The sequence below is a fragment of the Myxocyprinus asiaticus genome, chromosome 13, assembly GCF_019703515.2.
Source record: "Myxocyprinus asiaticus isolate MX2 ecotype Aquarium Trade chromosome 13, UBuf_Myxa_2, whole genome shotgun sequence".
Lineage (NCBI taxonomy): Eukaryota > Metazoa > Chordata > Actinopteri > Cypriniformes > Catostomidae > Myxocyprinus > Myxocyprinus asiaticus.
The window spans coordinates 46767147-46911325 of NC_059356.1; the positions used below are offsets into that span (position 1 = coordinate 46767147).

Sequence of the window (144179 nt, forward strand, 5' to 3'; positions counted from 1 at the left end):
GCACAAGGTTTAATAAGTAAACAAATAAAACATACTACAACATAAAATGACCACATGCAATATTACATAAATTAGGAGAAAATGTTTCAAAAGCGAAACTTCTCTTAACTGCATTTTCATATTTTTAACACTTGTTATGATCTCTGGTGGTATGTACTATGTTCAAAATATCCTCAACTTTTTCTGCTTGACAGCTATTTCAGATTAAAACAAAATATCTTTTCATTTTTAGGTTTCGTTGTGCGAGGTTCTGATCCTCCGGTGGTTCTACTGGGAGGCTCAGTGGTCTTGCCATGTTATGTTGACAAACCTTACTGAAATTAGGTGATTTCTCTGTTGTCTGATCAACTTCACATTGAGTGTTTTTAGCAATAACTCTGTTACTATGAAAAGTGTTATGTATGAAATCATGGGCGCAGAATACGCGGGGGATTCCAGCACTTTTTCACAGGGCAAATGTGTTTACGCTGTGTCTTTCATACAGCAAATGTCTAAATGTGTAAAAACAAAAGTTAAAATTCACTGGTCAATCATGTAATTAATTCAATATAAATTTGTAATCGATTCAGAGCCTTAGAAATATATCTTATATACTTATGTTCGGCGAATCATTCTGTCCCCCTCACTTTTGAAATGATTGCTACACCCCAGTATGAAATGTTCTTAAACTATCATATTTTCCCAGTTCACGTTCGGTCCTAAGAAAATCATGGTTCATTTTTATGATAGCGTTGAATGGAGGAATGATCGGGTTTTACATCATGGATCTGAATGATGAATGTAACGTTGCTGGCGCTGGCAATGATGATGACGAAGACGATGAATTGAAGATGAACCCAAGTGCAATTTATTTACAGTGGCATCCAAAACGTGAAACATAACAAAACATAAACATGAACTTGATTTGACTTAAACTAGACTTGACATAAACTTGACTTGGCTTGACTTGACTTGACTTGAACAAAAACAATACACATGAACATGGAGGGAAAACATGAAATCACATGACTAGGGACACATGACATGAAACAGGAAATAACTTTCAAAATAAAAGACCAAGGCGGCGCTGGAGGCTTGGAGGAGCAAGGCGGAGCTGGGGGATCGGAAGACTGAGGTGGAGCCGGTGGGGCTGAGGACCAAGGTGGAGCTGTAGGGTAGGAGGTCCCCAGTGGAGCTGATGGATCAGAGGGATGAGGCGCAGCCAGAGGATTGGAGAGCCAAGGTGGAGCCAGGTGACCGACAGACCAAGGAGGAGCCGTAGGGACAAGGGACCCCCGCAAAGCCGACAGGCTGAAGGATCGCACCTGCACCGACGTGGCATGGAGCAGGCTCAGGCGTGGCTGTGACGTGGCATGGAGCAGGCTCAGGCGTGGCTGTGACGTGGCATGGAGCAGGCTCAGGCGTGGCTGTGACCTGGCATGGAGCAGGCTCAGGCGTGGCTGTGACATGGCATGGAGCAGGCTGAGGATCCGGGACAAAAGATGGCACTATCTCAGCGACCATGACAAGGAACTCCGGCTCGGCATCCGCCAGGGCAAGGTCGATAATGAGCGAGGCTGAGGGAACTGCAACCGCCAGGCATCAAAGTGGAGATTTGCTCACTCAATCCAAAATGGAAAATGTCTTTGAGGGTGACCTCATTAAAGTCCACCCAGCAAGCCAGATCGCAGAAGTCCTCTACATAATGATCCAGGGGACGATTCCCCTAATGTAGGCGGATGAGTTGAATTGCTGGGTTCATTGTTCGGTAAGGTATTTCTGTAACGACGGCTGCTGGCACTGGCAAAGATGAAGACGATGATGAAGGAATGAAGATGAACCCAAGTGCAATTTATTTACAGTGGCATCCAAATCGTGAAACACAACAAAACATAAACATTAACTTGATTTGACTAAAACTAGACTTGACATAAACTTGACTTGGCTTGAAACATGAATCAACAAAATACACGACAATGAAATTGGTATGATAATTTTGACAAGATTATGTATTTGAGCACTTTGTGAACACATGATGTTAATGTGATAAATAATATGTCCTTTCATTCTTTTCAATGAACAGATTCTGTTGGATGGGCCTGTGTGATTGGATTTCTCCTAATAGTCTGGGCAATTGTGAAGCTTATAGATTTTACTTTCAGTGTACAGTATGGATCATCTGGTTTTTCTTTATCTCCTCAATTTGGAATATCCAATTCCCAATGTGCTCTAAGTCCTAGATTGAGGTGAGTAGTGACCGGATGGCAGAGGATGAATCTCAGTTGCCTTCGCATCTGAGACCGTCAACATGTGCATCTTATCACATGGCTTGTTGAGCGCGTTACCGCAGAGACATAGCGCGTGTGGAGGCTTCACACTATTCTACGCGGCATCCACGCACAACTCACCACATGCCCCACCGAGAGCGAGAACCCCATTATAGTGACCAAGAGGAGGTTACCCCATGTGACTCTAACCTCTCTAGGGACCAGGCCAATTTGGTTGCTTAGGAGACCTCTCTGGAGTCACTCAGCATGCCCTGGGATGCGAACTCGCAAACTCCAGGGGTGGTAGTCAGTGTCTTTACTCACTGAGCTACCCAGGCCCCCTGGATCATCTTTTTTTAATTTCTTCTCTGTGTGATGATTTGAAGCACAAACTTGAGCTCGAGTCTGGTTTTAAGGGTCAGAGTTTTAGTCACTTTCATGTTTGTTTAAACATCAGTGATCTTCCATTAAAAAAATGTAGCAACATATCTGGCCAATCAGATTTCAGGAAATGAATGATCAAGTGGTTATTTGTCCTGGTGTAGCTTGTCTAATGTCTAAACATGATGGTTTAAGTGCTGCATCTCAGATATAAGCTGTGACATTCGTCTCTGTCTTTTGATTTGCTCTAAACAAAGCTAAATTCACTGTGCCGCTACTGTTAAAGTGGGAGTCTAGGGTTCAAAGCCAGACAGTAATCATGTTTGAATAATCAATGACGAGCATGATTCGGAGGTTTTACTTTTCCCTCCAAATACCTTTTTACTCCAATAATGGTTAAGATAATGTTTTTCTCTTCATTGTATAACGTCCTGTAAAGCTGAATACAACTTGCTATTAGCTTTTGGCGACCTCTCCTGGACATAAATGGAGCTCAAACGTGCCCATATGCCCTACAACACTTACCGCTTTGGCCACTGGGGTCAGTGTTTCGAAATTTCGGACAATGTATACCGATTTTGACAAAAGAAAAGTTGGTCTACTCTTTCCAATTTCACTGTGAGATCAGGTTGCTTCCATTACACTTAATTAAATATTGACTAAATGTCCATTTTTTGTGGGTTATGAAGCAATTGTATGTTCTTAAATGTAAATTAATCTATTTGTTTGAACTTTTATTTACTGTTTTAACTTGTATTACAGGTTTGCCCTGTATTGTCCCTATGTACCTGTTTGGATCGGTTGGTGTTGTTTTATTGAACTCTGTTGTACTGATGGCAGAACTGATACTCAAATCAGGTGAATGAACACAACACAACAACATCATATAGTTTCATCTTATCAATTTGATAAACAAAAGTACTTCCCTAATCCATAATGTTGATGATAAATATACAAATCACACCTTTGTTTTCATTGTACAGTGAACTGTTTTATCTAAAATTTATTTAAAATTATTTTTATGTTCATCCTCAGTTACTGGTGATCATCTAATTGGAGATCTGAGAATCCTTATCTTTCCCTTTGAATGCACCTTTGTTTTATCCTTGTTGATTTTACGATTATTTGCATTGAGTGAGTAAACGCTACAATTGTTTCTACTACAAACCTCAGTTTACATTTATATCAAATGGCCTGATCTTCTTGTGTTTTCTCCTGTAATTACAATCTTTTTTATATAGCTTTTAAATAATCCTAACTATAATGATCCAAATGCAGTTGTTGACAGATAAACACTGTCTTTAGGACAAGCCCCTTTCAAATTAGTGTGCTGTCCAGCTGTCAAAAAGTCTGATGTGAGGATTCATATATTTCACACTTGGACTGTGGTGTGTGTGTGTGTGTATTTATGTACTGTACTTACTGTGCACTTGCATGTTCTACAAAACTCTCACAAGATTCGCATATGCTGATACTGAGTTTGGAATAGAGACAGGGGGTAGGGATAGGTTAAGAAGGGTAGGGTCAAAATAAATAATGCAGATACCGTAAATGTTAGTGCAATGTAACAAAGTATCAGTCTTACCAGTATTTTGTGGCACTTTTTTTCCCCATATTATTGAGGCCCAAAATGAATTCATTTGCTTTGGCTTTTCTGAACAATTGCTACGTGGTTTATTGCATTGTGTTTCGTTGTTTTGCAGTGAAAATTCACAAAGAATCATATTAAACTGTAATTTGTGTCAATGACAATAGAAGTGCATTTACATTTTAATGTATAATAATTGAATATGCAAAAATGGCTTTATGTGTAAGGAGACGTGAAGGAAAACAGAACTTCATGTTCACAGTTACAAAGTAAACATCTTCGCAATTTCGCAAATCTGTGAAATTCTGCCATTAAATTCTGTCCTGAAACTGCTGTGACATGTGACTCTGCAGCTGGATATATCTTATCTGCATCAAGCTTTTTGAAGTTCTGTTGCTGTCAAACATGGAGAGATGTAAAGTTGTATTTATGGGACTGAAATTTATATGTGCACAGTAAAATGCTTGTGTGAAATGCTTAATTTTTCTAATTTAAGTACATAGAAGTTAAATACACTTGTCATAAAGTTTTTGCCATGAAATAGGTGATTGACACTGTTCAGTTTAGAAGTGATCCACTACATTTTTCTCTCATCGCACTCAACCCCCCTAAAAAAGAAGGGGGATTATCTGACTGGGCCGCCAGGTCTAGTCGGGGGGTGTCCCTCCCAAGGGGAAGACACCGCGGAGAACACACCCAAAGAGAGGGGGGGATATTTAAGTGGAAGGATACGTCACATGGTCTTTCCAACCATATGGAGAGTCTTCAAGGTAGATCCTGCCCAATGGGGGAGGAGTTACTGCAAACATGGAGACTGGGGCAGAAGGGCTCTGCCCAAGGAAGATGCAGTTTGCCAACAGGGAAACGAATTAGCGGAAGATATATATCGCATGGGGTTAGCCTTACAGAGAACCGCCACATGCGGAGCACCTACCCCAGAACAGGACTCTTAGTTAGCACGTGTACTGGGCCAGCAGTGAATCTCTCCAAAAACTCGACTGCCACAGGGCTCGGAGGAAGTCAACCAGGGAACAAACTTGGGAAAACTACTGGGAATTAATGCCGCGTGTCTTCAGCTCAAAAGGAGGTGGAAGGCGCTATGTGCAAGTGATACACCCGGCTGGCTATCCTGGGCTTATCCGCTTGTGTTGCGTGCCACTACCTGGGACAAAACCGGTTCCACCCGGAGGTTGTAGAACCTTGCAAAGGTGTTGGGTGTTGCCAAGTCTGCTGCTCTGCAAATGTCTGTTAGAGAGGCACCCCTGACCAGGGCCCAGGAAGCCGCTACACCCCTGGTAGATGGGCTCATAGCCCTACCGGGGGCAGCATGTCCTGGGCGAGATATACCATAGTTATGGCGTCAATGAGCCAGTGGGCGATCCTCTGTTTGGAGACAGCGCTTCCTTTCCGCTGTGCACCAAAGCAGACAAAGAGCACTGATCCGACAGCGCATCTCTGGGTGTCTTTGCATCAGGAAGAACACCACTTAGCGAATAGACGGCACTTAAAGGCATACAGGCGCCTCGTAGAGGGGGCCCTAGCCTGAGTGATCTCTTTTTTTGGGGAAGGTGTGGGCTGACCACGAAAACCCTATAAGCCCAAATACTCACTATATTGTATCACTTCCTCCACGGGGTGCCAAGGACCGCCCCCACGACCCACGGAGCCACTAAATGGCCCCTTACCAGCTATTTTGGGGAAGAGCCCACGGAAGCAAGCCTTTGATTGGCCGACCGCGGGGACTTGTCCGGGAGGGGGCGGGGCTGACCATGAACACACTATTTGTCCACCTTCCCACTATATTACAGGACTTTGTCCCTGGGGGTCCACGGACCCCAGGGTGTGTCTGGGAGGGGGCAGAGCTGACCAAGAACACACTATATGTCCACCTTCCCACTATATTACAAGATTTTGTCCCTGGGGGACCACGGACCCCTGGAGTGTATCCAGTAGGGGATGGGGCTGGCCACAAAACAAATATTTGTCCATTTACCCACTAAATTGAACAACTTTCTCACTGTTGGTTTGAGGACCTTCTGTGTGTGTCCGGGAGGCAGTGGGTCTGTCCAAGGACAAATTATTTGTCCCCTTTGACCACATTAAAATATTTATGACTTGCAAGTGGGTGCAGTAGCAAATAAGTTCACTTATGATACAACAGTGGTAGATCTAATCACTAACAATGATGAAACAGCCTACAGAGAGGAGGTGCACACTCTGACACTCTGTCACCACCAACATACTAAATGTCCATTTCCAATTTATTGTATAGGTGTATTAACCCTAAGTCCACCAACATACTAAATGTCCATTTCCAATTTATTGTATAGGTGTATTAACCCTAAGTCCACCAACATACTAAATGTCCATTTCCAATTTATTCTATAGGTGTATTAACTCTAATTCCACCAACATACCAAATGTCCATTTCTAATTTATTCTATAGGTGTATAAACCCTAAGTCCACCAACATACTAAATGTCCATTTTCAATTTATTGTATAGGTGCATTGTGTCCACCAATATATTAAATGTCCATTTCCAATTTATTGTATAGGTGTATTACCCCTTAGTCCACCTACATACTAAATGTAAATTTCCAGTTTATTGTGTAAGTGTATTACCCTTGTGTCCACAAAATACTAAATGTTAATTTCCAACTTATTGTATTGGTGTATTAACCCTAAGTCCACCAACACACTAAATGTCCAAAAGTGGACTCAAGATGGCACCGAGTATGGCTGCTGTGTTGCGAGCTCCGACCCAACATTGTAGTGTTTTGTTTGTTTTGTTTACAATTCTTATGTTTTTCGTCTTGGATGTTGTCTGCCTTATTGTCTATGACAGACAAACACTTTTGGACATTGGTTCTGCAATTACACACCGTAAACCGGACTTCAAATTCCTCAATGCCGACCCACTGTTTACAAACACACCAGTGGAACCCTTTGTCTGGGCTGCCCGGCCGCAAAAACACAAAAGGAAAAGGGGAAACAGAGCCGGTGTTCTCATCAGAGTAAGACGTCTAGCAAATCGACCCCCGCTACCCAGTATTCTACTGGCAAATGTTCAGTCTCTGGACAACAAGCTCTGCGAGCTGAGAGTGCAGATCTCTTTCCAACGAGAGACGAGGGACTGCTGCATTATCTGCCTTACGGAAACTTGGATGTCTGCTGAGATTCCAGATTCAGCCATTGAACCCGCGGGGTTCTCAGTGTACTGAGCGGACAGAGCGAAATACCTCTCAGGTAAAAGCAGAGGTGGTGGTGTATGTTTTATGATCAACAAATCCTCATGTGATCAGAGGAACGTACATTCTATCAAGTCTTTCTGCTCTCCTGATCTGGAATTTCTCATGCTTCTATGTCGGCCATTCTAGCTACCGAGAGAATTCACAGCGGTCATTATCACTGCTGTGTACATCCTGCCACAAGCCGCCACAAACCGGGCACTCAAGAAACTGTATGGGATTTTAAACAAGCAGGAAACCGTACACCCTGAGACTGCGTTCATTGTGACCAGGGACTTTAATAAAGCCAGTTTTCAAATCAGTCGCACCAAAATACCACCAACACATTAGTTTTAACACACGAGGGGACCGGGTTTTGGACCATTGCTATTCTCCATTCCGGGACGGCTACAAATCCCTCCCCCGCCCACCGTTTGGCAAATCGGATTGCTCTTCAATTCTGCTTCTGCCCGCTTACAGGCAGAAACTGAAACAGGAAGCACCCACCCTCAGAACGATCCAGTGCTGGTCGGACCAATCAGACTCTACGCTACAAGACTGTTTTGATCATGTGGACTGGGAGATGTTCCAGTCCGCCTCAGATGACGACATCAAGCTTTATGCTGATAGCATAATGTGTTTCATCAGAAAGTGTGTAGAGGACGTCGTTCCGACCAGAACAATTCGGATCTACCTGAATCAGAAACCTTGGGTTAATAGCGATGTTCACGCGGCACTTGATGCGCGGACCTCCACTTTTAATTCCGGGAACGTGGAGGAGCATAAACAAGCCAGTTATGCCCTCCAAAAAATCAGAACAGCAAAACGCCAGTACAGGAACAAGATTGAAGGACAGTTCAACACCAGCAACTCTAGAAGCATGTGGCAGGGAATTAATATCATCACAGACTTTAAAGGGAATAAAAACTCTGCCGTGAACACCACTGCCTCTCTCCCGGATGAGCTAAATACTTTTTATGCTCGTTTTGAGGGAAATCACACTGCCCTCATGGAGAGAGCTCTTGCGGCTGAAGCTACAGAGGTTAGTTCACTCTCCGTCTCTGTAGCGGATGTAACCCGATCCTTCCGACGGGTGAATATTCGCAAAGCTGTGGGTCCAGACGGCATTCCAGGCCACGTCATCAGAGCATGCATGAACCAACTGGCTGGTGTTTTTATGGACATTTCCAACCTTTCCCTCTCTTTGTCTGTAGTCCCCACATGCTTTAAAACGTCCACCATTGTGCCTGTTCCAAAGCAATCCAAAATCACTTGCTTAAATGACTGGTGTCCTGTTGCTCTGACCCCCATCATCAGCAAATGCTTTGAGAGACTAATCAGAGATTACATCTGCTCTGTGCTGCCTCCATCACTAGACCCATTGCAGTTTGCTTGCCGCATCAACCGCTCCACTGGTGATGCCATTGCATCTACAATACACACTGCTCTCTCCCACCTGGAAAAAAACAACACTTATGTGAGAATGTTGTTTGTAGACTACAGCTCAGCTTTCAACACCATAGTGCCCTCCAAGCTTGATGAGAAACTCCAGGCTCTGGGCTTAAACAGCTCGCTGTGCAGCTGGATCCTGGACTTCCTGTCAAGCAGACACCAGGTGGTTAGAATGGGCAGCAACATCTCCTCATCACTGACCCTCAACACTGGAGCCCCGCAGGGCTGTGTTCTCAGCCCACTCCTATATTCCCTGTACACACATGACTGTGTGGCAATACACAGCTCCAATGCCATCATTAAGTTTGCTGATGATATGACGGTGGTAGGTCTGATCACTGACAATGATGAAACAGCCTACAGAGAGGAGGTGCACACTCTGACACACTGGTATCAGGAGCACAACCTCTCCCTCAACGTCAGTAAGACAAAGGAGCTTGTGGTGGATTTCAGCAGAAGAGATAGAGAACACAGTTCCATCACCATCTATGGAGCACCAGTGGAGAGAGTCAGCAGCTTCAAGTTCCTGGGTGTCCACATCACTGAGGAACTCACATGGTCCATCCACACTGAAGCCGTTGTGAAGAAGGCTCATCAGCGCCTCTTCTTCCTGAGACGGCTGAGGAAGTTTGGGATGAACCGCCACATCCTCACACGGTTCTACACCCGCACTGTAGAGAGCATCCTGACTGGCTGCATCTCCGCCTTGTACGGCAATAGCACCGCCCACAACCGCAAAGCACTGCAAAGGGTGGTGCGAACTGCCAGACACAACATTGGAGGTGAGCTTCCCTCTCTCCAGGACATATATACCAGGTGGTGTTTGAAAAAAGCTCGGAGGATCATCAGAGACTCCAGCCATCCGGGCCATGGGCTGTTCTCACTGCTACCATCAGGCAGGCGGTATCGCAGCATCAGGACCCACACCAGCCGACTTCATGATAGCTTCTTCCCCAAGCAATCAGACATTTGAACTCTTGATCTCCCACGATCAAAATACATCAGCACTGCATTTTATTACTCTTACTCTTATATCTCTTATTACTCTTATATTCATAAATTATATTATTATTATATTATATTCTCTCTTAACAACACACTGGCAACTTATATCAGCCGACAGCCTGAATGTCAATACAGTACAATACAACCTACTGTATATTTTATATATACTATATATATTTTTATTGTATAATGTGTGTTCTATATTGTGTGTATTGTATACTATACATTGTATGTTATTATTGGTATATTGTGTTATGTGTAATTATATGTATATTAGATTTTAAATTGTGTTGTAAATCTGATGTTTATTGTAAATTGGTATATGTCCAATCACTGTCATGACTACTATATTGCTCGGAACTGCACCTAAGAATTTCACACACTATTGCACTTGTGTATATGGTTGTGTGACAATAAAAGTGATTTGATTTGATGTCCATTTTCAATTTAATGTATTGGTCTATTGTGTCCACCAACATACTAAAGGTCCATTTCCAATTTATTGTATTGGTCTATTGTGTCACCAACATACTAAATGTCCATTTTCAGTTTATTGTATTGGTCTATTGTGTCACCATCATACTAAATGTCCATTTTCAATTTATTGTAATGGTCTGTTGTGTCCACCAACATACTAAAGGTCAATTTCCAATTTATTGTATTGGTCTATTTTGTCCACCAACATACTAAAGGTCCATTTCCAATTTATTGTATTGGTCTATTGTGTCACCAACATACTAAATGTCCATTTTCAGTTTATTGTATTGGTCTATTACCCCTGTGTCCACCAACATACTAAATGTCCATTTTCAATTTATTGTATTGGTCTATTACCCCTTTGTCCATCAACATACTAAATGTCCATTTTCAATTTATTGTATTGGTCTATTGTGTCCACCAACATATTAATTGTCCATTTTCAGTTTATTGTATTGGTGTATTAACCCTAAGTCCACCAACATACTAAATGTCAATTTTCAATTTATTGTATTGGTCTATTACCCCTGTGTCCACCCACATACTACAGGTCCATTTCCAGTTTATTGTATTGGTCTGTTACCCCTGTGTCCACCAACATACAAAATGTCCATTTCCAATTTATTGTATAGGTGTATTACCCCTGTGTCCACAACATATTAAATGTTCATTTCCAATTTATTGTATTGGTGTATTAACCCTAAGCCCACCATCATACTAAATGTCCATTTTCAATTTATTGTAATGGTCTGTTGTGTCCACCAACATACTAAAGGTCAATTTCCAATTTATTATATTGGTCTATTTTGTCCACCAACATACTAAAGGTCCATTTCCAATTTATTGTATTGGTCTACTATGTCCACCAACATACTAAATGTCCATTTTCAGTTTATTATATTGGTTTATTACCCCGTGTCCATCAACATACTAAATGTCCATTTTCAATTTATTGTATTGGTCTGTTGTGTCCACCAACATACTAAAGGTCAATTTCCAATTTATTGTATTAGTCTATTGTGTCCACCAATATACTAAATGTCCATTTTCAATTTATTGTATTGGTCTATTGTGTCCACCAACATATTAAATGTCCATTTTCAGTTTATTGTATTGGCCTATTACCCTAAGTCCACCAACATACTAAATGTCAATTTCCAATTTATTGCATTGGTGATTTAACCCTTAGTCCACCAACATACTAAATGTTCATTTCCAATTTACTGTACTGGTCTATTAACCCTGTGTCCACCAACATACTAAATATCAATTTCCAATGTATTGTATATGTGTATTACCCCTGTGTCCACAACATACTAAATGTTCATTTCCAATTTATTGTATTGGTGTATTAACCCTAAGTCCACAAACATACTAAAGGTCAATTTCCAATTTATTGTATTGGTCTATTACCCCTGTGTCCACCAACATACAAAATGTCCATTTCCAATTTATTGTATAGGTGTATTACCCCTGTGTCCACAACATTCTAAATGTTCATTTCCAATTTATTGTATTGTGTATTAACCCTAAGTCCACCAACAAACTAAATGTCCATTTTCAATTTATTGTATTAGTCTATTGTGTCCACCAACAGGTTAAATGTCCATTTCCAACTTATTGTATTGATGTATTAATTCTAAGTCCACCAACATACTAAAGGTTCATTTCCAATTTATTGTATTGGTCTATTACCTCTGTGTCCACCAACAACCTAAATGTCCATTTCCAATTTATTGTATTGGTCTATTACCTCTGTGTCCACCAAAAACCTAAATGTCCATTTTCAATTTATTGTATTGGTCTATTACCCCTGTGTCAACCAACATACTAAATGTCCATTTCCAATTTATTGTATAGGTGTATTACCCCTGTGTTCAACAACATACTAAATGTCCAATTTCAATTTATTGTATTGGTCTATTGTGTCCACCAACATATTATATGTCCATTTTCAATTTATTGTATTGGTCTATTACCACTAATTCCACCAACATACTAAATGACAATTTCCAATTTATTGTATAGGTGTATTACCCCTGTGTCCACAACATACTAAATGTTCATTTCCAATTTATTGTATTGGTGTATTAACCCTATATCCACCAACATACTGTACTAAAGATCCATTTCCAATTTATTGTATTGGTCTATTATCCCTGTGTCCACCAACATACTAAATGTCCATTTCCAAATTATTTTATAGGTGTATTAACCCTGAGACAAAATATTTGACTTTCTCCACTCGAAGTTCACACCAAAGTTAGAGGAGACTGAGATGAGCACAGATGTACCAGTTATAACTTCCTAGCTAAACCCAGAGCTGACATATGCAGATCCCACGTACAATTTATCCAATTCAAAATTTTAGGTGGTTCGTGGACAGTAAAATTTTGAGGTTTTGAAGGGTGTATGTTGTTGAGGGGGCATCATAGAGTCACCTAAATGTGATTTTGAGTCATACATTTTATCCTGGAGTTATAAAAAGGATGTCCACCAAATACCTATTTTAGCTCATTAGATAGATTGTAAGTGGGATGGCCCATGGGCAATTTATTTGCATTGCCTGAAATAGTCACTTGGTGGACATCTGTTTTTAATTTGTGGGATAGATTAATTCACTGAATATCACATTTAGGTGACTCTATGACACCCCCTGATCAGCACACACCCTTCAACACCTCAAAATTCGACTGTCCACGAACCACCTAAAATTAAGAATGGGATAAATTGTAACTGGGATCTGCATATCTCAGCTCTGGAATTAACTAGGGAGTTGAAACTGGTACTCTTGTGGTCTTCTCAGTCTCCTCTCTCTATGGTGTGACTTTTGAGAGAATCAGAGAAAGTCAAAAAATTTCACACAAAAAATTTAAACTGTCCGTGATTTTGTGCTAAAACATGCACTTTTTAGCACTTTTGCGCAGTGCAGTTCTCAATATGTCAACTATGTATGTATTTATCTATGTATCTATGTATCTATCTATCTATCTATCTATCTAGCAGACTGCCCTGTTGGTTTTTTCCACGAACCATGTATTTGTGTCCATTAAATAAGCTGCAGATGGGACCTTCTTTTGGACTTTTTTGATGAAAAATTGCCACACTTTTTATTTCTATGACTTATAATATAATATAATATCATTTTTATTGCATGTATGTAACTAACAACTCTCTAAAATGTAAAATTAGCTAAACAATTACTGTCCACAAACCATGCCACTGTTGGGCCTCATGTATTCAGATAGAAGACAAAGGCAGGCCTAACACAGTCGTAAAAACCTAACTCAAGCCCCTACATTCCAAGTTGTAAATTATACTGATAAAAATTGCACCAAAATCAAACAAAGGGAGTCCAAAACAGATTACAAATCCCAAGAAGCCTTGCTCACTAAAGGATCGAACTCTCAACTCCTATTTGATCAGGCACACAACAGAACGTCCCTCAAACATGACATCATCAGGAGTTGAAATACCTCTGAAATGCTTCTGGGATTTGCTTCCAGCAACTTTGTTTGCAGTGTGTAGACGCAGCTCCTCGCTGCTCTCAGGTGCAACCTCGTGGCACAAGGAAGTAACGTCCGACTTGAAACTGTGGCCATACAATCTCCATCTCACTGGACGAGTTGAGATTACTCTGTGTTCAACTGAACACTCTAACGGATCCGAAGGAGACCGCCGAGCAATCCGCATCTTCATCCGTTTGCCTGCAGAAGTGAAGAGATTAAAGATTTCTCTTCCATCTTCAATCAAGTCGACATTTCTGAGTTCTCCGCCAGCCTGCCGAGAATCAACAGCCGTGCCCACCAACAGAGCGAGGAAATGGCCTCCCGTCATCACACGAGCCTCAAGGAACCGGGTCGGAATTAAAGGATGGATGAAAACACATTCTACCCGTGTACTCATGCGATTCAAGTAAGAGGTTTACGTCTGGGCAGAGATAGAATATTATAGTGTGTTATTCTCGTGTTTCAAGGTTTTTGCTTGTACAGTTTACGGACCACCATGTCTGCTCATTATTAAGACTCAGAGTATTAATTATCACAAATTTGTTTTGCTGTATTGTGGTCCAACCAAATTGGACTGTTGTGCATTTTCGCCATTGTGGGTGAGACCGGCAAACTGTTTTGATCCATTAAGAGTCAAAGAACGCGGGACTGTTTACGAGCCATCCACCGCGTCTCTGAGTGATAAACTAACAGCTGCTTTCTCTCCCACGATCGCGAAATCGGCTTTAGGGCCGTCACTTTATTCTCTCTCTCTCTCTCGTACTAACCACACACACACACACACACACACGACCCCTCACAAACATTCTGGCACATATTTTTGGCTCATAGATAGCTTAATGCTAAAGCCCAGCTTTGTCCCTAAGCTATCATACAAGCGGATACATGCGGTAACTGGTAGACGCCATTGACTGGTTTCTCTCTGCCCCCATTCGCGGTCATATTCCCTGGCCGGAAGTCTCGTGTGACATACTCTCCACGAGAGTCACGTCCGCCATTTTGTGCGCGTCCCTCCTTACACACACACACACACTGTCACACACACACCTTATGTGTTATAGGATTATTTTAGTTTCCATATCTAATCATATCACTGTTTAGATTGTAGTTGTAAGTCTGAAGTTTATTGACTGCATTGTATTAATTATTAATTGATATTACTGCATAAATAAACTTTGTTTATATTACAAAGAGAAGTGTTTTGGTTTGTTTTGCATACGCCTGTTTCATGCTGACGGGATAACAGTGCTCGGATTCAAGCCTTCATTCATTGTTTTCTTCCCGAAAATTGATATTCTTCGGATGTCGATTTTCCTAAGAAAACAATCTAATATTGAGACTGTTTTACTATCTGGTTATTAGTCCCTGATTCCAGGGTGGTGCCCCATCAATGTTAATCCTTATTAATATTCTGTTCATTTTTGATAATTGATAATTGATAATTATCTTTGATGATTGTTGAATTTTAATGATCAATAAGCTAGTGTTAATTTTAATTAGTGTTTCATCGATGTTAACAATTAACGATTATCTTTTATAATTGTTGATTTAAAGGACTAAAAAAAAACTAACATTGATTCTCATCAATGTTCTATAGATTTTAATAATTAATAATTATCTTAATTATTAATTATTGCTAATAACCAAACTTGCTCCTAAACGTAGCACACTACATTTACTGGAGCCCCATATGAGGTTTTAATGAGTTAGATTCAATTAATTAATTTAAATATTAATTAATAACTAAAGAAATAATTATTAATTATTTCTGATAGTAACACTGATCTAAACAACCAGTAAAGCCCTACACCACCATTAAAATACATTTTATGTGAGCACTTTCTACAAGACAGCAAAAAGACAACAGTGCCCATGTGCAATTTATTTTAATGGTGGCAAATACATGTTCATGGACAGTCATTTGTATGGCTTTTCTTGCTATTTGAATGTAATATTATCAATCAAACACCCTGAATAGCACTCAACATACTCAATGGAACCCATTTATGCAACTTACAACTCATAATACTGTATTATTTGCATTAAAATGATTGTCCATGAACCATGTATTTGGTGTCCATTAAATGAGCTGCAGATGGGACCTTCCTTTTGGACCATTTGGAAAAATTACCACATTTTTTAATTTATACAACTTCATCAGCATTTATATTAAATATCAATAAAACATCATGTAGGACCATCAGAACACTCCTATAAATCCATGTATGTAACTTACAACTCTTTAAAATGTATAATTAGCTAAACATTACTGTCAACAAACCATGTATTGGCCACCATTAAAATAAATTGTACGTGGGCACTACCTACAAGACTAAGCAAAAAGACAGAAGTGCCCATGTACAATTTATTTGCATTGCCTGAAACAGTCACTTGATGGACATCTGTTTTTAATGTGTGGGATAGATTAATTCACTGAATATCATATTTAGGTGACTGTATGACACCCCCTGAACAATATACAACCTTCAAAACCTCAAAATTCGACTGTCCACGAACCACCTAAAATTTTGAATGGGATAAATTGTATATTGGATCACCATGTCACAGATATAGGTTGAGCTAGCAAGTTGAAACTGGTACTTCTTTGCTCATCTCAACCTCCTCTATATATCTTTTTGTTTTTTTCGGACTATATTTTTGACATTATCTGATCCACTCGAAATTCACACCATAGATAGAGGAGACTGAGGTGAGCACAGAAGTACCACTTCCTAGCCAAATCCAGAGCTGAGATATGAAAGATTGGACCTTGTCACATATTGAACATGGGATCATCCCAGATACAATCTATTTTATCGACGACAAATAGGTGGTCTGTGGACAATCATGTTTTAAGACATTTATTAGTATTTGTATGTGATACTATTCATGAAACCACCTGATGAGGACTCATCATACTAAATGTAATATATATTTGCAATTTATAACTCATAATAATGTATAATTTGCATTATAATTATTGTCCATAAACAACGTGTTTGGCGTCCATTAAATAAGCTGCAGATAGGACCTTCCTTTTGGACTTTTGGAAAAATTGCCACACTTTTTATTTATATGACTTTATTAGCATGTATATTAAATATTATCAATAAAACACCTTGTATAGCACTCAACATACTCAATGGAACCCACTTATGCAACTTACAGCTCAAAATAATGGATAATTTGCATTAAAATGATTGTCCATGAGCTATGTATTTTTCACCATTCAAATAAATTGAACGTGGGCACTTCCTGCATGACTTAGCAAAAACACAGGAAGTTCCCACGTGCAATTTATTTGAATGGTGGCAAATACATGTTTCGTGGGCCGTCATTTTGAAAGCTATTCTTGCTATTTGCATGTAATATTATCAATCAAACATCAAGTATATCACTCAACATACTCAATAGAACCCATATATGCAACTTACAACTCTTTAAAATGTATAATTAGCTTGTCCACGAACCATGTATTTTTCACCATTCAAATAAATTGTACGTGGGCACTTCCTGCATGACAGCAAAAACACAGGAAGTGCCCACGTGCAATTTATTTGAATGGTGGCAAATACATGTTTCGTGGGCCGTCATTTTGAAAGCTATTCTTGCTATTTGCATGTAATATTATCAATCAAACATCAAGTATATCACTCAACATACTCAATAGAACCCATATATGCAACTTACAACTCTTTAAAATGTATAATTAGCTTGTCCACGAACCATGTATTTTTCACCATTCAAATAAATTGTACGTGGGCACTTCCTGCATGACAGCAAAAACACAGGAAGTGCCCACGTGCAATTTATTTGAATGGTGGCAAATACATGTTTCATGGGCCGTCATTTTGAAAGCTATTCTTGCTATTTGCATGTAATATTATCAATCAAACATCAAGTATATCACTCAACATGCTCAATAGAACCCATTTATGCAACTTACAGCTCAAAATAATGTAAAATTAGCTGAAAAATGACTCCACGAACCATGTATTTTTCACCATTCAAATAAATTGTATGTGGGCACTTCCTGCATGACTTAGCAAAAACACAGGAAGTGCCCACGTGCAATTTATTTGAATGGTGGCAAATACATGGTTCATGGGCTGTCATTTTGAAAGATTTTATTGCTATTTGCATGTAATATTATAAATCAAACATCAAGTATATCACTCAACATGCTCAATAGAACCCATTTATGCAACTTACAACTCTTTAAAATGTATAATTAGCTAACAAATGACTGTCCACGAACCATGTATTTTTCACCATTCAAATAAATTGTACATGGGCATTTCCTGCATGACAGCAAAAACACAGGAAGTGCCCACGTGCAATTTATTAGAATGGTGGCAAATACATGGTTCGTGGGCCGTCATTTTTTAGCTTTTTCACCATTCAAATAAATTGTACGTGGACACTTCCTATGTGACCTGGTAAAAATAATCTTAAACTTGATGCTAAGACCTAGAGGATTTAAATACTTCATCTTTGTGCTCTCATAAACACCATATTAAAAATCAGTCTCTCTCACCAACTAGGAAGCCCTTAAAAAAAATCAAGAAATATATCATGGAAAAATAATATTGTAGTTATTTTTAGTCATTTTAGTTGCATAAGTCAGCTAATTAAGCACTTAACTAATTCATTCAGATTTCAAACTTTTCACAAGGGGCCCCTGAGAAGCTATATATTTTAAACTGGAGTAATTTTGAGCTTTCTGAGGGGTGTCCACGAAACACCTATAGAAATGAATGGAATAAATTGCTCGTGGGATTCGCCCTGGCAGCGTTCCTAGAGGTCTGACAGACCCCAAATTTCACACGGTGACATGTCGAGTGCCCCTCGACACCATATTAAGAGGACTAAGGCTTAGAATGCAGAAAAGTATTTTTCATTATTTTCAGTAGATCTCCCTGCTTTTCATAGGAATCTATGAGACAGCCTGCCCTAATTCCATAGGTGTTTCGTGGACAGCCTTAAATTTGGTGCTAAGAACTGGGGGCTTCGATGCTTCATCACAGGACCCTCAGAAACAACATATTAAAAAGCCATGTCCCTCAGAGTTTGGGAAGTACTTAAAAAAAATCAAAAAAAATATTATAGAAAAATAACTGTCACTTTTCTTTAACAAGTCAGCCAATTAAGCACTTAACGAAGTCATTCAGACTTCAAACATTGCATACTTACTAAGGGGCCCCTGAGAAGCTATAGATTTCAAATTTCACATTTCTGAGGGGTGTCCACAAAACACCTATTGAAATGAATGGAATAAATTGCAGGTGAGACTTTTCTAGAAAGGTCCTGCAGCCCCCAAATTTCACACGGTGGTAGCCCAATGTCCCTCAAAAGACATATAGAGAGTAAGAGGCTCTAGAAAAGAGGAAAAGTATTTTTTACAGTTTATGCAAGATTCTCACACACAGGCCTGTTGCACTCACAGCTTAACAGAGCCTCTTGAATTAGATTAGCGACAACTAGGGTAGGGTTTGGACCTACGCTCAGGAAGGATCTAGATACCCCAAATTGAGAAGCAATAGATTTCAAATTGGAGTCATTTGGAGCTTTCTGAGGGGTGTCCACGAAATACCTATAGAAATGAATGGAATAAATTGCTTGTGGGATGCGCCCTGGCAGCGTGCCCAGAGGTCCCAGAGACCCCAAATTTCACACGCTGACACGTCAAGTGCCCATTATCGACATACTAAGGGTACTAAAGCATAGGATGAAAAAAATATTTTTCATTATTTTCAATAAATCTCCCTGCTTTTCATAGGAATCAATGAGACAGCCTGCCCTGTAGGCCTATGTGCATCAGTACATTCATCAGAGGCTTTAATACTTAGCAAGCACCTATGACTTCCAAATTCTAGAACCTGATTTGGGAGCCCCTGACGGTCGAGGATATCAAATTTCAAGGTCCTGTGGTCTTTGGAACCTCCTTTTCTAGATGGCCCACTTGCCCATTAAACCAATGCAATTCCATAGGTGTTTCATGGACAGCCTTAAATTAGGTGCTAAGACCTGGGGGCTACGAATGCTTCATTATAGGGCCCTAAGAAACAACATATTAAAAAGCTGTGTCCCTCAGAGTTTGGGAAGAACTTTAAAAAAATCAAGAAAATATTATAGAAAAATAACTGTCACTTTTCCTTCACAAGTCAGCCAATTAAGCACTTAACTAAGTCATTCAGACTTCAACCTTTGCACACTTACTAAGGGGCCCCTGAGAAGCTATAGATTTGAAATTGGATTCATTTGGAGCTTTCTGAGGGGTGTCCATGAAAAACCTATAGAAATGAATAGAATAAATTGCTCGTGGGATGTGCCCTGGCAGCGTGCACAGAGGTCCCAGAGACCCCAAATTTCACATATTGACCCCTCATGGGCCTCTTGAAGACATACTGAGAGTGCTAACGATTTTGGTGAAGTTTTAGTCGAATGTCAGAAAACACCTTTAAAGGACTCTGGGCGGGCTCAGCGGGCCCAAGCCGTATGCCCCATGAGGAAATGGATTAAAAAATGTTAAAAAATAAATTGTGTCAGGAACGCCTAAAAACACACTTATAGGGGGCAAGTGGGATGCCTGGGTGCTGCCTCAGGGGGCACACTGGGTGCAAAGGCATGCCAAAGTGGTATTTAGTGGGTAAGGGGACAAATAGTGGTTCTGTGGATGGAAGGAAGACTATGATGAAGACTAGTGGGTAAGAGGGACACAGGAAGTGAGTTCGTGGATGACAGGAAGCCAATTTAGAAGACTAGTGTGTAAGGGGGACACTGGAAGTGAGTTCATGGACAAGAGGAAGTCTATGATGAAGACTAGTAGTAATGTGGACAAAAATAGGCTCTGTGGACACTGTTTACATTACTAAATGCCCCGTGGGCAGTAGGTGGCTCGTGGGCACTCCCCAAAGTGACAGATGGCTACCAAGCTAGTGGCCAAGTGGATGTCCACGTAATGGGTACGATCCATAGGCCCGACTATGGGTCCAATGGCAATTTAAATGAATAGGGCTCAATCCCTCGAAACACCTGTCTTCACTTACATGTAAAAGTTATGAGTGTCGAACGGCCCTTTGGGGACAAGTCGACTACCCAAAAGATAGAGACAGGCTAACCCAGTCGTGGCTTCTTTTCCCCTTCTTTATTTACACTCCCTAAAAAAGAAGGGGGATTATCCGACTGGGCCGTCAGGTCTAGTCGGGGGGTGTCCCTCCCAAGGGGAGGACACCGTGGAGACCACACCTCGCCCAAAGAGAGGAGGGGATATTTAAGTGGAAAAATACATCACATGGTCTTGCCGACCATGTGGAGAGTCTTCAAGGTAGATCCTACTCAACGGGGGAGGAGTTACTACAAATATGGAGACTGGGGCAGAGGGGCTCTGCCCAAGGAAGACGCAGTTTGCCAACAGGGAAATGAATTAGCGGAAGATAAACATCGCATGGGGTTTGCCTTACAGGGAACCACCACATGCGGAGCACCTACCCCAGAACAGGACTCTTAGTTAGCATGTGTACTGGGCCAGCAGCGAGTCTCTCCGAAAACTCGACTGCAGCAGGGCTCAGAGGAAGTCAACCAGGGAACGTAGTTTGTGAACACTACTGGGAATTACTGGTGCACATCTTCAGCTCAAAAGAGGTGGAAGGTGCTATGTGCAAGCGATACAACCAGCCGGCTATCCTGGGCTTATCCGCTTGTATTGCATGCCACTACCTGGGACGAAACCATTTCCACCAGGAGGTTGTAGAACCTTGCAAAGGTGTTGGGTGTTGCCCAGCCTGCTGCTATGCAAATGTCTGTTAGAGAGGCACCCCTGGCCAGGGCCCAGGAGGCCGCTACACCCCTGGTAGAATGGGCTCATAGCCCTACCAGGGGCGGCATGTCCTGAGCGTGATATGCCATAGCTATGATGTCAATGAGCCAGTGGGTGATCCTCTGCTTGGAGACAGAGCTTCCTTTCCGCTGTGCACCAAAGCAGACAAAGAGCTGCTCAGAGATCCTAAAGCTCTGCGTGCGATCCAAATAGATGCTTAAAGTGTGCACTGGACACAGCAACGACAGGGCTGGGTCTGCCTCCTCCTGGGGTGGCGCTTGCAGGTTCACCACCTAGTCCCTAAAAGTGGTGGTGGGAACCTTGGGCACATAGCCCGGTCGGGGTCTCAGGATCACGTGAGAGTAGCCCAGACCAAACTCCAGGCACGTTTCACTGACAGAGAATGCTTGCAGATCTCCTACCCTCTTGATGGTAGTGAGCGCAGTCAGGAGGGCAGTCTTCAAGGAGAGTGCCTTAAGCTCGACTGACTGCAAAGGCTCAAAGGGGGCTCTCTGTAGACCCTGAAGAATTACAGAGAGGTCCCATGAGGGAACGAGGCACAGTCTGGAGGGATTCAGCCTCCTGGCACCTCTCAGGAACCTGATGATCAGGTCGTGCTTCCCTAAGGACTTGCCTTCGACTGCGTTGTGGTGTGATGCTATGATGGCAACGTACACCTTCAAGGTGGAAGGGGACAGCCTCCCTTCCAACCTCTCCTATAGGAAGCACTGATCCGACTGCGCATCTCTGGGGGTCTTCCCATCGGGAAGAACACCATTTAGGGAACAGATGCCACTTAAAGGCATACAGGCGCCTCGTAGAGGGGGCCCTAGCCTGAGTGATTATGTCTACTACCATGGGAGGTAGACCGCTTATGTCTTCCATGTCCCATCCAGGGGCCAGACATGGAGATTCCAGAGGTCTAGTCACGGGTGCCATATGGTGCCCAGTCCCTGAGAAAGAAGGTCCTTCCTCAGGGGAATTCGCCGGGGGGGGGGGGGGCTGTCACGAGGAGCGTGAGGTTTGAGAACCATGTCTGGGTGGGCCAGTAAGGTGTTATCAGGACGACCTGCTCCTCATCCTCCCTGATCTTGCACAGGGTCTGTGCAAGTAGGCTCACTGGGGGAAACGCGTATTTGTGCAGGCAAGGGGGCCAGCTGTGTGCCAGCGCGTCTATGCCGAGGGGGGCCTCAGTCAGGGCATACCAGAGCGGGCAGTGGGAGGACTCTTGGGAGGCGAACAAGTCCACCTGTGCCTGTCCGAATTGACTACAAATCAGCTGGACCACCTGAGGGTGGAGTCTGCACTCTCCCCTGAGGGTAACCTGCCATGACAGTGCGTCCACTGTAGTGTTGAGGTTGCCCGGGATGTGAGTGGCTCGCAGCGACTTGAAGTGCTGCTGACTCCAGAGGAGGAAAACGGCAGGTGAGTTGTGACATACAACAAGAGTGCAGACTGCCTTGGCGGTTGACATATGCTACCGTTGCCGTGTTGTCTGTCCGAACTAACATGTGCTTGCCCTGGATCAATGGCCAAAACCTCCGCAGGGCGAGCAGAATTGCCAACAACTCGAGGCAGTTGATGTGCCAATGCAATCGCAGGCCCGTCCATAGGCCGGCGGCTGTGTGCCCATTGCAAACAGCACCCCAGCTCATTTTGGAAGCATCTGTTGTGACCACGACACACATGGAGACCAGTTCTAGCCCGTAGAAAGGAGAGGTCGGTCCAAGGGCTAAAAAGATGCTGACAGACCAGCGTGATGACCACGCGATGTGTCCTGCGGCGCCATGCCCATCTCGGGACTCGAGTCTGAAGCCAGTGCTGAAGCAGTCTCATATGCATCAACCCAAGTGGGGTGGCTACCGCTGAGGATGCCATATGCCCCAGGAGCCTCTGAAAAAGTTTCAGTGGAACCGCTGTTTTCTATTTGAACGCCACCGACTGGGCGCACTCGTTCATGAGACGCACTGTCAAAGAGTCCAACTCTAAACCAAGGAAAGAGATGCTCTGAACCGGGAGAAGCTTGCTCTTTTCCCGGTTGACCCGAAGCCTAGTTGGCTGAGGTGTGAGAGCACCAAGTCTCTGTGTGCGCACAACATGTCTCGAGAGTGAGTTAGGATTAGCCAGTCGTTGAGATAGTTGAGAATGCGAATGCCCACTTCCCTTAACAGGGCAAGAGCTGCCTCTGGACCTTCGTGAAGATGTGAGGAGATAGGGACAGGCCGAAAGGGAGGATATTCTACTGATACGCCTGATCCTCGAATGCAAACCGCAGGAAGGGTCGTGACGAGGCAGGATCGAGACGTAGAAGTACGCGTCCTTCTGGTCTACCGCCACAAACCAATCTTGATGCCGGACGCTCGCCAGAATGAATTTTTGCTTCAGCATCTTGAACGGGAGTCTGTGTAAGGCCTGGTTCAGTACTCGCAGGTCCAAGATTGGCCGCAACCCACAGCCTTTTTTCGGTACGATGAAGTAGGGGCTGTAAAACCTCTTCTTCATCTCGGCCGGAGGGACAGGTTCTATCGTGCCCTTCCATAGGAGGGTAGCGATCTCCGTGCGCAAGGTAGCAGTGTTTTCGTCATTCACCAAGGTAAAGTGGATACCGTTATACCTGGGCGGGCACCTGGTGAACTGAATTGCGTAGCCAAGTCGGACAGTCCGGATCAGCCATCGTGACGGATTGGAAATCGCAAGCCACACATCCAAGTTCCGCGCAAGGGGGGCCAAGGGGACAACGTTGTCGGATGTACCGGCAGGTGGGGCCTCACGGCGGGGCGGAGCTCGAGGTGCCACACCATGTTGTGGCTGTGCTGAGTCTAGGGACATCGAAGCACTTACCTGGCTCCTTGTGACCACCCCCGGAACAGCCTGGGATGGGGGAGGAAGATGCCTGTCCTTGTAACCCATGGAGACTGCCACATCGGGAGCAGGCTGTGTGCCACAGCTGGGCACTCAGGGGAGGGAAGACCACCACTGGAGCGCCAATCCTGCAAGGAAAAACCCATGGATGGTAGTCGTGATGACGACCGTGCACACCGGGTATGTAACCCAGGGAAGAAGGAAGAAGTTCTTTTGCTGAACTGTTGGGTACCGCAGCCACTTGGGCATGCGGCAAAATCAAACAAAAATGCAACAAAACATTTTCCGCCCGGCCCTCCACCGAGGGATGGAGTGGTCTTCTTACCAGCTCCAGGTGAGTGGGTTTCTTTGTCCCTGGTTCGCCCGTCTCAGGGACGCTTTGACGACCTCTGTGGGTTCTTAGTGGCTGACTGTGAGACGGGTGGCATCTGCTTCCTGCGGTGGGCTCCACACTGGGGTCGGGCCGAAGGGGCGGGCTGTGGCAGAGGGGCAGGGGGATGCCCTTGGCGACGAGCAGATGGGGTGTGGGATCTTGAGCCGTGCTGGGGCAGGATATGCCGGATAGCCTCCATCTGCTGCTTCACCGCTGAGAACTGCTGGGCAAATTCTTCGACAGTGTCGCCGAATAGGCCAGCCTGGGAAATGGGGGCAGCAAGGAACCATGTCTTGTCGGCCTCACCCATCTCGACCAGGTTGAGCCAAAGGTGGCGCTCCTGGACCAAACCCGGCGGAGGTAATCCCACTGGGGTCCCCAAATCACCCCCAATGCTAGCCACGCTGGCCTCATACCTGTTGATAGAAGGACCGAGGCGGGGAGCCACTGGGGTGGCTTACTTTCTTATGAAAGCAAGCCGCAACCGCAACGTTGCCATGGTCATGTTCTCGCAGTGAGAACATGAACCATCCACGAACGCTGCCTCCGTGTGGGTCGTGTCCAGACATGAAAGACTGCGATCATGACCATCCGAAGTTGAGAGATAACGACCGCAACCAGGAATAACACACAATCGGAAAGGCATCTTTAAAAAGACACATCTTTAAAAAGACGTTCCGTGTGTGCCGCTCTTTCAGAGAAATAAACTCTTTTAGAGAAATAAACTCTTACAGAATATATACTCTCTTTTTTCTGCCAAAGTGCCCAGGGGCGTTCTCTGCAGTGCACCAGTGCAGATGGGGGAAAAGCCGCTGAAATGCGCCGTCAGATCCAGCAGAGGTGAATGAACAGTAGTAGTTCAGCTGAGTGAGCATGACCGTTCGACTCCGAAGAGAAAATCTGAATGAGTGGTTGCATACCAGCTCTTTTTATACCCGTATGTCCGGGGGAGTAGCATGCAAATACCACTCGCCAATTTTCATTGGCCTTTTATCAAAGACCAGAGGTGTCTCGGGCTCCCAAGAGTGACCCCTAGTGTCATTATATCGACACAACGTTGAGTGAGTGACAGATAGGGAATTGCAAAACCCTTTGGAAGAAAGTGACCACGCTTCACCTTCAGATGCTGCAACAGACATCACATTGTCATTAGCAGAGGCGCCAAACGAGATCACTCCGTGAGCCCCGATTTCAGGCTGGAGATCGGCGGCGGCGATCTCCACAGGCGACGATTCTACAATAGAGGAGCAGGAAGACTGAGAAGCTTGCGTCTGCTGCAAACCTTCCTTTAAATACTGTGCTCTAAGTCTGAGCCCCACGCACCAGCCTCATGTGTTCCCTCGGGAGACACAGAATTGGTATTATGGAGGGCTGCAGAAGCAGCGTCGTTCTTGTGAAAGAACGCAAGCCGAGAGTGCAGTGTCTTGAGACTCATGTACTCACAATGAGCAGAATCCATCACAGTGAGAACTGTCTCGCCATGGGCGCAGCCCATGCAAACGAAACAGCGCTCAAGCCCATCCGATGACAGAATGTATCACACCGCTTAAAAAAGACGAAAATCACAAGTTGCTCCTTTAGCACTAATACAGAAAATGCAACAATAATAAAAAGACTTTATTAGTTGTAAATAGCAAATCCTTAGCACTGTTCAGGATAGAGTCCATCGACGCACACAGGGAACAGAACCCTCTTCTCTTTGACAATGAAGCGGCAGAGAGGATCCATCTGTAAAAACTATGATGTTTTGCCAGAAATGTTATATATATAATAAATGTTACTATCATTATAATTATATTAAATATTGTGTATTTGGGGAATATAACTAACTTTTTTGGAGGTTGTTTCTACATGTGTTTAGGATATTGTTTTTCATTACAAATACCATAGTTTCTTGTTTTATTTTTATTTATTTATTGATATAGATTTTTTTGAAACCATAATTAAATCTAACCTTGGTTTTATGTGAATATCATAATTTTACTAATTCCACAGTTTATGGATGGTACAGTGGATATGCTTCAATCAAAAATATATATTGTAGCCTATATTTAAGATTTACTCATTTGAATTTCTTAACAAAATTCCATCAAACGGAATTGAGTAATACTTAAGCAATTTAAATGAATAAAACTTACAGTAAATGTATTCAAGTATTTTTTAAGAGTGATACCCTTAGCCCTAAATTTTGGTGTCAGCCCCTGATGTTTTTCCAATTCTAGAGACTGGCTTGCAGTTGCAGAATACAAAAATTATTTTTCAATGTCTTCCATCTTGAAAAAAAAAAAAAAAAAAAAACTTGTTGAATCTTCCCCAAAAATGCTTAGATGATCTTAAGGCCAAGTCTCTCAAAACCGATCACATTTATTTTTGGTGACATTCAACAGAATTGTCCTTATGAAGATGTTGATAAAGTGAAGTTTTATTATGACAACGCTATTGGATATTGACACAAATCTTTGTATTTATTCACCAAAATGCATTGAAAATACCATATACTAAACATTTGGTTACAGTGTTGCTTGATTACGTTCTGCTCTGTCTGAGCAGAATGCTGTAAAGAATAACGTAAAACAATGTAATATTATAAATTATAGTAAATCTACCTACACATAACCATTAAAACGATCAATTTAAAAGTCCTGACTACAAAAATCTACAGACATTATTCTGTTATTGCTGCTGGCTGCTAAATTTAACTATTCTTTTAAAGAATTTAACTTAGAAACTTTTTTCTAATATTTGTAATTAACACCATTAATTATTTGTTTCTTCAGTCCTGCACCCATGAAGTCAAGTGTGTATTTTTTACATGTTTTATTGCTGCCTTACCCAGTTGTTCCAGTTCTACAGTTGTGTTGGCTGAAACTCCTCCAGCAAACACTTGACACATATAAACTCCTTTGTCTTCAGTTCTGACACTCTTCAGTCTGAGATAGAAGTTTCCTTTGGAGATTTCATCAGTGAAGAACTCAACTCTGTCTCTGAATTGCTCATGTGATGAAGCCAGCATAATCTCATTGTTTTGGTAGAGCAGGACCAGAACATCTTCATCTTTATCTGTTTTCTTCCATGAAACCTCTTCAATCTCTTCAGGTGTGATGTGAGAGTCCACAGAGCAGTTCTGAGTGACATCATCACCCACATATGCAGATATGGAATGACTCGATCCTGATATTATCAGATGGTCTAAAGGATTAAAAAATTTTGAAGTTCACAAAAGAAAATCAAATTTCATTTCATTTCATTTGCACCAGAATTCATGTTCTTCTCACTCACCAACAATGTTTATGTGGACCACAGTTTCATCAGAATCCTGCCCACTGAACACTTTACATGTGTATTGTCCCTCATCTTCCACTGTCACATTGTTCAACAGGAGGGAGAAGTTTCCATGTTGAATCTGGTCAGTAAAGAAATGAGCTCTATCATGATAATCCTGCTGCTGGGCCTCTGGTCGACTCTCACCATCTTGATACAGATGAACCAGAGTCTCTGATTCTGATCAAATCCAGTCCTCCTCCAGTCCTTCAGATAGTAAGGCTTTGTCAACCAAACAAGGCAAGACCACTGAACCTCCCAGAGGAACAATCAGAGGATCAGAGGGACCTTTCACAATGAGCTCTGTAAAGGAAAAGACACTTTGTTTCTACTGTGTAACAATGAGGAAGAGAATGTCAAAGCAATTTTTATTTTTCTCTAAACATAAACTGTTACTACGTACAATCATTATCAATCAATATGGTTTGTATGCATGAAAAGAAAACAAAAAACAAATAAAAAACAACAACAACATTAGCATTATAGATAAAATACATGCTTAATATAAAACATAGTCACATTGAGCAGATGCTTCATTCAAAGTGACTTTTCAGAACTCAAGTTACATGAAATTAAAGGACTGAGATCTCTTTAAACGTTTGTGTAAGGACTGTACATGATAAACATTTTGTGCAAAAGGTTTTTGTTTTCTTTTTAAGTGTGTCATGATTGCCACCTTTAACTAAGACTATTGTGTAGAAAAAGAAAAAAAAATGTTTTGGGACATAAACGTCATACAATTGCATGCTGACACCAGACTCCAGTGTTGAATAAATATACGTCACCGTTAACAGCCATTACAGACTAATATCAAATTGTAACAACCAGTACATACACGTACACATTAAATAATAAATAAATAAATAAAAATACAAATAAATAAAAGGTTATAGGGGTTACATTAAGTACAACCATAATTGTTCAAAAATAATGAAAATGAAACTTTTCAGCATTTTTAAGGCACCAGAAATACTGGAACAGCTATATTTTTAAAAACATGCAGTGGGGTTGTTTTTATTTTTTTTATTTTTTTTATTTTATTTTATTTGTATCTAAATGTATGGAAAAATTCAGCAAAAGCATAATTTTTAAAAACAAAAATCCCTTTCCTCATTTATTAGACCAAATGTTACAATATCCCAAGAAATAACAGTTATAACATATACTTTATGTTTTATCTAATTGATCTGCCAGTTACTGAGAGCTTTGCTGATGATTTTACATTATGGATATGTACACTATAAAAATTTTTTTTTTAAAACGTAAAAAAACGGTCAAATGACTGGCAGGTCAAACATTTAACATAAACTGAAATAACATTTCCCTATCTGTCACTCACTCGACGTTGTGTCGATGTAGTGACACTAGGGGTCACTCTTGGGAGCCCGAGACACCTCTGGTCTTTGATAAAAGGCCAATGAAAATTGGCGAGTGGTATTTGCATGCCACTCCCCCGGACATACGGGTATAAAAGGAGCTGGTATGCAACCACTCATTCAGATTTTCTCTTCGGAGCCGAACGGTCATGCTCACTGAGCTGAATTCCCACAACTGTTCATTCACCTCTGCTGGATCTGACGGCGCATTTCAGCGGCTTCTCCCCCCTCTGCACTGGTGCACTGCAGAGAATGCCCCTGGGCGCTTCAGCAGAAATAAAAGGGTATATTTCTCTAAAAAGAGTATACTTCTCTAAAAGAGCGGCACACACGGAACTTTCTAAAGATGCTTTTCCGATTGTGTGTAATTCCTGGTTGTGCTCGTTATCTCTCGCCTTCTGACAGTCACGATCACTGTCTTTCGTGTCTGGGCACTGCTCACGCGGAGACAGCATTTGTGGATGTCATGTTCTCATAGCGAGGAAATGTCCATGGCAACGTTGCGGTCGTGGCTCGCCTTCGTAAGAAAGCGAGCCACCCCAGAGGCTCCCCGCCTCGGTCCTTTTACCCACGGGTATGAGGCCAGCGTGGCTAGCATTGGGGGCGATTTGGGGACCCCAATGGGACTGCCTCCACCGGGTATCCCCTCGCGGACCTCCCATTCCCCAGCACGCTCGTCTGCCCCGATCGGGCTTCCGGATGAGTCCGCTGGCTTGTCTCACGGCGAGTTCGACCTCTTATTCGGAGCCTGTGAAAGTGATGAGCTCTCGAGCGCAGCATCGGAGAGCAGGCTCGTCCAGTCGGAAGCCTCAGCTGGGCTCCTCCCTTCGGGGATGACTGCCCAGTCACAGGCTGATGCAGAGATGACGACATGCTTTCCTGGGCAGCCGCGAGCGTCGGCTAGAGTGGAACCCTCTGCTCTCCCTGAACCCTCGCGGCTCGGTGATTGGTTCCTCGGCCTCCACCCTGCACGCCATGGCTCTCCTGCAAGTCCGCCAAGGCGCTAAAGGAACTGCACGAGGGTAGTTCCGCCCCAGGATTGATGCAGGAACTGCGCTTGGTGACCGACCTCGCTCTCCGAGCGACGGAGGTCACGGCATGGTCTCTTGGGCAGACGATGGCCACACTAGTGGTCCAGGAGCGCCACCTTTGGCTCAACCTGGTTGAGAAGGGCGTGGCCGACAAGACACGGTTCCTTGCTACCCCCATTTCCCAGGCGGGCCTATTCAGCGACACCGTCGAGGACTTTGCCCAGCAGTTCTCGATGGTGGAGCAGTAGACAGATGCTAACCAGCATATCCTGCCCCGGCGCGGCTCAAGATCCTGCACCCCGTCTACTCATCGTCAAGGGCATCCCACTGCAGTGACTGCACCGGCTCCGCCGCAGCCCGCCCCTTTGGCCCGGCCCCGGCGTGGAGCCCACCGCAGGAAGCAGACGCCACCCGTCTCGCGGCCGCCCAGAACCCGTGAAAGGCTTCAAAGCGCCCTTGAGAAGGGTGACCCAGGGACAATGAAACCCGCTGCACTGGAGCTGGTAAGCAGATCTCTCCATCTTTTTGTTACCTTTTGCATTTAATTGCGCTGCATGCCCAATTGGCTGCAGTACTCAAGAGCTCAGCAAGAGCGGTTTCCTTGTCCCTGGGTCACATATCCGGTGTGCACAGCCATCATCATGACCACCGTCCACTACTCTATTTGGCAGGTTTGGCGCTGCAGCAGCGGTCTCCCGCCCCTGAGTGCCCAGCTGTGGCACAAATCTGCACCTGATGTGACAGTCTCCATGGGTCACGAGGACAGGCCTCTTCCTCCCCCATCCCAGGCTGTTCCATGGGTGGTCACAAGGAGCCAGGTAAGTGCTTCGATGTCCTTAGACTCAGCATGGCCATGATGTGGTGTGGCACCTCGAGCTCCGCTCCGCCGTGAGGCCCCACCTGCCGGTACGTCCAATGACGTCCCTTTGGTCCCCCTTGTGCAGAACTTGGACGCATGGCTTGCGCTTTCCAATCTGTCGCTAGGGCTGGTCCGGACCGTCCGACTTGGCTACGCGATTCACTTCGCTGGGCGTCCGCCCAGGTTCAGCGGTGTCCACTTCACCTTGGTGAAGGACAAAAACGCTGCTACTTTGTGCGGAGATCGCTACCCTCCTATGGTAGTGCGCGATAGAACCTGTCCCTCCAGCCGAGATGAAGAAGGGGTTTTTCAGCCCCTACCTCATCGTACCGTAAAAAGGCGGTGGGTTGCGGCCAATCTTGGACCTGTGAGTACTGAACTAGGCTTTACACAGACTCCCGTTCAAGATGCTGATGCAAAAACGCATTCTGGGGAGCGTCCGGCATCAAGATTGGTTCGCGGCGGTAGACCCGAAGGATGTGTACTTTCACGTCTCGATCCTTCCTCGACATAGACCCTTCCTATGGTTCGTGTTCGAGGGTCAGGTGTATCAGTACAAAGTCCTCCCTTTCGGCCTGTCCCTGTCTCCTCGCGTCTTTACGAAGATCGCAGAGGCTGCCCTTGCCCCGTTAAGCGAGGTGTGCATTCGCATTCTCAACTACCTTGACGACTGGCTAATCCTAGCTCACTCTCGAGACATGTTGTGCACACACAGGGACCTGGTGCTCTCACACCTCAGCCGGCTAGGGCTTCGGGTCAACTGGGAAAAGAGCAAGCTCCTCCCGGTTCAGAGCATCTCTTTTCCCGGATTGGAGTTGGACTCAGTCTCCTTGACGGTGTGCCTTACGAACGAGCGCGCCCAGTCGGTGCTGGCCTGTTTGAAGGCAGCGGTTCCACTGAAACTTTTTCAGAGGCTCCTGGGGCATATGGCGTCCTCGACGGTGGCTGCTCTGGTACGCCCTGACTGAGACCCCCTCGGCATAAACGCGCTGGCACACAGCTGGCCCCCTGGCATGCGCAAATATGTGTTTTCCCCCAGTGAACCTACTTGCACAGAACCTGTGCAAGGTCAGGGAGGATGAGGAGAAGGTCGTCCTGGTAGCACCCTACTGGCCCGCCCAGACGTGGCTCTCGGACCTCACGCTCCTTGCGACAGCATCCCCCTTGGGGAATTTCCCTGAGGAAGGATCTTCTTTCTCAGGGACAGGGCACCATCTGGCACCCGCGCCCAGACCTCTGGAATCTCCATGTCTGGCCCCTGGATGGAACGTGGAAGACCTAAGCATTTTACCAGGCTAGGGCCCCCTCTACGAGGCGCCTGTATGCCTTTAAGTGGTATCTGTTCGCTAAGTGGTGTTCTTCCCGAAGGGAAGACCCCCAGAAATGCACAGTCGGATCAGTGCTTTCCTTCCTGCAGGAGAGGTTGGATGCTCCTCGTTCCCTCATGGGGCCTCTCTGTAGTACTTCAGGGTCTACAGAGAGCCCCCTTTGAGCCTTTGCAGTCAGCCGAGCTTACTTCCTTCAATAAGGTAGGTGACCTGCAAGCATTCTCTGTCAGCGAAACTTGCCTGGAGTTCAGTCCGGGATACTCTCATGTGATCCTGAGACCCCGATTGGGCTATGTGCCCAAGGTTCCCACCACCCCTTTTAGGGACCAGGTGGTGAACCTGCAAGCACTGTCCCAGGAGGAGGCAGACCCAGCCCTGTCATTGCTGTGTCCGGTGCGTCACCTCCCTTGGAGCTGAAGACGTGTGCCATTAATTCCCGGTAGTGTTCACAAACTTTGTTCCCTGGTTGACTTCCTCCGAGCCCTGTGGCAGTCAAGTTTTCGGAGAGACTCGCTGCCGGCCCAGTACATGTGCGAACTAAGAGTCCTGTTCTGGGGTAGGTGCTCTGCATGTGGCAGTTCCCTGTAAGGCTAACCCCATGCGATATATATCTTCCACTAATTCGTTTCCCTGTTGGCAAACTGCGTCTTCCTTGGGCAGAGCCCCTCTGCCTCAGTCTCCATGTTTGTAGTAACTCCTCCCCCATTGGGCAGGATCTACCTTGAAGACTCTCCACATGGTTGGAAAGACCATGTGACGTATTTTTCCACTTAAATATCCCCCCTCACTTTGGGCGAGGTGTGGTCTCCGTGGTGTCTTCCCCATGGGAGGGACAACGCCCGGACTAGACCTGGCGGCCCAGTCGGATAATCCCCCTTCTTTTTTAGGGAGTGGAAAAAAAGAAGAGGAAAGGAAGCCACGACTGGGTTAAGCCTGTCTCTATCTTTTGGGTAGTCGACTTGTCCCCAAAAAGGGCTGTTCGACACTCATAACTATGTTGGGGGAGGTTACGTGTCCATCTGGTGTGCTGGCTATGAGGCACACAGTAGTCTGCCCACCACACACCGCCACTTCACATAACACAGTTCAGCCAATTGTGGCATTTCGTATAGGGACCCCTAGTGTCACTACATCGACACAACGTCGAGTGAGTGACAGATAGGGACCGTCATGGTTACTTGTGTAACCTCCGTTCCCTTATGGAGGGAACGAGACGTTGTGTCCCTCCTGCCACAACGCTGAACTACCTGCTGAAATGGCCGGACCTTATATCGGCTCCTCAGCATAAAACCTGAATGAGTGGATGCATACCAGCTCCTTTTATACCCGTATGTCCGGGGGACTGGCATGCAAATACCACTCGCCAATTTTCATTGGCCTTTTATCAAAGACCAGAGGTGTCTCGGGCTCCAAAGAGTGACCCCTAGTGTCACTACATCGACACAATGTCTTGTTCCCTCAATCAGGGAATGGAGGTTACACAAGTAACCATGACGTTTTAGACCATGAAGTGAATTAAAATGTTTAGACCGCTAAATGAAATAACATGTTTAAATAGTAATTTAAAATAGCGTGTTAACACTCTAAGTTGAAATGACATGTTTAAACTATAAAATGTAATTATTTGTTTTGACTGTTCATTTAGAAAAAAAAAAACGTTTTGACTGTAAATAGAAATAACATTGTTAAACCGTTGACTAAAAAACAACAATATCATATTTTCACTGTAAATATTGTGACTCGCCAAGAAACTTATTTCAGTTTTTTAACCCTAAAAGTTAAAGTAGGTTTACTCCATTATGTATTTTAAACTCATTTAGACTTAGACTTCTTTTCAGGATCTTTTAAATTCAAGCTGGACTCTACACCACAGTGGTAACCCCCAAAACTCCAACATTACAGAAACTCTACAAAATCTCAACATAACAGAACATTAAATACTTACAAATTACCCCCTTCATTAATTTTGAACCAAAACATGTAACATTGCTCTTAATTTTGAACATTTACTCTCTCCATCAAGTCTCATGCAAGGTATGCTGGGGAAAAAAATCCACAGTAGAATACTGTAAATTTACAGTTCACTACAGTTTATATTATTAAATGATAAAAACTTAAAATATAAGCCTTCTGGAACTACAAATATCTGTTTTTCACTTTATCTGCTTTTTATTGATTTATTTTTAGTCTATAATGTTAAACACTGTAACTACAAAAGGCCACATGATGATTTAAAGTTCATCATGAGTGACCTTTCCAGGAACAATAATTAAATTAATATGCATGCATAGACTCACACAAACACAAAACACCATCCCGGTAACACGTGACACTAAAATTCTGTAATTAACATTAACTAAACTGAATAAAATATAGCATAGAACACACCATTGTACATAACTGATATAAAAAATAAGAAGAAACATACTGTATATTTTTCCATATAATACAATGAAATGTGATGCCTCACGCAGGGAATTCTGGGAATGCCCAATTATTGTTTTTCACTGTGATTTTAACAAAAGTGTACCGTAAAAGTGCATGTAATCTCTTGTTTTTTTTTTTTGTTTTTTTTACAATATTTTTCTGTATTGTCTTATTAAATATATTATAATTGTTTTACTGTATATTATAAGGGAAACCAATTAATTTTGTTTACTGTAGCATACGAGCAGCAAATATGTATTTTACTTTGGAGTTTACAGATTAATTTTGACACTTTAAATTATTTGTTGAGTTTCTTCATTATTATGAATACAGCATGAATTGAATATCTTGTGTTGCAAATGTAGCGACCAATAAAGTACAAAACATAACATATAAGTAAAATATTTTTTTTTCAATTAGCAATATTTGCTGAATATTATAATTATTATTTGCTGAAAATGTACATTTGTTGTGAATAAATGTATTTTTATGGGAATTTAACACTTTTATTAAACTAATTTTAATTCATGTTCAATTATAACTAATGGTTGCTGCTGGAAGAGGTATTAGGGAGTCCAGAAGGGTGCTCACCCTGCGGACTGTGTAGGTCCTAATGCCCCAGTATAGTGATGGGGACACTATACTGTAAAAAGGCACCGTCCTTCGGATGAGACGTTAATGGAATTTTGTTATGAAATTGAAATGCAAACATCTTAAAAATATTGTTAACTATGTACCATTGGCAAACATCGGGAGTGACATAAATATACAGTAAAGAAAATCCATCTTCAATAATGAAAATTAGATGAAACAATCACATCCTAAAATATTATTGAAAATTAGAGATTGTGACAGAGGATGCAGACAGGCAAAGGATGCGTCTATATATAGGCTACTTTACTTTCCCTTTCTGAAAACATCTGCGTGTCAAGACTTGTTTTATCTCAGGTGAAGCAGAACTAGCTCAGAACACACAAACACCTTTCAAAGAACAGTTTCTGTCTCTTTTGCTGCTTGTGCGGATATAGTGAACAAAATCTACATTATGCACAAAATAAATAAATAATTTGACAATTTTATAATAAACGCTACTTGTTTTACAACAGAAACAGCAAAAGTTACTCTATTATCTGACCAGATTCTTTTAACTATATTATATACAAATCACTCCTTTTTGTTTACATTTTGCATACTGTCCCAAGTTTTGGGGAATTTTTTGGAAAGTTTGTAGAATAACAGTATACTGGCTTTGTTAAGCTGATAATGTTCTGTATGTTAACATCAGTTAATGCATTAGGTACTGTACCATGAATAAACAATAACAATTTTTTTTAGATTAAATTAAACCAAGTTAGTTTAGTTAGTATTCTAAAAGCTGTATAACATATACAACTTTAAATTTTTAAAATATATTTTAATGTTGAAATTAACAGGAACGAAGATTAATAAGTGTTGCAAAAGCACAGCTATTTGTTAGTTCATGTTAACAACCTTTTTTGAAGTGTTACCTATATGTGTAATCCATGAACTTGTACTTTATGGACCAGTGGAAAAACACATTTTCAGAATGTTCTGATTTACAGAATATATTACAAAATCAATACATTTTAATTTCAATATTTATTTTGACAATTTGGTGGACATTTCTGGTGTTGTATAGCAAAATGTGTGCACAAAATGTGGTCAAACTCCACACACACAATCTATCTGCATCCTTCAAAAATGATCCATAACAAACACTCAGTTTTAACATACAACTCTTCTGAACACATTTAATGCTATTTATAAGCATTTTGTTTACATTTTATATTTACCCAAAGAATTTTAAATCAATGTACAAAACTGAGAGCTCTCTTGCACAATGTATGTTCTCATGTTTCTAACATGAGAGGGTGCTGGAAAGCAGGTGTTGCAAGACTCTGTTGTCGCAAAACTCTGGTTCTTAAAGGGGCCACATCCAATTTATGACAAGAGTTAAATTACATTTAAAAGTGGACTTTTTAGGTAACGGCACTTCGATGTTCCAGGGTGAATTCAAAACTGCATTTTCTGCTTTCTTGAAGGGCACTTTTGTGGGAGGGGATGCCACTCAAAAGCTTGTTCAAAATGAAAGTGAAAAAAAAAAAAATATTTTCTCGAAGGGCCCTTCGAGAAATTGTTAGCAAAGGGTACATTCATTTAGTAATGCCATGTTTCCTTCAGAGTACCCACTTCAAGGGCTCTGCACTTCATAGTGAGTAGGGCAAAGGGAGGATTACTTGTGATTGGAATTCACCTCCTATCTGCTATATTTTTTAATTAATTCATTCATTCATTCATTCATTTTCTTTAATACAACCGCGATTTACAAATAAATCTCATAATAACACATAATTACTGTTATTGTGAGACTATTGCACCTCTTCATGCCCCCATTCTGTGCATGTCAAGATGGATGGATGGATGGAAGAATGTATAAATGGATAGATGGATGGATGGATGAATGGATAGGTGGTTGGATGGAGTTAGAGCTTTCACACACTAATTGAGGAAAAGAGGAACAATGAATGGAGGATTTTTTATATTTATTTTTTCAGTAGCTAGGTAAAGGTTTCTCATGTGAAAAATGTTATGTTTATTCTCGTCAGTCTTTGTACAATTTAGCAAAAAGCACCTTTCCACATAGGCCTACTGTATATTGTATTACAGCGCTACTTGCTGGTAAAATACTTTAATATTATAAATTATGTAAGCCTACATACAGCCACTAAAACAATCATCTTAAAATCAGCAAAAAGTAGTGTCCTGAATACAAATATCTAATGATATAGACTGTATACAGTATGTGTCACTGTTGTGCCTGTTATTGCTGCTTGCAGCTAAATTTAGCCATTCTTTGAAATCATTTCTTTTAGAAAAGAGACATATTTGTAATTAGTTTAACACCATTTATTATTACATTTACTATACAGTCCTTTAACCATAAAATAAAGTGTGAGTTAGGAATTTTCAGGATTGGACCCTAAGTATCAAGTCAGGTCTGCAGTCGCTGTCTCGATCCGGATCCTCGCGAGGGGAGAAATAAGTGACAGACACAGAGCATGCGTCAAAGATTTCTTGTACTTTATTGTTCAGCGCAGCATTATATATCTTTGTAATAACAAAAAAAGCAGTACACTAACTACATTATCCAATGAGATTAAACATTACCTTCTTTGGAGAAAGCATACATAAAGATTCTACATTAATTATGTAAATGTTACAAGATATTCTAGAACAGAGGAGTGGTATTTAACCTTTAACTTGAGACACTCAGAGAAGAAAAACAGGGAACCCTTTCCACATGATTTCCATTACTGACACACACACACACACACACACACACACACACACACACACACACACACACACACACACACTATGAAAATAGGAACTGAATACTAGCTGTTAAATGTGAGCTTGAACATATGTCAACTGAGAGGTCAACTGAGAGGTGTTGTCTCCTTTCTCACAATGCCCGCTTTGATCCTGGAAGGATCACTCAGAATCTCAGTTGACTTCGACAGTGGGTAAGCATACATAATGAAGCGCGATTACTCCGTGCATCCTTCCGAAGTTTTCGTCCCTCCTCTGGTCCTCCTAATTCTCAAGTTCCCGGTTAAGCACTGGTGCTGCGTGTTCAGCTCCTCCAGTACTTTCACCATTCACTTTCGAAATAGTCAGACTCTCCTCATGTGCAGGTTTCACGCGGCTTGCGTGTATCCACTGTGATTGCAGATCCATTAGCACTCCGGTTTTGGTCACCGCCAGGACAGTAGCTGGGCCCAGATACTTTGGCTCCCCCAACTTAGTAGGTTTTAGACATCTGATCAGGACCTGTTGATAAATGGGTGAGTAGGGCTATCTGCAGGCAGAGGGAGAGAGAGAGAGACATCACCATTTATGCCACTTAATGTCTTAATGAGGGAATCCACATATTCTGCAATCACCACTTCCGTGTCACCTGTGGAAAGAGAGACAGCATGGCATTTGACCCATGGGGTCAGGAAAGGCCTACCCATTAGAATTTCAAATGGAGAATGCTTAGTGGTAGAGTATGGTGACATTCTGAGCTCAGTCAACACAGCTGGCAATACATCAGCCCATGTTCTTCCTGTTTCAGTACAGGCCTTGTGTAGGCGTTCTTTCAGAATGCAGTTAGTTCTCTCCACTACACCAGCTGACTGTGGATGATATGTTAAAATGCCAGTTTATGTTTAGTTCTTTTGCTAAGAGCTGTGTTACCTTTTCAATGGCCGATGGGATACCGAACCTCGGTATTATTTCTTAAGCTAAAATTTTAACCATGGTCTTAGCATTTTCCCTCGCACATGGGAAGGCTTCCTTCCAATTGGAGAAGCAGTCCACAATGACTAATATAGTTTATTGTTTCGACACGGCAGCATGTGGGTAAAATCAATTTGCAGATGTTGAAATGGTTGTTCCGGATGCGGTAACGAGTCATGTTTTATAGGCTTATGTCTGTTATTCTGTGCACATGTTAAACATGAATCCAGGATTAAATTTACTGCATTCCAAACCCCGTTTATGCAATAAGTTTGATTAATCGACTGAATTACCTTTTCTTTTGACACATGAGAAATACCATAATAATGTCTGCAAAGTACTACAATGGCTGTTTTTGGTAAAGCTAGGTGGCCTTGTTTGTCTCATTACAAATTATTTTGATCTGGTTTTACTTCATTAGAGGCCCAGTGTTGGAGATCAGATTCAGCTTGATTTAGATCAGGGCTTACCACAACTTCCTTCGCCGCTCATTTCGTAACCTCATCAGCTAATCTGTTTCCCATTGCCTCCTCAGACTGTCCTGTCATGTGTCCTGCAAATTTTATTATGGCCAGTTTAGCAGGCAACTGTGTTGCTCTCAGAAGCTCTGCTACTAGGTTATGATGGGATATCGGTTTGCCACGGCTGTCATACGGGCAAAATCGTGCACCACTCCATATGCGTATTTTGAGTCTGTGTATATATTGATTGATTTGTCTTTGGCCAGTTGGCATGCTCTAATCAATGCAAACAGCTCAGCTGCTTGTGCAGATTTGTATGGAAGCGAATATGCATCGATAATACGATTTAGAAGTTCAGTTACGGCATAACCACACCAGTATACAGCATCATTCGGTTTTGAACATGACCCATCTACAGTTGTGCTCAAAAGTTTGCATACCCTGGCAGAAATTGTGAAATGTTGGCATTGATCTTTTATTTAAGGATAGTGATCATATGAAGCCATTTATTATCACATAGTTGTTTGGCTCCTTTTTAAATCATATTGTAACAGAAATCACCCAAATGGCCCTGATCAAAAGTTTACATACCCTTGAATGTTTGGCCTTGTTACAGACACACAAGGTGACACACACAGGTTTAAATAGCAATTAAAGGTTAATTTCCCACACCTGTGACTTTTTAAATTGCTATTAGTGTCTGTGTATAAATAGTCAATGAGTTTGTTAGCTCTCACGTGGATGCACTGAGCAGGCTAGATACTGAGCCATGGGGAGCAGAAAATAACTGTTAAAACACCTGCGTAACAAGGTAATGGAACTTTATAAAGATGGAGAAGGATATAAAAAGATATCCAAAGCCTTGAAAATGCCAGTCAGTACTGTTCAGTCACTTATTAAGAGGTGGAAAATTCAGGGATCTCTTGATACCAAGCAAGGTCAGGTAGACCAAGAAAGATTTCAGCCACAACTGCCAGAAGAATTGTTTGGGATACAAAGAAAAACCCACAGGTTACCTCAGGAGAAATACAGGCTGCTCTGGAAAAAGACAGTGTGGTTGTTTCAAGGAGCACAATAGGACGATACTTGAACAAAAATGAGCTGCATGGTCGAGTTGCCAGAAAGAAGCCTTTACTGTGCCAATGCCACAAAAAAGCCCGGTTACAATATGCCCAACAACACCTTGACATGCCTCACAGCTTCTGGCACACTGTAATTTGGAGTGACGAGACCAAAATAGAGCTTTATGGTCACAACCATAAGCGCTATATTTGGAGAGGGGTCAACTAGGCCTATAGTGAAAAGAATACCATCCCCACTGTGAAGCATGGTGGTGGCTCACTGATGTTTTGGGGGTGTGTGAGCTCTAAAGGCACAGGGAATCTTGTGAAAATTTATGGCAAGATGAATGCAGCATGTTATCAGAAAATACTGGCAGACAATTTGCATTCTTCTGCACGAAAGCTGCGCATGGGATGCTCTTGGACTTTCCAGCATGACAATGACCCTAAGCACAAGGCCAAGTTGACCCTCCCATGGTTACAGCAGAAAAAGGTGAAGGTTCTGGAGTAGCCATCACAGTCTCCTGACCTTAATATCGTCGAGCCACTCTGGGGAGATCTCAAACGTGCGGTTCATGCAAGACGACCAAAGACTTTGCATGACCTGGAGGCATTTTGCCAAGATGAATGGGCAGCTATACCACTTGCAAGAATTTGGGGCCTCATAGACAACTATTACAAAAGACTGCATGCTGTCATTGATGCTAAAGGGGGCAATACACAGTATTAAGAACTATGGGTATGCAGACTTTTGAACAAGTGTCATTTCATTTTTTTCTTTGTTTCCATGTTTTGTTTTATGATTGTGCCATTTTGTTATAACCTACAGTTGAATATAAATCCCATAAGAAATCAAAGAAATGTGTTTTGCCTGCTCACTCATGTTTTCTTTAAAAATGGTACATATATGACCAATTCTCAAAGGGTATGTAAACTTTTGACCACAACTGTATATATCAGTGATCCCCCTCCTCCAGGGTGGATGAGGAAATGTCCGGCCTGCAAGAAGTGGATGCATGCAGACAATCCAAGCAATCATGTGAGTCATCAGAAAACTGGCCATTGGTTAACAACTTATGCAATGACAAATTTGGACCATGCACAACGGAGGTTGGTTTAATAGTCAGATTAGCAGTAGCCAACAAAATAGCCTCATACCCCGTTTGACATTGTGCTGTCATGTGCTGTGTAGTAATATTATGCATAATTGCTCCTACCTGATGCGAGGTGTGCACAGTCAAAGGGTGTGAAAGAACGATGTGTTCTGCATCTTGTACCATCAATGCCGCAGCAACCGCCCGCAGACACGCAGGGAGGCCTTTGGCGACTGCATCCAATGTCTTTGACAAGTACGCCACCAGTCTATATGTTCCACCATATGACTGGGTGAGGATCGCTGCTGCTGTACCTCCAGCCTCATGCATTTACAGATAGAAAAGTTCACCATAGTTTGGCAGATCTAGAGCTGGTGGGGAACTTAAACTGTTACGCAAGTGCTTGAAAGCCATGTCCATTTCAGCAGTCCATTTTATGGGCTCTTCGTCCTCTGAGAGTGTGGCCTCTCTCAATATCTTGTCATACAATGAGCAGTTCGGAACCCAGGCTTGACAATAATTAACCAAGCCCAGAAAACTTTGCATTTGGGTCTTTGTTATCGGACGTTGAACGGTGGTTATTGTTTTGATTCTATTTGTGGAAAGACAAACTGTTCCTTTCTGAAGCTCATGACCCAGATATTCAACTATTGGTTTCACCCATTGAAGCTTGTCTTTTGATGCCTTGAAACCAGGATGTCATCAGCGTATTGCAGCAGACAGGTCTGTGGTGGCAGCTTGGTGTCTTTCAAAGTAGCATGCACTACAGCAGAGAACACAGCAGGCGAGTCTCTAAATCCCTGGGGCATTCTTGTCCACGTGTATTGTTGGCCTCCGTACGTGAACGCGAACAGGGGCTGCATGACAGGCGAGACTGGCACACTGAAAAAGACAGAACACAGATCAATAACAGTAAAATAAGTGTGGTCTGCTGGAACAGAATGAAAAGTTGTGCACACATCTGGCACCACAGGAGACAATGGAACAATTAAATCATTAATTTTCCTCAAATCTTGTGTTAGTCGCCATGTACCATTAGCATTTTTGACAGGATTGATTGGTGTGTTATATGGAGAATGGGTTGGTTTCAATATACCTTGTGACGGCAACTGTTGTATTATTGGACCAATACCTTCTTCCTTTTCTTTTGAGAGTGTGTACTGTTTGCAGTATACTGGTATGTTAGACTGAAGTTTAGCCACGTATGGCCTAACGACAATTAGGCTAGCCTCATCTTTGTGGGTGGCTCATAATGCTGGGTTGACATTGAGTAGTTCCTGTTTCACATCAGAAGACCTCACAGACATTGAGCTGAGCACTTCACCACAAGTTCCTGTGCACACAGACTGAAAATGTTGAGGGGAACATGAATTTCAAAGAGTTAGATTAAAATGATATCTTGGCACCAATTTTGTGCATCAGATCATGCCCCAGTAAGCAGAATGGGGAGTCAGGTAAAATGACAAAATCATGCATTTTGAACAGAGTTGGGTCTTTATATGGTGAATAGGTTGGTTTCAATATACCTTGTGACAGCAACTGTTGTATTATTGGACCAATACCTTCTTCCTTTTCTTTTGAGAGTGGGTTCTGTTTGCAGTATACTGGTATGTTAGACCAAAGTTTACCCACGTATGGCCTAACGTCAATTAGGCCAGCCTCATCTTTGTGGGCAGCACATAACACTGGGTTGACATTTAGTACTTCCTGTTTCACATCAGAAGACCTCACAGACGTTGAATGAATTTCATAGATTCAAATGATATCTTGGCGTCAATTTTGTGCATCAGATCACGCCTCAGTAAGCAGAATGGAGAGTCAGGTAAAATGACAAAATCATGCATTTTGAACAGAGTTGGGTCATTTGGGGAGGAAACGGGCAATTTTGGTGTCATTTGACAATTCCTACAGAGTTTATGGTGTGTCCTGTAATCGAGCCTTTGTAACAATGCCCCGCCAGGGAACTTTTAGAAGCGCAAGTGTCTACCAAGAATGTATAAGGTTTACGATCAACATACAGTTCAAGAAAGGGCCAAGTAGATTCGTCAAAACACAAAGCAAAAGGTAGAATATATAACGAGGGCTCAGTACTCTACAGGCATCCCTAGCGCGGGATCCACTCTGTGGGGTAAACAGGCATAGAGCGCTCTGAGGATTGATTACGTGGAGCATTTCGGTCATTTCGGTTATCATTACGATTTCCATGGTCGTCCTGTCGGCGATTGTGCCTGCTTTTACACTGTTGTAAATAATATTGTTTCTTCTGACATTCGCGTTTAAAGTGTCCCGGCTTGCCACAGTAATGGCAATTTCTTGCAAAATGCCAGCGCTTCCGCCATTGTCAGCGGGATAATTTTATACCCATCTGGACACTGAATAAATGGAAAAGCAGCCAGTGCCAAAGTGCCCTCCTCAGACCCCAACTGGGCTGAAGGCACAGCTACATAGGTTTTAGCAGGCGCGTAACAGCATGCAGTTTTCTCACGCGTTATTGTCTGGGACTCTAATTTTGTTAGATCTAGATACAACGGAGCACAGGGGGGCGGTGGATTACACATATCAGTTTTAACGACGGTGTCATATTTTGGACATTCCACGGATTGACCTGCAAAGGTGGTGCGCTCAGGACCTAATTCCCAATTTTCTTCCATACGTCATACCATTCCTTCATGTATTTATGATCCCATTGTGGATCTCCCCACCCACTTTTAACCATCGATTTGGCCTCGTTCATATATCGATCTTCAAATGAGCCGTCTCTCAGGTATGGATCTAATTGTGTTTTTCCCTCTGACTACCCAGCCAAATTACTGACATACGGCTTAGTATTATAACCATGATTATTACGAAACATCCATTGTTTTGGTGTTTCCTCCGGCAAAGGATGGCTTATCTCCTGTCCCATAATGTCACCACAGTACGAGTATTCAGGTATATAGTAGTTAGTCAAGAGGAATGAAGCAAGCTATCTGGACGGAGAATAGGAATCTATTTTTTTATTTATTTTTTATTTTTTTTATTTTTTAGAATATAATCTCATTTAATTTAAATCCTTTAGAGCGTTTGATAATATCAGGATCGATTCATTCCATATCTACTTATGCGGGTGATGATATCACTTTTAACTGCTCTGTGGACTCTCACATCACACCTGAAGAGATTGAAGAGGTTTCATGGAAGAAAACAGATAACGATGGAGACATCCTGGTTCTTCTCTACCAAAACAACAAGATTAAACCAGAATCATCACACGAGCGATACAGAGACAGAGTTGAGTTCTTACTGATGAAATCTCCAAAGGAAACTTCTCTCTCAGACCGAAGAGTGTCAGAACTGAAGACAAAGGAGTTTATATGTGTCAAGTGTTTGCTGGAGGAGTTTCAGCCAACACAACTGTAGTACTGGAACAACTGGGTGAGTCGTCAATAAAACACAAAATATTACATACTTTATTTTATGGTTACAGTATTGTATAGTAAATGTAATAATAAATGGTGTTAAACAAATTACAAATATTTCTCTTTTTTTCTAAAATAAATTATTTCAAAGAATGGCTATATTTAGCTGCAAGCAACAATAACAGGCACAACTGTGACACATACTGTGTATGGTCTATGTCAGTAGATATTTGTAGTCAGCACATTAGTGTATTATATGTTAACATTAGTTAGTTTATTTTAATCTAAAAAAAAATGTCATTGTTTATTCATGGTACAGTACCTAAGGCATTAACTGATGTTAACATACAGAACATTATCAGCTTAACAAAGCCAGTATACTGTTATTCTACAAACTTTCCAAAAAATTCCCAAAAAGATGGGACAGTATGCAACATGTAAACAAAAAGGAGTGATTTGTATATAATATAGTTAAAAGAATCTGGTCAGATAATAGAGTAACTTTTGCTGTTTCTGTTGTAAAACAAGTAGCATTTATTATAAAATTGTCAAATTATTTATTTATTTTGTGCATAATGTAGTTTTTGTTCACTATATCCGCACAAGCAGCAAAAGAGACAGAAACTGTTCTTTGAAAGGTGTTTGTGTGTTCTGAGAAAGTTCTGCTTCACCTGAGATAAAACAAGTCTTGACACGCAGATATTTTCAGAAAGTGAAAGTACAGTAGCCTATATATAGACGCATCCTTTGCCTGTCCGCGTCCTCTGTCACAAGCTCTAATTTTCAGTATTATTTTAGGATGTGATAGTTTCATCTAATTTTCATTATTGAAGATGCATTTTCTTTACTGTATATTTATGTCACTCCCGATGTTCGCCAATGGTACGTAGTTAACAATATTTTTAAGATGTATGCATTTCAATTTCATAACAAAATTCCATCAAATTTAATTGTGTAGTCTTTAAAAAAAAAATGCAATTTTAATGGGTAAATTCTAAAATAATAGCTAAAGATTACTTAATTATAATAGGCTTGAATATTGTATTGTATAAATTTAGGTTAAGAGAAAAATAAAACAGCTTGCATATTTTCTTCTTCATTTTTGCGCATTAGAAAAAAAGTGCCTTTTCTTTTATAGGGTTCATTGTAAAAGGTCCCTCTGATCTTCTGGTTGTTCCTTTGGGAGGGTCAGTGGTTTTGCCATGTTATGTTGATTCACCCTTACCAGCAGAGGATCTGAAGGTGGAATGGATTCGATCAGACTCAGAGACTCTGGTTCATCTGTATCAAGATGGTGAGAGTCGACCAGAGGTCCAGCAGCAGGATTATCATGATAGAGCTCATTTCTTTACTGACCAGATTCAACATGGAAACTTCTCACTCCTGTTGAACAATGTGACAGCTGAAGATGAGGGAGAGTACAGATGTAAAGTGTTCAGTGGGCAGGATTCTGGTGAAACTGTGGTCGAAATGAAACATGGTGAGTGAGAACATCATGAATTATATTGAGAATTGTAATCAAATTCGATTTGGTGAAATATAAATTCATTTAATTTAAATCTTTTAGAGCGTTTGATAATATCAGGATCGAGTCACTCCATATCTGCGTATGCGGGTGATGACATAAATTTTAACTGCTCTGTGGACTCTCATATCACACCTGAAGAGATTGAAGAGGTTTCATGGAAGAAAACCGATAACGATGGAGACATCCTGGTTCTGCTCTACCAAAACAACAAGATTAAACCAGAATCATCACATGAGCAATACATAGACAGAGTTGAGTTCTTCACTGATGAAATCTCCAAAGGAAACTTTTCGCTAAGACTGAAGAGTGTCAGAACTGAAGACAAAGGAGTTTATATGTGTCAAGTGTTTGCTGGTGGAGTTTCAGCCAACACAACTGTAGTACTGGAACAACTAGGTAAGTTGGCAATAAAAAACACACACACACACACACACACACACGCACACAAAATACATACTTTATTTTATGGTTACAGTACTGTATAGTAAATGTAATAATAAATGGTGTTAAACTTATTACAAATATTTCTCTTTTTTCTAAAAGAACTGATTTCAAAGAATGGCTAAATTTAGCTGCAAGCATCAATAACAGGCACAACAGTGACACATACTGTGTACAGTCTATGTCAGTAGATATTTGTAGTCAGGACATTACCTTTTGCTGATTTTAAGATGATTGTTTTAATGGCTGTATGTAGGCTTAAATAATTTATAATATTAAAGTATTTTACAGGCAAGTAGCGCTGTAACACAATGTACAGTAGGCTTATGTGGAAAGGTAGACTAAGTACAGTCTTTTGCTTTTTGCTAAACTGTACGAAGACTGACATGAATAAACATAAAATTTTTCACATGAGAAACCTTTACCTGGCTACAAAATAAATATAAAAACGTCCTCCATTCATTGTTCCTCTTTTCCGCAATTAGTGAGAGAAAGCACTAACTCCATCCATCCATCCATTTATCCATCCATCCACCATCCATTTATTCATCCATCCACCCATCCATTTATCCATCCATCCACCCATCCATTTATCCATCCATCCATCCATCCATCCATCCATCGATTTATCCATCCATCCATCCATCCATCCATCCATCGATTTATCCATCCATCCATTTATCCGTTCATCCATCCATCCATCCTGTGACATGCACAGAACGGGGGCATGAAGTGGCGCAATAGTCTCACAATAACAGTAATTTTGTGTTATTATGAGATTTATTTGTAAATCGCGGGTGTAATAAAGAAAACTAAGCGGAGGTGCCTTTAAGAGCGCGCTCTATAGCAGATCGGGGGTGGATTCCAATTGCAAGTGATGCTCCCTTTGCCCTACTCACTACGAAGTCAGAGCCCTTAAAGTGGGTACTCTGAAGGAAACATGGCATTACTGAAAGAATGTACCCTTTGCTAACAGTGGAAGGGCTCTTCAAGAAAATATTTGTTTTTTTCACTTTCATTTTGTACAAGCTTTCGAGTGGTGTCCCCTTCCGCAGAAGTGCCTTCAAGGAAGCAAAAAATGCAGTTTTGAATTCACCCTGGAACATCGAAGTGCCCTTACCTAAAAAGTCCACTCCATGTATTGTGTTGTAAGTTCATTAAAATAATAATACTCGATTGCTACCACATTTCCGACATCTCACACCTGCAGTGTAGGCAGATTTATTAATTATAATGGTAGCGGTTGTGTCACATTCAGTGATAGAAATCCAGTTAGATTTTTTTTTTGAATATTGACATAAATTTAAGGAGCTGTCTGGTTCAGCCAAAGGCAGTTTTTTTTTTTTTTTTTTTTTAACTAATAAACCATTAGACTAATCACTTGCAGAAAAAAAAAAATACCTGGAGAAATTGCATGTAATTTAACTCTAGTCATAAATTGGACGTGGCCCCTGCACGAACCAGAGTTTTGCGACACCGAAGTCTTGCGACACCTGCTTTCCGGCACCCACTCATGTTAGAAATATGAGAACATACATTGTGCAAGAGAGCTCCCGGTTTTGTTCATGGATTGAAAATTCTCTGGGTAAATATAAAATGTTACACAAGATCATTATAAATTGCATTACATATGTGTTCAGAAGAGTTGTATGTTAAAACAGAGAGTTTGTTATGGATAATTTTTGAAGGATGCATATAGATTGCATGTGTGGAGTTTGACCACGTTTTGCACACGTGATGACTGGGTATGTAAATTTATTATTAATCATATCTCATTTAACGATTTATAGCCCAGAGTGTTTTCCAATTATATGAACATGTGTAATGAGAATTATATTGTTTTAAAATGTTGTACATGTCCTTAAAGCCTGGTTAAAAATGCATAAAATACTTTGAGTTATTTAAGCAAGTACTTAAATGCATAAAATGCTGTGAATGATACAGGCATTATTTAAGGTGATGTATGCTAAAGCATATGGGAAGGCTAATGGCCTGTTTGTATTTTTATTTAACATTAGCCTCTACCATATTTCAGTTTCTGTAATTTCTTTATTATTATTTTTTTTTTAAATACAATTTGGCCCCATTGAACTTTTATTTATTTATTTTTTTTAAACAGTCGTCAGAATAAAACACCAAAATATATTTTTGTATCTGTGTTGTTTATTTTCAACTCACTGGATACATACTATTACCATTTTTTTGGACATGTATCCTATCATGATAACCATTCAAAACCATTGTACCATCTTGTCACCATCATTGTACCATGGTTCCGCCATATTATTGAGTTAAGGTCCTGTATATTTATAAATATTAATGTCAGAATACAGTAAAATAACATTATATGAATATTAATAGAAAATGAAGAGAAAGTAATAAAAGAAGTGTCAGTTCTATAAAGGTGATGACGAGGTAAAAGCAGAGTTGGAGTCTTGATCTTGTGGTCTTAAACGATAAACTGGTCTTGGCCTGGATCTGGGCTTTGGTACTCAGTGTCTTGGTCTGGGTCTCAACACTTAGGGTGTGTTCACACTTGTAGTTCAGTTCTCTTGATCCTCTTGGTCCGGACCAAAAAAGAAAATGATACATTTAGTCCTGGTTCGCTTAGCATTCACACTGGCATTTTTAACACTGAACCTATATATACAAAACAAAAGGCATCAGGAAAAGGTCACAAGCTGATTGGACAGCTTTTATGATGTATATTTTGCGACGGAACTTGCCGAACATCTAAAACAATGCTGGCATCTTGGGCGAAATACGCTCGTTAGATTTATATATGTATATATGGTGGTATTTTTACCAGCTGAGAACAAACGAAGAGCTAATAAAATGTGTAAAAGAGTCAAAACAGCGCCAGGAATTCCTCCATTGCATACACAAACAAAGATATGCTGCAAGGACGGCTGACGGCGGTTCCGACACCTGTAACGAAATGTAATGGGCAACATAGCTCCTATGATGAGAAGAACCAGGTATGCTTGAGGTCAGTATTAGGCAAATTACTTACTGTTTTTGGTCCGTTTAGACGTCTATGGTCCATGTTGCGTTCATATATCAACTGAACCGCACCAGAGGTCGTTTGGAAGCGGACCGAGACCCACTATTCAGGCGGTCTTGGTCCGCTTGTTTGGTGCGCACCAAGTTTTGGATAGCAGACCGAACCAGATTTCGTTTTAATCGAACCAAACCTGAACACACCCTTAGTCTGGATCTGGGTCTTGGCTTATGGTCTTAGTCAAGACCAGAGTGTATTCCCAGTGCACTAAATGTCATAATTATTTTAACCACTAGTTAGCGTGGCATCTTCACTATTACTGTGAATTTACAAGTACTTCTGCCTCTGTGTCATCATGCATGCTTTGACAAGCACTGTCTCACTCATCACATGAATGTAAGTGCAAGGACTATGGTCTAACAACACAAAGCAATCATTAGTGATTTATGATTATAACTGCCATGTAGAGTCTATGACTTCACTCACAGTAGCCGCGGAACCCGTTACATTGCAGGAGTTTTAGGCAGGAGTGGCCGGTATTCTTATGAGTTGTTGGTGGGAATAGTGCTGCATGATTATGACTAAAATCATAATTGAAGATTATTTCCCTTGATATTGTAACCACTATTAATAATATTTATTAGTATCAGTTCATTGCATGCCGTATTATTTATGTAGATACACATCCCAAACAGGCTGAGAACTGTTCCTGAATTATTTCATTGCTGTTCTATGCATCAGTAATCATGACTTCACATTGTTCATCTTAGCAGCATGAAAAACAACTGTTATTCGAGTTGTGATTAAATTATATACAGAAAGCGAGCAAAGAACACTCCCTTTATACTCACTGAAGCCGTCAATCACTTCAGTTCAGCATAAAATCACTGACTGAGTGCTGCACTCTCGCCAAAACACCTGTTTTAATCAGTGAAACTGTCTACACTGCATGATAAATATCTTATTTACATAGTTTCTACACCTTGTTGTTTATAATGAGATCATTCACGAGAGTGCAGCAGCAGAACTCAGTCTGTGAGCATGTGCTGAGCGGATTTCTTCTGCACCCGTGACTAACCATATGTTTCCACTGGGTGGTTTTGAGTGAAGGTGAGTGAGCGTTTTCACTTCATTCCTATGGAAGTCAAGCGCTACACTCGCAAGGTGAATTGTGGGATTGACAGTGGTGCGGAGAAAGCATAGAGTGCGGTTGAGAGTATCAAAAAGTTGAGACTTTTCAGCTTTATTCATACGAGGAAAGAAAAACAGCGGGTGGGGGACATGTGCACTGTGAGCTGGAAGCAGTGACGTCTGTCATAAGTGCTTAAAATATGCCTTTAATGCTGGAGTTTCTGCTGGATTCAGTGCTGTAATCACATCATCATGTGTATTTCTGACTTCAAACAGACTTCAGATGATGATCGCACACATTCATTGTGGTAATACTTTAGCTGGGTAAGAAAAAGTCTAATAAATCAACACTGTTTGTACATTGAGGGCATTCGAAAACTAAGCTTGCATCTTTCCAACTGTATCACGCATATATAAGATGATATTATTGATCGTATTCTGAAAACAATAATAGGCAAAACACACTGGCTTTGCATCTTACAAACATGCCCAAAAGCGGTAGCTGTCTAGCGTGTTGAGCGGGGGTGTGCATAGTTTTTCCACACCAGTTGAAACTTAAATGCCTCTGATTGGCTGTTGCATTCATGCTGAAACATCTGTGTTTAAAAAAAAAATAATAATAATAATTTTATAAACATTGTTATTTTGTTATATTAATAATGCATATGAAACACAGTTATTTGAAATAGTTTATGTACTTTACCTTTTTATTTACACTTTTCTTTTATTCATTTTCTTGGGGAAAACCTAAAAGGAAAAGGTGGAAAGTTTGATTGTTGAATTGTTGTTCCTTGTTCAGTTAATAAAATAAATGAAAAGGTGTTAAAACATAACTGTTGAATATTATAAATGATTGCTTCAATTAATTGAGCATCTCGGTTCATAAAATTTACCGCCTGGTTCTTGGACCAACAGGTCTTCGACTGGATCTAGGCCTTAGGGGGTCTGGTATTGGTCTGGGTCTTGGAGGGTCTGGTTTTGACTACACCTCTGGGTCAGAGTGAAAGCAGTAGAGATGACAGGATGAAGTGAGGGAGCAGAGATGAGAGAAAGTGAAAAGAGTGATGAGACAAGTAAAACATTAGAGCCCTATAACAAAAAATGACACTGTGCCGTTACCAGGGTAATACCATGATACTGAATGATTGATCATGTTCAGATTTCATGATATGTTATGGTACTCCAAAGTACTTTAAAAAATATCATGGCTTTACTATGACACATGTCAAAAACTTGGGGTTATCACAGACCATGTCTGAAAATACATAAATTACCAAGTGTAATACTGTATTGCTTTTTGTGAGAAATAGAATATGCTATTGTTTGTATATATATATATATATATATATATATATATATATATATATATATATATACAGTATATATACAAGAAAATTGTTAAATACTCAAAGAGCAAAGAAATTAGCTAAGTATTTATAATTACTACTCATTTAAAAAAAAAAAAAAAAAAAACAAACAAAATTTCTTTTTAAATCACTGCTTTTTTATCCTTCCACCCCTGTCCCTACTAAAGTCTGTGCACATCACTTCATCCATCCACCATACATGCATACATACATACATACATACATACATAGAGTGTTCAGTTATATCTGCCTGGCTGTCTTTCTACCAGTTAATTCATATTTGTTTTTGTCTTACTCATCAGAGCTTTCTGACTGAATAAAGCTATAACAAAACTCTAGAAGGACCATTCACTACCATGTTACAGTATGCAGCAGGCACAGTTGTAACACATAATATTACATTTGTCCCCTGCTGACCACTTTGCATGTTTGCTTGATTTCCTCAGTAACCTTACATCCTATGTCCCAAAATACATTAATTTTAAGTGGACAAATTAATAATTACAACAAGGAAAGTTTTCTTTCCTGATATTCTGGAATAATAATTTCCTTTACAAAAATCAGAGTTCATGGCAAATTTGCAACCTGCTGCAAATTCGCCACTGATCACTTTCACATGCAAGCTTTGTGATAAACTTGCAGCAAATTGTCCATTGTTCCCAAAAGTCTGCCAGAGGTTCACCACTAGCGGTGAAGAGCTGCAAACTTCTGGCAAACATTTGCAGTGAATCACATGCTCATTTGCATGTGAAAATTACGAGAGGCAAACTTGTGGCAAATTTGCAGCAAGTTTGCAGAAAGTTTAGGTTTTTTGTAAGGGTTATTCACAATATACTGTAAGTGGAGTAAGAAAATGAAAAACTTACCCCAAAAACAGATATTCTCTAATAATTTTTCATCAGTGTGAACTATGTTCGTCCTGGTTACTTGCGTAACCTCCATTCCCTGATGGAGGGAAAGAGACGTTGTGTAGTGACACTAGGGGTCACTCTTGGGAGCCCGAAACACCTCTGGTCTTTGCAAAAATGCCAATGAAAATTGGCGAGTGGTATTTGCATACCACTCCCCCGAACATACGGGTATAAAAGGAGCTGGTATGCAACCACTCATTCAGGTTTTGTGCTGAGGAGCCGAGACAAGGTCCAGCGTTGTGGCAGGAGGGACACAAAATCTCGTTCCCTCCATCAGGGAATGGAGGTTACGCAAGTAACCAGGACATTCCCTGTCTGTCACTCACTCGACATTGTGTCGATGTAGTGACACTAGGGGTCCCTATACAAAACGCCACAACTGGCTGAACTGTGTTACGTGAACTGCCGGTGTGTGACAGGCAGACCACTGTGTGTCTCGTAGCCAGCGCACCAGGCCGACACGTAACCTCCCCCAACGCTGTTATGAGTGTCGAACGGCCCTTCGGGGACAAGTCGACTGCCCAAAAGATAGAGACAGGCTAGCCCAGTCATGGCCTCTTATCCTGTCTTTTTTTTCCTCTCCCCCAAAAAAAGAGTGAAATTTGTTAACCGACTGGGGTCACCAGGTCTACGTCAGGGGGGTGTCCCTCCCAAGGAGAAGACACCACGTAGACCACACCCCGCCCGGGGAGGGGGATTTTGAGTGGAAATACGTCAAATGGTCTTGCCAATCTTTGGCGGAAGTCTGTCATGTGGAGAAGTCCCATGGTAGGTCCTACCCTACAGGGGAGGAGTTTCTACAAACATGGTGACTGGGACAGAGGGGCCTCTGCCCAAGGAAGACGCAGTTTACCAACAGGGAACAAATTAGCAGAAGATATACGTCGCATGGGGTTACCTATGGGGAACCAACACAAGCGGAGCACCTACCCCAGTACAGGGCTTAGTTAGCACATGTACTGAGCCGGCAGTGAGTTTCTTCGCAAACTCGTCTGCCACAGGGCTCGGAGGAAATCATCCAGGGAACACAGTTTGTGAACACTACTGGGAGTCAACAGCGCACGTCTTCAGCTCAGGGGAGGTGAAAGGCACTATGCACAAGCGATACACCCGGCCAGCTGTCCCGGACTTACCTGCTTGTGCCTGCCACTACACGGGACGAAACCGGTTCCACCCGGAGATTGTAGAACCTCGCAAAGGTTTTGGGTGTTGCCCAGCCCGCTGCTCTGCATATGTCTGTTAGAGAGGCGCCACTGGTCAAGGCCCCACACTCCTGGTAGAATGGGCTCGTAGCCCTGCTGGGGGCGGCACGTCCTGGGTGTGATATGCCATTGTTATGCCATCAATGAGCCAGTGGGCGATCCTCTGCTTGGAGACTTCCTTTCCGCTGTCCACCAAATCAGACAAAGAGCTGCTCAGAGACTCTAAAGCTCTGCGTGCGATCCAAATAAATGCGTAAAGTGTGCACCGGACACAGCAATGTCAGGGCTGGGTCTGCCTCCTCCTGGGGCAGCGCTTGCAGGCTCACCACCTGATCCCTAAAAGGGGACATGGGAACCTTGGGAACATAACCCGGTCGGAGTCTCAGGATCACGTGAGAGTAGCCCAGACCGAACTCCAGGCACGTTTCGCTGACAGAGAACGCTCGCAGGTCTCCTACCCTCTTGATGGAAGTGAGCGCAGTCAGGAGGGCAGTCTTCAAAGAGGGTGCCTTAAGCTCAGCTGACTGCAGGGGCTCAAAGGGGGCTCCCTGTAGAGCCTGAAGAACTACAGAGAGGTCTCATTAGGGAATGAGGTGTGGTCTGAAGGGATTCAACCTCCTGGCGCCTCTCAGGAACCTGATGATCAGGTCATGCTTCCCTAAGGACTTACCATCCACTGTATCCTGGTGTGCTGCTATAGCAGCTACATCCACCTTCAAGGTGGAGGGGGACAGCCGCCCTTCCAACCACTCCTGCAGGAAGGAAAGCACCGATCCGACTGCGCATCTCTGGGGGTCTCCGCGTCGGGAAGAACGCCACTTAGCGAACAGACGCCACTTCAAGGCATACAGGTGCCTCGTAGAGGGGGCCCTAGCCTAAGTGATCGTGTCTACCACCGCAGGTGGTTGGCCACTCAACTCTTCCGCGTCCTGTTCGGGGTTCCAGAGGTCTGGTCACAGGTGCCAAATGGTGCACTGTCCCTGAGAAAGAAGGTCCTTCCTCAGGGGAACTCGTGGGGGGGGGCTGTCACTAGGAGCGTGAGGTCTGAGAACCATGTATGGGTAGGCCAGTAAGGTGCTACCAGGATGACCTGCTCCTCGTCCTCCCTGACCTTGCACAGGGTCTGTGCTAGTAGGCTCACTGGGGGAAATGCATATTTGCGTAGTCCAGAGGGCCAGCTGTGTGCCAGCGCGTCTATACCGAGAGGTGCCTCGGTCAGGGCATACCAGAGTGGGCAGTGGGAGGATTCTTGGGAAGCGAACAGGTCTACCTGAACCAGCTGGACCACCTGAGGGTGGAGTCTTCACTCTCCCCTGAGGGTAACCTGTCGTGACAGCGCGTCCGCTGCAGTGTTGAGGTCGCCCGGGATGTGAGTGGCTCGCAGGTGACTTGAGGTGCTGCTGACTCCAGAGGAGGAGACGGCAGGTGAGTTGTGACATACAATGGGAGTGTAAACTGCCTTGACGGTTGATGTATGCCACCGTTGCCGTGTTGTCTGTCCGAACTAACATATGCTTGCCCTGGATAAACGGCCAAAACCTCCGCAGGGCGAGAAGAATTGCCAAGACCTCGAGGCAGTTGATGTGCCAACAAAACCGCGGGCCCGCCCAGGTACCGGCGGCTGCGTGCCCATTGCATACAGCACCCCAGCCCATTTTGGAGGCGTCTGTCATAACCACAACGCACCTAGAGACCTGCTCTTTTGGAATGCCTGCCTGTAGAAATGTGACATCGGTCCAAGGGCTGAAGAGGAGGTGACAGACTGGCATGATGGCCATGCAATGTGTCCAGTGTTGCCATGCCCATCTTGGGACTCGAGTCTGGAGCCAGTGCTGAAGCGGTCTCATATTCATCAACCCGAGTGTAGTGGCCACCGCTGAGGATGCCATATACCCCAGGAGCCTCTGAAACAGTTTCAGTGGAACCGATGTCTTCTGTCTGAACATCTTCAAACAGGTCAGCACCGACTGTGCGCGCTCGTTCGTGAGGCGCGCTGTCATCGAGACTGAGTCCAACTCCAAGCCGAGAAAAGAGATGCTCTGAACTGGGAGGAGATTGCTCTTTCCCCAGTTGACCTGAAGCCCTAGTCGGCTGAGGTGCGAGAGCACCAGGACCCTGTGTGCACACACCATATCCCGAGAGTGAGCTAGGATTAGCCAATCGTCGAGATAGTTGAGGATGCGAATGCCCACTTCCCTTAACAGGGCAAGGGCTGCCTCTGCGACCTTCGTGAAGATGTGAGGGGACAAGAACAGGCCGAAAGGGAGGACCTTGTACTGATACGCCCGACCCTTGAACGTAAACCGCAGGAAGGGTCTTTGTCGAGATAGAATCGAGACATGGAAGTGCGCGTCCTTCAGGTCTACCACCACGAACCAATCTTGATGACGGACGCTCATTAGAATGCGTTTTTGCGTCAGCATCTTGAATGGGAGTCTGTGTAAAGCCCGGTTCAGTACTTGCAGGTCCAAGATTGGCCGCAACCCACCACCTTTCTTCGGTACAATGAAGTAGGGGCTGTAAAACCCTGCCTTCATCTCGGCTGGAGGGACAGGCTCTATCCGCGAACTGAATCGCGTAGCCGAGTCAGACGGTCCGGACCAGCCATCGCGACGGGTTGGAAAGCGCAAGCCACGCATCCAAGCTCCGGGCGAGGGGGACCAAGGGGACATTCTCGCCGGACATACCGGCGGGTGGGGCCTCGTGGCAGGGCGGAGCCTGAGGTGCCACGCCGTGTCGTGGCCGTGCTGAGTTCAGGACATCGAAGCACTTACCTTGCTCCTTGTGACCACCCCTGGAACAGCCTGGGATGGGGAGGAAGAGGCCTGTCCTTGTGACCCATGGAGACCATCACATTGGGGGCAGATTTGTGCCACAGCTGGGCGCGCAGGGTCAGGGAGACCGCCGCTGGAGCGGCAAACCTGCCAAAATGGAATGGTGGATGGTGGTCGTGATGACGGCCGTGCGCACCGGGTATGTGACCCAGGTAACAAGGAAACCGCTCTTTACTGAACTCTTGGGTACCGCAGCCACTTGGGCATGCAGCAAAATTAAATGAAAAGGTAACAAAATATTCTCTCCCCGGCCCTCCACCGGGGGATGGATTGGTCTGCTAACCAGCTCCAGAGCAGCGTGTTTTGTTGTCCCTGGGTCACCCATCTCGGGGGCACTTCGAAGCCTTTCGCGGGTTCTTGGCGGCCGGCTGTGAGACGGGTGGCATCTGCTTCCTGCGGTGGGCTCCATGCCGGGGCTGGGCCGCGGTGCAGGCTGCGGCCAAGCTGGTGCAGTCACTGCAGGGGGACGCCCTAGGCGATGAGCAGATGGGGTGTGGGATCTTGAGCCACGTCGGGGCAGGATATGCCGGATAGCCTCCGTCTGCTGCTTTACCGCTGAGAACTGCTGGGCAAAGTCCTCGACGGTGTTGCCGAACAGGCCAACCTGGAAAATGGGGGCCCCAAGGAACCGTGCCTTGTCGGCCTCTCCCATCAACTAGGTTGAGCCAAAGGTGGAGCTCCTGGACCACCAAGGTGGACATCGCCTGCCCGAGAGACCGCGCCGTAACTTTCTTCGCCCGGAGGGCGAGGACGGTCGCCGAGCGCAGCTCCTGCATCAATACCAGGGTGGAACTACCCTCGTGCAATTCCTTTAGCGACTTGGCTTGGTGGGCTTGCAGGAGAGCCATGGTGTGCAGGGCGTAGGCAGTACCATAGGCATTGGCCGTCAGGGACGATGTAAACCTACAGGCCTTGGGTAGTGAGGGCGGGGGAGCTGAAATATCGGGACCGGGCAGTAAAATGTGCCTCCCACGACCTTGTCAGCTCCTCGTGCACTTCCGGGAAGAAAGGAGCTGGGGCGGGGCATGGCTGTGAGCGGCGCCGCGAGCCCAGGAACCAATCATCGAGCCACGAGGGTTCAGGGGAGAGCGGAGGGTTCCACTCTAGCCCGGCGCTCGCGGCTGCCTGGGAAAGCATGTCCTTCATCTCTGCATCCACATGTGACTGGGCGACCGCTCCCGAGGGGGGGAGCCCAGCTGAGGCTTCCACATCCGACTGGACGAGCCCGCTCTCCGATGCTGTGCTTGAGAGCTCATCACCTTCGCGGGCTCCGAATAAGAGGTCGAACTCGCCATGAGATGAGCCGGCGGACTCATCAGGAAGCCCGATCGGGGCAGCCGAGCGTGCTGGGGAATGGGAGGTCTGTGGGGGGATACTCGGTGGAGGTGGTCCCTTTGGGGTCCCCAAATCACCCTTAGTGCTAGCCACACTGGCCTCATACCCATGGGTAGAAGGACCAGGGCGGGGAGCTGCTGGGGTGGCTTGCTTTCTTATGAACGCAAGCCGCGACCTCATTGTTGCCATGGACATGTTCTCGCAATGAGTACATGACCCATCCACGAACGCTGTCTCCATGTGGGCAGCGCCCAGACACGAAAGACTGCGATCGTGACCGTCAGAAGGTGAGAGATAATGACCGCAACCAGGAATAACACACAAATGGAAAGGCATCTTTAAAAAGACGTGTCTTTAAAAAGACGTTCCGTGTGTGCCGCTCTTTTAGAGAAATATACTCTTTTTTTAGAATATACTCTTTTATTTCTGCCGAATCGCCCAGGGGTGTTCTCTGCAGTGCACCAGTGCAGAGGGGGGAGAAGCTGCTGAAATGTGCCATCAGATCCAGCAGAGGCAAATGAACAGCCTTGGGAATTCAGCTCAGCGAGCATCGACCGTTCAGCTCCGAAGAGAAAATCTGAATGAGTGGTTGCATACGAGCTCCTTTTATACCCGTATGTTTGGGGGAGTGGTATGCAAATACCACTTGCCAATTTTCATTGGCCTTTTTTCAAATACCAGAGGTGTTTCGGGCTCCCAAGAGTGACCCCTAGTGTCACTACATCGACACAACATCGAGTGAGTGACAGATATGGAACTTCAAATTTTCCACGCAGAAAAAAAACTGCAATTACCAGCATTTAATTAACTCCCACTTCAATGTCAAAGTCAAGTGTATTTATGTAGCACAATTGAAACAACAGTAGTTCACCACTGTGGTGTACAACATCAAACATATTAAAAACAAATAAAACAAAGAAATAAAAAAACGAAATCAAGCTTGATTAAGCATTCAGTCATTTAAAATGACTGATTCAGTACTGTGAAGTGCTCTAAAACCAGACTGCAATATTTAATGTATGGAGTTGGTGCTCAGAAAGGTCTGCAATTGGAGTAATACTGCTTTCTCCAAGATTTAGAGATGAAGGGCATATTAGAAACGGGTCTTAAATGAGCTAAAACTGCAGGGTCAAGATTAGGTATTTTAAGATTTTATTTTAAAGGTTCACAATAGTATGTTTAAAATGGTCAGGTATGGTTTCAGGAAATAAGTATCTGTTTGAAAAGGAGTAAAGGGATAATGTCTTGTGGAGAGGAAGTGAAATTCAGTTCCACTCAACATCACATTTTCATCTAGACTAAAATAATTTGGGGCTTGTTTGCCCTAGCGACACCCCTGCACATTCTGAAATATTTAGAAACAAGAAGCAAGACTTTAGACCAAGTTTTTCCAAGTATAAACTGACTTTTGGCCAATTCTATAACATTTTATTTAAAAATAAAAATAAAAAATCCAGTTAGATTTTAAAACTACTGGCCATGTGGTGTTTGGATGACCCAAGAATTCAGTGGAAAAATGAGTTAAATTTCTGTACAGTTGTAAGCAGAAACATTGAACTGTTGGTAGTTCGAAGGGTTAGTGAGTCCAACTCAAAAACTGCCAGCTAGAAGATGGTGAAGAATAATTAGCAGAAAACCAACAGATACACTAAGTGCCTATGCATCTTCTGTGTTTGCAACATAAAACTTAATTCAGTCCAATTTAGGTTAATTTTGTAACTGATGTCTGTGTCTCACAGGTTTCTCTGCTTTACACGTAATGGTGCTGATTTTTTGTTTTGCTGCATCTGGATCTGCACTTCTGCTCTGCCGTCGAATCTACCATAGATTACATGACACAGGTATGGCTGTAAGGATAATGTTCTTATTTCCTGTTATGAAACTCTGCATGAGCAATCAATTGAAGTCTATTACCATAAGTGTCTGTTAACTGTGATTGTTCTCCATCTCCCATCTAGACCCCAGCAGAACAGTGTGGACTCTTCAGAATGCTCTTATCTTTTGTCCAAACATCTGTATGTTCTTTGCCTTCATCTTCTGGGGTTTTACTGAGGGTGAGAATTGAAGTTCTGTGATGTTGGTAATATCTGTGAAAACTGAACATTTCACAATCACAATATGTTAAATGTGGCAGATGATCTTTATCTTTATTGTGAAGGAATAGTTCACCCCAAAATAAAACAATTCTGTGGTTTTATGCTGAGGAACCGATATAAGGTCCGGCCATTTCAGCGGGTAGTTCAGCGTTGTGGCAGGAGGTACACAACGTCTCGTTCCCTCCATCAGGGAACGGAGGTTACACAAGTAACCATGACGTTCCCTATCTGTCACTCACTCAACGTTGTGTCGATGTAGTGACACAAGGAGTCCCTTACGGAACACCACAATTGGCTGAACTGTGTTACGTGAACTGCCGGTGTGTGGTGGGCAGACTACTGTGTGCCTCATAGCCAGCACACCAGGTCGACACGTAACCTCCCCCAACATATTTATGAGTGTCGAACGGCCCTTTTTGGGGACAAGTCGACTACCCAAAAGATAGAGACAGGCTTAACCCAGTCGTGGCCTCTTTTCCCCTTCTCTGTTTTCCACTCCCTTAAAAAGAAGGGGGATTATCCGACTGGGCCGCCGGACACAACGGAGACCACACCTCGCCCAAAGAGAGGGGGGGATAATTAAGTGGAAGGATACGTCAAATGGTCTTTCCAACCATGTGGAGATTCTTCAAGGTAGATCCTGCCCAATGGGGGAGGAGTTACTACAAACATGGAGACTGGGGCAGAGGGGCTCTGCCCAAGGAAGACGCAGTTTGCCAACAGGGAAACGAATTAGTGGAAGATATATATCGCATGGGGTTAGTCTTACAGGGAACCGCCACATGCGGAGCACCTACCCCAGAACAGGACTCTTAGTTAGCACGTGTACTGGGCCGGCAGCGAATCTCTCTGAAAACTCGACTGCCACAGGGCTCGGAGGAAGTCAACAAGGGAACAAACTTGTGAACACTTCTGGGAATTAATGGCACAGGTCTCCAGCTCAAAAGGAGGTGGAAGGCGCTTTGTATAAGCGATACACCCGGCCGGCTATCCCAGGCTTATCCGCTTGTGTTGCGTGCCACTACCTGGGATGAAACCGGTTCCACCCGGAGATTGTAGAACCTTGCAAAGGAGTTGGGTGTTGCCCAGCCCGCTCCTCTGCAAATGTCTGTTAGAGAGGCACCTCTGGCCAGGGCCCAGGAAGCCGCTACACCCCTGGTAGAATGGGCTCGTAGCCCTACCGGGGGCGGCATGTTCTGGGCGAGATATGCCATAATTATGGCGTTAATGAGCCAGTGGGCGATCCTCTGCTTGGAGACAGTGCTTCCTTTCCGCTGTGCACCAAAGCAGACAAAGAGCTGCTCAGAGATTCTAAAGCTCTGCGTGCGATCCAAATAGATGTGTAAAGTGCGCACTGGACACAGCAACAACAGGGCTGGGTCTGCCTCCTCCTGGGGCAGTGCTTGCAGGTTCACCACCTGGTCCCTAAGAGGGATGGTGGGAACCTTGGGCACATAGCCCGGTCAGGGTCTCAGGATCACGTGAGAGTAACCCGGATCGAACTCCAGGCACGTTTCACTGACAGAGAATGATTGCAGGTCACCTACCCTCTTGATGGAAGTGAGCGCAGTCAGGAGGACAGTCTTCAAGGAGAGTGCCTTAAGCTCAGCTGACTGCAAAGGCTCAAAGGGGGCTCACTGTAGACCCTGAAGAACTACAGAGAGGTCCCATGAGGGAATGAGGTGCGGTCTGGAGGGATTCAGCCTCCTGGTACCTCTTAGGAACCTGATGATCAGGTCATGCTTCCCTAAGGACTTACTGTCGACTGCGTCATGGTGTGCTGCTATGGTGGCAACGTACACCTTCAAGGTGGAAGGGGACAGCCTTCCTTCCAACCTCTCCTGCAGGAAGGAAAGCACTGATCCGACTGCGCATCTCTGGGGGTCTTCGCATCGGGAAGAACACCACTTAGCGAACAGACGCCACTTAAAACCATACAGGCGGCTCGTAGAGGGGGCCATAGCCTGAGTGATCGTGTCTACCCCTGCAGGTGGTAGACCGCTTAGGTCTTCTGCATCCCGTCCAGGGGCCAGACATGGAGATTCCAGAGGTCTGGTCGCAGGTGCCAGAGGGTGCCCGTCCCTGAGAAAGAAGGTCCTTCCTCAGGGGAATTCGCCAGGGGGGAGCTGTCGCGAGGAGCGTGAGGTCCGAGAACCACGTCTGGGTGGGCCAGTAAGGTGCTACCAGGACTACCTGCTCCTCATCCTCCCTCACCAGTGCAGAGGAGGGAGAAGCCGCTGAAATGCGCCGTCAGATCCATCAGAGGTGAATGAACAGTAGGATTCAGCTCAATGAGCATGACCGTTCGGCTCCAAAGAGAAAATCTGAACGAGTGGTTGCATACCAGCTCCTTTTATACCCGTATGTCCGGGGGAATGGCATGCAAATACCACTTGCCAATTTTCATTGGCCTTTTATCAAAAACCAGAGATGTTTCGGGCTTCCAAGAGTGACCCTTTGTGTCACTACATCGACACAACGTTGAGTGAGTGACAGATAGGGAACTCACTCACACAGCCACTTAGCATTACAGTATTTTAGCATACAGGTTTGTGTTATATCAACACAATAGTGCATTTTATCTAATTCTAGTTGTGTCTTTCACAGAAAAGTTTGCTATTGTTTACTTTTAACAAAGAGGAAAAAATGTGTTTCCACAACAAAAAGGCGAACGTTGTACAGAAAATTCAGCTACTTTAAAGATAATGAAAAATTGGATTAACAAAAATAAAGTCTAACATTACGTTATTTAATCAAACAGGGTTGTGTTACTAAACCACAATATTCCATTTTTATATGTATTTATAGCTGTATCTTTAACACAAAAGTTTGTTATTTGTTTTCCTTTTAACAAAGAGGTAAAATTTGTTTCTAATACAAAGAGGTCACTGCTGTGCATCAAAACTCTTGAAAAAGTTTTGTGTTCCTTGCCACAGTTGCCTTTGGCTTGCTCACTGAGGTTCTAAATACAATTATGATTTAATAATTAATTTTTATATGCAATTTACAATCATATTTAATCAAACTACACAATGATGACTCTTAAGACTTTATAAATATTACAGTTTCATTTTCTGTTAATGCATGATTTTCTGTAAAGCTGCTTTGAAACAATGCGTGTTGTGAAAAGTGCTATACAAATAAAAATGACTTGACTTTGTCTGGACCATCTGACCGCCACCTCAAAAGCGGAAAAGGGGAAGGAGAGCCGGCGTCCTCGTCAGACTGAGACACTGTGTTAGCCAGTCCCCGCTCCCCAGCATTTTACTGGTGAATGTTCAGTCACTGGACAACAAACTTTGCGAGCTAAGTGTGTGAATCTTCTTCCAACGAGAGACGTCGGACTGCTGAATTATCTGCCTCACAGAGACCTTGATGTCGGCGAGGATCCAGACTCAGCTATCAAGCCAGTTGCAGGGGATTTCAACAAAGCCAATTTAAGGACAATAACACCAAGATACTTTCAGCATGTTACATGCAACACACGAAGAGAACAGGTTTTGGACCACTGTTACTCTCCCTTCTGGAATGGTTACAAATCCCTCCCCCACACACCATTCGGCACATCTGATCACTCTTTCATTCTGCTTCTGCCCGCTTACAGGCAGAAACTGAAAACAGGAAGCACCTGCCATCAAAACGATCCAGAGCTGGTCAGACCAGTCGGATTCTATGTAACAGGACTGTTTTGATCACGTGGACTGGGAGATGTTCCGGTCCGCCTCTGATGATGACATTGAGGTCTATGCAGATTCTGTAACGTGTTTCATCAAGAAGTGCATAGAACCAAAGCAATACGTATCTACCCCAACAGAAAACCGTGGATTAATGGCAGATCTCTGCTTTTAATTAGGGGAATGAGAAGGAGCAAAAATAAGCCAGTTATTCCCTCCGCCAAACCATTAGAGCAGCAAAATGTCAGTACAGGGACAAAGTGGAGTTACAGTTTAAAACCAGCGATCCACGACATGGGAGGTGGATGTGCTAGCAAGGAGGCTAGAAAAACCATGGCCTCTAGCCTCAGTCGCTAGTGCGTCTCTTAAGGCCAGGAGAGTGAGGTTTACACACTGCACAGCTATCTATCAGCTGGCTCCCGTTACACTCACCCCCTTAAACCTCACTCCCATCTGGGTCATGGCACCACTGTAAACAATCCAGCTCAACCCACTCTGAGTGTGATTCGAACCGGAGTCTCCGACATGGAAGGCAGGCATGCTAACAAGGAGGCTAAAGGCTACAGCCTCTAGCACTGTGTTGTACATCGACACAACATCTCATTCCCTCCACCAGAGAATGGAGGTTACGAAAGTAACCAAGACATTTTCAACAGTCTGTTCCTCAAACAAATTGTTTAAAAATTGACACTTCTGTTGTATGTTAAAGAGTATTCAGTATAAACACAGTAAACACATAATAACGTCATGTAGTGTTACAAAATGAAGGTGAGTAAATTATGCCAGAATTGTCCTTTTTGGGTGAACTATTTGTTTTAAAGTTGTACTGTAAGATGCAGAATCTCTTGGGGCCAAGGTAGCACAGCAAGCAATGACGCTGACTACCATCCCTGGAGTCTCTTTGGTAACATGCCCAGCAGGCCATGTGATAAGATAAGATCTCCACCACCTATACTGCAGCAGTGCAACTGTGCCACCAGAAGGACCTACAGAGCACTGGCCAAATTGGTTTTAGTTTTTTTCAGTGATTTCTGGCTACCCTGATGATCACCACATAAGGCTAAACTTTCAGTTTAGTGTAAATTCTTCCAGTTTAACTTATTTTTTTATTTTAAAGCTGCCAATGCCATTGTACTAATTTATGTATTGACATCCCAAATATTTTTATAAAGGGATGGAGTATCTGTTAAAATAACCCAACTGACAAGTCAGCAGGTAAATATTGGACAGAACACAATGTGGGTTAAACTAACCTAGCAAGGTGCTGTGTGCATTTTATTCTATCAAGCTTTGCCAATCTAAAACAAATTTCAGTTCATGTTGACAAGAATGGGATAATTCTATATCATAGATGGTTATTTCCTTAATTTGTCTTATTTGCAAAGCAGTAGACATAAAGTCACAATTAAGATTTAATCATTTATATCAAATGTATTTGACATAAAAGAGCACTTTAGCTATCATTTATTACATTTGATAGAAATACAGATATTGTAAGTCAAGTTGAATTCATTAAAATCATGAAATCTTCATTAAAAAGAAAATAAATAAAAAAAGCAGAATTTAAGAAAAGCAGAAATAGAACATGTTTTAGGAGGTGGCAGGAGCAGCCTCAGGGCGCAGGCATCTGTGGGGAGACAAATGGAATCAGTAAGGTATGGATTGTGTGCTCTTCAATATGTCAATGATGCCAGCCCACAGTGTTTTTAAATTGAACTGCGAACACAAATGATTTGTAGAGATGTGTGACTATTCTATAAGCATCTGTGTCTAAGCATTTGGGTCTTTCTCTAAAGCAGGGCTGTCTATAGTGTTATTAGTGGCATTTTATTGTTGAATGAAGGTGGATTTTAAATGTTACAAATATTATAATACTACTACATGTAACAAAAAGTAAAAATATTTTTTGTAGTCATTTTTATGTTTGTAGTCATGACATTTTTTTTTTTTTAAGTAATGTCCATCTTTAAAAAAAAACATTTCAGGATTTCCAAATGAGACCGTCCCATGCTGTGCTCTTTATATTCTGAGGCCTGTGATGTTGTTGTGGGCTGTGCCTTATTTACATTACCTTAAAGGTATGTTTTAGTTTTTGAGTTCCATTTTACCAGAGCAGATTGGTAAATGCATTTTGATTGGCAGATATTAAAGATTTATCTTATTGTAGTTAAATACTGTATATTTTAATGAAGCACAAATATTTAGTGTTTTTGTGTTATTGTTGTGGCAATCCATTAGACCTTTTCAGTGTCTAAAGTTCATCAAACTTTTTCTGTTTGCAGTCAATAATAAAACAGGTATTAGTGTTTCACGTATTGCAAGAGAATTTGTTGTTTTAACAGTCGTCGTTTATTCAGGTAGGTAAATCCAAATATTACACCAAATAAGTCAACAATTAGTTTATAAACATGATTTATGAGTTATTCTTTAATGCATCACGGAGAACTGTTTGACCTTTCTTTAAACATGGAAGATACTGTATACGTGAGTGTGAAAGACTTTTAATCTCTCTGTGAGAAAAACAAGCACTAAGACTCCTTTATTTATGATCTACTTAAAAAAAGAAACATTTAATTATATTAAATTAATCTAATGAAAAATGAATCATATTGCAAACATAGTACACTTTCAGCCTGCTTTACATCTGTCATTTTATTGTGCTGTTATTTTCTCTGTGTGATATTATTTTATTCATCTGTTCATCTGTCAGTTTTCTTTGTATATGCCTGGAATAAGACTGCAAATCATCCAACTATTGCACTTCACATACTTTTGGTATTTTTTGGGGGATATATACTGCTGTTGTGTCTCCTCATCTTCAGTGGAGGTAAGATTTTCTGTGTGATTTGTTTTTTCCTTATTTTATAAGCACAAGTAAATTATGTTTATTAAGTAAATTCTCATAAAACAGCTAATTTAAATAATTTTAGATAATTTTTAGTGAACTGCTTATAACTAAAATTATAGAGGCTTTGAGTCAACCAGTAAAGATATATAATTAAATATGAAACTGGCAACTACACTAAACAATAAACCATGAAACAGCATCCCCTATCAAGTTCACGTTATCTAGAAACACAAAAATCCTGGTGAAATGTTATGTCCACATAGTACATGAAAAAATTTTTATTAAGAAAGTCATGAAAATACTGTTTTCCATCATATGACAACTCTAATATTAAAATAAGGTTTTGGAAGCAAAAAAGAAACCATGTTGGAGATATTGGCTCTGTGTTGGATCCTCTTGCCTCCTTTCCAATCATTGTATGTGAAATCTTCTTTAGGAACTGACATTGAGGGTAAGTGACACTCAATGGAGTGTAAATTGCTATTCTTTAATGTGTAGTTATAAACTGATCATACGAACATTCATAATAACTTTAGATCAAATATATCTGGCATGCAAACACGCAATTGTGTGTGCAATCCCCATAACAATTAAATGGCCTTATTTTATTGTTTTGATTAAAATCCAGTTGATTAAAATTAAGTCAGTTAGCCCTTTATGTATAACCACTTGTTGGCTGATACTGTAATAATGATTTCAACATGTTTGTGTTCATCAATCAGATGGTGTGTTTAATGAAATATAATATATTTTTTCCCCTCTTATTTTAGGCCATATATATGTTATAGTTGTTCAACTGCTACCAGCTCGGTTTATATTATATCTTCATGCAACATCTAACTGTAAGTGCATAATGTGCATTATTTCCCATTATGGTAATTTTTGTAATACTGTAATCTGAGCAGAGATTTAAAAAGCAAGAATTTGTGGAATCAGTTCTACCAACTTAATTACAATATTTTGGCCTCTTACAGTATAACATGCTAACCACAAATAAACATTCAGATTGTCTATTTGCACCCCGGTGCAATCTTCCACACAGTGGAGCTATTTGCACCCCAAAAGTCTGGTTGAACCAAAGAAATATATAGGACAAACTAGAAAATATCTATTTCTGCAGCTGTGTGGGGTGTAAAGACGGTGTGTAAATGTGTACTGTTGTCCTAGTGACCATGGTTCGAATCCGCATATTGTCCCCCTCTTTTTCTCATCTGATTCCCTGTTTCCACTCTAAATATTTATTTTAATACACTAAAAATAATAGATACAAATTAATATAAATGTTGATTTCATCACAGTGATTTGGTCACAGTGAATGTTTAGGAGTGCAAAGAATGGTTTGATCTGGAGGCGGGGGTCTGTCGATCGCACTCGTTCCTGCGTGAAACCATGATTACTGTGTAAAACCAAGGTTATTTGTTTCTAAGGTAAGGTTAAGGTTAGGTTTAGGGTTTAGGGGTTAATGTAGTGTGTCTGTAGGACTCTAAATAAACACAATAAACACATTGCAGTGATGCCCATACTGTATGTTAATATTTAAATATGGGTGCAAATAGTATCTGACACTATTTGCACTAGGGTGTAAATAGCATACAGTATACCATTATTTGCACCACGGTGCAAATAGCATCTACCATAAACATTTTACAAGTACTTTCAAAGTGGACTTTGAAAGTTTAATCAGTGTATTTTTATTATAATTTTTTTTTTCTTTTTTTTACAATCTAGTCATCTTCAGAAGGTGCATAATGTTAATATTAGTTCTTCTGGATATCGGTATGGCGATGTTTGTTCATCACAGCATTTTGGAAATGGAGAAAGGTATGCTAAATATAGTTTTAAAAACATTTCAATTAACTTTAATAAAATTAATCTACAAATGTACACATTTTCAGTGTTTCTTGTTTTGTGTTATTTGAAGTAGATTTGTCAGCCAAAAACTGGTTTGGATTAGCTTGAGACAGACTGGCTTGGACTGGGACAGTGATCAGTCCATTTTGTTCCTCTGTTGTTGCATGCACTTGACTACTATAGTTTTGTACTTTTTCAAGAAATTGTATTTTGTAAAAGTAAATAGGCCTATATTTTTTTTTAATCAACAAAATATGTTGATTATATTATTATGTATGTATGTACTGTGTGTTTGTTTGTTTTAATTCACAGAAATTGTTGGATGGACGTGTGTCTTCTTTTTTCTCCAAGTCCTGCGGATGATGGCATTCTTTGAAGACTGTGTATACAGTGTGTACAGTAATTATTTACATTTATGCATTTGGCTGATGCTTTTATCCAAAGCAACTTACAGTGCCCTGATTACAGGGACAATCCCCCTGGAGCAACCTGGAGTTAAGTGCCTTGCTCAAGGACACAATGGTGGTGGCTGTGGGGACTGAACCAACAACCTTCCGCTTCAAATCAAATCAAATCAAATCACTTTATTGTCACACAGCCATATACACAAGTGCAATGGTGTGTGAAATTCTTGGGTGCAGTTCCGATCAACATAGCAGTCGTGACAGTGATGAGACAGTACCAATTTACAATAACATCAAATTAACACAGCACAATTAAACATCTGTTATACACATAATTACACTCAACAGTATACAAATAATAACATACACTGTACAGTATACAATACGCACTATATAGATACACATTAATCAATAAAAATAAAAAATAAAAATATATAAAAAGTATATATATATATAGAATGTACAGTATTGTACTGTATTGACATTCAGGCTGTCGGTTGATAGTCAGTTGTTAAGAGAGAATATAATATAATAATAATATAATTTATGACAGTCCAGTGTGAGATATAAGAGTAAGGGTAATAAAGTGCAGTGCTGATGTATTTGATCGTGGGAGATCAAGAGTTCAGAAGTCTGATTGCTTGGGGGAAGAAGCTATCATGGAGTCGGCTGGTGCGGGTCCTGATGCTGCGATACCGCCTACCTGATGGTAGCAGTGAGACCAGCCCATGGCTCGGGTGGCTGGAGTCTCCGATGATCCTCCAAGCTTTTTTCACGCACCGCCTTGTATATATTTCCTGGAGGGAGGGAAGCTCACCTCCGATGATGTGTCTGGCAGTTCGCACCACCCTTTGCAGTGCTTTGCGGTTGTGGGCTGTGCTATTGCCGTACCAGGCGGAGATGCAGCCAGTCAGGATGCTCTCTACAGTGCAGGTGTAGAACCGTGTGAGGCGGTTCATTCCAAACTTCCTCAGCCTTCTCAGGAAGAAGAGGCGCTGATGAGCCTTCTTCACAACGACTTCAGTGTGGATGGACCATGTGAGTTCCTCAGTGATGTGGACACCCAGGAACTTGAAGCTGCTGACTCTCTCCACTGGTGCTCCATTGATGGTGATGGGACTGTGTTCTCTGTCTTTTCTTCTGAAGTCCACCACAAGCTCCTTTGTCTTACTGACGTTGAGGGAGAGGTTGTGCTCCTGACACCAGTGTGTCAGAGTGTGCACCTCCTCTCTGTAGGCTGTTTCATCATTGTCAGTGATCAGACCTACCACCGTCGTGTCATCAGCAAACTTAATGATGGCATTGGAGCTATGTGTTGCCACACAGTCATGTGTGTACAGAGAATACAGGAGTGGGCTGAGAACACAGCCCTGTGGGGCTTCAGTGTTGAGGGTCAGTGAGGAGGAGATGTTGCTGCCTATTCTAACCACCTGGCGTCTGCTTGACAGGAAGTCCAGGATCCAGCTGCACAGCGAGCTGTTTAAGCCCAGAGCCCCGAGTTTCTCATTTAGCTTGGAGGGTGTTGAATGCTAAGCTGTAGTCTACAAACAGCATTCTCACATAAGTGTTCCTTTTTTCCAGGTGGGAGAGAGCAGTGTGTATTGTAGATGCAATGGCATCATCAGTGGAGCGGTTGTTGCGGTAAGCAAACTGCAGCGGGTCAAGAGAGAGAGGCAATACAGAGCAGATGTAATCTCTGATTAGTCTCTCAAAGCATTTGCTGATGATGGGGGTCAGAGCAACAGGACGCCAGTCATTTAAACAAGTTATTTTTGATTGTTTTGGAACAGGCACAATGGTGGACGTTTTAAAGCATGTGGGAACTACAGACAAAGAGAGGGAAAGGTTGAAAATGTCCGTAAAAACACCAGCCAGCTGGTTCACGCACGCTCTGATGACGCGGCCCGGAATGCCGTCTGGGCCCGCGGCTTTGCGGATATTCACCCGTTGGAAGGATCGGGTTACATCCGCTACAGAGACGGAAAATGAACTAACCTCTGTAGCTTTGGCCGCGACAGCTCTCTCCGCGAGGGCGGTGTTATTTCCCTCGAAACGAGCATAAAAAGTATTTAGCTCATCCAGGAGAGAGGCAGCGGTGTTCATGGCGGAGTTTTTATTCCCTTTAAAGTCCGTGATGATGTTAATTCCCTGCCACATGCTTCTAGAGTTGGTGGTGTTAAACTGTCCTTCAATCTTGTTCCTGTACTGGCGTTTTGCGGTTCTGATAGTTTTTCGGAGGGCATAACTGGCTTCTTTATGCTCCTCCGCGTTCCCGGAATTAAAAGTGGAGGTCCGCACATTAAGTGCCGCGTGAACATCGCTATTAATCCATGGTTTCTGATTTGGATAGATCCGTATTGTTCTGGTCGGAACGACGTCCTCTACGCACGTTCTGATGAAACACTCTCGATGCTCTTTCAGAGGCGGACCGGAACATCTCCCAGTCCGTGTGATCAAAACAGTCTTGTAGCGTAGAATCTGATTGGTCCGACCAACACTGGATCATTCTGAGGGTGGGTGCTTCCTGTTTCAGTTTCTGCCTGTAAGCGGGCAGAAGCAGAATGGAAGAGTGGCCCGATTTGCCAAATGGTGGGCGGGGGAGGGATTTTTAGCCATCCCGGAACGGAGAGTAGCAATGGTCCAAAACCCGGTCCCCTCATGTGTTGTAACTAATGTGCTGGTGATATTTTGGTGCGACTGATTTTAAACTGGCTTTGTTAAAGTCCCCGGTCACAATGAACGCGGCATCAGGGTGTGCGGTTTCCTGCTCACTTACATTCCCATACAGTTCCTTGAGTGCCCGGTCTGTGTCGGCTTGTGGGGGAATGTACACAGCTGTGATAATGACCGCTGTGAATTCCCTCGGTAGTCAGAATGGTCGACACAGAAGCATGAGAAATTCCAGATCAGGAGAGCAGAAAGACTTGATAGAATGTATGTTCCTCTGATCACACCAGGATTTGTTGATCATAAAACATACACCACCTCCTCTGCTTTTACCTGAGAGGTCTTTCGCTCTGTCCGCTCGGTGCACGGAGAACCCCGCGGGTTCAATGGCTGAGTCTGGAATCTCCGCAGACATCCAAGTTTCCGTAAGGCAGATAATGCAGCAGTCCCTTGTATCTCGTTGGAAAGAGATCCGCGCTTTCAGCTCGCAGAGCTTGTTATCCAGAGACTGAACATTTGCCAGTAGAATAGTGGGTAGCGGGGGTCGATTTGCGCGGCATCTTACTCTGATGAGAACGCCAGCTCTGTTTCCCCTTTTCCTCCTGCGTTTCCGTGGCCGTGCTGCCCAGACAAAGGGCTCCGCTTGCATGTTTGTAAACAGCAGGTCGGCATTGAGGAATGTGAAGTCCGGTTTACGGTGTGAGATTGCTGAACCAATGTCCAAAAGTGTTTGTCTGTCGTAGACAATAAGGCAGACAACATCCAAGACAAAAAACATAAGAATTGTGAACAAAACAAACAAAACACTACTATGTTGTGTCAGAGCTCGCAACGCAGCAGCCATACTCGGCGCCATCTTGAGTCCTCCACTTGAGTCCACTTACCAGTTCAGTGCTTTAGTCCACTACACCACCACTCACCCCGTGGTGGTGGTGTAGTTTTTCCTATATGTTTCAATATATTCAAATAATGCCAAAAACTGAGTGTCTATTTGCACTAAGTGCGGATAGCCCCTCTTGTTGGCAAAAGCTATTTGCACCGCCAATCATTGCTCAAGAGCGCCACGACAAATTATTTTCAGGTCAACTGGTGTGGGCAGAGAAATTGAACTGATTAACGGATATTAAGTAGGTTAAGAAAACTTAGTTATTATTTGCACTCGAATAGTATGGTGGGAACACATGAGTTTACAACAAACCGTGCCCTCTTGTACAGCTGTAGTGGCTCAGGCAGTAAAAACAGTGTGAATGTGTTTTTTTTTTATGCTGGCGACACCAATTTGAATCCCACACTTTGTCCCATTTTTTTATATTTCCTATAATACTACTTACAGGATAATAAAAGTGATCACTCACAGTGATTTGGTCACAGTGAAGGTTGGGCAGTTAAGAGAAGGGTTTGATCTGGATGAAATTAACCATGGTTTTACTGTACTAATATTGTAGTAATATTGTAGTAACCATGTTTAATTTTGTGGTTACTATGATTTAACTACAAAATGCCATGATGATACTATGGTTACTGAAGTAAAACCATTATTTTATAAAGGAAGGTAAGGTTTAGGTTTAGGTGTAGGGGTGTTGTAGGGTTTCTGTGGGACTCTCAATAAGTACAATATAAATGCTTCTTTTTTTTGCTTTTTACACAGTGCAAATAGCCTCTGCCTTAAAAATCTCATTGCTCAGTATCTTAGTTTGGGTCTTTGCAAACGAGTAAAGCAGTGGTCTCCAACCTTTATTCATCCGAGAGCTACTTTTTAAAAAATGAAGGTGGATGAGAGCTACATGTGTCATACATTACTTACTTTCACATGATGTATCACAACTGTCAAATTAACAACCCCAGTAGGGGTCTACTACACCCTCTATGTGAAAATAGCATTTGTGTGAATTTTTGTGATTTATTTCCCTCTAAAATTATTGAGTGCTGTGCTCAAAAAACTGGACATGTGTATGCTTTTGGCTGCTCCATATCCAGGGGTGTCGGACTGGGGTTAATGATGGACCTGAGAAACAGGGGCCCTGACTGGGGGGGTGGGGGGCACAGAAAGGCTATATCAGTATTTCATGATATTATCACATGTAGAGTGCATCTAAATGCATTCAGCAGGAGATGCTGGCTGCATCAGAATTCTTAGGCAGCTGACTTGCTGCCTAATTAGTTGATAACATTAAACCGACAGTGTTTTTGAATGGAACTCTAAGGAAACTGTCTCAGAACAGTAGAAAAAACGTATTTTCATCTTACCTCTGTATACAGCCAACAAAGGCAGCATTTTTCAGTTTTCAGGCACAGACATAGACAAGGAGACGGTGTGCAACAGCAAAAGCTTTCTATGCCCATGGAAAGTTAACCCTGGGGCCTGCAGTGCCTTGCTATGCCCCTGTCCATATGTTTATAGCTGTAAGTGAAGTTAGGTCAATTAAAATTAGTTTATAAGAGTTATATTGAGATTTAACCACATAATATGATAATAAAATGTGTTTGTGTAAAACTTGATTAATCCTTCCTAACAATTAATTCCAATAAAAAAATAAATAAAAAAAAAACAATCCTTAACAGACCAAATTTATTAAAGCCTCTGAATTTACAACAAAACTTAATCTGAATCTGGGATTGCATCAATCTCCAAAGACGATATCTTCTCAGGTGCAAAAATTGGCACACTAAATAATTCTATAAATTGACATCAGTCCTCAATCTTCTCCCTTTGGGCGCTAAGGGAGAACATTGAGCTAACAAATGCTGCAACAATTATATAATTTTCTCAATTCATCAAAATGGACAATTAAAATGAACAACCTTTTCTTGCATCTTAGACAAATCTTTCTCACTGTCGCCTTGGGTGATGTCTGGGTCTTCCGGGGTCTGGTGGTGGTCTGGGTCTTGGAAGGTGTGGTCTTAAAGCTGAAGTGTGTAACTTTTGGTGTTAAAATATTTTCTCTTATCCTAGTTTAATATGCAGAGACAACAATAAGTAAGCCATTCAAAGGTAAATTTGATCAAAAATTGTAAACACTGTGTCTCTATGGTCTCACGACTCAATGTTGTGAGTTTGGGGTGAGACTGTTTGTTTGATCAATAGCAGACGGGGCGTATTCAGAAAGCTTGTTTGAAAACAATGTTTATTTTTGCAATTTCATGCGGTGGCGCTATTGGCTAAGAAATTACACACTTCAGCTTTAACTTCAGCTCTGCCAGACACTGAGCTTACATGTTCAATAGCTTTTATAGCCTAAAACATGTCACAGGGCAAATTTGAATCTTGGTTAATGCACAGCTGTGAGAACATTTCAAGGCGGGTGTACATGGTGCGAGTTCTGACCCTCCGGAGGGTCTGCAAACATTACAAGTCAATTTATCTGATAATAATACAGATGCAGTGGTACACGACAAGACTTAACGGCCTGGTGAATTCAGAAGCAAGCGCATTAATTTTCACGCTATTTATCATTATAAGACAAAGCCAGAGGAGGACATTGCTTTAATTCCTTGTAGCTTGCGATTTAAAAATAAAAAAGACTGGCATGCCCAGGGGCTGCATTAGCTGAAAACTCATCTGCCGATTTAATATATATATATATATATATATGGATAATTATTACAAATCCTGTCCAACATTTGACAGATTTAGATTTCGAAGGGAGGAAAATGACTGTGTGATTTCATGACTGCATACATCAGTTGGCAGTGTGTTGCTGCCAGTTACTGCATGATAATAAAGCACAAAAATGTACAAGATTTAAAAGAAAGTGCGGAACATTTAGACACTGTTTCTGCCTGTTATACTTGGATTTAATCTAACTACAAACATGACGTTTAATGCAGTAATTTTAGTGGAGTAGGCAACCTGTATTATTTAGCTTTGACGTCGGCTACGTCCTTCTCATCTGTGATATACTGAAGAAGATCTGTGAGGTCTTGTTCATGTGAATGCGCTTTAAAGCAGCACGTAGCAAAGTTTAAAAATCTTGTTTTAGAGCAGTGGTTGATTGACAGGTAAAAGTTTCAACCTAGAAGTCCTTGGTCACACGCGCTTGGAGAGTAAAGAAAAAAATCAATCACATATCCACTATTGTATGTATACAATCATAACAGATGCTATGCTCCCCTAAATATAGCCTTAAAACCGAAATGAAAGCAAGTATGATGAATAAAAATAGATTTAAAACTCTGTCTGTCAGAGTGATAAAGATTGTTTTGTAGTGCAACCCGTATGGCAAATGATTTGTTTGAAGAGGAGAAAACAGCATGGCTTTCTGTAGAATCCTTCTCAGTGATGTGGTCGTGAATAACATGGTCGTGAAAAAGCCATGTTTTTTTTTTGTTTTTTTTTTTTCTAATTTAGAAGGCCCAATTCCCAATGTGCTTTTATGTCCTCGTGGTCGCATAGTGATTTGTCTCAATCCGGGTGGCGGAGGATGAATCCCAGTTGCCTCCGTGTCTGAGACGCCAACCCGCGCATCTTATCACTTGGCTTGTTGAGCGCGTTGCCACGGAGACATAGCGGGTGTGGAGGCTTCACGCCATCCACCGCAGCATCCACGCTCAACTCACCACGCGTCCCACCGAGAACGAACCACATTATAGCGACCACGAGGAGGTTACCCAATGTGACTCTACCCTCCTTAGCAACCGGGCCAATTTGGTTGCTTACAAAACCTGGCTGGAGTCACTCAGGATTCGAACTAGTGAACTCCAGGGTTGGTAGCCAGCGTATTTTACCACTGAGATACCTAGGCCCCCCGCAATTAACCATGTTTATGATTACTCTTCTGCAAACCACAAGAGCCATTTCTTTACTGTAAATTAAACCATACTGTAATTTTGCTTCAAGAAGGTTATTTCTTATTCAATGTCCATCTTTTCATTTATTGGACAGTTTACCAGAAATTCTGAAGACTGTTCACAAGTATCTAGATGTGTTTACCAGTGATAATTCTCCACTCATTAAAGTAATTTCTTCAGTCGAAGAATGGCATTCCCTTGGCATTCATATTTCTTAAACTGTTACATTTTGGGAACACCCTGTTATTGATTTTAGTTTTGTAGTTATTGTTAAATAACTAGATATTAGTTGTTTACTTTACTGTTATACTGTTTTGTTTTTTATGGTAAATGAAGCCATCTTGTAAAAAATAAATGGAAAAATTACATCCAGAATTTAATTTGTTGTAAACCTTCTAAAGGATCTTAACAGGGAAAAACACAAGCTCTCTGAATGAGTGAAGCATGTTGTTATTTCTAGAACAGATGTGTGTTTTAAGGGCACCTGAAGACAAATCAATATTCTGTTTCTGCTTTAAACATGATCATATTTAAATTGTTTTCACACAGAGGCTGAACCTTCAGAAGGACGACAAAGACAACAGACTGAGACGGATCAACAAGGATCATATCTGTGTAATTAGTGATCTATTACAATATGACTACAAATAGTAATCCTTTAAATCATTCATTTATGTAGAATATACTAATGTATTATTTATATACCTAATGATTAAAATACCTTATGATGGCATTTTTATAAAGTTTATAAAGTATTTCTTTGGATTTGTTTTTAAAGGTTTAATGATGTTCAATGTTTGTTTGTTGCAGTGTCTCTCTGTAATGTGTTCATGTACATGTTTGGAGCAGTTGGTCTGATTTTGTTGAACTCTATTACACTGACAGCAGAACTGATACTGAATACAGGTGAGAGAACATTTAAAATTATACTGATTGTTTTGAAATTGACAGAAAGCTCATAGTCTTTGAAGGTAACGTATTCAGGGACTTCCCTAGAGTGACAATGGCTGTTGCGTTTCTTCTGTTGCGTTCTGTTCATGTTGTACTTTTATAGAAAATCATCTTAAGTATATTACCAAATGTGTAAGTTTAGTAGTACAGTACTGATCATTCACTGGGGTATACAGAAAATATATAGAGTAAGCACACCTCATACCATGGTCTATTTGAATACTTGGTTCTGATTGGCTGGAATGTGTGTTTTAAAACCTTTTGATGCAGAGGTAGTTCCAGTCAGATGAATCATTATTCTAAAGGAATGTGCTGGCTATAACCATCTGTAGATAAAAATAACAGTAAACATTTTTATTCTTCCAATCAAAGTTTAAGCTGCAAAATATAAATGACAGCTTTAATTTTTCAGTGCTGGCAAGTGGCCATAATATAAGCAGGGTAATCCACAACTAGGAGTATGTTAAATAATTGAAATGCACTCTGTCTCGCATCACGTGGTTCTTTGCATCTCTCTAATATATTTAAATATTATAAGTACTTCATTTGTCTTTACCTTAAATCTTCTTAAGTTGCCTTTATCTTTATGTACTTCATTCTTTTTTTTTTTTTTTTTTTTTTTAAGAAAATGGTCAGCGTGTTGTGAAGGACATGAGAGTCGTTGTATTTCCATCTGAATGTGTTTTTGTCCTGTATTGGTTCATGTGTATTTTCTGTAAGTATTTTTCTACTTTTCTCTTTTTTTAAAGAAGTGTTTTGTCTTTACATTTGAATGTTTCTCTGCTTTTTGTGAACTCTATATAGATTCCTGTATTTTACACATGGACTGTGATGTCTGTGTTTATGTGTTGATTTCCTAGAAAGCTGCTGTTGTTGATTGACGTTAAGTGTGTTTAATAAGACAGACTCTAGTTAAAAAAGTCCTACTATATGTTTCAGCAGCTAATGCTAAAAATGTGATGTAAATGCATATTGTTTTGAAGGAGGTTTAATGTTCGTAAAATAAGGCTAACATTGCTCATTCTGATTTAGTTGGTATGTTTTTGTTGTTGTGAAGTCTAATCAATATATGGGAAGTTCAGGGCTTTCTCTTAAAAGTTGTCACAAGTTTTGTATCTCAATAACTACAAGGTTTTACATTAATGAGAGAACACACACACACACACACACACACACACACAAAAGCCACACCGGCATGCATTCATGCAAGGGTCAGGTATATAATGAAGGAATACTTTAAAGAAATGTTTGAGTTATGTGCTCCAGACAAAGGGATTTTTCATAAATATTTTATTGGAGCATGTTGTCACATGTATTAAATGTCTTAAATTTATGCAATTTATCAATTACAATATTTGTTGTCCAAAACAATGGATTGATGGGCGAAGCTTTAATGATCAATGTTCACATGAAACCTGTCTTGAGAAATAATCTCTGGAGTAAGTGACTGTGTGACAACTAGCCCCAGTACAATATATATATATATATATATACAGGTGCATCTCAATAAATTAGAATGTCGTGGAAAAGTTCATTTATTTCAGTAATTCAACTCAAACTGTGAAACTCGTGTATTAAATAAATTCAGTGCACACAGACTGAAGTAGTTTAAGTCTTTGGTTCTTTTAATTGTGATGATTTTGGCTCACATTTAACAAAAACCCACCAATTCACTCTCTCAAAAAATTAGAATACATCATAAGACCAATAAAAAAAAAACATTTTTAGTGAATTGTTGGCCTTCTGGAAAGTATGTTCATTTACTGTATATGTACTCAATACTTGGTAGGGGCTCCTTTTGCTTTAATTACTGCCTCAATTCGGTGTGGCATGGAGGTGATCAATTTGTGGCACTGCTGAGGTGGTATGGAAGCCCAGGTTTCTTTGACAGTGGCCTTCAGCTCATCTGAATTTTTTGGTCTCTTGTTTCTCATTTTCCTCTTGACAATACCCCATAGATTCTCTATGGGGTTCAGGTCTGGTGAGTTTGCTGGCCAGTCAAGCACACCAACACCATGGTCATTTAACCAACTTTTGGTGCTTTTGGCAGTGTGGGCAGGTGCCAAATCCTGCTGGAAAATGAAATCAGCATCTTTAAAAAGCTGGTCAGCAGAAGGAAGCATGAAGTGCTCCAAAATTTCTTGGTAAACGTGTGCAGTGACTTTGGTTTTCAAAAAACACAATGGACCAACACCAGCAGATGACATTGCACCCCAAATCATCACAGACTGTGGAAACTTAACACTGGACTTCAAGCAACTTGGGCTATGAGCTTCTCCACCCTTCCTCCAGACTCTAGGACCTTGGTTTCCAAATGAAATACAAAACTTGCTCTCATCTGAAAAGAGGACTTTGGACCACTGGGCAACAGTCCAGTTCTTCTTCTCCTTAGCCCAGGTAAGACGCCTCTGACGTTGTCTGTGGTTCAGGAGTGGCTTAACAAGAGGAATACGACAACTGTAGCCAAATTCCTTGACATGTCTGTGTGTGGTGGCTCTTGATGCCTTGACCCCAGCCTCAGTCCATTCCTTGTGAAGTTCACCCAAATTCTTGAATTGATTTTGCTTGACAATCATAAGGCTGCGGTTCTCTCGGTTGGTTGTGCATCTTTTTCTTCCACACTTTTTCCTTCCACTCAACTTTCTGTTAACATGCTTGGATACAGCACTCTGTGAACAGCCAGCTTCTTTGGCAATGAATGTTTGTGGCTTACCCTCCTTGTGAAGGGTGTCAATGATTGTCTTCTGGAGAACTGTCAGATCAGCAGTCTTCCCCATGATTGTGTAGCCTAGTGAACCAAACTGAGAGACCATTTTGAAGGCTCAGGAAACCTTTGCAGGTGTTTTGAGTTGATTAGCTGATTGGCATGTCACCATATTCTAATTTTTTGAGATAGTGAATTGGTGGGTTTTTGTTAAATGTGAGCCAAAATCATCACAATTAAAAGAACCAAAGACTTAAACTACTTCAGTCTGTGTGCACTGAATTTATTTAATACACGAGTTTCACAATTTGAGTTGAATTACTGAAATAAATGAACTTTTCCACGACATTCTAATTTATTGAGATGCACCTGTATATATATATACTACCAGTCAAAAGTTTTGAAACACTTGACCGAAATGTTTCCCATGATCTAAAAATCATTTGATCTGAAGGCGGGTACTTAAATGTTTGAAATTAGTTTTGTAGACAAAAATACAATTGTGCCACCATATTAATTTATTTCATTATAAATCTAAAATGTAATAAAAAAAATTAAAATTTAAAAAAAGAAAGATTTTGAAATTGATGACTTGGACCAAATAATAAAAAAAAGCAGCAAATAAGTGCCCAACATAGATGGGAACTCCTTCAATACTGTTTAAAAAGCATCCCAGGGTGATACTTCAAGAAGTTGGTTGAGAAAATGTCAAGAGTACATTTTAGGCAAAGGGTGACTGCATTGAAGATGCTAAAATATAACACAGTTTTGATTTATTTGATTTGACAAGCCATTGAATCATACGGTGTACTTAGTTTTTCACACATGGATTCTCCATTTTGGCTTTATTTTTGTTAAATAAATCATGACACAGTGTAATATGTCATATGTTGTTGTTCATCTGAGGTTGTATTTACCTAATTTTAAGACCTGCTAAGGACCAGATGATTTTTATTTTGTCCTGATACATAAAACCACAGAATTCAAGGAGAGTGTACTTTCTTTTTCCCATGACTGTATAGTGGAAAGAAAATGTATGTGAACCCTTTGGAGTTACCTCCATATATATACATTTGTCTTAAAAATTCAAATTATTGTATTGTTCTTGTTCACAATGTATGTTGGAAAAAGTATGTGAATCCCCCCCTAGGCTAATGGCATCAACAAAAGCTAATTAGAGTTGGCAAACCTGGCATCCAAATAATGAAATGAGGTTGGAGGTGTGGGTTAGAGCTAAGTATATGCTGACGAGGACCATGCCTCGCAAAAAAGAGATCTCAGAAGACCTACGATCAAGTATTGTTGCTTTACACCTAGAGTAAGGGCGGGGTATTGGTACAGATTTCCCGATTTGATTAGATTCTGATTCACAAGCTCTCGATTCGATCTCAATTCATATGGGTATATTTCAGTTAAAATGTCCCTTTTGCTTACATATGAAATTAATTCTCTCCCAGCTAATGCTGTGAATTATACAGGGGACCTTCTAACTAGGTAAATTATGTAAATATTAATTTTACTAATTATATTTTACAAAAAAAAAATTTTTTTTACCACTCCACAGATTTAATATTAGAAAACGTCATGGTTACTTGTGTAACCTACATTCCCTGATGGAGGGAATGAGACGTTGTGTCAATGTAGTGACACTAGGGGTCACTCTTGGGAGCCCGAGACACATCTAGTCTTTGATAAAAGGCCAATGAAAATTGGCGAGTGGTATTTGCATGCCACTCCCCCGGACATACAGGTATAAAAGGAGCTGGTATACAACCACTCATTCAGGATTTATGCTGAGGAGCCGATATAAGGTCCGGCTATTTCAGCGGGTAGTTCAGCGTTGTGGCAGGAGGGACACAACATCACATTCCCTCCATCAGGGAATGGAGGTTACACAAGTAACCATGACGTTCCCTATCTGTCACTCACTCGACATTGTGTCGATGTAGTGACACTAGGGGTCCCTATACGAAACGCCACAACTGGCTGAACTGTGTTATGTGAACTGGCGGTATGTGTGCCTCATAGCCAGCACACCAGGTCGACACGTAACCTCCCCCAACATAGTTATGAGTGTCGAATGGCCCTTTTTGGGGACAAGTCGACTACCCAAAAGATAGAGACAGGCTTAACCCAGTCGTGGCCTCTTTTCCCCTTCTCTTTTTTCCACTCCCTAAAAAAGAAGGGGGATTATCCGACTGGGCCGCCAGGTCTAGTCAGGGGGTGTCCCTCCCAAGGGGAAGACACAGCGGAGACCACACCTCGCCCAAAGAGAGGAGAGGATATTTAAGTGGAAGATTACATCACATGGTCTTTCCAATCATGTGGAGAGTCTTCAAGGTAAATCCTGTCCAATGGGGGTGGAGTTACTACAAACATGGAGACTGGGGCAGAGGGGCTTTGCCCAAGGAAGACGCAGTTTGCCAACAGGGAAACGAACTAGCGGAAGATATACATCGCATGGGGTTACCTTACAGGGAACCGCCACATGCGGAGCACCTACCCCAGAACAGGACTCTTAATTAGCATGTGTACTGGGCCGGCAGCGAGTCTCTCCGAAAACTCGACTGCCACAGGGCTCGGAGGAAGTCAACCAGGGAACAAAGTTTGTGAAAACTACTGGGAATTAATGGCACACATCTTCAGCTCCAAGGGAGGTGGAAGGCGCAATGTGCAAGCAATAAACCCGGCCAGCTATCCCGGGCTTATCCGCTTGTGTTGCGTGCCACTACCTGGGATGAAACCGGTTCCACCTGGAGGTTGTAGAACCTTGCAAAGGTGTTGGGTGTTGCCCAACCCACTGCTCTGCAAATGTCTGTTAGAGAGGCACCTCTGGCCAGGGCCCAGGAAGCCGCTACACCTCTGGTAGAATGGGCTCGTAGCCTTACCGGGGTGGCATGTTCTGGGCGAGATATGCCATAGTTATGGTGTCAATGAGCCAGTGGGCGATCCTCTGCTTGGAGACAGTGCTTCCTTTCTGCTGTGCACCAAAGCAGACAAAGAGCTGCTCAGAGATTCTAAAGCTCTGCGTGCGATCCAAATAGATGCGTAAAGTGCGCACTGGACACAGCAACGACAGGGCTGGGTCTGCCTCCTCCTGGGGTGGCGCTTGCAGGTTCACCACCTGGTCCCTAAAAGGGGTGGTGGGAACCTTGGTCACATAGCCCGGTCGGGGTCTCAGGATCACGTGAGAGTAACCCGGACCGAACTCCAGGCACGTTTTGCTGACAGAGAACGCTTGCAGGTCACCTACCCTCTTGATGGAAGTGAGCGCAGTCAGGAGGGCAGTCTTCAAGGAGAGTGCCTTAAGCTTGGCTGACTGCAAAGGCTCAAAGGGGGCTCTCAGTAGATCCTGAAGAACTACGGAGAGATCCCATGAGGGAACGAGGCATGGTCTGGAGGGATTCAGCCTCCTGGTGCCTCTTAGGAACCTGATGATCATGTTGTGCTTCCCTAAGGACTTACCGTCGACTGCGTCGTGGTGTGCTGCTATGGCAGCAACATACACCTTCAAGGTGGAAGGGGACAGTCTCCCTTCCAGCCTCTTCTGCAGGAAGGAAAGCACTGATCTGACTGCGCATCTCCGGGGGTCTTCGCATCGGGAAGAACACCACTTAGCGAACAGTTAAAGGCATACAGGCGCCTTGTAGAGGGGGCCCTAGCCTGAGTGATCGTGTCTACCATCGCGGGTGGTAGACCGCTTAGGTCTTCCGCATCCCATCCAGGGGCCAGACATGGAGATTCCAGAGGTCTGGGCACAGGTGCCAGAGGGTGCCCCGTCCCTGAGAAAGAAGGTCCTTTATCAGGGGAATTCGCCAGGGGGGAGCTGTTGCGAGGAGCGTGAAGTCGGAGAACCATGTCTGGGTGTGCCAGTAGGGTTCTACCAGGATGACCTGCTCCTCATCCTCCCTGACCTTGCACAGGTTCTGTGCAAGCAGGCTCACTGGGGGAAACACATATTTGCGTAGGCCAGGGGGCCAGCTGTGTGCCAGCGCGTCTATGCCGAGGGAAGCCTCGGTGAGGGCGTACCAGAGCAGGCAGTGGGAGGATTCTTGGGAGGTGAACAGGTCCACCTGTGCCCGTCCGAAAAATGGAGTCTCCACTCTCCCCTGAGGGTAACCTGCCGTGACAGCGCGTACGCTGTAGTGTTGAGGTTGCCGGGGATGTGAGTGGCTCGCAGCGACTTGAAGCGCTGCTGACTCCAGAGGAGGAGACGGCGGGTGAGTTGTGACATACAACGAGAGCGCAGACCGCCTTGGTTGTTGACATATGCTACCGTTGCCATGCTGTCTGTCCGAACTAACACGTGCTTGCCCTGGATCAACGGCCAGAACCTCCGCAGGGTGAGCAGAATTGCCAACAACTCGTGGCAGTTGATGTGTCAATGCAGTCGTGGGCCCGTCCAGAGGCCGGCAGCTGCGTGCCCGTTGCAAGCAGTCGTGACCACGACGTGCCTGGAGACCAGTTCTAGAGGAACACCTGCTCGTAGAAATGAGAGGTCGGTCCAAGGGCTGAAAAGACGGTGACAGATCGACGTGATGTCCACGCAATGTGTCCCATGGCACCATGCCCATCTTGGGACTCGAGTCTGGAGTCAGTCCTGAAGCGGCCTCATATGCATCAACCCGAGCGGGGTGGCCACCGCCGAGGATGCCATATGCCCCAGGAGCCTCTGAAAAAGTTTCAGTGGAACCGCTGTTCCCTGTTTGAACGCCTTCAAACAGGCCAGCACCGACTGGGCATGCTCGTTCGTAAGGTGCGCCGTCAAGGAGACTGAGTCCAACTCTAATCCAAGAAAAGAGATGCTCTGAACCGGGAGGAGCTTGCTCTTTTCCCAGTTGACCCGAAGCCCTAGTCGGCTGAAGTGTGGGAGCACCAGGTCCCTGTGTGCGCACAACATGTCTCGAGAGTGAGCTAGGATTAGCCAGTCGTTGAGATAGTTGAGAATGCAAATGCCCACCTCCCTTAACGGGGCAAGGGCAGCCTCTGCGATCTTCGTAAAGACATGAGGAGACAGGGACAGGCCGAAAGGGAGGACTTTGTACTGATACGCCTGACCCTCGAACGTGAACAGCAGGAAGGGTCTGTGTCGAGGAAGGATCGAGACGTGAAAGTACGCATCCTTTAGGTCTACCGCCATGAACCAATCTTGATGCCGGACGCTCAACAGAATGCGTTTTTGCGTCAGCATCTTGAACGGGAGTCTGTGTAAAGCCCGGTTCAGTACTCGCAGGTCCAAGATTGGCCGCAACCCACCGCCTTTTTTCGGTACGATTAAGTAGGGGCTGTAAAACCCTTTCTTCATCTCGGCTGGAGGGACAGGTTCTATCGCGTCCTTCTGTAGGAGGGTAGCGATCTCCGTGCGCAGGGTGGCAGCGTTTTTGCCCTTGACCAAGGTGAAGTGAATACCGCTGAACCTGGGCGGGCACCTGGCAAACTGAATCGCATAGCCAAGTCGGACGGTCCAGATCAGCCATCGCGACGGATTGGAAAGCGCGAGCCACATGTCCAAATTCCGTGCGAGGGGGACCAAGGGGACAACGTCATCGGACGTTCCGGCAGGTGGGGCCTCGCGGCGGGGCGGAACGCGAGGTGCCACAGCACGTCATGGCCGTGCTGAATCTAGGGACATCGAAGCACTTACCTGGCTCCTTGTGACTACCCCCGGAACAGCCTGGGACGGGGGAGGAAGAGGCCTGTCCTCAAAACCCGTGGAGACTGCCACATCGGGGGCGGCTGTGTGCCACAGCTGGGCGCTCAGGGGCGGAAAGGGCACCGCTGGAGTGCCAATCCTGCAAGAAAAAGCCCATGGACGGTAGTCGTGGTGACGACCGTACGCACCTAGTATGTGACCCAGGGAGGAAGGAAGCCGCTCTTTTGCTGAACTGTTGGGTACCGCAGCCACTTGGGCATGCGGCCAAATCAAACGAAAAGGCAACAAAAGATTTTCCACCCGGCCCTCCACCGGGGATGGAGTGGTCTTTCTACCAGCTCCACGTGAGTGGGTTCCCTCGTCCCTGGTTCGCCCGTCTCAGGGGCGCTTCGAGGACCTCCGTGGGTTCTTCGGCGCCGGCTGTGAGATGGTGGCGTCGGCTTCCTACGGTGGGCTCCGGGCCGAAGGGGCGGGCTGCGGTGGAGCCGGTGCAGTCACTGCAGGGGGACGCCCTTGGCAACGAGCAGACAGGGTGCGGGCTCTTGAGCCGCGCTGGAGCAGGATGTGCCGGATCGCCTCTGTTTGCTGTTTCACCATCGAGAACTGCTGGGCAAAGTCCTCGACGGTGTCACCGAATAAGCCCGCCTGGGAAATGGGGGCCTCAAGGAACCATGTCTTGTCGGCCTCGCCCATCTCGACCAGGTTGAGGCAAAGGTGGCGCTCCTGGACCACTAGTGTGGCCATCATCTGCCCGAGAGATCGCGCCGCGACCTTCATCTCCCGGAGAGCGAGGTCATTTGCCGAGCTCAGTTCCTGCACCAAATCTGGGGTGGAACTACCCCCGTGCAGTTCTTTCAGCGCCTTGACTTGGTGGACCTGCAGGAGAGCCATGGCGTGCAGGGCAGAGGCGGCTTGTCCAGCAGCACTGTAGGCTTTAGCCGTCAGGGACGACGTGAGCCTGCAGGGCTTGGACGGGAGCTTGGGGCGTCCACAGCAGGTGGCGGCGCTCTGCGGCCATAGGTGCACCGCGAGCACCTTATCCACCAGGGGAATCGCCATATAGCCCTTGGCCGCCCCGCCATCAAGGGTAGTGAGAGCGGGGGAACTGCAGAGTCGGGGCCGGGCAGTAAAAGGTGCCTCCCATGACTTCGTCAGCTCCTCATGCACTTCCGGGAAGAATGGCACTGGAGCAGGGCGCGGCTACTTTGAGCAGCGCCGCAAGCCCAGAAACCAATCATCAAGCCGTGAGGGTTCAGGGGAGAGTGGAGGGTTCCACTCTAACCTGATGCTCGCGGCCGCCCGGGAAAGCACGTCCGTCATTTCGGCATCAGCCTGTGACTGGCCGATCGTCCCGAAAGGGGAAGCCCAGCTGAGGCTTCTGCATCCGACTGGACAAGCCTGCTCTCCGATGCTGCGCTCGAGAGCTCATCATCTTCGCGGGCTCCCAACAAGAAGCCAGACTCGCCATGAGACGAGCCGGCAAACTTATGCTGGGGAATGGGAGGTCCGCGGGGGGGATACCCGGCAGAGACGATCCCATTGGGGTCCCCAAATCGCCCCATTGCTAGCTGCACTGGCCTCATACCCATAGGTAGAAGTACTGAGGCGGGGAGCCGCTGGGGTGGCTTGCTTTCTTACGAAAGCAAGCCGCAACCGCAACGTTGCCATGGTCATGTTCTCGCAGTGAGAACATGAACCATTCACAAACGCTGCCTCCGTGTGGGTCGCGCCCAGACACGAAAGACAGCGATCATGACCATCCGAAGTTGAGAGATAACGACCGCAACCAGGAATAACACACAATCGGAAAGGCATCTTTAAAAAGACGCATCTTTAAAAAGACGTTCCGTGTGTGCGCTCTTTTAGAGAAATATATATTCTTTTAGAGGGGAAAAAAGCTCTTTCAGAAAATATACTCTCTAGTTTTTCTGCCGAAGCACCCAGGGGCGTTCTCTGCAGTGCACCATTTCAGAGGAGGGAGAAGCCGTTGAAATGCGGTGTCAGATCCAGCAGAGGTGAATGAACAGTAGTATTCAGCTCAATGAGCATGACCGTTTGGCTCCGAAGAGAAAATCTGAATTAGTGGTTGCATACCAGCTCCTTTTATACCCGTATGTCCGGGGGAGTGGCATGCAAATACCACTCGCCAATTTTCATTGGCCTTTATCAAAGACCAGAGGTGTCTCGGGCTCCCAAGAGTGACCCCTAGTGTCACTACATTGACACAACGTCGAGTGAGTGACAGATAGGGAACTATAGTTTTGGCAAGTTGTTTAGGACATCTACTTTGTGCATGACATGAGTAATTTTTCAAGACAGATAGTTTCACTTTTAATTGACTATATCACAATTCCAGTGGGTCAGAAGTTTACATACACAAAGTTAACTGTACCTTTAAGGAGCTTGGAAAATGCCAGGAAATTATGTCAAGCCTTTGGACAATTAGACAATTATCTTCTGATAGGAGGTGTACTGAATTGGAGGTGTACTTGTGGATGTATTTTAAGGCCTACCTTCAAACTCAGTGCCTCTTTGCTTGACATCATGGGAAAATCAAAAGAAATCAGCCAAGACCTCAGAAAACTAATTCTGGAAGTCTGGTTCAATTGGGAGCAATTTCCAAATGCCTGAAGGTACCACGTTAATCTGTACAAACAATATTATGCAGGTATAAACACCATGGGACCACGCAGCCATCATACCGCTCAGGAAGGAGACGCATTCTGTCTCCTAGAGATGAACATAGTTTGGTGCAAAAAGTGCAAATAAATCTACAGCAAATAAACAGCAAAGGACCTTGTGAAGATGCTGGAAGAAACAGGTAGACAAGTATCTATATCCACAGTAAAACGACTCCTATATCGAAGAAGCCACTGCTCCAAAACCATCATAAAAAATCCAGACTAAAGTTTGCAAGTGCACATGGGGACAAAGATCTTAATTTTGGAGAAATGTCCACTGGTCTGATGAAACAAATATTGAACTGTTTGGCCATAATGACAATCGTTATGTCTGGAGGAAAAAGGGTGAGGCTTGCAAGCCGAAGAACACCATCCCAACCATGAAGCATGGGGTGGCAGCATCATGTTGTGGGGGTGCTTTGCTGCAGGAGGGACTGGTGCACTTCACAAAATAGATGGCATCATGAGGAAGGAAAATTATGTGGACATCAGCCAGGAAGTTAAAGCTCGGTCGCAAATGGGTCTTCCAAATGGACAATGACCCCAAGCATACCTCCAAAGTTGTGGCAAAATGGCTTAAGGACAACAAAGTCAAGGTACTGGAGTGGCCATCACAAAGCCCTTACATCAATCCAACAGAGAATTTGTGGGCAGAACTGAAAAAGTGTGTGCGAGCAAGGAGGCCTACAAACCTGACCCAGTTACACCAGTTCTGTCTGGAGGAATGGGCCAAAATTCCAGCAACTTATTGTGAGAAGCTGGTGGAAGGCTACCCAAAAAGTTTGACCCAATTTAAACAATTTCAAGGCAATGCAACCAAATACTAACAAAGTGTATGTAAACTTCTGACCCACTGGGAATGTGATGAAAGAAATAAAAGCTGAAATAAATAATTCTCTCTACTATTATTCTGACATTTCACATTCTTAAAATAAAGTAGCGATCCTAAATGACCTAAGACAGGGAATGTTTTCTATGATTAAATGTCAGGAATTGTGAAAAACTGAGTTTAAATGCTAAGGTGTATGTAAATTCTGACTTCAACTGTATTAGTTTTTCGCCATTTTGTTAACATTTTAGCTTTTTAAAAATTAACAAATGAATGTATTTCATCAATAAAAATTACAGTGTAATGCATATATTATATTTTTCTTACATTTTTATTGTTTAATTACATAATTTTCACTATTTACAGGTATTTACATTGATTTGTTAAACACATGCTAAAAACCGGTACTGTCTCTTAAAGGAAATCTAGCAATTCTGTAAACTGCGTCTTTAATTGAGTGCATGTTAAAGCTGCACTATGTAAGATTTTTGGCTAGAAATGAACAAAATTTCATTAATGATCAAGTGCTCCAACAATACGTCTTGCAAACCATGTTTTTGCCTTACCCCGATTCACTGGGTTAAGCCTATAATAATTATATGTATTTTAGAGCTGTTGGGACAGATTTGCCAGGAAATTGCCTAATTCCGTCAGTCATCAGTGCATGTTTACGTCATGTCCATAAATAAAGAATAGAAGGTCTAGCTATACAGCGTGTGTGTGTGTGCGGTGATAGGTGTGGTGGTAGTCTGAAGCTGACAGCTTGTAGCCACAAAAAATGAGCAACATTGACCATGGATCATTCAAAATGGCAACCCACTGGGGAATCACCCGTTTTCAAAATAAAGAAACCTTGAACGGAGAACAGTCTGCAAGCAAAAAGGGAAAGCGACAGAGCCCGTAATAATAAAACACGAAAAAACATCAGCTTGGCGATGGTGACAACTCAGAGATCTTAACGGATTTAAAACCCAGAGATGGAGTTTTCTCGCTAAACAGGTAAGATATTTTATTGGACCGATAGTTAGCCAGGAAGCTTTCTTAGCGCGGTAGTTCGTTAGATAGCGTTAGCCATTTTAATGGGGCATTTTATTATAGATTGTGGTACTGCAGTGCTTGATTTCATTTTCGAAGAAGGACAATAGAAAATTTTTTTACTTTATGCTGTTAACAATGCCAATCTCTAAACCAGTTACTACCTTGGTCTGTTTGCCTGCTAGCTAAGTTATAATAGTTTCCACTGTTTGACATTATCTGATATAACTAGCAATTGTCATGTCAATGTCATCGCTGCCTAACTTTTGTAACGTTATTTATTTTGAAACAATTGTTTTCAATGAGTCAAAACAACAGCAGAAGATATGCTACTTACTAGCTAATAAGACATATTTTCAAATATCTTTTTCATCCTTTATTTATTTTTTTGAGTGGAGGTGGCAAGTTTTGTTATCGTTAGTGACATTTGCTGTGATAAGTTGATCACCTGTAACCATGGTTACACCGGTACTCCTCAACCCATTGGATTCATCTGCACAGAAGAGCAGAGCCAAAGCCCAACTCACTTTATAACCAAAACAGTGTTCCTTCGCAAAGAACTTGCATTTTTATGCTTCAACCGAAAAGCCAAAAGTTACATAGTGTAGCATTAACGAAAGAGACTCAAATGGCATTATTTCGTTTTTATTATGCCTGATTACAATTAAATGTTTATTTATTTTTTTGTTGTTGTTTTTGATCAACAATTGACTTTAAAAAACAGAGAGAGTATTAACTGTAACGTTATTTAATGACAAATCGTTTGTGTGTATTTCGTGTTTGGACACACACAGAGCCCCTTTTACTCTCAACACGCAATGAAAGGAATTCTCCACCACTGTGCTACACAATTACCAGTGAGTGAAATCTAAACCATTACCAGCCAGTTAGTGATTTCCTCTCATTTCAGTGGAGGGTTGCGCACAGGAAAAGATAAATCCTTGGCTTTTGAGAATTGATTTTGAATTGTCCAAATAAAATAACATATTTATTTATTTTTTGGCCCAGCCCTACCTAGGGTAATAGCTAAAACTTGAAGGAACTGGTTAATAACTGGCATCACATACCAACATGAAAAAAATCATGTATGTTGGAGGGAGATTTGGGGCTGCTTTGGGGCCTGGACCGCTTGCTATCATTGAGGGAAAAATTAATTGCCACGTTTATCAAGATATTCTACGGGATAATATCAGGGTGGCTCTGGGCCAGCTGAAGATCAATAGAAGTTGGGTGATGCAGCAGGACAATGACCCTAAACACATAAGTAAATCCACTACAGAATGGCTTCAAAAAAAAAAAAGAGTCCAGACCTTAACACAATATAGATGCTGTGGAATGACTTCAAGAGAGCTGTTAACACCAGACATCCTAAGAATATGACTGAGCTGAAGCAGTTCTGTAAAGAAGAATGGTCCAAAATTCCTTCTGAACATTGTGCAGGTCTAATCCGCAGCTACCAGAAATGCTTGTTTGAGGTTATTACTGCCAAAGGAGGATCGACCAGTTCCAAGGGACCACTTACTTTTTCCACAGCACTGTGAATGTTTAATAGAATGTGTTCAATAAAAAAAATAAAAGATTATAATTGTTTGTGTGTTATTAGTTAAAACATGTTGTGTTTGTTCATTATTGTTATTTTTACCATGGTCTGTTCGAATACTCGATTCTGATAAAGCTATGGAATGCATAGGTAGTTCCAGGCAGTTTTAACCACATTTCGATAATAATGCACCAATTCTGCTGTCCTCCGTTGCAAGAGTTTTATGCCTCTGTTTAACTGCCTCCTGAAGTGAATATAGTGTTGCGAGCCTGATGAGTCTAGCCATGGATTATCCCTTAGATGAAGATCAAACCAGATTTTAAGACAAATTTATACATAAATGCAAGTAATACCAAAGGGTTCACATACACATATCTTTATTGCTACTGTATTTTATTATTCTCTCATTCTTTCTCTCTCTGTCTCATGGCTCTTATCACACAGGGAAGACAAGAAAACCTGAGTAAGTTTTTTAATCAGTGCCACCTCTGATATTTGTAAAAATCTTTGTACATCGATATTCAGTCTGGTATTTCAATTTTGTTCTTTATTTCAGATCTGTAAACGATGGAAAGGAAATTATGAATCTCTCAGACGTTAAAAAAAAAACAAAACTGAGAGCTGTAGACAAAATGTTCATGTTTGTTTGAGTTATTAATTATCATCAGTATATTCATAATCACTTAATAGCATTATTGATAATTTTCATTACATTATCACTTATTTTTTCACATTATGTTGTCTAATATGCATGCCTAAAATCTAGTGTAAGTCAAAGTTATATAAGTATTTTATGGAAGTCTTATATAAGTTGCAGACACTTGTACTGTTTGGACGTAAAGTTGAGATAACGTTTCAGATACATGTTTTTCAAATTAAGAGGGGAGGAAAAGTAAAGTGGGCTGTTTAAACAATGGAGAAGTTTTGTTTTTTCCTATGGTTGTACTTAAATATGCCCTGTACAGTTAACATCTTCAGAGAAAGACTGAGAAAGACCAAGCAAGGCGAGAAGACCACCTGATGACACCATTGTCCAATTGAAAGTTTACTTTCTCTCCTATGTCTGATAACTAAAAATAATTAAAAATGTGTTATTTCTTAGCAAGTAACTGGTGTTTGGCTCCATGATTTCACAACAGGGAAAAAGACGTAAATTTAAAGTCTTCAGAGCAAAGACTAGTTTTGCATTTGTAAAGCAGAATGTGCCATGAAATGGTGTGGCCTTTTCTTTAAAATGCTATATTGGTGATTGAGTCATTTCAAAAGTGGGAATAAGTAAACTTTTTCTTTATTTATATTTCTTTACAGCACTTTCTGTAAATGTGATTTGTTATGAAAGTGTGAATCTATTTCTTTATGTATTCTGTTGTGTATTTCTCAGTTCATGGTACTGTCCTACAAAGTCAAAATGCAGTAACTACACCACAATGAAACTAAGAAGAATGGCTTTTTTATATTGTCTAGTCTAATATAGATTATGAAATAGTCTCACACTGTTTTCGGAGTATATCTGAGTTAAACCCATCTGTCACAGGATATATCACTCGTCAATTTGTTTAGTTACTTAATTTTGTCTTTCCAGGATAATATAGATGTGGTGAACATACATTTACGACAATGTTACTATTTGTCTCTCTTTATATTACATGGTGTTCTGTTTTATTATTTTTCTAATATAAATCTGGTAGTAGAATGTTTTCCATGAAAAATTTTTTAGTGATACAAGCCTTCACCATGTTCTGTAAATGCTGTCCTGGACACCCTTATGTAGAATAAAGTAGTTTTTTCTAAACCTTGATTTGATGTCATGTGAGTGTACATACATTTGAAATATAGTTACACATATTTACCCTGTCTGTTCTGTCTCAGTGTAACTCCCTCCAGTGCCATAACTCCAAATAAGCACCATTGTTCGCTATAGCCAGAGTATTGAGAGGACTCTCACAAAACTGACTCTCATCTCACTAATCACTACCTCTATATTTAAACCCTGTTAGCTCTTTAGCTCTTAGTTCTTTGCTAAGTCTTCCCTATCTGTGGATTGCATTTCTGAGCGTTACTTTCTCTGTATCCCCACTCTTCTGAGTTGAGACAACCATTACAGAAGACTTCGCCTGGCATGGATCCAGCAGAGCTTTTGCATGTTCGTACAAACTCTCCTCGCAGGCCTCTGTGTTGTATGAACATCAACAACTTTGTAAGTTGACCACACTTACTGAGGAGCTTTTTAAATTCATGCAATCCACTATCCTTGCATCTCTTCACCCTGGCACCACAGAGGCCCCCATTCTCGCTATGGGAGGCTCATGCCTAGCCTTTCTGGTGAAATTCAATGGTAATCCTACTCAATATAAGGGGTTTGTAATGCAGTGCTCCATCTTTCTGTTTCAACAACCACACAAGTATTCCACAGAGAAGAGTCAAGTGGCCTTTATCACATTACTTCTTACTGGAAGGGCACTAGTCTGGGCAACCTCCGTGTGGGAGAAATAGAGTGAACTGGAGCTGGCTTGTCGAGACAAGGGTCTAAGTCTGGAACAATATATCAACCTGTCCATTAAACTCGACAATCTTCAAGCCCGCAAACCCACCTATGCTCAGTCCTCTGTTCCTGCATCTTCTGCTGACAGTGTACAGGCTGAGCCAATGCAGTTCTGTCACACTCGTCTTACAGCAGAGGAAAAACTCACCATTGCCAGGGGTTGTGTCGATAATGTGGTCAGAACGGCCACCTGCTGGCCATCAACCCCATCTGTCCCGAGAACTCCAATAACTCTGCAGTGAGTTTATACTAGTATTGATCTCACGAATAGTCAACTCCTTATTCCCGCTACAGACAAGTACAAAGAATATAACATCTTCATTTAGGAATTGGTTGACTTCAGAGCTGCTGGTAATTTTATGGACACAGATCTCATAAAATCCTTAAACTTACCCATTGTTCCTTGTACTCGCCCTTTCTGCATAGCAGCGCTAGATGGATGCCAGCGCTAGATGGAGACAGTCATAGTTCTCACTGGCATATTATACTCTGAGGATATCACCTTCTTTGTTACTCACACTCCACAAAACTCCTTAATACTTGCATTCCCATGGCTCTCTAAGCACAACCCTCAAATTTCATGGAGTGAGGGACAAATTCAGAGATAGAGCTAGACCTGTCTACAATGCTGTATAAAGACTTTAATGCCCTTACCCTGCAGAGTCACTTCCATCACAGATTCTCAGGAGGAACCCTTGTCTGACATTCCTTCAGTTTATTCCAGTCTTCAAGAAGCCTTCAGTAAACTTAAAGCCACCGAACTTCCTCCACACCGACCCCAAGATTGTGCCATTGAACTGTTGCCTGGTATATCTTCTCCCAAAAGCAAGATCAATCCGCTGTCCACACCAGAAACTCAAGCCGTGGAGGATTACATAAACAAGGTGCTCAGACTCAAATTTATTCATCCCTCCACCTCTCCAGTGGCTGCCATGTTCTTCTTGGTAAAGAAGAATGATGGAGTTCTACGCCCATGCATTGACTACCGTGGATTTAATGCCATCACCATAAAACATCGCTATCCACTGCCTCTCATCCCAGTTTCCCTGGAAGAACTATACACAGCCAAGTATTTCACCAAGCTCTACCTCCACAATGCATACAATCTCATCCGTGTACAAGAGGGGGACAAGTGGAAGACAGCCTTCTTCACCAAAAGGGGGCACTATGAATACTTGGTGATGTCCTTCAGCCTCACTAACTCACCCTCGGTCTTTCAAGCATATGTTAATGAGGCATTTTGTGACATGCTCAAAAAATGGGTCATAGTATACATTGACGACATCTTGATATACTCACCCTCTCTCGAATCTCAAATCCAACATATATGCCAAGTTTTACAAAGATTCATAGAGTACCGCTTATATAGTAAGTTTCGTTGCACCACCATTTCCTTCCTGCTATACATTCTCAACGCTCAGGGTGTCACCATGGATGAAACCAAGGTCCAGGCCATTCAGAACTGGCCCCTTCCTACATCAGTGAAAGAATTGCAACATTTTCTGGGATTTTCTAGCTTCTACAGAAGATTCATCTGCAACATCAGCACCATCACAGCACCTCTAACATCACCACTCAAGGGCTCATCTAGTCGACTACCCTGGAACGCCATGGCCGAGAGGGCATTCAAAGAATTAAAGTCTTGGTTCACGAGTGCCCCATCCTCTGACATCCGGATCCAACATTACCATTCGTGGTTGAAGTGGATGGATCTGAGTGTGGAGTAGGTATAGTGCTATCACAACGACGTGGTACACCACCCAAGCTATACCCCTGTGCGTTCTTTTCACAAAAGCTGTCTACGGTAGAGTGGAATTATGATGTGGGAGACAGAGAACTTTTAGCCATCAAGTTCTCATTTGAGGAGTTCCAACACGGATTAGAGGGAGCCCAACATCCCATTCAAGTTCTTACCGACCACAAAAACCTGGAGTACATCCGGGCAGCCAAGCGCCTGAACCCAAGACAAGCCCGCTGGACATTGTTCTTCACTCAATTCAATTTCACCATAGAATACTGACCCGGATCCAAGAACACCAAGGTAAACACTCTTTCCCACTTACACGATACTCCACGAACTAAGGAGGGTTCTGATACCAGATACTTCTACCTCCTGTGTTACTGCTTGTAAGATGGGACATTCTCAATGAAATTTAACGAGCTTAAAGCGACGAACCCACACCGGTCAACGATCCTCTAGAAAAGACATATGTTACCAAAGCCATGCGCAATCGCGTCATGCACTGGGTACACACCACACCCAGCTCCGGACATCCAGGCATTCAAGGAACAATTAATTTGGTTCAGAACAAATTCTGAAGGCCTACGCTCCCGGCCAATGTAAGGATTGTGAGATTTGTGCCATCTCTAAATCTTCCAAACAGGCACCTGCAAGCTTACTTTAACCATTTCCTATCCCTCAACACACTTGGTCTCACATTGCTCTGGATTTTATTACCGACTTGCCAGCTTCCCAGGGTAACGCCTTCATACTGGTGATAATAGACAGATGCATGTCGATTGATTCCCCTCCGAAAACTTCCCACAGCCTATGAGAGGACTGAGAACATCTTTAACTATGTGTGCCTACCAGAGGACATAGTTTCAGACCAAGGACCTCAGTTCACTGCCTGCATCTGGAAAGCCTTTTGTCATCAACTCAACATAAATTTCAGCATTACTTCAGGATATCACCCACAGTCTAATGGACAGATGGAGAGATTGAACAAAGAAATAGGGCACTTTCTAAATTCCTATAGTCACAACAACCAATCAGAATGGAGTCACTTTCTACAATGGGCTTAAAACAATCAAAAAGTGAAAGTAAAAGTAGCCCTGTAGATGTTTAATTACAGTTTTTTATTGTATTTCCAAATTTTACAGTGAATCTTACTTGTTCATGGCCCACAGAGATGTTATGTGCATATCTGTATTTGAAAAATGTCCAATATATATTTGCTGAAACTACAGTGCATTGTTTTTTGTAAAAACAACAATGACAACAATCATGAAATAAATCACAGCGATACTGTACAACAGATTCTCACCTATTCTCATCTATTCAGTCTAAAGAAAAAAGAATGATCTTTCTAAGTGCAATAAAAAGGCCGAAATTACAATACAAATAGATCTGATGGCACTACAGTGATTTCCTGTGTTTCACAATCATGCATATATTTTGATAACTGCAAAGCCATTGTACTCCATTTCAGAGTATAAAAGTGTCAAAAACAAAAGCAATAATCAATAGGGAGTCTCCACTGTCTGCGCATGTGACATTAATTATAGGTCTAAATTTGCATTACACATAATAACGTCTTTATATTGGCCTTATTTTATAAACAGAACTACACTGGCAATAGAAATATTTTCTTATTATACAAATTTCATTACAAGATATGTGCGTATATAGTGACACTGCAGCTTAAAACTTAAATATACAATAAATAGGTCAAATAAATAAAATATGGTTAACAAAGCTGCTTCAAATCAGCTCCAGTAGCCTAAATATCATTTCAAGGATGTAAACAATAACAATGGAATTAGTCTGGTCATGGCAGCATTTCCGGTAGCTGCATTTTTATAAGAACTGTTTAAGCAAAATAACAAACATGTATTTTCATAGTCTAGCTACAACAGTCAAAGAACAAATATATACAAAAACTGAAAATAAACAATACTTTGCCATTTCTGTAGCCTTTAAAATAGACAACTTAAAAAAAAAAAAAAAAAAAATCACAATAACTTGAAGCACCTCCCAATGTTGTTTTGAATGAGAACAACTAACTGGAATTGTTCAAAGGCCAAAGACGTTACTTCCTTAAACCACTGCGTAACCCTTGAAATGGTCTATGCCTAAAGCACTTTGTAAACCCTTACAAATAAAATATTGTAGCGACCTGTTAAAAAAAAAAAAACACAATATTATTATTAATACCCTATTAAACACCTTGCAGGACTTCTGTTGCACTGCACTTAAGTATTTAAAAGCAAAAGTAAAAAAATACTAACTTTGTGTAACATATGGTTGCTGAGATGAGACGCTGGATCTAAATGCAGGCTTTTAATGACAATGATAATAATGAAACAAACAGACAGGAACTCACAAAGGGCATTTATACAAAAGCTAAGGAGTGAATTGAAAACAGGTGAGAACAATGAGGAACAGATGGTAGTGATGAGGGCAGTGCATGAGGGCAGTGCACGATGGGAAACGTAGTCTGGGAAAACACTTAGAAAAAAGAAGAGTCCTAGGAAACATGAGGAAGATGGACTGTGACATAACCTCCCCTTTAAGGGGCGACTCCTTGCGTCTCAAAGATGGCTGAGGATGGCAGGAAGACACAGGTGAGGAAGGGAGGAGACCCCAGGGTAAGGATTGGGTCCGGAGGTCTGGGGGGGCCGCCTCAGGGTAGAGACTGGGTCAGGAGGTCTGGGAGGTGACCACAGGCCAGGACCAGGTCAGGAGGCAGAGCCACTGGAGCAAGGGCGGACGGAACCGCTGGAGGAGTCGTCTCTGGGGGCATGGGAGGAGCCATGGAAGACTGAGGGCGGAGCCAGGAGAGGCTTGAGGGGTGGAGCCATGGGAGGCTCGAGGGGCACTGGCAGTGACTGGGGAACGGCCTCCGTGGTCATGAGCACTGGCAGCATGAGCACACAGGTGTCCTTTTCCTTCTGCGGAAGGCTCGGAGCAAGGGGCCGCGGAAGCAGGTTTTGGCCTGGGGTTCCCGCCATAGTTCACTTTGAAAAGGAAACCGCAAAGTTCCAGAGCTTTCAACATAATCAGAGTGTCCAGTGAGGATCAGCCAGAGGCATTAGTTCCATCAGTGCACTATTCAGACCGGTCTGGAAGAAAACAGGGCAGGGCAGGGCAGGGCAGGGCAGGGCAGGGCAGGGCAGGGCAGGGCAGGGCAGGGCAGGGCAGGGCAGGCACTCACAAAGGAATGCAAAAACTGAAGCATATTTATACAAACAAAAGCTAATGAGTGAATTGAAAACAGGTGAGAACAATGAGGAACAGATGGTAGTGATGAGGGCAGAGCATGATGGGAAACGTAGTCTGGGAAAATACTTCAAAATAAGAGTCCTAGGAAACATGAGGGAGACAGACTGTGACACTTTGCACATAAGCACTTAAATCCATTTGCTCCGTTTGTGAGTGTGACAGAAAGCACAAACATAACTGTAAAATATTGGAGGCTGGTTGTTAGTTTGGAGCGGTGCTACCAGAATGGTGTGTCCATTAAAATACAATAAACCCAGTTCAGTCTTATTGCCATTTTATTTAGCTACAGCCACATAGTTATACAATTGCATGAAGTTGTTATTAGCAACAGAAGTTATGAGTCCTTGAAAGTTATGGAAGGTATTGGAATGGTAAGACATTGGAAGTCATTGTTGGAAGTAATTGATGTAGGAAGTGGCTTGGAATAATTGATGTCTAAATAAGGAAAAGGGACACAATAAATACTACAAATAAAGCTATTCCAGATAAATTAACAAACATACAATAATTAATCAAGTAATACAGTGAAACAGTTCTAATGATACACCAAATCATCTTCTTGCATAGTTAACAATAAAGCACAAAAGAAACTAGAAATGAACTCTCAAAATCATCAACGCAACACTTCCAAAAGGATACCACAGAAAAGAGAGGAGCTCACCAGCACATCTCCATCAAAAGGTGGAGGCTATCTTTCTGGAAGGACACCAGGTAAAGGAGGCGACAGCTGCTGCTCCGACGGGACACCAGACAGGTTTACCCCTGTCTCTTCAGCCTATTGATGAATTGAATACATTCACTAGCTTTAATCAATAGATAATTAAAGTGTTTTTAATCATGTGCATTTATTCAGTTTAAGTAAGAGTTTTATTGTGTTTAAGTTTTAGGTCATTAATTACTGACACAAATTAATTCTTAGCATTCATCACTAAAAGTATATTTCTGCCTAACTTTGCTCTGTTGCTTTTGGACGTATTGTTCTGTTGTCATGTTTATTCCAGCTGGATAAGGCCTGTGTTCCAGTGTGGTCTGCTTCAACCTTGAGACAAATGTTGTGGTCTGTCTAATGATGTCATTGTAGGGATTGTTTGTAGTTTTGAGAAGCATGAGACTAAGTCAGAGGAACTGGACGCCAGCATATCTAAAGAGAAGACTCAACTCTGACCCATTTCTGCTTACCAACTTGACTTAGTTTTTAACAAATATAATCTTTGAATGATTGCATTCACGTAGTTAAACAGAACACCATGTTTGTAAGATATCTAGAAGTATCTGTGCTGTTCACCTATCAGATCTCCGTACTTGTAAGAGATGGTGTCAATTAACTTGCATATGCCTATAATTACGGTTGTTGCTCTATGTTACTTCGAGGTTAGTCAACTTATTTTCTCTTTCTGTCTTTTGCCAATGGAAATGTGAAGAACTTTATCTTCATTAAACTCTCTCTACTGACTGAAACTTCAACTTTGACTCCTGGTCATCATTGTTCCAACATGATCACACGTGAAGTCGGCATGATGTTTCCGGTAGTTTTGGTACCCTAGGATCGGCGACCGTATGCCAATGCGCTGACATACAGCATTCTTACCGGACATGTTTGCAGTGGTTTCAGCATGTTTACCTTTCCACCTGGCGTGATCGACAGCACATTGCATCAGTTGCATGGGAGACAAAGGTTCAAAGCCAGGCAGTAACCACGTTTGAATAATCAATGATAAGCATGATTCTGAGGTTTCACTTTTCCCTCAAACATTACTTTTTAACTTCACTAATGGTTAAGGTAAGGTTTGGGTTGGAGGATAGAATCTATAAATATATGCTTTTCTGTTCATTGTATAATGTCCTGTAAGCTGAAAACAACTTGCTTCACTACTAGCTTTTGGCAACCTCTCCTGGACATAAATGGAGCTCACACGTGCCCATATGCCCTACAACACTTACCGTTTTGGCCAATGGGGGCAGTGTTTGAAGTTTTAGTCAATGTATACTGATTTTGATGAAAGAAAAGTCGGTCTACTCTTTCTGATTTCACTGTGAGATCAGGCTGCATTGTTCATACTGATCTCTCTCATGGGTATTACTGTATTTCCTTACAGTAAATGGTGGAGGATGTGCAGGCACATTTGATGTAGCTTTTGATCAACCTTGTTGAACTAAGTTAGGTAGTTTATTTATTTCATTAGGTTTATCTGGTGGAAACATTTAAACAAGACAGGCTGGAGTGTTTTTTAAGACTACTTGTAAGGTAGTCGAATCAAGATTTCGGGTAGTAGCAAAGGACAGCGGGTGTGATTATTCAAGATTAATTGAGTAATCGCTTCAATACTACCAGGTGATCCACCTACGGACCTCTGGGCACCTGTTCAGTGTTTCCACACTGGTAAGGGGCCCCGAACTCAGTGGCAGAAGAGATGAGGCAACTGAGAAATATTTAGAAATGTGCGCACTAAAAACAGTTATAGGGATTGTTGGTCATGGGTGCATTAATAACCGCTTGTTGAAAAATGTATAGTTGTATAAAATTTGAGACCAGTGTGTTACAATGTTCAAGTGTTCTCCACATTTCCAATATGCCTCTTTACTACGTGCTTTATTCAGAACTTTTCCTTCTCCTGAGGAAGAGCAAAAAAGGGAGAAAGTACAGTAGCCCTAGATATTTCTTTCACTTAATAATAAATACAAAATATTTAAAAACAATTGGTAAAATTTAATAAGATGACAGGGGCAACAAGATGGGTGTAAGGAATTTAAAGCTCTGTTTGAACAGAAGGCTAAGGTAAGTGTTGTTGAATGTAAAGATAATGTTGCAAAAGAAAAGCAAAGTTTGTGTTTTATTAAAGAGTTGAAGGTTCTGCAGTTGTAGATTTATGTTGCTTGAATGGTCAAAGTAAGAGATGATAGGAGTGGGTTGGAAGTCCTGAAAAAGGTTTTTTTAAAGATGGTTTAAGATGGGAAAAGTTTGAAGGAAGCCCTTGGTATGTCAGAAAAGTAGTTTAGAAATATAAATAATTTGTGTAAATATCATTATTCTCACTACTGAAGAATAACTTAGAGTGATATTTTAAAAAAGAAAGAAAAAAATGGAATTGAGGCTTTAAAAACTGAACTGTACTACAGATTAGGAAAAGAGTGAGAGAGTGGAATAATTTAGAGTGATATTTTAAAAAAGAAAGAAAAAAATGGAATTGAGGCTTTAAAAACTGAACTGTACTACAGATTAGGAAAAGAGTGAGAGAGTGGAAAGATACAAAATGTCTTCCCTTCCTCTCGCTCTCTCAGTCTTTCAGTTTTTCAGTTTGATAAGTGTCTGTTTGAAACACAATTCTGTCTTGCAGTTTTTCAGTTTGATAAGTGTCTGCTTGAAACACAAGAGCAGTGATGGTCAAGAACATTTTGAACTCTGCTCAATGCAACTCTCTAAATTGTTTTAATAGTATTTCTGTATTTTTATCAGGAAAAAATTTGAAAATTATGTTAGATATTGTGATATGATGGAAAGGTTCAAGCTACAGCTTTCCTCATTATGCTAAAGATTTTGTAGAGGGCAATTTAAAGTTAAGTGTTTCAAGAAATTGCAGTCTTCCTCTGCAGTCTATATGAATTCCACTCAACCCAGTTTGTGTAGATACACTACTTCATAATCCACTTTGTGTCACAACATATGGGTTATCACTTTTGCAGAGACAATTATAGCATGGGAGTGGCAATGGGCCATAAAAAAAAACTACTTGTCTAACTACAACTTGTCAAATCTAATTTATATTAGGAGTGTAACTTAATTTACATGAAGATCTCAACTTCATTTACATTTTGGGCGGGAAACTGTTTCACAAACAGGTTAAAAAAGTTTGAGTTTACAACGTCCATTTTTCAGTCTGACTCCGCTGAATCCAAGGTGCTTCATGTTCTTTGTCACTGCTATACTGCAATAAAGACTTCAGCATCTTCAACCGAAGACCAAAACATCTGTCCATCCTTTGTGTGTTTTATTTTTTCTTACAGTGTTTAAACTTTTTATAAGAGATTCAGTTGAATGTTTATGATCTGACACCCTTAATGTTGGTTAAAAACAATCTAGGGACTATTACTGAAGTAAGGTAATGTTTTCACATTAAGCTTCCTAGAAGCTCTACAGAGGCTACCCTTTTTATGACAAACTTGGTCAATATGACAAATTCAACATCAAGCCTTCGCTGTCAAAGGTCATGAAGAGCTAACAAAACTTATCAAAACATCAAAAGCCACAACATGTATGTTAGATCCAGTACCAACTAAGCTCTTAAAAGAGGTATTCCCTGTAATCTCAGAACATCTTCTTAATATTATGAACTCCTTGCTATCCTTAGGACATGTCCCAAGAAAACTTTAAAATGGCAGTTATCAAACCATTATTAAGAAGCCACAACTTGATCCTGGAGAACTGGCTAATTGTAGACCAATTTCAAATCTCCCGTTTATGTCAAAAATACTAGAAAAGGTAGTATCCTCCCAACTATTTCTACAGAGAAATAGTATATATGAATAATTTCAGTCAGGATTTAGGCCCCATCACAGACTGCACTTATCAGAGTTACAGTTCAAGTCAGACGTTTACATACACTCATTTTATAAAGTCATTAAAATTAGTTTTTTAACTACTCCACAGATTTAATATTAGCAAACTATAGTTTTGGCAAGTCATTTAGGACATCTACTTTGTGCATGACACAAGTAATTTCTCCAACAATTGTTTACAGACAGATTGATTAACTTTTAATTGACTATATCACAATTCCAGTGGGTCAGAAGTTTACATATTGTTAACTGTACCTTTAAGCAGCTTGGAAAATTCCAGAAAACTATGTCAAACCTTTAGACAATTAGCTAATTAGCTTCTAATAGGAGGTGTACTGAAGTGGAGGTGTACCTGTGGATGTATTTTAAGGCATACCTTCACACTCAGTGCCTCTTTGCTTGACATCATGGGAAAATCAAAAGAAATCAGCCAAGACCTCAGAAAAGATATTATGGACCTCCACAAGTCTGGTTCATCCTTGGGAGCAATTTCCAAATGCCTGAAGGTACCATGTTCATCTGTATAAGTATAAACACCATGGGACCATGCAGCCATCATACCTCTCAGGAAGGAGACCCATTCTGTCTCCTAGAGATGAATGTAGTTTGGTGCAAAAGTGCAAATCAATCCCAGAACAACAGCAAAGGACCTTGTGAAGATGCTGGAGGAAACAGGTAGACAAGTATCTATATCCACAGTAAAACTAGTCCTATATTGACATAACCTGTAAGGCTCAGCAAGGAAGAAGCCACTGCTCCAAATCCAAATCCAATAAATATATATATATATATATATATATATATATATATATATATATATATATATATATATATATATCCAGACAACAGTTTGCAAGTGCACATGGGGACAAATATCTTCTGGTCTAATGAAACAAAAATGTAACTGTATGGCCATAATGACCATCATTATGTTTGGAGGAAAAAAGGTGATGCTTGCAAGCTGAAGAACACCATCCCAACTGTGAAGCATGGGTGTGGCAGCATCATGTTGTGGGGGTGCTTTGTAGCAGGAAGAACAATTTTGTGAATTTCACTTCACAAAATAGATGGCATCATGAGGAAGGAAAATTATGTGGACATATTGAAGCAACATCTCAAGACATCAGCCAGAAAGTTAAAGCTCAGTCGCAAGTGGGTCTTCCAAATGAACAATGACCCCAAGCATACCTCCAAAATGGCAAAATGGCTTAAGGACAACAATGTCAAGGTATTGGAGTGGCCATCACAAAGCCCTGACCTCAGTCTTATAGAAAATTTGTGGGCAGAACTGAAAAAGCGTGTGTGAGTAAGGAGGCCTACAATCCTGACCCAGTTACACCAGTTCTGTCTGGAGGAATGGGCCAAAATTCCAGCAAATTATTGTGAGAAGCTTGTGGAAGGCTACCCAAAATGTTTGACCCAAGTTAAACAATTTCAAGGCAATGCTACCAAATACTAACAAAGTGTATTTAAACTTCTGACCCACAGGGAATGTGATGAAAGAAGTAATAGCTGAAATAAATATTTTCTCTACTATTATTCTGACATTTCATGATCCTAACTGACCTAAGACGGAATGTTTTCTACAATGAAATGACAGGAATTGTGAAAAACTGAGTTTAAATGTATTTGGCTAAGGTGTATGTAAACTTCTGACTTCAACTGTACAAGCGACTTGCTTTTATCATCTGATCGCGGCTGCATTTCCCTTCTAGTGCTTTTAGATCTTAGTGCTGCATTCGACACGATAGATCACGACATTCTCTTGAATAGGCTAGAGAATTATGTTGGCATTTGTGGACTTGCATTAGTATGGTTTAGGTCCTATTTAGCAGACCGCTAACACTTTGTCTATGTAAATGAGGAATTGTCAAACCAAACAAAAATAAAGTATGGAGTGCCACAGGAATCAGTTTTAGGGCCTCTGCTTTTCTCCTTGTATATGCTTCCCCTGGGAGATATTATCAGGAATCGTGGAATAAGTTTCCACTGTTATGCCGATATACTGTTATATATTTCTTCAAAACCTGATGAAATTTCACAGTTCTGCAAATTAGCAAAGTGTATCAATGAAATAAAAGATTGGATGGCCAGAAATTTCCTTCTACTCAATTTTGACAAAACAGAGGTACTAATTATTGGACCAAAACCCTTAAAAACAAGCCGCTAAAATATAATTTGACTCTCGATGAATGTACTGTTACATCGTCTTCAACAGCAAAGAACTTAGGTGTTATATTTCATACCAATCTGTCCTTTGAAAATCAATTTACCAAATTATGACAGACAGACAGCATAAACATCATACATATGACTCCATCTGTTAAACTGGTGCAAAAAATATAAATATTGAAGTTCTTTTTTAAACTCTAAATCATGCTTCCGTTCTGCAGCAGTACGTGCATTGGCATTTGACCATGTAGATCATATAGATTTACACTCCACAATATCAGGAAGATAAGACCCTTCCTCTCTGAACATGCCACACAACTTCTTGTTCAGTAACTTGTCATAACTATACTGGACTACTGTAATGCTCTCATTGCAGGCCTCCCTGCATGTGCAATTAGACCCCTGCAAATGGTCCAGAATGCAGCAACACGTCTGGTCTTTAATCAACCAAAGAGAGCGCATGTTACACCACTCCTTGTCTCTCTTCACTGGTTGCTGGTTGATGCACGTATCAAGTTAAAGGCTCTGATGCTGGCATACAGAACAGTCACTGGGTCTGCTCCAACATACCTAAAATCATTTCTGCAGAGCTACGCGCCCACAGGAACGTCGCCTTGTTGTACCAACTCAAAGAGGCCACAACCAAAACACTTTCCCGGATTTTCGGCTTCATCATACCACGTTGGTGGAATGACCTTCCCAACTCCATCCGTGAAGCTGACTCACTTTCTGTCTTCAAAATATGTCTAAAAACACATCTTTTCCATGAGCATTTAACCAGTCACAAAAAAAAAAAAACTTGTTGCACTTTAATCTGTTTTGAATACTATTCTGATGCTATTGAAACTTTTTAATATGGCACTTTTCGTACCACTGTCTCCTTAAGATGATTCACTTATATTTTCCTCTTTTGTAAGTCGCTTTGGATAAAAGCTTCTGCCAAATGAGTAAAATGTAAATGTAAAAAAATTGAAACATGCGAGAACTGACGCATGTGCCTCACAGATGGAAGAGCAGCACTGTTTACAAGTGAGGAGGAGGAACACTGTACAGAAGCTTTGTTGGTTTTGATCTGTATTTATCTGTTTCTTTACTCACAATGGTACATTTGTGTGCTCATCCTGGGTGTCTCAACTGAGTGAAGAACATAAGATTATTTTCCGCATCATGGCAATGGTAATAAGTCACACGAGAGACCGCATGATCTCCACCCTTTCATGAAGCTTACCGGATGCGTGATTAGAATTAAAAAGTACTTAATTATTTATATTTTTTTCGCGCCATAAGTGATCGTGATGCTTTAGAAGACATTAATTTAACCACTGGAGTCATACCGATGACATTTATTTTGATTATCTGTGATTCTTGGAGCTTCAAAAATCGGATCACCATTCACTTGCATTTTAAGGACCTACTGAGCAAAGATTTTCTTCCATTTTTCTTCAAATGCGTTCTGGTGAAGAAAGAAAGTCATACACACCTGGGATATCATGAGAGTGAGTAAATAATGAGAGAATTTTAATTTTTGGGTGAACTATCCCTTTAATAGTTGTTTGAATAAAAATAAAACAGTACAAAGTTAAAGTTTTTTCTGTGTGGTAAAATTACCGAAATGTTGGTCGATTTTCTGAAAGTTGGTAGAGACATGTCCCTGTCATCCCTCCCTAAATGTACACCTATGCTAAAGATAAAAGACCCGAAAATGTCTTCAGACCTGGTAACCGTGTTTTAAACTGACTAATTGATGCTGGCCCACTGAATTATTGACATTTAATGCAAACCCAAAATGTAACACCCTGTCTACATAAGTAAGAGAACCCCATTATAATCAATGATGCTGTCTACACTGTAAGCTTCCGTTGCAGCGAGTCCGTCATGCTGACAATAAACGTGTAGCAGAAATGTTTTACCACCACTGTAGGGGTTATAACACTCCTTGGGCGGTGGAAAGCTTGACAGGATATAAGTCCCCACCTTTCAGCACAATTTTCAGTACTTAAATGATAATGTCTTGGTTACTGATGTAACCTCTGTTCCCTGATGGAGGGATGGAGATGTTGTGTCGATGTAGTGACACTAGGGGTTCGATCTTGAGAGCTCCAATCACCTTTGCTTAAAATAGAAAAGGCCAATGAAAATTGGCGAGTGGAATTTGCATGCCACTCTCCGCCCCGGACATACGGGTATAAAAGGAGATGGCGTGCATCTCTCATTCAGATTTATGCTGAGGAGCCAATAGAGAGTCCCGGCCATGTCAGCGGCCAGTTCAGTGCTGTGGCAGGAGGGACACAATGTCTAGTTCCCTCCATCAAGGAACAGAGGTTATATCAGTAACCAAGACATTCCCTGTCTGTCACTCACTCGACGTTGTGTCTATGTAGTGACACTAGGGGTTCCTATTGGAAACACTGCAGGCTCTGAACCATGTCACGAGGCACGGAAGAGTGGACATGGGTAAGCTGCCGTGTGCCTTGCAGTGAGCGCTCAACCATGTCGTGACCTTCCAGCGAGTTAGGTAAGGCGTCTCCCTTGTCCCGTTTAGGGGGGAGAAGGCACTTACCCAAGTAGGCTACCGCCGGTGCCTTTCTTAATTTGCTGTTAAGCAACCTCCCGCCGAGCACTTTCTAGAATAGTGCTGGGAAGTGCTATTCCCTCTCCAGGAAGGAGAGCACTATGGAGACCACATCCTGCCGGAGGGAGGTTAACATGTGGAGCATACCTCACATGGACTTACCAACTCACCTGAAAAAGGTAATACCATGAGTACTGGGCCTGGTGGCGTTACTCCTCCACCGAGTTCGTCGCTGGATAATGCTAAAGAATTAAAGAGGCATCCGGAGTTCACCGGTACGGGGAACTGTTGTGGACAAAAAGCACACATTATCACCTTTGAGAAAGGGGAAAGGCGCAATGCAAGCGGTACACCCAACCGGCCGCCCGGTCTACCTGCTGTTATCGCGTAACACTCGGGTCAAAACCGGGTCTATGCGTAGGTTATAAAACCTCGCAAAGGTATTGGGCATAGCCCAACCTGCAGCTCTGCATATGTCTGCTAGAGAGGCCCCCCTTGCCAGTGCCCAGGAGGATGCAACACCTCTAGTGGAGTGTGCCCGGCCCACAAGGGGTACGGTAAGTCCTGAGACTGGTATGCCAGAGAAATGGCATCCACAATCCAATTGGCCAACCTCTGCTTGAAGACAGCTTTCCCCTTCTGCTGTCCTCCAAAACAAAGCTGCTCCGAGCGTCTAAAGCTCTGTGTGCAGTCCAGATAGATGCGCAGGGCACGAACTGGACACAGCAACGACAAGGCCGGGTCTTCCCCTTCTGAAGGGAACACTTGCAGGTTCACCACCTGGTCCCGAAAAGGAGTGGTGGGAACTTTGGGCACATAACTGGGCCGGGGTCTCAAGATCACGTGAGAGTGTGCTGGCCCAAACTCCAGGCATTCGCTGGTAACAGAGAGCACCTACAGGTCCCCCACCCTCTTGATGGAAGTGAGCGCCACCAGGAGGGCCCTCTTCAGAGACATAGTGCTGAGCTTGGCCTTCTCCAGGAGCTCAAACGGGGCTCTCTGTAGGGCAAATAGGACCACAGAGAGATCCCAAGAGGGGATCAGGCGTGGTCTAGGAGGATTCAATCTCCTCGTGACTTTGAGGAACCTGTTGATCAGGTCACGCTGTCGTGAGGGACTGCCGTCCAGTGTATCATGGTGAGCTGCTATGGCAGACACGTACACTTTCAGGGTAGAGGGAGACAGCCATCTCTCCAGCCCTTCCTGAAGACAGCACAGACCAGATGGCGCATCTCTGTGGGTCTTCCCCATGGGAAGAACACCAGTTAGCGAAAAGATGCCACTTCAAGGCATACAGCCGCCTCGTAGAGGGGACCCTGGCCTGAGTGATCGTGTCTACCACTGCTGATGGAAGACCTGCTAGGTCTTTTCCAGAGGTCTGGCTGTGGGTGCTGGAGCGTGCCTTGCCCCTGAGTGAGAAGGTCCTGCCTCAGGGGAATGCGCCAGGGCGGTGCTACTGTCAGAAGCATCAAATCCGAGAACCAAGTCCGGTTGGGCCAGTACGGTACAACAAACAGGACTTGCTGCTCGTCCTCCCTGACTTTGTACAGAGTCTATGCAATGAGGCTCACAGGAGGAAACGCATACTTGCGTAGCCCCTAGGCCAGCTGTGCGCCAATGCATCCGTGCCGAGGGGGGTCTCAGACAGGGAGTACCACAGGGGGCAGTGAGAGGAGTCTTGGGAGGCGAAAAGGTCTACCTGTGCCCCCCCAAATCTCTACCAAATCAGCTGGACTACGTGGGGGTGGAGTCTCCACTCCCCAAGGAGCATTACCTGCCATGAGAGCGTGTCCACTGCACGGTTGATGGCGCCCGGAAGGTGAGTGGCTCACAGAGACTTCAAGGTATGCTGACTCCAAAGGAGGAGGTGGCGGGCAAGTTGCGACATGCGAAGCGAGCGTACGCCACCATGGCTTATTTACGCTACGGTCGCCGTATTGTCGGTTCGGACCAGCACATGCTTGCCCTGAATCAACGGCCAGAGCCTCCTCAGGGCCATTGATACTGTCAGCAACTCTAAGCAGTTGATGTGCCATTGGAGTTGGGGCCCCGTTCAGAGCCCCGACACTGCCTGCCCATTGCACACGGCACCCCAGCCCAAGTTAGAGGCGTCCAATGTGACCACGATGCACCTTGAGACCTGCTCTAGGGGAACATCTGCCTGTAAAAATGGCAGGTCCGACCAAGGGCTTAAAACCTGAAGGCACTGTGGCGTGATGGTCACACACCGGGTGCCGTGGCGCCATGCCCACCTCGGGACTCGAGTCTGTAGCCAGTGCTGTAACGGTCTCATATGCATCAACCCGAGGGGGAGAACCGATGCCGAGGATGCCATATGCCCCAGGAGCCTCTGAAATTTTTCACTGGCACCGCTACCTTCTGCCTGAAGGTCAGCACTGACTGAGCATGTTCGGTCATAAGACGTGCCCTGAGAGCAACTGAGTCTATCTCCATACCAAGAAAAGAGATGCTCTGCACAGGGGAGAGCTTGCTCTTTTCCCATTTGACCTGAAGCCTGAGTCGGTCGAGCACAAGATCCCTGTGTGCACACAACAGATCTTGCGAGTGAGCTAGGATTAGACAGTCGTCGAGATAATTGAGAATGTGTATGCCCTTCTCCCTTAGCGGGGCCAGGGCAGCCTCTGTGACCTTGGTAAAGACACAAGGGGACAGGGACAGACCGAATGTGAGAACCTTGTACTGGTATGCTCGTCCCTCAAAAGCAAACCAAAGAAAGGGTCTGTCGAGGAAGGATCAACACGTGAAAGTATGCATCCTTCATGTCGATGGCCGCGAACCAATCCTGATGTCGTACTGACGCCAGGATGTGCTTCTGCATTAACATCCTGAACAGAAGCCTGTGTAAGGCCTTGTTCAGGGCACACAGGTCCAAGATTGGGCACGACCCTCCCCCTCTCTTGGGCATGATAAAATAAGGGATGTAGAAGCCCTTGCGCAACTCGGCTACGGGGACGGGCTCTATTTCTCCCTTCGCCAGAAGGGTGGCAACTTCCACCCTAAGGACAGAGGCACCCACGCCCTGCACCATAGTGGAGAGGACGCCACTGAACCGGGTCGGGTGTCTGGCGAACTGGATCACGAAGCCGAGGCGAATTGTCTTGATGAGCCACCATGAGGGGCTGGAGAGCTCTAACCAGCACCAGGGGAATGACTGGACTTACCGTGTCTGGGCAGGGTGGTTCGCGGCAAGGCAGAGCAGGTGCCCCACCTGGAAGACAGCCCAGGGGGGACGTGCTGCTCCACAAGCCCACAACAGTGGCTGGTGACTGGGGCAGGCGAGTGGCCACAGAGACCAGCACACTTACCTGTTCGCCGGCTGTCTCTCGACAGAGAACGAGGGAATGGGAAGTACTCGCGTTTGCCTAATTGACCAGAAAGACTTCCAGCACCAGGCCATTGCGAGTGCTCTGGCCCAGGGAATGAGGAAACTGCTTTTTTATTGACCATGTGGGTGCCAAGGCCCAGAGGGCACTTGGCGATGTCATACTCACCACACGCTGGCCCAAGGGCGATGGTGGGGCTAGAGAGAGATGTCCCAGGCCAGACCAGTCAGGAGCGGTCGCCTCATCCCTGGGCGGGCCATGTCAGGACCGCCTCAGAGCCGACTTCCCATGAGAGGATCTTTTTCTCTGAGGCCGGCTTGTGGGCTCCGATGGTACAGGAGCCAGGACCAGCACCGCAGGGGAATGGCTCTGGTGAGAAGCAGATGGGGTGCGGGACCTTGGTGGCCTGAAGGTGGCCGGGTCGTGCTGCGGCAGGATGTGTTTAATTGCCTCAGTCTGCTTTCTCACCGTCGAGAACTGTTGGGCAAAATTCTTGACGGTGTTGCCAAAAAGCCCCACTTGGGAGATGGGCACATCAAGAAAGCGGACTTTCTCAGCGTCACGCTGCAAGGTTGAGCCACAGGTGCCGCTCTTGGACCACAAGCATGGACATCGTCCGACCCAGGGCATATGCTGTGACCTTCGTCGCACATAAGGCGAATTTGGTCACAGTGCGCAGTCCCTGCATTGGCCCTGGGTCGGTCCTACCCTGTGTAAGGTTACATGTCGACCTGGTGTGCTGGCTACGAGGCACACAGTGGTCTGCCCATAACACACCGCCAGTTCACGTAACACAGTTCAGCCAGTTGTGGCATTTCGTATAGGGACCCCTAATGTCACTACATCGACACAACATTGAGTGAGTGACAGATAGGGAACGTCCTGGTTACTTGCATAACCTCCGTTCCCTGATGGAGGGAACGAGACGTTGTGTCCCTCCTGCCACAACACTGAACTACCTGCTGAAATGGCCGGACCTTGTCTCGGCTCCTCAGCATAAAACCTGAATGAGTGGTTGCATACCAGCTCCTTTTATACCCGTATGTCCGGGGGAGTGGCATGCAAATACCACTCGCCAATTTTCATTGGCCTTTTATCAAAGACCAGAGGTGTCTCGGGCTCCCAAGAGTGACCCCTAGTGTCACTACATCGACACAATGTCTCGTTCCCTCCATCAGGGAATGGAAATTACGCAAGTAACCAGGATGATTTCCCCACTGCAGGAACAGCAATGCATGTTAATAAATCCGACATTAAATTTATCCGTGTTCACTCTTGGGTGGTCGAGGAACTTGGACTCAAGTGGTCTCCCCGAGCCCGTGCATTCTTGACTGGATACATGATTTCTGTATGTGGGAAAGTGGCAAGCCACCTCCTCGTGTACGGTGCCATTTTCCCGGAAGAAGAAGAAGAAGTTTTATTTATATAGTGCCTTTCCCAAAGCTCAAGGTCGCCTTACATAATTTAATTTCAGAAATACTTTTCAAAGTATAATACACAATACAAAATACACATAAAAAGAGGGAGATATGATTACTCAAAATGTACAGCAAATAGAAACAACAACAACAAAAAGTTTTAAGCTGGGACTTGACAATGGATAGATAGGAGATATTATGAAGTGTAAGAGGTAGTCAGTTCCATAGCTTAGGAGCAACAACACAGAATGACCTACCAACTACAGTGGACAATCGAGACCTAGGAACAGACAAAAAGCCAAGTTCAGAGGATCTAAGAGACCGAGTAGGACAGGATGGAGTAGATCAGACAAATAAACTAGAACAAGACTATTTAAAGCCTTAAATGTTAGGAGGAGTATCTTAAATTGAATTCGGGATGCAACAGTCAGCCAGTGGAGATCATGCAGTAGCGGGAGGATGTGGGCAGATCACATAGTAAAGGTGAGGACTCTTGCTGCTGCATTTTGGACATATTGTAATCTAGCAATTTTGTAATTTTTTGGATAAGCTGATAAACAGGGCATTGCAATAATCAAGATGTGAGGTGATCAGAGCATGTACCAAGGTTTCGGCATCAGCCAAAGTGAGAGAAGATCTGAGGTGTACAATATTCTGTAAATGGAAGAAATAGTTTAAAGAGGAAATATAAGAATAAAAAGAGAGAGAAGAGTCAAATAAGACACCAAGGTTACAGACAAAGGGGGAGGGCTTTACATGAACCCATCAATATCAAAGCAAAGGTCCATCCTTTTTACTTGAGCAGTAGAGCCAATTAACAATATTTCAGTTTTGTTGTTATTGAGTTTAAGAAAATTCAGGAATTTCCAGTTTGCTGTCCCCAATACAGTACATGCAGTGAGTGAGTCAGAAAGAGATGGTGAGTCAGAGCTGGTGGTAAGGTAAATTTGGATGTCATCAGCATAACAATGAAATTGAAGGCCATGCTTATGTATGATGTCATAAAGTGGGTGCATATAAATAATAAACAGTAATGGTCCAAGAACTAAACCCTGGGGAACACCTTGTGTGAGTGGAGCAGTGGGAGATTTGTAATTTTGTTTAGCAACAAAATATTTTCTGTCAGTGACATAGAACCGGAGGTTCGCGAAGAGCTCTTCAAGACATGGCGTGCGGCTTACTACATGTGCACAAGTTTCTGGGGCTTCTGCCTTCACAACACTGGATCACACTAAGCTTAAGGGCTATATAAATTTTCCTCAGGTGGAAGAAGCGATCGCAGCACACTTGTGTCCCACTTTGGCATCTGCTTGGAGGAACCGCCCTACGCTTCCGTCCATACTGTGCCAACTTACATCTGCTCTTGTGGATAAGTCTTACACGGGTCCGGGGCAGGAATGATAGACCTTGTATATCATGGCGGTTTTTAAAGAGATGCATAGCACAAATGACCTGGCGCTACGGGCAACAAAGATCACTGCCCAGGCCATTGGTAGGTCTATAGGCAGTCTGGTTGCTCTAGAGCGGCATCTCTGACTTAAACTTGTAGATATGCATGATGGGAATAAGCTCAAACTTCTTGATGCACCTGTGTTTCATCAGGACTTTTTCAGAGATGCAGTTGACATCTTCTCCAAAAAAAATCCAGAAAGAGTTCCAGGCAATAAAACATTTCCTACTCAGACATACTGCAGCCTCTGAGTCAGCAATAAAGCCACAGTGCCCATGACCTAGGTGAAAAGTTTATCTGCCTGGTCCTTGCCCCAGCGGGAAGACACCCCTGGCCAGCAGAAGCATTTCTTATGCCGTGAGTCATGTGAAAAGGAAAATGGAGCACCCATCTTTCCTACATCAGCCCAGAGGATGGCTCATCTGAGTTGAACTAATTTCTTTTCATTCCAGTGTGTTACGTGCAAATGTCCTAATAAAAGATGTGTCCCTTGTGTCTATGGTTCGAGATGCTCAGAGACTGTACAAAACTGTTTACTACCCTTTAATGAGTGGCATCTGTTCTCAGATCACGGATGAACCTTTGCATCCACTTGCGCATTATGTGGACTCGTGGTGCGCACTTCTGGGTGTTCCGTCAGGATACGGAAAATGATTGTACATAGCTAAGCTCTGCAATTTGCAATACAACCACCTTGCTTCAATACAGTTCTGTCCTCCATGTTTTCGGTGCAGGACATGTTGATTCTACGAGCTAGCTGGGAAAGGCACTGCCTCTGAAGGTCTTTTAGAAAGCACTGGGTTTTATCGCCACCTCAGCTGTAGTTATTCCGTTGAGCTTTTTGTACATGAGCTCCTTTCAATGCTGGGTTCGTGCCAGAGTGTCATGGCGCACGTGGCATCATAGCAGCCTACGTCTACTGGTGATGTGGCATTGTTTAGCTGCGCTGTCCCCCTGCAAAAAGGCCATGTTTTTTCAAATGGGGTATTCCGATGGGTCAGGTGACCAGATGCAAATTGGTGACCACAAATGTGTCCAGCATGGGCTGGGGAGCCTTGTACGAATAGCGTTCAGACTTCGGTACTTTGATAGGTGCGAGGCGGATGTGGCATGTAAATCATATTTCTGGCCCTGAAAGAGTTTCAGCCAGCAGTTCAGTCTCACCATGTGCTGATCTGGTCAGACAACACTTCGGTGGTGGCGTATTCAAATTGCCAGGGTGGGGTTTGTTCGCATCCACAGTTGAAACTGGCGTGCCTCTTACACCTGTGATGTCAGACACACCTCAAGTTGATTTGGGCAGTTCATATCCCAGGCTGTTTGAACTGCAGAGTAGATCTGCTTTTGTGCCAAGGGCTTCGGTTGGTAGGTCCCGAGGATTTGGGAGCTCTTCAGGAGAGAGGAAGTGAATCTATTCACCTTTCAGGAGACCACGCATTGCCAGCTGTGGTACTCGATGTCTCAGGTTCTGCTGGGCTCAGATGCCCTAGCTTAAATTTGGCCAGTGGAGAAACACAAGTATGAGTTCCCACCTATAGAGCTCACTCATCAAGTGCTGTGCAAGATCCAGGAGGATCAGTAAATGTTGATTTTAGCTGCACCGCACTAGCCCAACTACCCGTGGTTTCCGGAGTTGGTGGAATTTCTGCAAGCGCCACTTTGGAAAATTCCTTTTAGGGGAGATTTGCTCTCTAAGGCACAGGGCACAATTTGGCATCCGTGGCCCGAACTGTGGAATCTCCACGTTTGGCTATTGAACAGAGCCAAAAGGCCTTTTATATACAGTATATATACAGTATATCTTTGTGGTCAGGTTTTCACTTCACCATAAAATGTCTTTGTTCACTAGTAAGGCAGATATTTCTTATGGTGTCACTGTGTGCACCATTTATTTCCCGTTTTCCTCCCCACTTTGGTGTGGATGCGGGCCTTCTGCGTTATGTATACTGCCTTTCTGTAGTAAGCACAGCCTAAAGTAGGATCATGGCATTGTATAATATCCTAGCGTCAGCTACTGACATAACGTCGAGAGACTGACTTGAAAGGTAACATCTAGGTTACCTAAGTAACCCTGGTTCCCTGAAAGGAGGGAACAAGATGTTACGTACCTTGGTATAATATTGTTTTTCCACTGAAAAGGTTAGAGAATGTTTCACCTCTTCATTCAAAAGTTCTGAGGTAAATGGTGTTTGGAAGCTCCATTTATACTCTCTCTTAGGCGTGTGGTTACAGGGCAGAGCTTCAGACTTCATCTGCCAATGGAATTGCCGTGATTGGATAGTGTTCAGAGTGATATTGGGCTATCGGGAGCAACCTCTGGCATTAGCTACTGGCATGACGTCTCTTCCCCTCCTTTCAAAGAACTTAAGTTACTTAGGTAACCTAGATGATTTAAATCTTAGGAGGGCTCAACCCCCAATGACACTGTAAGATACGCACATTTAATGTATTCCACTCTGCTGCATATGTAGTGTTTTGTTTTATTACTGTGTTTATGTAATTTAAGCTAGACAGATAGTATTCAAAATGTTGTGATTTTAATATTAAACACTATTAAAGTTATTAAAAAATAACCAAATCCACTTGAAGAATATAGACAATACATGTATTATGGTAACTGTTTATTTATTGGCAACATGTTGCATCTGTCCTAATCATTCCTGTGTTTTTCTCTATGTATTAACAAAAATTATAGAACATGAATCATTTTGCAACTTCTGTCGATCAAAGTTATATTAAAAACATTAACAAAAATTATAGAACATTAATCATTTCGCAACTTCTGTCATTTAAAGTTATATCAAACACACACACTCAAGCGTGCAAGCACGCACACACACAAACTTTTAATTCAGTGTCACCTTTAGCTTGGCCTTTATTTAGTAAAGTGAATTAACTCCAATAATGTTTCTCTGTTAATTTGTGATATAAGTTTTTTGAATCCGAAAGATTTGTTCACTGACACATTTGGTGACCATTTTTGTAAATCACACCTTTGAGCCAGTAGGTGGCAGTAAATTAATGTCTTTTATGCATTTTAACTTTTGAACGAGTCATTGAACCATTTTCAAAGGAATTAAAATGTGATTGTCTGCAAATCTACTGAGATTTCAGCGCTGCACTTTTTAAGCATAATACAATTTCTCCCCACAAAAGACATCAAAGCATATCCTAGCATTTTGTGAAGTGCTGTGCATGTATATGAAATATATAAAAAGACAACAATATTAGCTTAAAAATTATGTTTCAATTACATCCTGAAGTCATTGTAATGTCATCAGACACTTTTATTCATATATCATCCAGCTTCCTTCTCTCATTGTTGAACGTGATTACTGAACTAAACAGAGCCGGTTCTAGGCAAAGGCGAACTAGGCGGTCGCCTAGGGTGGCACCTGAGAGGTGTTCAAGGGTGAGCCCCAAACCGTCCTGCACCAAAATAGATAGAAACGGCCCTGGAACTAAATGAAGGTCATACCTCCTCTCCTCCTGTCAGTCACCGGACCTCCTCACTATACCAAATTTATGAATGATTCGTCCCATTCAGAGTCAGATTCAGTGATGGGACACACAGTATTACTTCAGCGAGTTAAACAAATGATGAGCTTATTCACAGCCCGCACTCGAATGCTACTAGCTTGCAACCAAAGCTATCTCACACTTCATACTAGTGTTTTGCTGTTTGAGTGCCCATTTAAAATTTTAAATGGCAGAAAAAGAAACATTCAAATTAAAACCACTGGATATGTGGTGCCTGGATGAACCAAGAAGGAAGTGGAAAGATAATTACATATCCTTATCACTGTAAGCAGAAGCCCAATTCCAACTTTGAGCAGTTGGTGGTTTAGGAGGGTTTGCGAGTCCTACTCCAAAATTGCCACCATGCGGGCATATTCTGCCAATTTTACATCAGTGTGCCAAACTTTTTTTTAAAAACTTTTTACCATATGGTTCTATCAGCTAAAATATTATAAATAATAAAAAGAAGAAAAACAACAGTTACAATAGCTACCTATACACATTGAGTCAAATATAGGCTACATTTTGTAACTAATGTCTGTGTCTCACAGGTTTCTCTACTTTACAAATAATGGTGTTGATTTACTGTATTGCTGCATCTGGATCTGCACTTCTGCTTTGCTGTCTGATTTACCACAAATCCAAAAAAAAACAAAAAAAAAAAACAGGTGTGATCATAAGGATAATGTTAGCATTTCCTGTGATGAAACTTTGCATGCAGTGTGCAATCTACTGAAGTCTGTTACCATATAGAGCTGAAATGATTAGTCGATATTATCGAAAAACACATAAAAAATAGTCAGTATTCATAAGAATCCATCAATATTTCCCTAAATGTGCAAACTTTGCATTAAAAGTTGAATAGATATTGTTTTTTAAATAATTGACATGACATATTTAGCAGATCTTGCATAATTGAAGGTATTTGCATCTATTACTTTCTAAAACACATATGTTGCATTTAATTTTCACATGCTTTGATGTGTACTGCTGACAAAAATTGAGAATTTACTTTTTCTGTCATAAAAATGATCTAATATGATAGCTGGAGACCTGGAGAATTTCTAATGAGAATACATTAAATTACTATTTAAAATATGTTAAAAGGACCTTCTTGCTCTATCGTTTCATGTTCTTGCGGCATTTTTCTCATTTTTTCCTGATCCTGACAGGCAGAATGTCAGAAACATACTTAAATAACTAATTATAATACTAGCTGTCAACAAATCACCCCCAACTCCTCAACAGCTGACGTTATATGTTTATTTGCATTTTATATAAAACCTTTACTGTTATGGTTATGTTTGCATGAGAAGAAATACCAGTACAAGGCTACTTAGAACGTCTTTGAGAGCATGGGGGCATCCTGGCGAATCATGGGCCCTACACAACTTGCATAGTTAGCGCATAGAAGACCGGCACTGGGCTTGTTACTATAGGCCTATAAGTCAAAAATAAATTCTTAATTCGTTTTTGTTTGGTGTTTTTTTACTGAATAACGACATAGAAAGTAAAGTAATTCAGAGAAGGTCGTTTAAAAATATTTTCATCCTCATTTTGGTATTGTTGTCAAGCATGTGTTTAAAACAACCTCTTAACTCAAAGTTTAAGCCGAATTGTTGGTTAAGAGCTGTTGATTGATCAGTGCAATAATTACTCTCATAGGTGATTAATCATTCTGATCATTTTTAGATTAGTCAGTTATCAAAATAATAGTTTGTTGCAACCCTGTTACTACAAGTGTCAGTTAATTGTGATTATTCTCCCATCTAGACACCAGCAGAACAGTGTGGACTCTTCATGTTTCTCTTGTCTTTTGTCCAAACATCTGTATGTTCTTTGCCTTCATTTTCTGGGGTGTTACTGATGGTGAGTATTGTAGTTTGTGCTGTTGATAATATCTATGAAAACTGAATGTATGCATCACAATATAAAAAATGTGGCAGATGTTCTGCATTGCTTTCAAGGAACAGTTCAAGGAAAATATGTCATCATTTACTCATCATCATGTCACTCCCAACCCACATGACGTACAAGACGTATTCACAATGGGAACAGGCCGTGCCAGCTGCGACCATTTCTCTCTCTTTTTTTTTTCACAAAAATGAAAATTAATTCAGCTGGGGCCATATGTATTTGCGTTGAGGAAGGTGCTCTTCCCACAGGGGAAGACACCGCGGAGACCACATCCTGCCGAAGGGGAGGTTAACATGTGGTGAATACGTCACATGGGCTTACCAGCCGCGTGTGGAAGAAGCCCCGTGGTTGGTCCTACCTGGAGGGGAGGAACTCTACAGCACGGCGACTGGTGGCAGGGGGAGCCCAGCACAAGGGAGACATGGATTTGCCCTCAGGGAATCCGTACCGTGGAAAATACGTCACAAGGGGTTACCAAAGGTAACCAGCACATGTGGAGCACCTACCCCAGTATAGGGCATGCTAGCACACGTACTGGGCCCGGCTTCTAATTCCTTCGCCGAATTCGCTTGCCACAGGGCTAAGGAGGAAGGACATCCAGGGTTCACCCGTCTCGGGAACTCACATGGGGGAAAAAGCGCACGTCTTCCCCTCAGGCAGGGGAAAGGCGCTGTGCGCAAGCGGTACACCTGGCCAACTGCCCGCATACTTACCTATTCATACCTGTCAACACATGGGACGAAACTGGCTCAACCCAGAGATTATAAATCTCGCAAACGTATTGGGTGTTGCCCAGCCCGCTGCTTTACAGATGTCTGCTAGAGAGGCGCCGTTGGCTAGGGCCCAGGAGGATGCCACACTCCTAGTGGAGTGTGCTTGTAGTCCCAAAGCGGAGGCACACCCTGGGCCTGGTATGCCAAAGCGATGGCATCCACGATCCAGTGGGCAATCCTCTGTTTGGAGACAGCGTTCCCTTTCCGCTGTCCCCCAAAACAGACAAAGAGCTGCTCGGAGCATCTAAAGCTCTCCGTGCGGTCCAAGTAGATACGCAAAGCGTGTACCGGACACAGCAATGACAAGGCTCGGTCTGCCTCCTCCCGGGGCAGCGCTTGCAGGCTCACCACCTGATCCCTGAAAAGGGTCGTGGGAACCTTGGGCACATAGCCTGGTCGGGGTCTCAAGACCATGTGAAAGTATGCCGGACCGAACTCCAGGCAGGTGTCGCTGACAGAGAATGCATGCAGGTCCCCAACCCTCTTGATGGACATGAGCACGGTCAGGAGGGTCGTCTTCAACAAGAGAGCCTTTAACTCAACTGACTCTAGATGCTCAAACACAAGCGTGGCCGTAAGCTCCGCGTGGGAACCCAGTCGAGTCCTCCGCGTCCGACTGTGCCAACCCGCTCTCCGATGCTGCGATCGAGAGCTCATCCTGCTCTCAAGCACCAAACGAGACATTAAACTCATCCTGGGGCGAGCTGCATGTCTCATCCCAGAACTCGACCGGGGCAAACAAGCATACTGGGGAATGGGAGGTCCGTGGGGGATCACCTGGCGGAACCACTCCCGTTGGGGTCCCCAAATCTGCCCCAGTGCTAACCGTTGCGGCCATGTGCCCATAGGCAGAAGGACTGGGGTGGGGAGCAGCTGGAGTGGCTTTCCCAAGAGCAACCCCTAGTGTCACTAAATCGACACAACATTGAGTGAGAGACAGATAGGGAACCTTGACCTTTGTCATCTTCAGCACAGTACAGGTTATTAAAATAATGTGTGACTACATGGATTACTCACACTCACCAGCCCACAGCGTGCAACACTAATGACTCAGAGATGTGTGATTGATATTAGCATCTGTGTCTTTCTCTTAATCAGTTTTGTCTATAGTGTTATTAGTTGCATTTTAATGTTGAAGTCGGGTTGTTATGATTAAAAATAGTTTTAAGCTTCATGTAACAAAAAGTAAAAATAATTTGTAGTCATTTTTGTTTTTAGTCATGTAAAGGTACTTTAGTTTCAAAATGTTAAATGTTAACACGTTTTTTTTTATTTTTTTTATTATTATTATTATTATTCCTTTTTTGTTTGTTTGCTTTATTTTTTGACAAAGTAATGATTTACTGACATGAGATACAGTATCAACTAATGTCCATCTTTAAAATTTTGTTCCAGGATTTCTGAATGAGACCGTCCTATGCTGTGCTCTTTATATTCTGAGACCTGTGATGTTGTTGTGGGCTGTGCCTTATTTAACTTATCTTAAAGGTATGTTTTAGTTTGGATAGTTTGCATTTTACCAAACCAGATTGGTAGATGCATTTTGATTGGCAGATATTAATGTTTAGCTTATTGTAGGTAAATACATTTTCTTGAAACACAAATATTGAGTGTTTTGTGTTATTGTTGTGGCAATAGATCTTTTCAGTGTCTAAAGTTTATCTATCAAACCTTTTATGCTTACAGACTATATTAAAACATGGATTCGTTTTTCACGTGTAGTAAGTGAATTTGCTGTTTTAGCAGTCATCGTTTACTCAGGTAGGCAAATCTAAATATTGCACCACAGAAGTCATGTGTGTTATTGTGTGTAGTATTGCAACATTTAATTTACAAACAAATAAACATTATGTATTATGTATTCTTTAATACATCATAAAGAGCTGTTTTATCTGTCTTTAAATATGAAAGATACAGTATATACAAAAGTGTGACCACTGCTTTACTGGGCGCAGATTTTTAATACCCCTGAGAGAAAAACAAGCAATAAAAGACTCCTTTAATTAGATCTAAATAATAATAATAAAAACAATTCATTTAATAACATTTAATTGATCTAATAATATATATATATATATATATATATATATATATATATATATATATATATATATATATATATATTGCAACATAGTTCACGTTCAGCCTGCTTCATATTTCAGATGTATTGCACTATTTATTCTGTGTTGTATTATTTTATAAATCTGTTTCTCTGTCAGTTTTCTTTGCATGTGACTTGAAGAAGACTGCACATCATACAACTATCGCACCTTGCATATTTTTGGGATTTTTTGGTGTATATATACTATTGTTGTGTATTTTCATCTTCATTGGAGGTAAGATTTTCTGATTTCCATGAGTTTGCTCATGTTATGTGCACAAGTAATTTAGTTTTGTTACGTGAATTATTATAAAACAGTTTCTTTTTAGAGCTTTATATGATTTAGTGATCTTTAAAATTACAGAGGCTTTGGATTAATCCTTGAAGAGATGTAATTAAATATGAAACAGGCAACTACACTAAACAATAAACCAATTATATATATATATATATATATATATATATATATATATATATATAAAAATGAAACTGACATAGACTTTATCATTGGAGGTTGTTAGATGTTGGCTGTTAATAAGTCTTCAGCTGCTGGATGCCCTATCATTGTTGGTGGGTGGCACAACTGGCCATGGTTTTTGAAAAACTGTTCAAGAGATGCAAGACATGGTTATGTGATCTCATGGGCACTGATCTGTTCCATGTTTTTGTAGGTTAAAGCCTGCATTACATAATGACAAGTTTAGGTCTGTTGAGGTCAGTCTAAAATAGGAGATTTGGTCAAAATAAACTTCAGCAGTTCACTTAATATTGGAAACCTTTGGAAGTTTAAGCAGAGCAGCAGGTGTTAACCCACGGTATTTGCCACACTTCCCCCATATTTTACTCTTATCTTTAGTCATCCAAGCTAGAATAATTGTGTCTTTAAGATTAAAACTATGTATCCTACTTTTTAATTTTTTCTTTATGACTGGATGGGCCAATTTGCTGAATTCTGAATAGCCATTTGTAAATGTGGGTGGTCAAATGTTAATTTCTAAATGGTATAAAAGCATGATGATTTCAGAATTACCCATTTTTGCACCTTAGATTTCAATAAATACTCTGGGTGGACAGGGGAGGAGCTTTGAATTGTGAATGTCCGCATACAACAAACTCTTTTATTTCATAAGAGCCATAAAAATACTGTTTTCCATCATATGCCTCCTCTGATGTTTGTGTTTGATTGTTTTTAAAGTTTTTAGAATTAAAAAAGATTTTCTTTTGCAAATGTTTGCCATAAGTTGGGTCTGCTTGTCTCCTCTACAATCATTTTAAATGAAATCTTCATTAGAAACTGACAGTGAGGGTAAGTGGAGTGTTTAATATTATTCTTTAATGTGTAGTTATTAAACTGATCACACAAACAGTATAATTATATTAAATATATCTGGTATGCAACAAGCAATTATGTGTCAAATTCTCATAACAATTATATAGATTTTATTTTGATAAAAATTTAATTGATTAAAATTCAGTCAGTTAGACTTTTATGTATAACCACTTGTTCCCTATCTGTCACTCACTCAACGTTGTGTCGATGTAGTGACACTAGGGGTCACTCTTGGGAGCCCGAGACACCTCTGGTCTTTGATAAAAAGGCCAATGAAAATTGGCGAGTGGTATTTGCATGCCACTCCCCCGGACATATGGGTATAAAAGGAGTTGGTATGCAACCACTCATTCAGATTTTCACTTTGGAGCCGAATGCTCATGCTCATTGAGCTGAATTCTACTGTTCATTCACCTCTGCTGGATCTGACGGCGCATTTCAGCGGCTTCTCCCTCCTCTGCAGTGGTGCACTGCAGAGAATGCCCCTGGGTGCTTCGGCAGAAAACAAGAGAGTATATTTTCTGAAAGAGCTTTTTTCCTCTAAAAGAGTATATATTTCTCTAAAAGAGCGGCACACGGAACGTCTTTTTAAAGACACGTCTTTTTAAAGATGCCTTTCCGATTGTGTGTTATTCCTGGTTGCGGTCGTTATCTCTCAACTTCGGATGGTCATGATTGCTGTCTTTCGTGTCTGGGCGTGACCCACATGGAGGCAGCGTTTGTGGATGGTTCATGTTCTCATTGCGAGAACATGACCATGGCAACGTTGTGGTCGCAGCTTGCTTTCGTAAGATGAGCTCTCGAGCGCAGCATCGGAGAGCGGGCTTGTCCAGTCGGACGCAGAAGCCTCAGCTGGGCTTCTCCCTTAGGGGACGATTGCCCAGTCACAGGCTGATGCCGAAATGATGGACATGCTTTCCCGGGCGGCCGCAAGCTTCGGGTTAGAGTGGAACCCTCCGCTCTCCCCTGAACCCTCGCGGCTTGATGATTGGTTCCTGGGCTCGCGGTGCCACTCAAAGCAGCCACGCCCCGCTCCAGTGCCATTCTTCCCGGAAGTGCACGAGGAGCTGACAAAATCGTGGGGGGCACCTTTTACTGCCCGGCCCCTATTCTGCGGTTCCCCCGCTCTCACTACCCTCGATGGCGGGGCGGCCAGGGGCTATACGGTGATTAGTGTAAGGCAAATTATTATACGGTAAGGCGCTCATGGTGCACCTATGCCCACAGAGTGCCGCCACCTGGCGTGGACTCCCTAAGCTCCCGTCCAAGCCCTGTAGGCTAACGTCGTACCTTATGGCTAAGGCCTACAGCGCTGCTGGACAAGCCGCCTCTGCCCTGCACGCCATGGCTCTCCTGCAGGTCCATCAAGGCAAGGCGTTGAAAGAACTGCACAAGGGTAGTTCCGACCCAAATTTGATGCAGGAACTGCGCTCAGAGACCGACCTCGCTCTCCGAGCGTCGAAGGTCATGGCACGGTCTCTCGGGCAGACGATGGCCACACTAGTGGTCCAGAAGCGCCACCTTTGGCTCAACCTGGTCGAGATGGGCGAGGCCGACAAGACACAGTTCCTTGCTGCCCCCATTTCCCAGGCTGGCCTATTCGACGACACCATCGAGGACTTTGCCCAGCAGTTCTCGGCAGTGACGCAGCAGGCGGAGGCAATCTGGCACATCCTGCCCCGGCGCGGCTCAAGATCCCGCACCCCGTCTGCTTGTCGCCAAGGGCGTCCCCCTGCGGTGACTGCACCGGCTCCGCCGCAGCCCACCCCTTCGGTCCGGCCCCGGCATGGAGCCCACCACAGGAAGCAGATGCCACCCGTCTCACAGCCGGCACCTAAGAACCCACAGAAGTCGTCAAGGCGCCCCTGAGACGGGCGACCCAGAGACGAGGAAACCCACGGGTTTTTTCTTGCAGGATTGGCACTCCAGGAGTGGCCTTTCTGCCCCTGAGCGCCTAGCTGTGGCACACAGCCACCCCCGATGTGGCAGTCTCCATGGGTTACGAGGACAGGCCTCTTCTTCCCCTGTCCCAGGCTGTTCTGGGGGTGGTCACAAGGAGCCAGGTAAGTGCTTCGATGTCCCTAGACTCAGCACGGCCACAACGTGGTGTGGCACCTCGAGCTTCGCCCCGCCGCCAGGCCCCATCTGCCGGTACGTTCGACGACGTTGTCCCCTTGGTCCCCCTTGCGCGGAACTTGGATGTGTGGCTCGCACTTTCCAATTCATCACAATGGCTGATCCAGACCGTCCGACTCGGCTACGTGATTCAGTTTGCCAGGCGCCCACCCAGGTTCAGCAGTATTCACTTTACCTTGGTCAAGAGTGGAAACGCTACTACCTTGCGCGCGGAGATTGCTACCCTCCTTCGGAAGGGTGCGATAGAACCTGTCCCTCCAGCCGAGATGAAGAAGGGGTTTTACAGCCCCTACTTCATCGCACCGAAAAAAGGTGGTGCGTTGCGGCCAATTTTGGACCTGCGAGTACTGAACCAGGCCTTACACAGACTCCTGTTCAAGATGCTGATGCAAAAACGCATTCTGGCGAGCGTCCGGCATCAAGATTGGTTCGTGGTGGTAGACCTGAAGGATGCGTTCTTCCACGTCTCGATCCTTCATCGACACAGACCCTTCCTGCGGTTTGCATTCGAGGGTCAGGCGTATCAGTACAAAGTCCTCTCTTTCGGCCTGTCCATGTCTCCTCGCATCTTCACGAAGGCCGCAGAGGCTGCCCTTGCCCCGTTAAGGGAGGTGGGCATTCGCATTCCCAACTATCTTGAGGACTGGCTAATCCTAGCTCACTCTCGAGACATGTTGTTGCGTACACAGGGACCTGGTGCTCTCACACCTCAGCCGACTAGGGCTTCGGGTCTGCTGGGAAAAGAGCAAGCTCCTCCTGGTTCAGAGCATCTCTTTTCTCGGTTTGGAGTTGGACTTCACGGCGCGCCTTACGAACGAGCGTGCCCAGTCGGTGCTGGCCTGTTTGAAGGCATTCAAACAGAAAACAGCGTTTCCACTGAAACTTTTTCAGAGGCTCCTGGGGCATATGGCATCCTCAGCGGTGGCCACCCCGCTCGGGTTGATGCATATGAGGCCGCTTCAGCACTGGCTCCAGACTCGAGTCCCGAGATGGGCATGGCGCCACGGGACACATCGCGTGGCTATCATGCCGGTCTGTCACCAACTTTTCAGCCCTTGGACCGATCTCTCATTTCTATGGGCAGATGTTCCTCTAGGATTGGTCTCCAGGTGCATCGTGGTCATGACAGACACCTCCAAAACGGGCTGGGGTGCTGTTTGCAATGGGCACGCAGCTGCTGGCCTCTGGATGGGTCCGCGACTGCACTGGCACATCAACTGCCTCGAGTTGTTGGCAATTCTGCTCGCCCTGTGGAGGTTCTGGCCGTTGATCCAGGGCAAGCACGTTCGGTCAACACGGCAACGGTAGCATATGTCAACCGCCAAGGCGGTCTGCGCTCTCGTTGTATGTCACAACTCGCCCGCCGTCTTCTACTCTGGAGTCAGTAGCACTTCAAGTCGATGCGAGCCACTCACATCCCGGGCAACCTCAACACTATTGCGGACGCGCTGTCATGACAGGTTACCCTCAGGGGAGAGAGGAGACTCCACCCTCAGGTGGTCCAGCTGATTTGGAGTCGATTTGGACAGGCACAGGTGGACCTGTTCGCCTCCCAAGAATCCTCCCACTGCCCGCTCTGGTACACCCTCACCGAGGCTCCCCTTGGCATAGATGCGCTGGCATACAGCTGGCCCCCTGGCCTACGCAAATATGTGTTTCCCCCAGTGAGCCTACTTGCACAGACCCTGTGCAAGGTCAGGGAGGATGAGGAGCAGGTCGTCCTGGTAGCACCCTACTTGCCCACCCAGACGTGGTTCTCGGACCTCACGCTTCTCGTGATAGCTCCCCCCGGCGAATCCCCCTGAGGAAGGACCTTCTTTCTCAGGGACGGTGCGCCCTCTGGCACCCGTGACCAGACCTCTGGAATCTCCATCTCTGATCCCTGGATGGGACACAGAAGCCTCCGGTGGTAGACATGATCACTCAGGCTAGGGCCCCCTCTATGAGGCGCCTGTATGCTTTTAAGTGGCGTCTGTTCGCTAAGTGGTGTTCTTCCTGACGGGAAGATCCTCAGAGATGCAAAGTCGGATCAGTGCTTTCCTTCCTGCAGGAGAGGTTGGAAGGGAGGCTGTCCCCTTCCACCTTGAAGGTGTACGTTGCCGCCCCGACGCAGTCGACGGTAAGTCCTTAGGGAAGCACGACCTGATCATCAGGTTCCTAAGAGGCGCCAGGAGGCTGAATCCCTCCAGACCGCGCCTCGTTCCCTCATGGGACCTCTCTGTAGTTCTTCAGGGTCTACAGAGAGCCCCCTTTGAGCCTTTGCAGTCAGCTGAGCTTAAGGCACTCTCCTTGAAGACTGCCCTCCTGACTGCTCTCACTTCCATCAAGAAGGTAGGAGACCTGCAAGCGTTCTCTGTCAGCGAAATGTGCCTGGAGTTCAGTCCGGGCTACTCTCACATGATCCTGAGACCACGACCGGGCTATGTGCCCAAGGTTGCCACCACCCCTTTTAGGGACCAGGTGGTGAACCTGCAAGCACTGCCCCAGGAGAAGGCAGACCCAGCCCTGTCGTTGCTGTGTTTTTTTTAACTATCTAGTCATCTTCAGAAGGTGTATAATATTAATATTAGTTCTTCTGGATATCAGTGTGGCTCTCTATGTTCATCACAGCATTATGGAAATGGAGAAAGGTATGATAAATATAGTTTTATAAATATATATTTTTTTTTAAATAAAATTAATCTAAAAGTCTGTGCACATTTTTTATATTTCTCGTTTTAAGTACTTTGAAGTAGCTTTGTCAGCCTATAAACTGCTTAAGGCACTCTCCTTGAAGACTGCCCTCCTGACTGCGCTCACTTCCATCAAGAGGGTAGGAGACCTGCAAGCGTTCTCTGTCAGCAAAATGTGCCTGGAGTTCGGTCCGGGGTAATTTTAAGTGATCCTGAGACCACGACCGGGCTTTGTGCCCAAGGTTGCCACCACCCCTTTTAGGGACCAGGTGGTGAACCTGCAAGCGCTGCCCCAGGAGGAGGCAGACCCAGCCCTGTCGTTGCTGTGTCCGGTGCGCGCTTTACGCACCTATTTGGATCACACGCTTTAGAATCTCTGAGCAGCTCCTTGTCTGCTTTGGTGCACAGCGGAAAGAAAGCACTGTCTCCAAGCAGAGGATCGCCCACTGGCTCATTGATGCCAAAACTATGGCATATCACGCCCAGGACATTGTAGAATTAGTGGAGGATATTGGAAGCTGAATAATTCACTGCTGAAATATGATGACTTGAAATCTATTATAGAAAGACTTATCCATAATCCTTGGATCTCTGCAATTAATAATAGTGAATTTGGTAAACAATGGGAACATTTGAAATTTGAAATAGGATGTGCTGTTATGACCTATGGAAAACAATTAGTTATTAAAAGGGCAGACTTAACTGAAATTCCAGGGAAAATTAATAATTTAATGGAGAGAGGACATTTCTATTGAGGATCAGGCCTCTCTAATTAAACTCCAAAATAAACTTAACGTAGTATATGAAGAAAAAGCCAAGGGGGCCTTTATTAGGTCAAGAAACAAGTAGTTAGAGATGGGAGAAAAAAAAACAGTAAATATTTCTTTAATCTCAAAAAAAGAAGGGGGGAGTTAAATGCGATTAGGAAAATGAAAACTGATGGTGTTATATGTGAGGATACAAATCTTATCTCATATAGCAGATTTTTTTGGTAAATTATATGAAAGTGACTCAAATGTTATTGACCCTTTGCCTATTCTAAATTCTATTACTTATGAAAGCAAGCCACGACCGCAACGCTGCCATGGTCATGTTCTCGCAGTGAGACCACCAGAGGTGTCTCGGGCTCCCAAGAGTGACCCTAGTGTCACTGCATCGACACAACGTCGAGTGAGTGATAGATAGGGAAATATAGATAAAACAACAGTTTGTGGAATTCAGCTCAAAGATGTAATTAATTATTTGGGTGTAAAAGTATCTTTAAATTCAAATTCGGTTCTTACAGAAATGAACTGAATTCCCATTAAAGATGTGATTAAAAAGAAGTTTAATTCTTGGCTGGCAAGAGATTTGTCTCTCGCTGGTCGAGTTTTATTATCAAAGGCAGAGGGTCTAGCAAGAGTTTCTTATCTCTTTTCTGTAATGGGTTGTCTTAAGTCATCATGTTCCTTATTAGATAAATTATTATATAATATCATATGGAAAAATAAACCACACAAAATCAAAAAGGAGGTTCTAAGAAATAATATTAATGATGGAGGTCTTGGAGTTGTTGACTTTACCCTATTCAACCAATAACTGAATAATTAAATTGGTTAAAAAGATTCATTAAAAAGACAGACTCTATATGGAACATATTTCCTAATTTAGTTTTTAATAAAATTGGAGGTATTGAATTTTTGTTACAGTGCCCCTTCTCAATTAGTAAACTACCCATTAAATTAGCAAGATTTCACCAACAGGCCTTACTGTCATGGTTACTGGTTTACAAACATAATTTTTCACCTCACCGTTGTTTTTATTTGGAATAATCAAAATATTATTTACAGAAATAAATCATTATTTTTTTGAGAGATGTTATTTAAATAATATCTTTATTGTTAATCAGTTGATAGATGACAATGGTCAGTTTTATTCCTTTTCAGAATTCTCCAGAAAATTTGATTTTGGGGCATCATTAAAAGAGTATAATATTGTAGTCAACGCTATTCCTAGTGGTATAAAAATGATTTTGAAAGGAGAGCGAACCTATAATCCTATTTCTCTGAATAACACTTCTATTTCAATAGAAGGAATTCTTATTACTGATGACAAATTCAATAACCACTTTGTTCGCAATCATATCAACAGAATATCTATTCTAGTATCTTCTTTTCAATGGATGACGCTATACAGTGTTAATTGGAATTTGGTCTGGTCTCTTCCCCACAAATATCTATTAAGAAACAAGATAAAAGACATCACGTTTAAAATATTACATAGATGCTACCCTTGTAATAGCACACTCCATAAATATATTCAAAATATTGAGAAAAAATGCACTTGCTGTGATATAGAAGAGACTGTGTTCATCTTTTTAGTGAATGTCTTTGTGTTAAACACTTTTATTTTTATTTTTATTTATAACAACTCAAATTCTCGTATCCAGTATATTGTTAATCTTTTTATTATACTTGGTAAAAATGTTTATACACAAATGCGAATTTTTGGGTAAGAATCTGCTATTGTCAATTTTTCTGGTAGACTATAACTCCTATGTTTTGTCTTTGATCGGCATAAAAAACAAAAAATCTTTGAAAAGTCAAAAAATGCTTTCAGTGTTTAACCTTGTATAGATCTTGATATCTTGTTGTTCTGTACATGTTGACACAATTTCATGTAAGACGATTGGCATGAATAAAAAAAATTAAAAAAAAATTAAAAAAAGTTACAAACTAACTAGTAGTTACTAAGCCCTTAGTGTGAACTTTATGTCCCAACTTACGTAAGACCTTACGCACAGCTGGTGCAACCCTACCCAAAAGGCTGGTATGAGTAAAGAGACAAAGGAAATTCAGACTGATTCAGTGGTGTATCTAACATAATCAGCAATGAGAGACAAACATTCTGCAGATGTATCCACAATTTGATTTATTGCTTTTTAAACTCTTATAAGCTCCGACAGTGATCATACTTTTTATTATTTTTTGTTAGTTGGTTATATAGTTTTGTCGTTTTCTTTATTTTTGTGTTTGTTTTGTTACATGGGAAAAGAGGCTGTATCGATATCAAAGTTTGCAGCCATTTTCAAATTTGAATGGCACCCTTTTCTGGTTTAACCCACTTCCCAGCAAAACACACTTACGTTGTGGCGACGTCGCTACCACGTTCCATTTTTTACCATTGCAACGATGTTCTTAATGCTTCAGCCTTCCCTTGATCCAGTGCAAAGGCCAGAGCAAGTACTCTATCTTGTGCTGACATTTTTACATTCACTTGTTGATAATAACACAAACTATCTGCGAAATTAAGTACTTGCAACACATTACTTCCGCAGATATTCCGTATCATAGCAACCAAAGCATCTATAATTATCATTATGTATGTGTGTCTGGTGTCTGTGCAAATAACAATATTCTAAAATGTATTCATTTGGAGTGTTTTGTATGGAGTGTGAACATTGTACAGTAGGCAAAACCTGCAATTTGAAAATCTTGAAATTAATTAATGTATGGATTCAGATGGGAAAATTGTATTTGCATTTTAAATGTTATCTATTATCTATTTCTTAATTTTATTTGCGTACCCTTATCCTGCAATTAATTCACCCGCCTATGTATATCCTATAGACAGAGATGTGATGCTATGTACAGTATCATATGCTTAGAATATGAAAACATGAGAGGCAGTGAAAATGCATGTTAGATCCAGTCTACACAAGACCTCTCTCTCCATCAGAAGATATCCATATATCAGAGTTCTGTCTGATATAACATCAACTCACTCTCCTACCAGCCCAAGAGTCAGCAGGGGGAATACAGTGCATCCGGAAAGTATTCACAGCGCTTCACTTTTTCCACATTTTGTTATGTTACAGCCTTATTCCAAAATGAATTAAATTCATTATTTTCCTCAAAATTCTACAAACAATACCCCATAATGACAATGTGAAAGAAGTTTGTTTGAAATCTTTGCAAATTTATTAAAAATAAAAAACGAAAAGAACACATGTACATAAGTATTCACAGCCTTTGCCATGACACTCACAATTGAGCTCAGGTGCATCCTGTTTCCACTGATCATCCTTGAGATGTTTCTACAACTTGATTGGAGTCCACCTGTGGTAAATTCAGTTGATTGGACATGATCTGGAAAGGCACACACCTGTCTATATAAGGTCCCACAGTTAACAGTGCATGTCAGAGCACAAACTAAGCCATGAAGTCCAAGGAATTGTCTGTAGACCGCCGAGATAGGATTGTATCAAGGCACAGATCTGGGGAAGGGTACAGAAAAATTTCTGGAGCATTGAAGGTCCCAATGAGCACAGTGGCCTCCATCATCTGTATATGCAAGAAGTTTGGAACCACCAGGACTCTTCCTAGAGCTGGCCGGCCGGCCAAACTGAGTGATCGGGGGAGAAGGGCCTTAGTCAGGGAGGTGACATAGAACCCGATGGTCACTCTGACAGAGCTCCAGCATTTCTCTGTGGAGAGAGGAGAACCTTCCAGAAGAACAACCATTTCTGCAGCACTCCACCAATTAGGCCTGTATGGTAGAGTGGCTAGATGGAAGCCAATCCTCAGTAAAAGGCACATGACAGCCCACCTGGAGTTTGCCAAAAGGCACCTGAAGGACTCTCAGACCATGAGAAACAAAATTCTCTGGTCTGATGAAACAAAGATTGAACTCTTTGGCCTGAATGGCAAGTGTCATGTCTGGAGGAAACTAGGCACTGCTCATCACCTGGCCAATACCATCCCTACAGTGAAGCATGGTGGTGGCAGCATCATGCTGTGGGGATGTTTTTCAGTGGCAGGAACTGGGAGACTAGTCAGGATCGAGGGAAAGATGAATGCAGCAATGTACAGAGACATCCTTGATGAAAACCTGCTCCAGAGCGCTCTGGACCTCAGACTGGGGCAAAGGTTCATCTTCCAACAGGATAACAACCCTAAGCACACAGCCAAGATAACAAAGGAGTGGCTCTGGGACAACTCTGTGAATGTCCTTGAGTGGCCCAGCCAGAGCCCAGACTTGAACCTGATTGAACATCTCTGGAGAGATCTGGAAATGGCTGTGCACCGACGCTCCCCATCCAACCTGATGGAGCTTGAGAGGTCCTGCAAAGAAGAATGGGAGAAACTGCCCAAAAATAGGTGTGCCAAGCTTGTAGCATCATACTCAAAAAGACTTGAGGCTGTAATTGGTGCCAAAGGTGCTTCAACAAAGTATTGAGCAAAGGCTGTGAATACATGTGTTTTGTTTTTGTTTTGTTTTTTTGTTGTTTTTTTTTTTTTTTTTTTTTTTATTTATTTAATACATTTGCAAAGATTTTAAAGTTCTTTCACGTTGTTATTATGGGGTATTGTTTGTAGAATTTTGAGGAAAATAATGAATTTAATCCATTTTGGAATAAGGTTGTAACATAACAAAATGTGGAAAAAGTGAAGTGCTGTGAATACTTTCCGGATGCACTGTATAGCAGAAGGCAGGAGAAGAAGGGATGGTAAAAATGAGCAGAGTTTATTAAATAATCTTAATTGTGTCTTTCTCAATGATCAGTCTGACTTTGTCTGACCAGCACTAATTCAACAAGTGTTACTATACCATGCAAAGTTAATGGACAATTACTTCTTCACAACATCGTCCCATGACATTGAAGACCTTGAAACTGAAACTCTTTATTTCTAACTTGTGAGACAATATAGCATACAACATAAAATTAAGGAATTTGAAAAATAATGTGACAAATGAGTAAAAAATGATGATATATAAATTATATATGTATGAATAATATAAAAAAATAGAAAGAAATGAATTAAGACTTAGTATGTACAGTATGTTTGCTTTAACACACACACACACGTTGCCTTTGAAAAATGAAAACAGAACATTAGATCCTTGTCATGGAATGTGGTATGTAAGTTTATTTAAAAAATTATCTAAGAAAGTCATGATAGACAGGTGGTAGCTTTTTTATATCTATCAGTTCATCACTCAGAATGACTTAGAATAGCCTACAACACCTTTCTCTGAATACTTATTGAGGGAAGTACAGTAGGATGCAGGAAAAATGGTTGAGTATTATTTTAGGTATAAAATATCTACATCTAGTGCCTGTATTGTCCATTTAAATCTTTAAACAACAGCTTGGCTCCTTCCTAGTTAAAAAAAACTAGTTAATTTCAAGACGCTAACTTCACGTCAGGTCGTCACGTGGGTCAATCGCCGTGTAAGACACTCGAAGCACAAGATGTTTGGTTACACATTCGGTGAGGAGTTCGGTCGGCCGGACGGACGCTTGGTTTATGCACGGAGTTCCCGCCATACGGAGTTCCCGCCATAGTTGCGCAACATTCAGCGACCGCGAGACGACGTCCCAACCACATTTGTTTATTACTGTTGTACACACAACTTGATTACCCATTACTTCTTCATGGTCTTGTATATTATGGGGAATATTTTTCAATAATTTCACACTCAAAGCCTCAAAATAAAATAATGTAATAACATTTTTAATATGGTTAATAATTAACATTGTTTTTTTTTATGTTATGTTTAAAAATAAATCAATTATAAATATCTAAATATAAATCAATTACTTTGGAGATTAAAACAGGCAACACAGGGTCATAGGTCATCAACTTTATTAATACATATTACAATGATATTGTAATTATTGTAATTGCACTACATGTAGCATATAATAGGCATAATTAAAGGGATATTTTGGGTTCAATGGAAGTTCAGTCGACAGCATTTGTCGCATAATGTTGATTACCACTGAAATTAATTTGTACTCGTCCCTTCTTTTCTTTAAAAGAAGCAAAAATCTGGGTTACAAAGTATAGCCACAGGATGTGCACAATATGCATGTTAACATGGTTTTAGTGTGATAAAATAACTTATTAACCTTTTCTCTGTAAAGTATGTTGCCATGACGATGTAATGCTGCAAACCCTAAAATGACCATAAAGTTGTTCATTTAAATTTAACCGCTCAAATAATATTCAACTTTTAATAGAATAAATAGTGTAAGTACTTTTATAAAATTATAAGCTTCACATTTCTGCCTTTTAAAACCTCTAATAATGGTCCACATTCACTTCCATTGTAATCTTGATTTTAACATTTAAGAAATTATTTTGTGTGATAATCAACATTGTTACAAATGCTGTTGATTAATATGAAATTGTATTGAACTTAGAATATTCCTTTAAGAATTATAACTTAACTAAAAGATAAAATGAATAAAAATATTAAAAGTTACAACCTTAAAACCTAAAATACGTAAGTTATTGTCTCCCTCTCCTTACTGGCAGCTCAGACAGCCTGACTGATGTCTATACAGCTGAAAAAGAAATACATAACTTTAGTAACGTGCTGACATAATAATGTTCTTCCCCTTACCGTTGCACCTAAAACTTGAGACATTTAAACATCTTTTTATTTTATTTTAGGCCTTTGATAGGAGAGTGCAGAAGTGGCAGGAAATGACAGTGAGAAGAGTGGCCATGTCTCTGTCTACTTTAATTTATGATGAGAAGAGGTCCAATGAAGCATCCTGTACATGTGGAATAGCTGGTCACTGTAAAATTAAAAATGTCAAACTTAGTGTTATATCTATACCAGCTGTACAGTACATTAAGCAACAAGAGCAACCTAAAACTGATTCATTTGTAGCCGATCAGTGTAAAATGACATTACACAACAGTTAGTTCCAGTCCTCGATGCTTCACTCCATCACTTCACATGTTTGTGCTCATGCTGTTCCAAATCAGAGTTTGAGAGCTCTGCAGAAAGCTTGTGGTGGGGACTTTGGTTCATCCCAGTGACCCTCAAGTCTTTTGAATGTGTTCATTAAAAATATTTTTTACTGATTTGTGCACTAATACATTTTGTGAATATTTCTGTTACATCATAATGCCAGTAGGTCGCAACAAATGACCATCTTTTATTGATTGTCTAACAGAGTAATAAAAAGCAAATGACCTCCAATTAATACAATGCAAGACAAACAAGTTCATATTTTCAAAATAATGTAACATACTACTTTGGCATTGATCAGCACTTGAATTTTGTTCCTGACTCCACACTTGCATTCTTGGTGCTACAAAAGAAAAAAATTATTATGATTTTCTCCCTCATAACCATCTCACAGTATGTAAGGGATACAATACAGTCAGTCATTATTGTGAAATAAACTCGGACAGGGTGATCTGGACTCATCTGCTTCACATCTGGATCTTGGAAGGTTACAGTACAGTCAGCCAGATATTATTATATGGTTATATGTAACAGACATGAAACATTGATTTGAGTAGAAATTATTTTATTTGAGAAGAGAAAGACTGTGCAGTTTCTTGAAACACCATGTTCTGAATGGTCCAAAAGGGAAAGATCACCTATCAGAGAACCAGGGCCAACAAAGCCTGTGAAACAAGCCCAGAACTGACCACCCACTCCCATGATACACTGTGAATGATGCAAAATAACTGGTGTTATTGTGAATGATTCATCCATGCATATCTGCTATTTTATATACTGTATATATATATAAAAAATGACCTTGTAATCTTTAATCAAAATGTCATAACTGTTTCTTCCAGTGATATGACTGTTCTTTCTCTGCTGATGTATGCAATTGTGTGGAACACAATTCCACTCTCTACATCAAACAAAGCTGTTGTATGCAACATCAAATGCAGCATTTGGTCATTTTCCTGAATAAATAAATAGTGTCTCTAAATATATATATATATATATATATATATATATATATATATATATATATATATATATATATAATGGGGAAAAAAATGGACACTGTACATTAATCTGCTTACGTTACATTTTTTTAAAAATGTGGTTATGTTTAGGGTGTTACAACCTGCCCCAGTCTAGGGTTGGGAAGGAGTAACATCAAAAAGTTTTGGGTTCCCTTCTCCTGTCCCAGCACTCAGAAATAAATCAAATTTAGAAAAATCAAACAATACTTTTATTTGGTCAATAACAGAAAAATGGAAGGACTAAAAGGCTTTAGAAGGGCGGCAAGGCCAAAACAACAAACACAAATTAAATTATTAGAGGGGAGTCAAAACTAACTTTCACAGCAAAGAAAACTCAAATAAAAAACATAAATTTACCCAGTGGTGGCCCGTGCATTTTATGTCTTCAGTGCAATTCATGCCCTCTAGCTGGCCTTGAGTGTGCTAAACATTACTTGATGATACGTGAACATTTTGTTCTAACATAAATGACACACAGTCATACCTCAAATGGGAATTTCTAACCTCTCAAACTGCTAGACAGCATTGACATAAACAGCCAACAGCACTGATGATGAGGTAAAGAGACAACAGCGTCCCATGCATCAACATCAATTACAAGGTTTTTAAAATACAAATCATCATCCAAACTAAATACTAAATGTACCAGTAACACTAACTGGTAACTAGTAAAAATGTGTAATTAAACTGATAAGGACAAATCAAGAAGACTTTATTTTTATTATTGATAATTATTCTATTATTCACTCACCTTTATCTTGATCCAAACCCGTAGGAATTTTTGGTCTTCCACGAATGGAAATAAAGATTATTGAATTTTTCAATTTATGGATAAAAGGTGCAATTATAAGTGAATAGTGACTGAGATTAATCTCCTTAACATAGGAGATAGGTGTTTACTATGTTGCTTGAATGTTTTTTAGCAGTATTTCCTGGTTACCTGATTTGACCTGGTGTTACAACATCTTTATCAAACAAAGAAAACGAAAGTATGTCTGTCAGTGTCTCATTAACACAGTTTTTGTGGCTGAGATAATGATTCTTTTAAAGAAATAAAGATTATCTTACATAAATGCATGTGCATGTTAATGATGAGGATTTCTGTTAGTATGTGTCCATGCATGCCATGAGCAACTAATAGAATAGAATAGAATAGAATTGAACTTTTTATTGCCACACAGCAAACTGGTGGAAATTATTGTAGGTACAGCATTAATGTGGTGGTGGTGTAGCAGACTAAAGCACTGAACTGGTAAGCAGAAGGTTGCTGGTTCAATCCCCACAGCCACCACCATTGTGTCCTTGAGCAAGGCATTTAACTCCAGATTGCTCCAGGGGATTGCCCCTGTAATAAGGGCACCATAAGTCACTTTGGATAAAAGCGTCTGCCAAATGCATAAATGTAATGTAAATATCCCTTTACCCCATGGATTTATTAACTACAACTTGTGAAAGTTGTTTAGGGTTTCTAAATGTGTTTAGACTATTAGTTTTTCAAAATAAATACTATAGTTTATATTTTAGAAAGACTACATTAGCCTAACTACAGTAATGTGGAGACATCAATGGTCTGATCTGTGGTTATGGTCTTATTATTAAAAATGCCACTGTTAAAAAATGGAAGAACAATGCTAAACATTCATGAGGGCAAGTGCAGTTAAAGGGGTTAAAATCTGAACTTCCATGGACAAACAAATTATTGATTGTCAGGATGTCCTTTGTGTTTGTCTATGTTTGTATGTAATGATTATGTTGCATAATTACTTGAATATCTTGTGAGTAAAAATAATATACCATTAAATAAAAGAAAATCTCTTTCCCTATCTGTCACTCACTCGACGTTGTGTCGATGTAGTGACACTAGGGTCACTGTTGGGAGCCCGAAACACCTCTGGTCTTTGATAAAAGGCCAATGAAAATTGGCGAGTCGTATTTGCATGCCACTCCACCGGACATACGGGTATAAAAGGAGCTGTATGCAACCACTCATTCAGATTTTCTCTTCGGAGCCGAACGGTCATACTCACTGAGCTGAATTCTCACGACTGTTCATTCACCTTTGCTGGATCCGATGGCACATTTCAGCGGCTTCTCCCTCCTCTGCACTGGTGCACGGCAGAGAACGCCCCTGGGCGCTTCGGCAGAAAAAAGAGAGTATATTTTCCTGAAAGAGTATATTTCTCTAAAAGAGCGGCACACACGGAACGTCTTTTTAAAGATGCCTTTCTGATTGTGTGTTATTCCTGGTTGCGGTCGTTACCTCTCAACTTCAGACGTTCACGATCGCTGTCTTTCATGTCTGGGCGCAACCCACATGGAGGCAGCGTTCGTGGATGGTTCATGTTCTCACTGCGAGAGCATGACCATGGCAACGTTGCGGTCGCAAGGGTGCGACCCACACGGAGGCAGCGTTCGTGGATGGTTCATGTTCTCACTGCGAGAGCATGACCATGGCAACGTTGCGGTTGCGGCTTACTTTCGTAAGCGAGTTCGACCTCTTGTTTGGAACCCGCGAAGCTGATGAGCTCTCGAGTGCAGCATCGGAGAGCGGGCTTGTCCAGTCGCATGCAGAAGCCTCAGCTGGGCTCCCCCCTTCGGGGTTGATTGCCCAGTAATGGGCTGATGCAGAGATGATGGACATGCTTTCCGGGCGGCTGCAAGCGTCGGGCTAGAGTGGAACCCTCCGCTCTCCCATGAACCCTCGCAGCTCTATGATTAGTTCCTGGGCTCACAGCGCCGCTCAAAGCAGCCACGTCCCGCTCCAGTGCCTTTCTTCCCGGAAGTGCATGAGGAGCTGACAATTTCGTGGGAGGCACCTTTTGCTGCCTGGTCCTGATTTCTCAGTTCCCACGCCCTCACTACCCTCGATGGTGGGGCGGCCAGGGGTTATACGGCGATTCCCCTGGTGGATAAGGCGCTCGCGGTGCACCTATGCCCACAGAGTGCCGCCACCTAACGTGGATGCCCAAAGCACCCATCCAAGCCCTGGAGCTTCACATCGTCCCTGACGGCCAAAGCATACAGCGCTGCTGGACAAGCCGCCTCTGCCCTGCACGCCATGGCTCTCCTGCAGGTCCACCAAGCCAAGGCACTAAAAGAACTGCACAAGGGTAGTTCCGCCCCAGATCTGATGCAGGAACTGCACTCGGCGACCGACCTCGCTCTCCAAGCGACGAAGGTCACGGCACGGTCTCTCAGGCGGACGATGTCCACATTAGTGGTCCAGGAGCGCCACCTTTGGCTCAACCTGGTCGAGATGGGTGAGGCCGACAAGACGCAGTTCCTTGCTGCCCCCATCTCCCAGGCTGGCCTATTCGGCGACACCGTCGAGGACTTTGCCCAGCAGTTCTCGACGGTGAAGCAGCAGACGGAGGCTATCCGGCATATCCTGCCCCTTCGGCCCAGCCCCAGCGTGGAGCCCACTGTAGGAAGCAGACGCCACCCATCTCATAGCCGGCCGCCAAGAACCCACAAAAGTCGTCAAAGTGCCCCTGAGACTGGCGACCCAGGGTCGATGAAACCACTGCATTGCAGCTGGTAGTAAGACCACTCCATCCCCTGGTGGAGGGCCAGGTAGAGAATCTTTTGTTGCCTTTATATTTGATTTCGCGACATGCCCAAGTGGCTGCGGTACCCAACAGTTCAGTAAAAGAGCGGTTTCCTCCTTCCCTGGGTCACATACCCAGTGTGCACGGTCGTCATCACGACCACCGTCCACCTTTATTCCCTTGCAGGATTGGCGCTCCAGCAGCGGTCTCCCTGCCCCTGCGTGCCCAGCTGTGGCACACATCTGCCCCCGATGTGACAGTCTCCATGGGTTGCGAGGACAGGCCTCTTCCTCCCCATCCCAGGCTGTTCCGGGGGTGGTCACAAGGAGCCCGGTAAGCTCTTCGATGTCCCTAGACTCAGCACGGCCATGACATGGTGTGGCACCTCAAGCTCTGCCCCGCTGCGAGGCCCCACCTGCCGGTACATCTGACGAGGTTGTCCCTTTGGTCCCCCTCACGCGGAACTAGGAAGTGTGGCTTGCGCTTTCCAATCCATCGCGATGGCTGGTCTGGACCATCCGACTCGGCTACGTGATTCAGTTTGCCAGGTGTCCGCCCAGGTTCAGCGGTGTCACTTCACCTTGGTGAAGGACAAAAACGCTGCTACCTTGCGCCCGGAGATCGCTACCCTCCTACGGAAGGGTGCGATAGAACCTGTCCCTCCGGCCCAGATGAAGAAGGGGTTTTATAGCCCCTACTTCATCGTACCAAAAAAAGGCGGTAGGTTGCGGCTAATCTTGGACCTGCGAATACTGAATCAGGCTTTACACAGACTCCCGTTCAAGATGCTGATGCAAAAATGCATTCTGGTGAGCGTCCGGCATCAAGATTGGTTCGCGGCGGTAGACCTGAAAGACGCGTACTTTCACGTCTCGATTCTACCTCGACACAGACCCTTCCTGCGGTTTGCATTCGAGGGTCAGGCGTATCAGTACAAGGTCCTCCCTTTCGACCTGTCCTTGTCCCCTCGCATCTTCATGAAGGTCACAGAGGCAGCCCTTGCCCCGTTAAGGGAAGTGGGCATTCACATTCTCAACTATCTTGACAATTGGCTAATCCTAGCTCACTCTCGGGACATGTTGTGTGCACACAGGGATTTGGTGCTCTCGCACCTCAGCCGATTAGGGCTTCGGGTCAACTGGGAAAACAGCAAGCTCCTCCCGGTTCAGAGCATCTCTTTTCTCGGTTTGGAGTTGGACTCGGTCTCTTTGACAGCACGCCTCACGAATGAGCGCTCACAGTCGGTGCTGGCCTGTTTGAAGGCATTCAAACAGAAAACAGCG

The 144179-nt window shown here is 42.8% G+C and overlaps 1 protein-coding gene and 1 pseudogene across 3 annotated transcripts; one reads left to right on the forward strand and one right to left on the reverse strand.

The window, feature by feature from the left end:
* Positions 1-27698: 27698 nt before the first annotated feature.
* On the reverse strand, positions 27699-42533 carry LOC127451005 (junctional adhesion molecule-like; annotated as a pseudogene).
* A 3830-nt stretch (positions 42534-46363) lies between these two features.
* Positions 46364-94848, forward strand: LOC127449836 (uncharacterized). 3 transcript variants are annotated; one of them, XM_051713421.1, is made up of 16 exons: positions 46364-46483; positions 46740-47081; positions 47169-47525; positions 61091-61192; positions 61310-61405; positions 67107-67199; positions 67832-67948; positions 68310-68420; positions 68740-68811; positions 69698-69790; positions 70133-70219; positions 78229-78294; positions 78490-78585; positions 79256-79345; positions 93517-93535; positions 93629-94848. In XM_051713421.1, exons 1-16 carry the CDS (start codon positions 46435-46437, stop codon positions 93720-93722), a joined length of 1884 nt encoding a protein of 627 aa, XP_051569381.1. In that variant the 5' UTR covers positions 46364-46434; the 3' UTR covers positions 93723-94848. The 3 variants fall into 3 exon arrangements, with proteins under 3 accessions (XP_051569381.1, XP_051569382.1, XP_051569383.1); XM_051713422.1 differs by having other exon boundaries at positions 70133-70210; XM_051713423.1 differs by lacking the exon at positions 67107-67199.
* Positions 94849-144179: the final 49331 nt, after the last annotated feature.

Coding starts and splice junctions, on each gene's coding strand:
- LOC127449836 (XM_051713421.1), top strand. CDS start 46,435: ATGCATTTTCTTTACTGTATATTTATGTCACTCCCGATGTTCGCCAAT. Junction 67,200..67,831: donor TTATTTACATTACCTTAAAG/GTATGTTTTAGT, acceptor TTCATCTGTCAG/TTTTCTTTGTATATGCCTGG. Junction 78,295..78,489: donor TCAACAAGGATCATATCTGT/GTAATTAGTGAT, acceptor TGTTTGTTGCAG/TGTCTCTCTGTAATGTGTTC.